Source organism: Barbus barbus (assembly GCF_936440315.1).
Source record: "Barbus barbus genome assembly, chromosome: 34".
NCBI classification, from domain to species: Eukaryota; Metazoa; Chordata; class Actinopteri; order Cypriniformes; family Cyprinidae; genus Barbus; species Barbus barbus.
The window spans coordinates 18,539,259-18,654,767 of record NC_136762.1 but is presented as its reverse complement, the minus strand read 5'-3'; the positions used below and the strand labels follow the sequence as shown (position 1 = coordinate 18,654,767).

The following is a 115,509-nucleotide window of genomic DNA, read 5'->3' as shown; positions in this document are numbered from 1 at the left end:
TTGAAAGCAAAGGATTTGTAACTAAATATGAAGTCTTTTTCACTTTAATCTATGTTAATTCTATCTGTTCCAATACATTTGGAGGGCACTGTATATATATATATATATATATACAGTGTGTGTATACTCCAAACGTTTGAAGTATAATGTATCACCATCTCCAAAAACAATAAGCAGCACAAACTGTTTTCAACATTGATAGTAATAAGAAATTTATGATACTAATAAAAAATAGATCACACTAAATGTACATTTGGTAGTTTATCATTTCAGTTAATTTATATAAATATTTGTTCCTACAATGAGTAAAACCTGTTATTTATTCCACATTAATTGTAAGTAAAACTTCCAAAAACAAGCCATCACAAGAACATGAAACAAAAAGAGCAGTGCAAGGCTTTGTCGTGGGGAAGTCGTGGCCTAATGGTTAGAGAGTTGGACTTGTGATCCAAAGGTTGCGGGTTCGAGTCTCCGGCCGGCAGGAATTGTAGGTGCGGGGAGTGAATGTCCAGCACTCTCTCCACCCTCAATACCACGACTGAGGTGCCCTTGAGCAAGGCACCGAACCCCCAACTGCTCCCCGGGCGCTGCAGCATAAATGGCTGCCCACTGCTCTGGGTGTGTGTTCACGGTGTGTGTGTGTTCACTGCTGTGTGTGTGCACGTTGGATGGGTTAAATGCAGAGCACGAATTCCGAGTATGGGTCACCATACTTGGCTGAATGTCACTTCACTTGTCCTATAATTGGTGTTGTTATTGTTAACTAAAAACTAATAAATATTACAAATATTTTTTACTAACTGAAAAAAAGTTTAAATATTAGATCAAATAAAAATTCTACTTAAAATATCTTAAATGTTAAAAATGTAAGAAATGTTGCGTTAGCAACTAACTCAAATAAGTTTAAGTACTAAAACTGCTAAAACAAAATTATTAATAATAATAACAAAGCAGATAACAAAATGAGCAAAACTCAAATTAAAATGAAGAAAAATGAAAAATATAAAATTTTAAATAATAAATGCTACAATAGTCAATTATGATAAAAAAAAATGCATTCAGTTGCACTAGCACACTGTTACCAGCAGATGGAGGCAACATCACTCTCAGCAAGAGACCCACTGAGCCACCTAATCACTTAGGATTTCACTCATTGTACAAGTACATCTCAAAAAATTGGAATATCGTGAAAAACTTTTTTTGTAACTTATTTCAAAAAGTGAAATTTTCATATATATTTTACATTCATAACATGTAAAGTAAGACATTTCAAAAGTTTTTTGTTTTAATTTTTATGATTAGAGCTCATGAAAGTCAAAAATCAGTATCTCAAAATATTAGAATATTTACATTTGAGTTTCAATTAATGACCGTCCCTACAGTATAAATTCTGGGTATCTCTTGTTCTTTGAAACCACAATAATGGAGAAGACTGCTGACTTTGCAATGGTCCAGAAGATGAACATTGACACCCTCCACAAAGAGGGTAAGTCACAGAGGGTCATTACTGAAAGGTGTGGCTGTTTACAGAGTGCTGTATCAAAGCATATTAAATGCAAAGTTGACTGGAAGGAAGAATTTGGGTAGGAAAAGGTGCACAAGCAACAAGGATGACCGCAAGCTTGAGAATACTGTCAAGAAAAGCTGATTCAAACACTTGAGAGAGCTTCACAAGGAGTGGACTGAAGCTGGAGTCAGTGCATTAAGAGTCACCACGCTCAGACGTCTTCAGGAAAAGGACTACCAAGCCACTTCTGAACCAGAGACAACGTCAGAAGCATCTTACCTGAGCTGTGGAGAAAAAGAACTGGACTGTTGCTCAGTGGTCCAAAGTCCTCTTTTCAGATAAATTTAAATTTTGCATTTCATTTGGAAATCAAGGTCTGGAGTCTGGAGGAAGAGTGGAGAGGCACACAATCCAAGCTGCTTGAAGTCCAGTGTGATGTTTCTGAAGTCAGTGATGATTTGGGGTGCTGTGACGTCTGCTGGTGTTGGTTCATTGTGTTTTATCAAGTCCAGAGTCAATGCAGCCGTCTACCAGGAGATTTTGGAGCACTTTATGCTTCCTTCTGCTGACAAGCTTTGTGGAGATGCTGATTTCCTTTTCCAGCAGGACTTTAGCACCTGCCCACTGTCAAAACCACTTCCAAGTGCTTTGCTGACCATGATATCACTGTGCTTGATTGGCCAGCCAACATGCCTGACCTGAACCCCATATGGAATCTATGGTATATTTTCAAGAGAAAGATGAGAAACAGTCAATCTAACAATCCAGACGAGCTGAAGGCTCAATAGTGCCCCAGCAGAGCCACAGGCTGATCGCTCCCATGCCACACCTCACTGATGCTGGAGTTTGTGCGAAAGGAGACCCGACCCAGTATTGTACTTTAAAGAACTTGAACTTTTCTCCTTTGCAAATCCTTTTTTTGTTTGATCTTAGGAAATATTCTAATATTTTGAGATACTGGATTTTGACTTTCATGAGCTGTACGCTCTAATCATCAAAATAAAATAAAACAACTTTTGAAATTTCTTACTTTACATGTAATGAATCTAAAATATATATGAAAGTTTAACTTTTTTAAATAAGTTACCAAAAAAATGCAGTTTTTCACGATATCCAATTTTTTTTGGATGTACCTGTAGTATAGTGGATATTTTTATTATAGTTGTATCATTGATCTATAGTTTATATACAAAAAACAAAACAAAAGGGACTTTCATAAAATCTTTAAAGTAGACCTCAACACACTGCCAAAAAACAGCAGTCGCTCCGGTTCATTTAAGGATAAAAGCATGAAAATAGCCCTATGTTACCTGACTCCACTGTTTAATCCAAGAGTCTTTTATCATTTATATTGTTCTTGTACAGGAAGAGAAAGATTAGTGCGCCAGACCACGATCTGACATAAATTCTTAAGTATTTAATTATTTTATGAAAGTCTTTAATCTTAAGATGCGTGTTGTTGCACAAGAAATGATGTAATGCACTACTAACACATTTCACACCTCATACCTTCATGACAGGAAACAAAATTTAGGAAAATTCAAGATTATGCATGGACAGATTAGTCCGCTGCAGGACGCTCTCATGCAATTTGTGTTTATCTCCTGCAGCAGATGCACGTGCCGGGACCGTGAGCTCCAGCCGACAAAACCAACACCACGTGTTCAACAGAAAGCATTATTATAATTCCTTAATCCCCATTTCACACATTATTATTTCAGCTGGAGCAGCACTGACAGACAGACACTCTCAGTTTGAGTCAAACTTCATTTAGGACATCGTTTTATTTGAATGCACATAGGACTGCAAATAGGCTGCTTAGAGATTGCCAAAAAATAAATAAAAACTGCAGTGGATGCATCCATGTGGAACCTTATATACTCACCAGTGTCTTCTCTCATACTGGAAGCCTTTGTAAGGTTAATTTATATCCGGGGCCAGTGTTTCTCTGCGTACCGTGGCTCTTTTGGATGTTTGTTAATGGCTGTTTTGCTTTCGTATCCATGGAAACTCATCCTGCACTGTCCCGTTGTCTCCCTCATCCACACAGTCACTCTGAGGATGCAGGGCAATAAGAGGAGAGCCACCGCCGCTCAAACCATTCTCCCATTTTCTCACGCTTCCCCGGGGAAGACATGATGCCTTGCTTGGGTCCATTTAACAATTCTGATCTTCAGCTTCTGCTGAGACACAAAAATGCACTAATAGGCAGTTCTGCCAGTCTGTGTGGTTGATGGTCTGTGACGATTTCATTTTCAAAAAGTCCAATCATAAATCTTTTCATGGGACTCTATTGGATTGTTGTGAACAAGAGGGGCCATACAGTATAATGGAGCAGCACATAAGAGCAGCCACTTTTTTAATAGCCCCAGGGCCATATTGAAGACATTATTAAATCTTATTTAAACACAATAAATAAAAATTATAAGAACATTTTAGGCCTGTTTTTAAAAATGCAGTAAAGAAAATACAATACATTACCTCACTAGAATATATATATATATATATATACAGTTGAAGTCAAAAGTTTACATACACCTTTCAGAATCTGCAAAATGTTATTTTACCAAAATAAGAGGGATCATACAAAATGCATGCTATTGTTTATTTAGTACTGACCTGAATAAGATATTTCACATAAAAGATGTTTACATATAGTCCACAAGAGAAAATAATAGTTGAATTTATAAATATGACCCCGTTCAAAAGATTAAATACTTGATTCTTAATACTGTGTTGTTACCGGAACGATCCAAAGCTGTGTTTTTTTTTGTTTAGTAATAGTTGTTCATGAGTCCCTTGTTTGTCCTGAACAGTTAAACTGCCTGCTGATCTTCAGAAAAATCCTTCAGGTCCCACAAATTCTTTGGTTTTCCAGCATTTTTGTGTATTTGAACCCTTTCCAACAATGACTGTATGATTTTGAGATTCATCTTTCCACACCGAGGACAACTGAGGGACTCATATGCAACTATTAGAGAAAGTTCAAACGCTCACTGATGCTCCAGAAGGAAAAACCATGCATTAACCTTTTGAATTTGAAGATCAAGGTAAATTTAACTTAATTTGTCTTCTGGAAAACATGTAAGTATCTTCTGTAGCTTCTGAAGGGCAGTACTAAATGAAAAAAAAAAAAATTATATTTAGGTAAAACAAGAAATATTTACTCATCTTCATTCTGTTCAAAAGTTTTCACGCCCTGGCTCTTAATGCATGACCTTTCCTTCTGGAGCATCAGTGAGCGTTTGAATCTTCTGTAATAGCTGCATATGAGAAAAGAATGGGAACAATTTTAACATCACTATATACAAAACCTACAGATAGAAATACACTTCTCCACGCAAAGAGCTATCATCCGGTGGCCTTGAAAAAAGGTTTACCTATTAGCCAGTTAACAAGAATTAAAAGGATTTGTGAAGATGATGATGAATTTAAGAAAGAGAGAAACATAATGTTGTCAAAATTCAAAGAACGTCAGTTTAAGGAGGACTGGCTATGTAAGAAAGTAAATCTTAAAAGTTGAGATATGCTTGTGAACTCTAAAAAAAACACCTAAGACTACTCCAGACATTATTTTTTGTACTACATATTCCCCAAAGACAACTAACATTAAAGATATTTTATTGAAGTATTGGTACGTTTTGAAAGATGACCCAAAACTTAATGGGACATTTAATAAAGAAGTGTGTAAGAGTTGTAAAAACATGTTCCACTAAAAAACTTTCACAAAGTACCCTTACAGGTCCGATTTTATTGGGTAATTTTAAATGTGGCAATTGTGTTAATTGTGAATTTACAAAAAATGTCAAGTTTTTTAAGTCAAATTTTAATTAAGAGTTTTATAACATGTAAGACAAATAATGTGATTTATATAATCCAATGTTCATGTGATAAAATGTATGTTGGTGAAACATCCCGCTCATTAAAGGAAAGGATGTAACCATAATATGTCAATTTTCTTATTTCTTGGAATTGAAAAGATTAATCAGAATTCAAGAGGTGGTAACACTGATTGCATAAGAAAGAAGCGGGAAGCGTTTTGGATTTTTTATTTGAAAAGTCTGTTTCCAAAAGGTATGAATGAGGATTTTTCCCTTAAAGAGTTTCTATGATGGTGGTTTTATGTGTGTTTTTGCAGTGTATGTTTTCTGATACGTGTCGATCTGTTGTGAATCTGCTCTGATTGGGTGATTACTTTCTGTGGATCGTTAATTCCTATTAATTAGTGTGATGACTTGAGTTAAGCTTGTCAGCTGTTGCTAATTTGTAAATGTGCAATCCTATATGGAGATGTGCCTTTTAAATGCTTGTATAGAATGTGTGTATAATACCCTGAGGAAGGCTCTTAGGCCGAAACTTATCTTCTTAGCACAAGTAGTGCTGGAATTTTTCCTCACATTCATATATGTATGCTGTACATGAATCAAGCCACCAACAATGGTACCATTGTTTATATTATATTATTTATTTATCTTTTATACAATGTAATTACAATAGAAATATGTAGGTTTAAATACAAAATTCTGTAAATAAAGATTAAAAATAAACTCCACTGGTTTGTTATCACTACACTAAAGTTTACAATCAACTTTATGAGGTAATTTAATTCCCTGGTTTTGAAAAACCTAGATTTTGTCAAGGGGAGAGTGTGGACAAAAAGAGCCAGGGCCATTGAGTATAATAAATTCATCCGTTTGACGCCATGCAACATATCGCTTGGCCAAATTACAAGTGCATTGTCTTTGGAAAAAGGACTATTTTTAGATTCATTGTGCCACAATAGACCCGCTTGACCCTGTAATAAACAATTGATAAGAAAACCGGGAGGTCAATTTATAACATATGACGGTCAAAACATTGTGCCTGCCTGGAATGTCCACTGCTATTAAATCTCAACAGGAAGAGTGTTTTTGTTCACCTCACCGAGCACAGTGTGCAGTCTGACTTTGATCATCTAGCTTTGACTCTTGCAGGCTCCACACACTCCAGAAAGCTCATTCAACATTCGATTTGCACACTTGGATAATTTCCCAAGGAAATAAAAATATGACCATTGAGAATTACTGAACAATAAATGTGCCTAAATGCTCCACTCTGGAGAAAATATGAACCTCTTGAATGAGCAGGATCCAAATCTATTTTTACAATAACGGCATGAGATCTTATTGTGTGTAGAGTGTGTGCCATTATTCGCCTGCGATTAAAAACAATTATTCCCTTTCTTAGACCAGAGCGAGTGAAACAGTGGTGATAAGAAACAAAAGCCAAGACTAATATGCATATTCAATGTTTTAACATACTGTAATATGGGATATTTTAAGCATGCATGAACGGGATGAAATGACTCTGTCCCTATAAGAGTCTGTGTAGTCGTTCCATTGCTTGCAAAAACGAACACTATATAACCTCCATCTCTTTTTCAATATTTCCTTACACACTTGATCTACACCCATTTAACACATTTTGTCATTTTACCACCCCTAGAACGGTCATAGAGTTTCTGAAATACATTCATAACAACTGAGAAGCCCCATGAAACCATTAAAAATAATGTTAAGGTTGACCAAATTCATATATTTCTGGCTAAACAGATTATAAAAATAAAACTATAAACCTCAGAAATTTTGTTCCAAATCTCTAAAAGGTTAACTACTAGAAGTCAAGGTCACTACAGTGGCATTTCGGTCTAGTTTTCCATTGCATGATGGGTCTCGATCATATAATCAGGGTTGGAATGTGCTTGTTGGTGGAACTTTTGGTATCCACTTGGTTCAGAGCAGATCCTTCAATGGTTCTGATTCATTTGGAATTAATGAACCTAACGGGCAATAAATAAAGTAAACTGAAAGCATGCTATTTACACCATAACGTAAACTCAGTTCTACAAGATAACAGAACCCAAATTATTTAATCTATCATTTGGTGAATCAATTTTCAAGTAGACTATTTATTCCACCAGTAATCCTTCACCCTGTTCAATATAAATAAATAAGGGAAAATCGAGAATAATTAAAATCGGATTAAAAATAACCATTATAATCAAATAAGAACAATAAATAAACTTTGACTATCCCCTAATTTCAATATTTCCTTCAAGCAAAATCATTCATTTTCCAAGCAAGTGTCATTACCGGTGAAGGTAATGTGCAGATTTCTCTTTCAAGCTGTCTCGTAAGTGCCGAACATGTTGTGACGGTCTTTCTGTTCTCCAAATCTTGAGTCTGATTCTCGAAATGACACAAAATGCAATCGAATGTTCTCTTACATCAACCAATGCCCTTGAGCAGAAGAAAACCCTTTAGGAGACAAAAAAGGGGAAAGGGAATGGGGTATGAAATAGTTCAGAGTCTCCTTACGATTATAGTTCAATCTCAAAAGTCTTTTGTAAGTCATTCGAAAAAGGGTTTTGCGCCTTCGGTTGCGATTTGGACTCCAGAGCAGCCCACTTTGCCTCAAAATGCTCTGCTTCCTGGGAACTGCATGTGGGATTCAGATTCAGACTCTCCATCGGCCAGTTAGTGCCACTTTTTACGGTACTACCGTTTTGCGTGACACTCCTGGCCGTGGTCGTTGATGGAAAGGAATTATGCGGGTGGCCGTTGACGGTCGGAGGAGATGGGAACGTGGTGGTTGGGAAGCCTCCGGACAGGGTGGGGAAAGCTGATTGTTGGCCACCGCCAAGCGTACCCGTCTTTGGCCCCATTCCGATCCCCATCGCCACTCCACCACCCCCTGTCCCAGCCGCAGTGCAGAATGCATTAGCCACCATCTGTGACGGTGTGATGCCCACCACGGGCACACTGGCATTGGGATAGGTCATACTGTTGGCCAGACTGGGCATGTATGGCTGCATAGGTACAAAAGCCGGTTGAAGGGGCTGTTGGGCAAACATGCCTACGGGTGCGGGGGTGACGTCAAAGGCCATCGGGAACGGCTGCATGGAGGAAGGGAGGGAACCAGGTGTGATGGGCATGGTGGGCACCGGCGGAGGTTGCTGAGTGGGTGGTGGTGGTAGGGTCGGTGGAGTCTGCTGCTGGGATTTCACCGCTTTAGCTACTTCCTCCAACCAGCGTTCTGCTTCGGACGGGGTTCGTTTGTGGCCGCCCTGAGGAATGGGTGGAGGAGACTGGACAGCCGGCTCTGTCTTAACCCATGAGCTTGTAACTGGGAAGTGAAAGGAGTAAGAATGTTAAAACATGCCTCAAGACACATTTCTTAATATGTGACTATGCTGGCAAAATGAGTCGGAATACACAAAGGCTAATTTTGAGCTACAGGCGAAAAAAGTGAAAAATGTCAATTTTGAGGTTTTCACAAAAGTGAGTTCATTAAGCCCTCGTCTAGCGATCCCAGTGCTCCAAATAGTAATTAAACATCTCAAAGTATCTTTATTTGTACGTTTTCTGAGAGGAGTACCTTTTCTCCACTCGCTTCTCGCGCTGCCCCTCATCCAAAGCGCACACATAAAGACTACCTACACCGACGGCGCTCTATCCCAATACACATATTTATTATATTAAATCCGTGCATTACACTATATCTTAAAGGGACAGTTCACCCAAAAAATAATCAATGTATGCTGTTCTGTGTCAGCTGTGCCACGTGGATACGTTGTCTAAGTTGTTTACGCTTTGATCTGAACGAAAACAACGTATCTGCATGGTGCGGCTGACACAGAACAGCATACGTTATTTACGTTCTGTGGATACTCACTAAAATGGCACCAGAGTGACACGGAGGAGACGAATTGTTACATTTTTGTTTTCTTTGCGCACAAAAAGTATTCTTGTAGATTCGTAAAATTATGGTTGAACCACTGATGTTACATGGACTATTTTAATGATGTCCTTGCTACGTTTCTGGACCTTGACCGTGGTATATATCTTAATTTGTGTTCCGAAGATGAACGGAGGTCTTACGGGTTTGGAACGACATGAGGATGAGTAATTAATGAAAGAATTTTCATTTTTGGGTGAACTATCCCTTTAGTATAGGTCGTCTGTCTCATTAATGTTGATCAAACGATAGAAGAAAACGGAATCACTTGCTGCTCGATTTAACTTCTTTTAATAATCAATTTATTTGTAATTTTTAATGTAAAGGTAATGTTTAATGTAAATTTATTTGCAAATTTTTTAAACTTTATTTTTTTTTTTTAAGTTTTCTTACTTGAATGCTTTTGTTTAGATGTAAAGTGAAAAAGTAATACACTATACACTTGTTTCTTCCTATTTGCTCTCTTTTTGCATCGGTTCTTATAACAACAAAGATAAAATAAAAAATAGCTGTATTGTGATTATTAATCTAGTAATGATTATTAAGAACAGAAGTGGGGGAAAAGATGTAATGTTGCTAGGTGATTTTGCTTTGGAACCTTCAGAAAACTTTAAATCAGTTTTTCTTTAAACTGCCTTTTCTGACTCTGTCGACTTCAAACAGGTGTCGATTCAAACAAATCATACATCATTTTGAAGGTCTTTTAATAGAGAATGTACAAATAAAATTATTATTTTTTGCTCATTGTGACTCATTTTGCCAGTACAGATCACATAATTAATCAGATAAATGCAGAATTGGTGAGCATTAGAGACTTCTTTACACACTGTATATAGAATTGTGTCATCTGTGTTACCTTGTGGTGGAGCAGGTGGAGGGGGAATGGCAGGTGGAGCGCTGCAAACTGGTAAGCAGTTGCTATTGGCTTTGGCACACATATCCTCAGATGGTTTGGTGAATGAGCTGTTGATTTGGCAGCATAGAGCATTTATGCCGTCCGCCTCTCCTGCCACTGATAGATCCATCTCTGGAACTGACACAGACCAATAGGAAAGGTCAATCACACCTGTTTGGCTTATTTCGGTGGGCCATGTATACAGTTTATGGGATTTTGCTTGCTAAAATAACCTGGATCTATAATATAAGGTAAAGATGCATTATACATTATCGTTAAATAGTTTGGGTTTGTTACTTTTTTTTTCAGCAAGGATGCATTAAATTGACATTTATAATTTTACAAAAAAAATCTAATAATAGAACTGTTTATTTTTAACTGTTTATTCATCAAAAACCCCAGAATTTTCAAAAATAATTTTCCATAAATATATTGTTTCAACTGTTTTCAACATTGATAATAAAAATAAAAAATTGTTCTTGAGCAGCAAATCAGCATATTAGAATGATTTCTGAAAGATCATGTGACACTGAAGACTGGAGTAATGTTGCTGAAAATTCAGTTAAATTGTAATAATATTTCAAAATATTATAGCTTTACTGTATTTTTGATAAATTTGATAAAAGCATAAGATACATCTTTCAAAAACATTACAAAATCTTACTGTCCCCAAACTTTTTAATGCTAGTGTATCATATCAATTATCAAACAATATTACAGATTTTTTTAATTTATCATATTGATTCATAATATGTGTTGGATGATATTTGATTTTTAATTGTGCATGCTAATTTTCCCTATTTTTACATTTAGATTTCCATTAACATACTTTTTTACATATACGGAACAGAATTTTAATAACAACCATGATGGTTAGCAGCCATAACATGACTTATTATCTGATTATCAGGATCACACAGAATTTTAATATTGCTGTTTCTCTAAAAATAAAATATTCTGGTTTGTATTAGAGTCCTCAAAACAAGAAAAACAATTGTACTACATAAAATATGATGTCCTCAAACTTCCTACATATTCATTTACATCATTCATGAATAAACCCAGTCAAACATAAAACATATGACCCATAAAAAAAAACATATGACCCATAATTCCCCTTTTAGAATCTAGTCTAAGGGATTAAGCTACAGATCAGACAGCAGTTCAATTTTGTAAATGCAAAACACGTTATTTATAGAGCACTACACTAGAAAGGATCAATGGAAAGTACCTATACATCACATATCAACAGGTAAATGCAGCAGTTTATTGTCTGGACTCAGGAATACAATCATAAGGTTTCAGTGGAAATAGAGGGCTTTTGTGCTACTTGTTTGTTTGCAGGCTCAACATGAGATACATTTGAAATATCAAAGTCCTCTGGTTGATGACGCACAGTACACATAAATTGCAGTCAGTACTATCACATGGGTAAACATGGGTACTGGGTCAACATTACGGTTCCATTACACTTACGCTGCTTGAGTATACAAAAACATCTAACCTGGGTTCTTGGTCTGGAAGTCCGTCTTGCGCTGCAGGGTTGATGGGAGATCGTTCAAGCGTAGGGAGAGCTGCCGTTTGAAAGGTGAGTTCTTCTGGCTAAGTTGTGGAAAGCCACGGAAAGAGCCCTGCCGCACCAGCTGCTCGATAGGAGCGTGGCGGCGCGGGATGGCGTGAGGCCCTCCTGGCTCCGCTCGCTCCCCCGGTGACGCCGCTCCTTCTGGAGGAGATGCATTTCCAGGTGGCATTGCAGAAATTCCACACGCTTCTGCAGAGAGGCACACTCACCAATAAGAATCATTTTTCACAAAGAGATCCTATGGTGTTTGAGAGTGATTCTAATGAGACTGACCTTTCTTTTTGTCTTGCAGTTGTTTCATGATGTCCTCTCGGTCACTTTGCTGTCCAGCTGAGGAGACGCGGAAGGAGCCTTCCCTCACAAATGATGTGCGGCTTGCATCGAAGGAAGCTGTGACCCCACACTCCTTCTCTCTGCGTTGCTTCCGCTCAAGGCAAGCGGCAAAGGCGCATCCGACCGCATGACTCAAACGTTCACCCTAATGTTGTGGAGGATATTCCATTAGCATCATGACAACACTGTACACTCCAACGATTTTTTGAATGAGGTATATATATATACTGTATATATATAATATATTAAAGACCTCCCCTGGCAATACATCTTAAATTAAACTTATTTTCCCCATAAGTATGTGGACTTTTTATAATAATGTTTTAGATGATGATATATCAGCATCATGGCAACACTGTAATTAAAAAAGAAAATTTTTTGCTTCTTTGTTTTGTTGTTCCAGTAACATATCGCATATATATATATATGTATGTAGATATATCATAATAATTAAAGATAACATTTTATTAGTTTTTGTCTTGTTAACCATGAAAACATATCTTGAGAGCCAATAAAAAATGAGATAGATAGATAGATAGATAGATAGATAGATAGATAGATAGATAGATAGATAGATAGATAGATAGATAGATAGATAGATAGTGTGACGAGTCGGCTGCCTCCCCCCTGTCAATCATCACCACCCCGTCCCGTATTCGCCGCCCTTCACCAGGCTCCCGACGGGAGTAGGTGTGTGAGAGAGGAGGGGCACTGAACACCTAGGGCTGGCGGCGTGTGATGAGGCGCACCTGATGTGAATAGAGCCTCATCACCGCCGCCGAGCGTGCCTCTCCTCGGGAGACCGGTCTCTACCCCATGCATGCACGCTGGTGTCCTCGTGGGTCCAGGAAGGGAGCGTCGAGGAGGACTGCCGCACCCGTTAGGCGGCTGACGGGCCAGGATGCCGGGCCGCCGAATCCCCCAGAAGCGCCGGGAACCCAGGAGATGGACGAAGCCGCGCAAGAGACGCCGCCGCCACTCGCTCCCGGCCCCGAGAGGGGAGCGCGTGCGGCCACCGGACTCCGCCCCTTCCCTGGACCTTTCCCTGACGAACACTACCCTCCTGCACAAGCCCCGCAGCACAACGAGGACACCAGATTCCCCGTTTATTTGGACACTTTGCCCCTTTGGACACTTTATTTTCCTTTTTATTGTTTAATAAAAACCTCTCCGAGGCTTGACGCCACACCCACGGTGTCTGTCGTTGGCTCCTCCCGCCACAATAGATAGATAGATAGATAGATAGATAGATAGATAGATAGATAGATAGATAGATAGATAGATAGATAGATAGATAGATTGAAATTCCACCCATGCATGTAGATTTACGCTTAAAACAAGAAAAACTATTAACCAATAAGCTAAGAAAAATAAAATAAACTTTGAGATACAAAAACAAGAGTTACAATTTTACTTTGTAAGTAAATGTATTGTGTATTAACGTATTGCATATACTGTGTGCTACTGTTGTCAAGGGACAGACAAAAACATAATATGGTCACAAAATGTTTTTGTCTAGACTAGTATTGGGATCCTAATCAAAATTCCATTTCATTCTAGTCCTTAATGTGTTTTTCTCTGTGCCCCAAGTACAGATAACAGTCTCTAAGCGGTTATTCCGGTTGAGATAACACTGCCATAATCCCTTTCTTAATCCCACTTTGCGGGGAACAGAGGCTGAAGAATTAATCCCCGCTGGGTTCTCCTCACCGAGTCCTTCAAGGCCATGAAGCAGTGGCACATCCAGCGGCGAGTTGTTCCATCACGGCAGATGTAGGCGAATGCTTTGTCGTAATTACGGTCAGGTGCACAGAAGGACACCTTCTCAATGGTCTGGTCAACAATGAGGTCCTACAGAGAAAGTAAAAAGGGGCAGACCGGTTGTTGTTTGTGGCATTTTAAATTACATAAAAAGTTTTAACATACAAATAACAAGAAAGTAAAGTATTTCAAAGTGCTCAATGATAGTGCTCATTAAATCAATAGATTTAATACAAATAGCATTATAGTGTTTCAAATAAATGAAACCAACCTGAATACAAATTTTATATTACATCCCAGGAACTAGAAAGCCATGTTTTAAACTAGATTCTTATTTGTCCATGACCCAGCCACATTGTACAATTTTGTCCTTTTGATTCTTCTAATATGACTATAGCTTTTTGTGTTGCCTGGACCTCCCACTGTAACAGTGGCTAGTGTTTCCTTGTTAGGGGGCCACAGTAAATACATAATGCATGAGCTGAACACTGTAGAAGTGGTAGGTGAGGGGTGAAGCAGAGGAAGACTGAGTCGAGCTGAGGGGTCCATTCATTGTTAGCCAATTACTGACCGAAGGGGCCCGGTTAGAGCTCTAAAAGCTTCGTAATGGATGATTGTGTTCTGGGGGGAAACAGGGGGGTTTACAGTGGATGGGAAGAACTTTATGGGTCCATGACTTCTGACTCATCTCAGTTGTCAAGAATAAGACAGTCTGGTCTTGTAATCAATAACACTTTCAGGGCTCGACAATAAGTACTGCCTGATGGTCCAGGACAGTGTGTGAAATATGCTCGGGACAGTTGAAGGAATTCAAGAAAGTCAAGAAAGTTTATCATTTGCATTTATGCATTAATATCATTTGGAAATTTAAACATGGAAACCATTCAGGTGCAAGATGATGTGAAAATTTGGTACTTGCTAAATATAAGAAAATAAGTACACCGAAATAAGTTGTCTTTCACATCTTATTGTGCTTGAAACCACAAAAACACAAAGTATTATGTCAAAATAATCATCTTGGCAAGTATCCTCAAACAGAGTTGGTTTTGTCTTAAATGAACATAAAAATCTGAAAGAGAAATCGGATGTGTATCAGTATAACGGATCTGTCCATTAGGTCGTAAAGTGACAGCAGCCTAACATACCTGCTGCTGTCTGTGTCATTAACATTAATAAAAAATCAATAAAATCATTGCTTCCAGATAAAATACGACTCTGTTATCAATAATATTGCTTTATTCATATTGTTTGCAACATTTACAAGTGAAAATAGTCTAAAAAATTTGTAAATAAATATGTTGATATGAGAGGACAACAGAGGACTGAATTTTTCACTGGAGGAAGAGTTATTATGGACTATAAAGTAACATTTTGGTCAGAAGTGACAGTTTAAAGGGGTCATATGACGTTGCTAAAAAGAACAATATTTTGTGTATTTGGTGTAATGCAATGTGTTTATGTGGTTTAAAGTAAAAAAAAAAAACATTATTTTCCACATACTGTACATTATTGTTGCTCCTCTATGCCTTGCCTTTCTGAAGCGCGTCGATTTTTACTAAGCTCATCGTTCTGAAAAGCGAGGCATGCTCTGATTGGCCAGCTATTCAGTGCATTGTGATTGGCCGAATACCTCAAGTCTGAAAGTCTGGATGGTCCCTTTGGTCTTTGGGACTGAGAACTCGAAATCAAGTTGAAATGTGAACTCATTTGAGTACAAGCACTCATTTTCACTGTCTTTTTGACTATCTGAGATGAGCTCTGGCCCAGAGAACCCGGCAGCATCGCTGCATAGCATTGATGTATAGCTTTCACCTAGAGTAACAGATATTCAAGTTGCATTATTTGATGCAGCAGCAGACTGTGGTGAATGACAGTGGTTTCCTGAAGTACTCCTGAGCCCATGTGGCTCTATATAACACAGTAGCATGACTGTTTCTTATGCAATGCCAAATGCGGGCTCAAAGGTCAAGCACATTCAACTAAGGTTTCCTGCCTTGCCATACATGTACTGTAATTTCTTTGGATTCCCTTAATCTTTTCACAATATTATGTATGGTACTTGGTGAAAGACCTTAATTCTTTGCAATTTTACATTGCGAAAATGTGATTTTTGATTTGTCTGACACTTTTCTCATGAAATTTGGCACCAAGTGATGAGCCATGATCCGGCTTTGCTTGCAAAGACTGAGATGCTCCTTTTATACCCAAACATGATACCCTGGCCTATTACCAATTCTCCTGCTTACTGTGAACTGTTTCAAAAGGTTTAACGTGGATATTCTATAACCTTTTTACTTTTATTTTGCCTCTGTCCCAACTTTTTTGGAATGTGTTGCAGCCGTCAAAAACAAAAATTTGTTCATATTTACAAAATACATTTACGTTGGTCAGTGAAAACGTTGGAAATCTTTTCTTTGTACTTTTATCAATTAAATTAAAGTTAAAGAATTAACAAATCACAGATTCTTGATTTTATTGCATTTTACAAAACGTACCAACTTCTCTGGAATTGGGGTTGGAACATTATTAAAGCATTTAAATATAATAACGTTACAATAGTTAGGCTAGTAGTTTTTACTGTGGTATCGAATTTGGAATGCAGAATTGTGAAAATGCACTGTTATCTAGAATTTTGGTGTCATAATAACCTTATCATACATGGTCAACAACAATGAAAACATTTTTTGTATTTTTGTGGTGGGGCTATTGAACAGTTTGGCAGGGCAAGTAAAAATTTGAACCAAAAGTCAGACTGGGCCAATAGAAAAAGTCCTTAATGTTGAACCCTGACTTTTACTATTATTAATAAACTGACAAGTGAAGTTTAACCAGAGAGAGGAGAGGAGGAGGTGCAGGACACACAGGTGGTGTGTGACAGTGGCAGGGAGGATTAGGTTGTACTGCTGACTCATATGCATATGGGAGGATTACCAGAAGGGCATAGTGAGTGAATGACTGAGTCTGAGGCCCTTACGGGAAACAAAAAAAGAAAGCTTTGTGGCCTTCCGCCTTTTACTGTGTGTGCTGAAAAGGAGAAACGAGGGATAATTGAACTCATTATGTGAGGCCTTTGACCTTTTCTGGTTAACTTTCCGGGTTTTGTGTGAGGGAAGGATGTTACATTAATCCTTGAACTTTGAAAAGAAAAACCCAACCGTGAGAGACACAAGAACCCTTGGCCTTAAAAGTCATCTTGTGTCTGAGACGGTTTGTGTGATGTCTCATGAAGCTGGATGGTCATGTGATGGGTCAATTGGAGGCCTGCCAGCTTCCTCCTACTGCATATTTTGTGTTTCCAACAGATTTACTCTCTTTGCTGACGGACTGGGAGCTTTTCGGGGCTTCAAAGACTTTTTATCCTTGATTAATGGCTTTCAATGGACACACAACAAAATGCCTATACACACTTACCTTGGTTTTGTCGTCCACTACTCTCAGGCCATCAGCAGACACCCAAAGCAAAGCCTTGACACTTTTTTTTCCACTCTGAGAAGAAATATCGAAACAAAATCAGCCTTTTGACACAACGGGATATTAGCACCACAGCAGAGGTTTTGATTTGCTCTGCATCACGCATGCTAGCACAAGAATTATTGCTATTTTTGACATTTCTATGACAGGTTTAGCTTTTGTCGGCTTAATTTATACTCAAAGCGTATCAGAGAGCTGCCCAACAACATGCTGACCTGTGATGCAATGCAGTGAGTTTCAGAAACAAGACCCATCAAGGCCAGAAAACTAGTCAAATTTGGTATTATTATTTGGTTTTTAATTATAATTTGGCTTATATTATTATTTATTTTTATTACTACTACATTTGCCCTTGCTTAAATATTAATTACCCAAATTTAACATTTGTTGTTTTAATTTTTTCACACAGTCAAACATGTATTTTACACTACCACTCAAAAGTGGGGTCAGTATATATTGTATTATTATTTTATTTATTTATTACAGGGTTCCCACTCTTTCATGAACACCAGATTCAAGGACTTTTTAAAGCACCATTTATTTAATATCAAGCACCTGTCAAATTCACACCCAAGCATGTGTAGCGTCATTAAAGACCTCTTACAGTTTTTGAATGTGTAGGTTTCATAAATTTATACCATTTTGAGCAGTCGTGTTCAAAGTAATTTTGAATTTCTCAAATATTGATAAAAAGATATATTCTTGCATCAAACTGGCTTTTGCTGTAATTCTTGTAAAAGATTAAATTTTTTTATTAATAAAAAGTGGTTAAACGGGGCTTTACGCTTACTTTTCTTTTTAGGAGCACCTTCTAATCAAAAACTCCGATCAAATACCCATTACGAGATTATATTTAACTTGTTAAAGTGATTTACAGGGAATTTAGTTTTTACCTTTGTATTGGTAAATCATCTTTTGTCGAATTATAAAATTATATTTATAAGCTTTTTTTTATTTCTAATTAAAACAACAAAATAAAAACAAGTAGAATAAGAATAAGCTACCAATCAAATGAAATCAGTATTAAAAAAAAATATTTGTTCTACAGAGGTGGCACAGAAGAACACAAAAGTGGATTGTAGGTGTATTTTCAGACGTTTAATGAGGCTCAGAGGACGCATGAGTGCAATTAAATTCATAACTTCATGTTGAGGTTAATGTATTAAATATAACATTCTGAATAGAAATATTAAATTATTTAAATAACAGAAAGGATACTTTAAAATGAAAGGAAAACTGCCAGTAGGTGGCAGCAAGTCACTGATTTTATCACTGAATCATTCATTCAATTGATTAGTGCGAACGGCTGAATCATTCAGGAACGAAAAAAGATACTGTCTTTATGAATGGATAACTGAATCCGATTAGTTTAAAAATGCCAATTCATTTCTCGTATGCATGGATCTGGCGTGAAGGCTGTGGGTTTGTGGCATTCAGCTTCTGATGTTGTCTTTTCTAAAATCTTAGTGGAAATTGTTTTGTTGTTATTTGTTTATCTATTAATGTTGATTAATATGTTTATTGTTGTTATTTATGTTGTTTTGTTTATTTATTTTTTGGGGGTCTGCCGGGCGGCGGGTTTTGGATTTGTACGGCTGATTTTTGTTTTGTGCTGCTGTTCCACAAAATGAAACTCAGTGGACAGTTGTTAACAAAAAAAATGCCAATTCATACAGAAACGAAGCAACACTGTGTTTGAATGGAGATGCGCAGCGGCTCGGCTGTGACTTGTGATGACGAAATAGAGCAAAATCAGGTAATGGTGTTCAGACAACGCAAGTCACTTAATACTAACTTGTTGCATTAAATCAATATCACATTTGCAAACTCCCTTAATCATTAAAAGCTGTCACTCTCCACTGTTCATCGCGATCTCACAAAGTTCCATTATAATCAACGCAGCTCTCTACACTGCACAATGAATCTCTTATTTACACCCTGTACACTTTGTTATAGTGGGAGGATTCCGGCGTTTTGAGCAGTGAGTGGATTCTGATTAACATTGTGTTCAAGAAATCAACAGATATATCTGTGATACATTACTCACCGCTGCAAAAACACGTTGTAAGTACGTTAGAAACCTTTGAAGCTCCCCTCAGCGCAAACACAAATATACTGATCGGGTCAGTCGCACTGGTGCTCCTAAATATTTTTTCATAGTCGCACGCAGTAGTTTCAGTCGCAAATGCACTGCTTCTCTATAGGGTTCATGCAGGGTTGCGCAATGCGCGCATCAGCTCGCATGATAAGATTTTTCTCGTGCTACCCCATCTCCACCCCAATAATTAGCGCTGTTTCGTTTTGTTTTTGACAGCACATATAGGACCATTTTTTGAAATGGCACCATTCTACTAAACAAATTTATTTCAAGCACTTTCAAGGACCTATATTTGTTTTCAAGTACTTTCCAGGCCTTGAATCCATGTGTCTGATATTCAGGTACTTTCGAGTACTTTCAAGAAGCATGGGAACCCTGTTATTATTTTATTTAGCAATTAAATTCATCAAAAGTTACAGAAATCTTTTGTAACATTATTTTAAAAATTCAGCTTTGCATCAAGGAATAAATTACATTTTAAAATATATTAAAATAGAAAACAGTTATTTTAAATTTAAATAATACTTCACAATATTACTGTTTTACTGTATTTTTAATCAAATAAATGCTACTTTGGTGAGCATAATAGAATTCTTTCAAAAATAATAATAATAATAATAAAAAAACATACTGACTTTTGGGCCCCAAAACAGTAGGGCACTATTATTATTATTATTTCCATAGCCAAACTCAAGAAGCAAAGCAGCATTGCATGTGGACTGCAGTTACACATCGAGTGCATATTTAGCACAGGCTCAGTGGACTGCAAGGCAGCTCTCTAGGTTTTGGAGCAGGGTTTAAATCTTTCAGTAAATCTGTTGTGAGTGCAAGTCTGTCTGAAAGAGTGAAGGTTAGTACACCATGAAATGCATTTAATCTTGAAAAAACTGCAGGAATAAGGTAAACTGAAGGATCAAACTAAATCAAGAAAAACTGAGGGATTTCAGCTGACGTTACAAGCATCCCAAAAGTCACTGTCCAAATTTGCTAAGACAGCAGAACACTGAGGTGAAGAAGAGACTGGGAGAATAAGGAACAAGCACAAGCTCAAAGCAGAATGAGATAAAGGCTTTGGGGGTTTGGAGAAGAAGAGAAAATAAATGAAGTGACTGTGTAGACAGACACAGCGGGAACTGCCAACATGGGGATGAAAGAGCAGAGCATATATGAACAGATGGAGGGGCCCCAAAGACAAGGGCCACACACACACAAAGTGTCACACAGACAGCACTAGTGGGTGAAAAGTTTTAACATGATAAAAAACATTACATATTATACTGTAGTTCTGCTCTGACAATTCAGTAATGAGATTTGCAAGCTCAGGATATGACTATTGACAGAGCAGCAATACTGAAGACAATAGCCATCGACAGAGAAGCCACGCTCCATAAAGATTGATTTTTAAAATAAATGAGACGTTGTAGACTCTCAGTACATTAAATCCTAAGTCCTCACAGGTCCTCAAAGAGCTTATGGTCTCCCGCAATGAGGAAAGCAGGACGTGAGGGGTTTTACAAATGGATGCGAATCAGTATGTGTCAGGGGTCAAAATGAAGCCCTAGTTACATGATTGTTTTTTTTCTGGTTATGCATGATTCAGTTTGACGTACACAAAGACTATATACAAATTTTCTAAATTAATTTGCATGAATATTCTACTTATTGAGCAGCCGATCTCAATGGCATTTTTAGTGCATACTACAGATGCATAATACATTTATCTGACGCTTTTATCCAAAGCGACTTACAATTGCTATATATGTCAGAGGTCGCACGCCTCTGGAGCAACTAGGGGGTTAAGTGTCTTGCTCAGGGACACATTGGTGTCTCATAGTGGATTCGAACCCGGGGTCTCTCACACCAAAGGCATGTGTCTTATCCACTGCGCCATCACCACCCCCTGTAATCCATCACCACCCCTATAATAATAATAATATAATAATTAACTCAGTTAAGATGGCAATATATTGTCCGTACTGGTTCACTATACATATGCACAAAAGAGTTTACTTGGCTGCCAATTTGCTTTTCACAGCAAGCATACGTTTTATTGTGTGGGTATGAAAAGCATTAGAGTACTCACCAATTTCAGCTTTTTCACTGCTTCTTCACACACATGCATCCCTCTGGACTCCTCTACCTCCACCAGACCGAGGTACTGCAGAAAGAAAAAAAAGAAAAACAGAATAGGGAGGCAAACAGAGAGAGAGGTCAAAACTGATGAAATCCACATTTTCTATATTTCATCCACTACATCTACCACACCATTATTTCCCCGAACGACATTTGCAACGCATTGTGAAAAATAACTAAATAAATAAATCGCTGCTCTGTAATTTTTGTGCTGAGGTTGTTTGAGAAAAACAGACAGGAACACAAATTTACTCAACCTCTTCAGGGAAAACTAGTCCAAACAGGGTTAGTGTAGATTTCAACGAGGAACCCGTTGAAAACACAGCAGAGGATGTATTTTGTGGGACATTTTATCCAGCGAAAACCAATCAAAATGTCCTCACATTGACACAATTAATAGTCATTAAGCCAGGGTTATGTGATTAGGGTGGCCATGAGGACAGAGCCCATTACAGGATTACATCTCAGTCGCAAAGAGACTCCTGATGCCGCGGGCTGGAGAGTAAAATTAGGCTGAATTTAATTATGCAAGATCCACTGCAATAGATCCTCCACTTTACTTAATGACGCAGACCATCTTTAGTCTTGAAAGAGCCTCTTTTTATTTCAAAACAACACTGTCAAACCATTTCAATTGAATTAATTACATGATATGCTGATTAATTAATTACAATAATCGCATATGAAGCGTTCCAATGCAAAAGTCTCTAAATGCTGTTTGAAATTTTCTTCTAAAATGAGCATTTTTATCAGACGTTTTATGTGTAGGTTCAGTCATTTCACTTTAATAGGTTCTTTTCATTGCCACAAATGTGAAATAACTGAAAATAAACAAAGGAAATTGAGAAAAATGCTTATTTTAGAAGAAAATTTCAGATGGCACTTAGAGGCTTTTGCATTTGAACTCTTCATATATCAATATTTTGTGAGATTTGACTACCCGATCTCATGAATGTGCATAGAAATAGTGCGCCAAATAAAAACTCATGGTATTGATACGCAAAAATTTACTTTGCCAAAGTTTTTTCGTATCAATACCACGGGTTTTCCTTTTTATTTTGGCGTGCTATTTATACGCATTTTCATAAGACCGGGCTGGATTTGACTTTAATAGCCTATTAATACTAGCCACATTCTAGGAAATGATCATTTCTGTTAAATCTTGTGATCTTTTTTCCACATTAAATGAACGTGTTACATTGACTACCCTGTTTTAAGTCATTAAAATATTCACATGCCATTTAAAAGTTTGGGGTCAGTGATAAATGTGATAAAGTGATAAATTCATACTTTTATTCAGCAAGGATGCACTGAATTGATTAAATGCTGTTTAGAACTTTCTCTTCATCAATGAATCCTGAAAAAAAAATGTATCAAGGTTTCCACAAAGATATTAGTAGAACTAGAACAAATGGTTTAAACAGAAAATAATAATAAATCTTTCCTGAGCAGCAAATCAGCATTTCAGAATGATTTCTAAAAGATCACGTGACACTGAAGTCTGGAGTAATAATGCTGAAAATTCATCACAGGAATCAATTCTAAAATCTATACAAATGGAAAACAGTACTTTTAAATTGTAATTATATTTGACAATATTACAGTTTTTACTGTATTTTTGATCAAATAAATGCAGCCTGTTAAGCACAAGAGAATTTCAAAAACATTAAACAAATCTTACCGACCCGGAACTTTTGAACAGTAGTATATACAACCATCCTTAGTGTTCTACTCCAGCTATCAGTTTGTGTGGGGTTTGATAAGACATCCTTTAAGTTCAAGTCTGTGTTTGCTCAAAGCTCTATAGTTCTTGGCCTTCAGCCAGACACTGTGTCTGTCATATGGAACATCATAAACTACACTCTATAGACATTTACGTATGATGGCAGAGTGTATTTCACATTAGCTCAAATCAAAATGAAAGACATCATTTACTTTCTTTATACATGTTCCTACCCTTATTGTGAATGATTCAGCTGTGCTCATGTTCCAAAGAAAGAAAATGTTCATCTTTGTAGTCTTTAATCAAAATGTCATATCCTTTTGCCAATATTATCTGCAACGTCTAAAGTAATTTTGCTGAAAGCCTTGTGTGACCACACTTTTAGATCATGTTCATCTTATTCTAAATTATTAAAGCAAGATGTCTGTCAACAACCCTCTGGATGAATGTAGAAGCCCTGCCATTTAACTTCTAAACTTACCCGGACAGGAAAGTTGCATTTGCCCTTTCGTACAGCCTCTTCGTCTGCCTGCCATTGGTGCGGCCGGCTGGCCTCCGGCATGTAGGTGGGCTTCTTCCTGCGCAGGCTCTGACGCAGCTTATTCATCTCCACGCTCTCAAACTCTCTGTTGCTGAGAATAAAAAAGAAGACACATTAGCAGGAGTACATACATATGATGAACAAAAGAGCCCTTATTTCACCTCAGGATCAACCAAAGCTTTCACCAAAAGTCAGATTTATTAGGACACACACTAGCTGGGTGTCAAGTGAATGTTGACACATCATACAGAAGGCAATATTTCCAATCACGCTGGATAGGCAGGATGTAATCTGTCTGATTTGGATTTCAAAAATTGCCACCAACAATCCAAACTATTCATTTCATATTTGGGGTATGCAAATAACCATGGTATATTGGATTAAACAGAAATTATAGAGAATGTATTCACTTCTGTCTAAAAAAAAACAATTGCTTTGCTTCCTAGAGGCCTATTTATGCAACATAATTAGGTCATTCATTCTACCCTTAATTTGAATTGGTAATTTCAAATTCTGATGCACAACACCACAAAGCCAGGCTGCTCTAAAGAATGCAAATATCCAAAGCTGGTCAGTCCAAGTTAAACATTCACATCATAAAAATTCCACTGAGAAAAATATACAATAGTGCATATACTAAGACATATAAAATGAAAAACTTAAGATAGTTCACTAAAAATTTAAATTCTGTTATAGCTTACTCGCCTTCATGTCATTCCAAACCCATAAGACATTAATTCTTCAGTGAAACACAAAATAAGATATTTTGAAAAAAGTCCTAGCTGCTCTTACAAAACGGTAATTGGGGACTGGGACTGAAAAAAGTCTATATAACTTGTGTGCAAGTCAGTGTTAATTTAGTATTATTATTTTGAACTATCACAAATTTTCAGATTTCACTTTAACTTAAAGTAAAGAAAAGTTCACTAAAAAAGTTTTTCATCTAATATTTGTATTTTGTTTATTATATTTTTATTTCAATAAGCAAAAAATAATAACATATTTTTTGTTTTAGTTAAAGACACCCTAATAACAACATATATAATATATATATATATATATATATATATTTTTTTTTTATTATTAAAAACATACAGATTTGACAGAAGTTTTCTTACTTTTAAAATATCACTATTTTTCATATCACTATTAAAAAAGTCAAGTTTTAAGAGAGTTTAGCAGTAGCATCATTACCATCTTTTGACAAGGTTTGGCATATCTTCTCGTTGAAAAGTTGAACCACATGCCACACGACCGCTTTTACTTTTATAGCTTCACGTCAGTGGCCAAAAGTGCACGTAACAGGTGGCAGACATGGAGCACCGGAAGTACCACTAAAAACGTCTGGCCTCTAGCCCAAATGTATACACCCAAAACACACCAACATACTCAAAAGACCACATGCTGCTATATATGAATGTGTTTTTTTTATAGCCGTGGCATCTAGGTCCCTCTGGAGGCTTTACTCAGCTCTGGCACACGCCTGTTGCTGAGCTTGACATATCGTGTAGGGGTCAGACGGGATACGCAGGAATCCCTCAGCAGAATGGCACCTGCCCGGGTATGAGGCGGGAATGAGCAGCTGAGTAAACCATATGGCATTTTTAATGAGGCAACGGAACGTTACGGTAATGTCAGAGGGTCTGAATGTTTGGGGATTCTTGATCAAGATGACCAAGAAGTCATTTGCAGGAAGAGGAAAGGGAGGGGCTTCCGAGATTCTGTTCTACTTTCAGGGTTGATCTAATGGCTGAAAGGCTGCCAAAGCTACAGAAGAGCAAAGAGGGAGGAGAAGACGTTCGGAGACAGAGAACAGGCCAAAAGCTAGAGAGAGAGAGAGAGGAAGAGAAGAGACTTTATAAGGAGAAGAAAGAGGGAGCTTGAGATGTAGAAGGGGAGGGAGACAAGACTGAACTCCCTTATTGAATCTTATTGAGGTCACACAGTTCTAATGTGTGTTGCTCACACTGTGGCGCCAGTCACAACGATCCTGACTGATGCAGCACTGACTGTAAATGCTGGGAATGTCAAAATGACATATTTTAGCAAATCAGTGAGTTGCCTGGAGAACTAGTTGACTAATTGGTCTTAAACCCTGTATTAGGCTGGTTTGAGGTTCACCTGACATGTTTCATAGGGGGCAATTATATAAGAAAAAATGCTAGACCTTTTAAAGTTGAAAATTAACATTTTCATTTTCATCATTTGTCACATAATTAGCGATGCACCAATATTAAATTTCAATATAAATTATCAATATTAAAAGACAATTATTTTCCTAATATGGCTGATAAACGGTCAGAATTATTTTAGGATTGTATACTATTATAATACTGTATTTATGAATATTTTGAATTAGCTTTTATTTTTATTCTTTCCGTTATTTAAATAAACTTGTAATTATTTTGTAATGTGTTTTTGTAATTTTTAATATTATGTTTCAATATTTCCATATAGCTTTAATATATTTTTATTTATGTTTTAGTAATTTTAGTACTTGACCATACATTTATTTATGGCAGTTCCTTTCTAGTTTAAGTTTTTAAAATTTAATTTTCATCTAATATTTATATTAATTTTATTTCGGAATTAATTAAATTACCTGAAGGAGTTGAACAATAATGTCATCATTTTTAACTGACCGATAATAATATTCTACACATTTTGTCTAAATAAAACAATAAAAACTAAAATGAATATAGGCATCACAATATTATATTGTAGAGTATGAAATAAATAGATATTAATTTTGTGAAATGTAAATATTGAACAGTGTTATTGATGTTTTTAAATATTAAATTTAAGTAAGCATTACACTATAAAAATGGCTGGGTAAAATATGGACAAACCCAGCGACTGGATTGTTTTTTACCCAGTGGTCGGGTTACTACTCAGAAGGTTGGGTTAAACATTTAACCCAATCGTTGGTTGAAAACAACCCAATCGCTGGGTTTGTCCATATTTTACCCAGCGCTGGGTTGTATTTAACCCAGCATTTTTTAGATGATGCCAAAGTTGATCTAAATGTGAAAATGCAGAAAATTAGAATGCAATTAAATTAAATATCCAATAAAAACTAATATAATAAACAAAACAATTATCACATCCACAAACCAAAATGAATCTGTAATCTGAATGTGTATGATTGACTGTTTACTTGAATAATGACTATAAGCAATATTTGCTTAATTGAAAACGCAAGTCAAATAGTTAAATTTAAATATATAAAAAATGTAAAAACTTTAAATGTATTAATGTTTATATCTAAATATATCTATAACAGCACACAGCAAGGAAAGTGAAATAAAGTGTGAAATTTTCCTAGATTTTGGTATGAATGAATGATGAATGAATGAATGATGCATTTTTTATAGCGCTTTATTGTGTATTGGGTATCACTTACTAATATCAACACATAAGGTAAAGAAAACAATTTGTTCTTGAGAAGTTCTTATGAGACTTGCCAGGGAAATTTCCAAAACACGCATGTGAAAGTAACACAACAGCCATAAGCCCAAGCCATTCCATGGAAATTATTTCATCACCAAATGAAAACCAGCTGGAGCAACATGGGTAGAGTGAACCAAGACTAAATCAAATCAACACATTCAAGACTTCATACACAAAACATCTGGCAGATCACTACTCTTTATGTGCCTGTGTGATGGCCCAAATATATACCCCATCAGATTCAGACAAATATCTTAGCAAACGAGACACAAAAATGATACAACCTGAATTCCGGAAATGTTGAGACGTTTTTTAAATTTGAATAAAATGAAAACTAAAAGACTTTCAAATCACATGAGCCAATATTTTATTCACAACAGAACATAGATAACATAACAAATCTTTAAACTGAGAAATTTTACACTTTTATCCACTAAATGAGCTCATTTCAAATTTGATACCTGCTACAGGTCTCAAAAAAGTTGGCGCGGGGGAAACAAAGGGCTGAAAAAGCAAGAAAGTTTGAAAGGATTCAGCTGGGAGAACATCTAGCAACTATTTAAGTTAACTGACATCAGGTCTGTAACATAAAAGGGATGTTTTAGAGAGGCAGAACCTCTCAGAAGTAAAGATGGGCAGAGGCTCTCCAATCTGTGAAAGAGTGCGTAAAAAGATTGTGGAATACTTTAAAACAACGTTCTTCCAACATCAAATTGCAAAGGCTTTGCAAATCTCATCATCTACAGTGCATAATATCATCAAAATCAAACGTTTCAGAGAAACTGGAGTAATCCCTGTGCGTAAGGGACAAGGCTGAAGACCTTTGTTGGATGCTCGTGGTCTTCGGGCCCTCACCCCTCAGACGACACTGCATCACTCATCGGCATGATTCTGTCATTGACATTACAAAATGGGCCCAGGAATACTTCCAGAAACCACTGTCGGTAAACATAATCCGCCGTGCCATCTGCAGATGTCAACTAAAGCTCTATCATGCAAAAAGGAAGCCATATGTGAACATGGTCCAGAAGCGCCGTCGTGTCCTGTGGGCCTAGGCTCATTTAAAATGGACTGTTTCAAAGTGGAAAAGTGTTCTATGGTCAGACGAGTCCAAATTTGCCATTCTTGTTGGAAATCATGGATGCCGTGTCCTCCGGACTAAAGAGGAAGGAGACCTTCCAGCGTGTTATCAGCATTCAGTTCAAAAGCCAGCATCTCTGATGGTATGGGGATGCATAAGTACATACGGTATAGGCAGTTTGCATGTTTTGGAAGGCACTATGAATGCTGAAAGGTATATAAAGCAACATATTCTCCCCTCCAGATGGCGTGTATTTCAGCAGGACAATGCAAAACCACATACTGCAGCTATAACAACAGCATGGCTTCGTAGTAGAAGAGTCCGGGTGCTGAATTGTGCAAAAACAATTGTAAACTTTTCTCAGTTTAAACATTTGATATGTTCTCTATGTTCTACTGTGAATAAAATATTGGCTCATGTGATTTGAAAGTCTATTAGTTTAAATTTCATTCAAATTCAAAAAACGTCCCAACATTTCCAGAATTCGGGTTGTATATTAATATTGTGAATACTAATAGCTTCTCCGAGAAGCATATGAAAGCTAATTTATTTTAGAATCATAGCATATTCATAGAAAATTCACACTGAAATAATACTTTAGAATTAACAATAAAAAAAATTAAAAGTTACGCCTTCATAAGACACCTGCATGAGTTGAATCGACTACTTTTATGCAATTTTTATGAAGATTTTGGGAAACCTGAAAGTGAATGTGAATAATGAATGAATTCTCATTTCTGGGTGAACTATTCCTTTAAGGTAATGGGTTTAAAGAGAGAAAAGGAAAGAAAGAGAAAGAAACAGAGCTGTGAAGGGGCTAAAACTCACTTAGGATGCTTCACTGAGCATGAGGCCTATAGCGTCACAAGTAAATAACAAATCAAAAATGGCCCCTAGAGCAAAAGACACAAAATCTACAAAAGACCATCTTAAGCTCCCCTGCAACATCTCAGTCTGACTGTAGAGAAACTGATGAGGTAAAGCCTGCAGTATGACTCGAAATACAGTACAGAGGCGGAGGAGCAGATATAGCCTTTGTCTCATTATTGCTAAAATCAATGCTCTCAGTGCAAGGAATCAAACCGCGGCAGCTGCCTGCGCTCATTTCTGTGGGTGGACAGTGTAATGGAGGCTTTCTGGATGCTTTCGAAAAAGGGAGTAATTGTAGAGTGACACTCTCTTACGGTAGGCTGTGCTCAGGCCCGGTAACTAGCACTGAGAGGACAGGCGGGAAAATAGACGCTCATGATTTGTTTCAGCAGGGATTAACGGGATAGTTCAGCTAAAATTGAAAATTATCTCATTATTTATTTCATCCTCACCTTCTTGTCGTTTCAATCCTGTGATTTTTTTTTTTTTGTGGAACATAAAAGAAATTCTGAAGAACATTCATGCTGGTCAAATAAAATAAGAAAATGAATGTGATCAAAGGCCATCAAGCTTCATAAAGGACATTCTTTTTGGGGTTTTTTGCAGCTTGAAAGCCAATATACTTTCATAGTGTGGAAAACAGGAGCTGAGATTTTCCTCTAAATATTGTATTTTTTATTCAACAGAAGAAAAAATGTCATACAGGTTTGGACTGACATGAAGGAGTGTAAATAATGACAGAAAGTTTTGGTAAATTACTCCTTCAACGCCCTACGGTAAAATCCCAAAGTTATACTGTATATTATCATGAGACAAGCAATTAAGGTTCGCCTGATATAAACCAATACAAAATCATAATCATTTTCATTATTATGCCGATAACTGACGAATAACCAAAACTATAAAGTCTATAATTTGTCTAAATAAAGTAACAATAATAGGCTGAGAATTTTTTTTTTATTCTAGAATTAAATTACTAGTGTTTTAAAAGTTACAAGATAGCAGAGGGAATCTAAATACAAAATTTGTAGAAGAAAAACACTTAAATATCTATTAATACCACACACACACACACACACACACACACATATATACATACATACACACACTGTATGTATACATATGTATATGTACTGTATATATTTATGTAACTGATATGTTACCAATATATCATCCATCTCTAAATTACTACCATTGAAATCAAGATTTATATTTTTAAAACTAATACTTATACGATGCAAGGACACATTAAATTGATCAAAGGTGCAGTAAAGACTTATTTCAAATCAATTTTATATGCATCAAAGACCCTCACAAAAAAAATCATTAATTCATTCATTTAATATCCATATATATATATATATATATATATATATATATATATATCAGTTTCCACAAAAATATTAAGCAGCACAACTTATTTAAACATTGATGATAATTCTAAATATTTTTAAGCACCAAATAAGTATTTACTAATGATTTCAATGGCTGATGAAAGTTCAGCTTTGCATCACAGGAATAAATTACATTTTAAAATATATTCAAATAGAAAACAGTTATTTTAAATTGCGATAATATTTCACAATATTACTATTTTTACTCTATTTTTAGTCAAATAAATGCTGCCTTTAAAGTTATTGTGTCCTATTTCACCAAATAATGAATCAAATAAGAGCCCAGTCTGAGTGTACACACATTTGTGGAGGACAGATACAAATCCACCCGCCCATGACCCAGTTTCAGTACCGTTTGCAAACATCATCTGACCCAGGGAGCAAAGGCGACTTGTTTCTCTGGCCATCTGCCGCAGCACGTCTAAAGAAGCTGCACCATATCACACCTGTTCAGATTGAGGTTACACTCACACACATAAACACGACACTCACACACACCCACATACGTCAAATACAGACATGAGTAATCGTGTTTGCAGATGACAGGGGAAAAGAGGTCAGACCACATGTTTATCCTAAGAGAAACTGGCCTTTGCTAATATCATCAATACCAAAACAAGACAGTGACACAGTGACCATTTCACATTTACAGCCAGTGTGAATATGTGGGTCATTCTGGTTTGCAGTACATGCTGTCGATTCGATCACGTAGGAGTTTTCGATCAGAATTCACTGACATAAGCCGCAGAATGTTTTCAGTAGGCAAACTAAACCAACGTCCTAGTAAAACAATCCTCCTATAAAATGTGTGTCTGCGCGCATGTTGCTTTAAAGAGTTAGACAGCCGAGGGGTCTAATGCAGTGAGACAGCTGAATCAGAGACTGCCATCAGCAGGACGAGTCTTCTGTGCTCGATTGACACTCTGCCTAACCAACAAGGGCTTCTGTGGCTTTTTCCAAACCAAATTTCTCAATCTGCCACAAGCTCAACTTAAGAGGCATAATTATATGGCAAGGATTTTTCTAAAGGATATTTCCCTCGCTGTGATGTATATTTTAGGGATAGCTTGTTTATTAGCAGTACACTTCCCTTTCCCTTTATAAAAAAAAAATAAAAAATAATGGGGCAGTTGTGGCCTAATGGATAGAGAGTTGTACTTGTAACCCACAGGTTGTGGGTTCGAGTCTCAGGTCCAGCAGGGATTGTAGGTGGGGGAGTGAATAACCAACACTCTCTCCACCCTCAATACCACGACTGAGGTGAGACCCTTGAGCAAGGCTCCCCGGGCGCCGCAACATTGGCTGCCCACTGCTCCGGGTGTATGTTCACTACTGTGTGTACACTTGGAAGGGTTAAATGCAGAGCACAAATTCCGAGTATGGGTCACCATAATTGGCCACACACCACTTCCCTTTCCCTTTACATGGTTAAAAAAGACATCAACCTCTCCTTTGCATAGAGTCAGAAATTGAAGTAGCAATAGATAATTTCTTCCATATTATGACATCTGTACATCTGAGTGTCATGATTATCGAAAAAACGTGTAGGGTGTGGAGTCATTGTTTTTGACTGGATTTTAATATGTTGTCATTGCAGATGAATGCTAGCTTACAGTGACAGAGTTTATGTGGAATAAAGACCAAAGTATACTTTAGGTTTTATGTGTATAATAGGTTATGCTTACAGTGTGTTTAGTGTAAACATTATCATCGACATAGTCGATACTCTGTGCATTCAGGTTGCTTTTTTTTTTCTTTTGCACTAATTGGTTGGTGCACAAGGTGGCATGGGTTCTTGAAAAAAAAAGAACAAATTGAAGAGATGGAACAACAATATACATCCATTGTCAAACCACCTGAGATACAACTACAGTAAACAGGCACTTTGACAAGTGCTTGTGGTTAAGAGATTTCTAACTTCTGGAGAGAAATAGCACAGAAAGTGAACAAAGATGAACTATGTAACTCGACACATGCACACTATAGTTTCATCTATACGCATACTCCAGCATTCACATCAAAACGTTTTGGGCTTAAATAATTGAAGTCATCTGGCATACCAGAGAGAAGTTTATTGTTTCACTGGAAAATTAAATTATGCAATAAAATGAAAGATATGCATGAATCTTTCACAATAAGATCAATGCCATGCATTTTGAAAATGCATAGTGTGAATTGTTATTTAATGCCACTGTGATTTGCATAAACTGCAAAAAGAACATTTTCTACGGATTCAACGATCTGTCAGCCAAAAAGTCCCAAACTCCAAAGTCAGAAGCCAGAAGTTGAAAAGCCAGAACACTAAAACATAGCCACAGGGTTTGCATGTTACTGGAAATCAACCAGTGAATGGTGTACTTCACATTATGTTGCAAAAAAAAACATTTTAAAAACCAAATAAATGGAATACACATGGTGTTATTGAATATGCAGACAGGACAGTGCCGCAAGGAAAGAATGGTGAAGGTCTTCTAGCTCATGAGTCTAGAATTATTGATTTTGTTTATTTTGGGTGAAGGGCATGTCATTGAAAATAGCTCTGAGGCTCCTTTTTCAACAAAATGGCAACGAAGTACACAGTTTCCCATAGATTATCCAACAAACATCTAGTAGATTGGCATACAGGAGGTTCTAAGAGCTGAGACTATATAAAGGCTGACCTGTCCAGACAACAATAGATGCCCTTGAAGAATAACTCAACCTTGAGATAAAATTGAACATCTTGATTTTCCATATTAAATAACATTTATAACTATGTTCATCAAATATATTTTGATTAAACAAAGACTGGCATGTAGCATCAGTTATCAGCTCTAAATAGCTTAGTCCAGCTGTGCACATAGCAACTTGGACTAGTGATGAGTCACAATGGTTGACTCATCAATTAGTAAGGTTCATCAAGTGTTTGTTTTTTTCCCTCGACAAAAACACTCATGGGAGTTGTTTACTGCAACTGGTATGTTTTCCTGGACCAACATCGCTGTTGGACCTGAAACAACATCCCCATCAACCAATCAGATTGTAGGGTTAGGATTAGGGCGAGGGATGTGATGTGAGTTGAACAACATGCTTATCAACCTATTATTTCCTTACAATTTAAGGGTCAATTAATGAGTTAAGGTTAGGAATCCGGTAACAACTATGTTTGCACTACATCAAGTAGAACATGTACCTGGATCATCATCTTCTATCAAACAAAAATACACTATTAGTGTTTTTGTCTTTTTTTCCCACCAAGATAAATTAGTCTAGAAAGCAAAATCATAATACAACAAGATTTGTTTTAAGAGAATATATCTCAATTTGCATTTATTTTGATCAAATGTTCTTAAACTTTATTTGTAATAAACAGAAATAAACAATTCAAGGTATATTTTCTATAAACAAATCTTATTTACTTTTACTTCTGTATTTATTTGTGTTTTAAGGATGCTCCGATATTTTTACTGGAAAGTTTTTGCAATCGAGATCATTTTGACATGAATGTTGCTGTAGAGAAACTGTAAAAAACCCCACAAACATCTAAGCTGTATTCTCTGAAAACAAGTCTTAATGTATTACAGTATTGCTAGGTTAATTTATTTAGTTTTATGGGCTTAAAGGGGGTAAAAAGTTGTGTTTTTTTTAGAGAAAATGCTTCTTCATACACAATTTAAGTGACCTATTTCTCCTTCTGCATGTCGTGTGTGTAGCTGTGGCCCTTTAAGGCCACCAGTAAGAGAAACTGATAGGTAGAGACACAAGAGTCCTCTCAGTCCACTGCGTTCTCTGTAATGATGCCCTTCCAGGAGAGGAATATCAGACACAATCAGACATGAATTATTTTCTGATCATCATAACCGGCCTACATTGCATTTGATAACCGCAGAGAGCGACAACAAATAAATCTAATAATAGCAAGACAGATAAGTATCAGCTAATCTGTGCAATTGGTATATCAATTTAACTATTAATCTGAGCCATATGGAGGCTCATGCAGCTACTTCCTGTAAGAGTATTAGCCAAACACAAGCCTTCAGAATAAGCTTGGTTACTAATCTGAGAGATGCACTGGTTTTAGGGCCCATGTATTTAAAAAAAAAAAAAAAAAAAAAAAAAAAAAAAACAATTTCATGGCACGAAGCACAACATCCATAACCCTCTTCCACTGAGACTCATTCTTCATTTATAAATAGAAAAAAACTCACCTCCCATCTTCTGTCTCATCCATATCACTGCTGAAACTCATTTTAGAGAGATGTCAGAAGACCAAAGTCGGGTAAAGTATCAAGTACCACCCGAGGATGTTTCACAGTCAAAACTGATGTTCGATGAAAAGCTTGAGGCAAAACGCTGTTGAATATTCAGTTTTGGGATCCAAAAGAAGGAGGAGGCAACCACACCTCCTCTTCAGAGATTAACTTGGAGGAGGCGACAACAACACATGTGCTCGGTCTCCTCACCATATGTGTCCTCGCCCACAGAAACATGCGCTGACGCACAGAGACATGCAAATTTGTCTGGATGTGCTGAGCTGCAGCCTCTGAGGAACAAATCAATTTTTTGTCTTTCCACAACATAGACAGTGAGGGGAGGATGGAGAGCGAAAGATAGAGAGACAGGGAGGGGAGGGGAGAGAGAAACAGAGGAGGAGCGCGGGCGGAGGTGATTAGACTGGAGATGGTGATGACACACTTTCAGTCGCCCATCTGCAGTGCCAGTTGTCTGTGTTATTGTGTTTGTACTTGCTATGTTCTTCCAGCTCAGCTCAGCTCATCATATATACTTATGAAATAGCTAATGTAAATAAGATAATAGTTCTGTTATTCTGACATATTAGTCTCTGCGAACAGAGCACAGCATGTGCACATAGTCACAGCACACTTCCTATAAGCCTATTAATGCTATAGTTATGAAGAATGACCTCAGTGTGCTGGAGGCTGCTCAAGATTCTACTTGCGTAACAAAACGCCTTCCAAAATTTAAAGACAAACTGCCCTTTCTATTCATTTTTTACTGCCGTTTTTTTTTTTTTTTTTTTTTGTCTTGTTTGTTATATTTTTCTAAGGACACAAAACACTTATCTTTAAAATCTATAATGGATTTTGAAATAATCTATTTATTATTTAGCGTACTTACTCCATATTTATATTCTTTGCTTAACAGGGTTTTCCCTTTTTTGTCATCAGCTTTTGACCTAAAATATTACTTGAAGAGATTTAAAGGTAATATTTCCTTAGTCATATCACATATTTGCATGTTCACAGTTGTCAGTTGTAAGTTTTTTATATACAAGTTTCGAGTTTTTTATGATTTCATGAATTATTAGCTTTTCTTCAACTCACAAACTCATATTGATAAATATTCTATATTTACCTAATTATTATTTGTTCTGTTTACATGCGATTGAATGTCACCACAATATCACAATTACTAGTGGATTTTTCAGAGCCTTGAGTTAGAGGATCATGAGTAAAGTAACGCTGAGGTGTGTTTTTTGTGACATTAGTGGAACAAACCGAAATTGTTTTCAAACAGGTTTCCCAAAATGCTGACATTACAGTAAGTTCCACCTCAAACTCACACCATCAGTTGAACCAATTTTGCCATGTTGCTCAAGCAACGTTTGAAAGCAGAATATTGTTTATACTTTTATAAACAATATTACTACAAAGTTGTCTCTGCATATTAAACTGGGATAGGAAAAAGTATTCCAGTATTTGGGGTGAAAGTATTTGCCCTTCATTTGACTAAAATAGCACTCAAAAGTTAAAGAGAAAATAAATTCTGAAATGTCCAAAATTACTTGAACGCACAACTTTATATCTATAGGAATTTTAAAGGAGGAATTAAATGCAGCATAACTCCTGTTCCTTCAACTTCAGCTGTCTTGTGCTGACTGTATAATATCTTGACTTATCTTTCAAATTATGTTACTTTTCTAGACTGGAACAGAGGAGTCTCTTGGCCAAGCTGACTGGTGGAGCTTCCATCTGGTGCTGAATTGACTGAACTTGTCCTAAATTCTCATGACCCAAATGAGAGTCCACCAGCAGGACTGGATCAATGTATTCACATGGACATTTAACCAGACTAATCATGTCCAGCATTTTGTATAGTTGTTTTACATTTTGTTCGGTGTAAACATCTCCGAGAACCTGACTTGGACTACACACATCCAAACACAGGTCAAGAAAGCCATGCAAAGACTGTACCATCTGCGACAGCTGAGGAAATTCAGGGTCTCACCAGCAATCCTGAAAACGTTCTATTCAGGGACCATAGAAAGTGTACTGACTCAGTGCATCTCAGTGTGGTATGGAAACAGCTCCAATCAGGACTGCAAAGCACTACAGAGAGTTGTGCGCTTAGCTGAGCGCATCTCAGGGTCTGCTCTCCCCAATCTGCAGGACATCTACCTCAAACGCTGCAAAAATAGAGCTGTTAAAATCATCAAGGACTCTAATCACCCTGGTAACTGTCTATTCACTTTGCTTCCATCTGGTAAACGCTTCCGTAGCCTGATGGCAAAAACTGAGAGACTTAGGAGGAGCTTCTTCCCCCAGGCCATCAGGCTCCTAAACTCTAACTCTGTGTCATAACATCACTTGACTCCATGTAAATATCACCATATCAATAAGCTATTCATAATTTTTCTCTACCTCATATTGCTGCTATTTAAATACCCTGTATAACTTTTGCACGTTATTTTTGCACATGCTTCTTATTACTATTTAAGTCAACAACATACTGACCTGATCATTTATATTTATATTTTTTATCTTATCTTTTATTTTATTTTATTCTTTTATTTTATTTTTTCTACTTTTCTTCTCTTAATATTTGTATACTTTATAATTGCACTGTCCTTGGAGCGGACCTGACCTACATTTCACTGCTGGTTATACTCTGTATAATTGTGTATGTGACAAATAAAACTCTTGAATCTCTTGAATCTTGAATCTTTACCCAGAGGCAATAAACAGAGGGTTCTTGAGCTCCAAAGAAAGATAAAAAAAATAAAAATTATATATATATATATATATATACACACACAGTGCTCTCCATAAGTATTGGAACAGTAAAGACAAAATTGCTCTGTTGGCTGTGGAGTCAAGACATTTACAAATATGATTAAAAGATGAATATGAGACAAAACTACAGAATGTCACATTTTATTATTGGGTGATTCAACACATAGATGTTTTACCAGCTAAGAAGTTCAGCACTTTTAGAGTTCATCCCTCTATCTGATGTGAGCAGAAGTATTGGAACAGTTGCCTCACAGGTCTTTCTAAGTGATCAGCTGTCTCCTGTTGCATTAATTCTTCAGATATTAAAAGCAGGGAATGTGTCGTATCAGTTATATCCATTACTTCTGTATTCTGAATCTTGCATTCGATGATGACACACAAACCAGGATGAAGATGAGGGAGCTGACTTTGAGAGAAAAGAAAGCAATGTGGATGTTGAAAGAAAAGAGGAAGTCAATTAGAGCTATAGCAAAAACAAAGGGCATGGAGAAATCAAGAGTTTGGAAACCACCAGCGACACCAGCAACCAGCAACGACCTGATCGGCTGAGAAAACAACAGTAGTTGATGACAGACAAATCATAAAAGCTGTGAAAATGAATCCTAAAAGACGTGTCTGTAAAATCACCAACAACTTCCAGAAAGCTGTGGTGATGCTCCGACAATCTACTGTCCTCAGGAGACTTTGACACAGAATTACAGATGCTACACAGCAAGATGCAAACCTCTGACCAGCACCAAAAATAGAAAGGAAAGATTAGAGTTTGCAAAAAAGCACAAAGGTGAGCTACAAGTGTTTTGGAACTGGGTTTATGGACCGATGAGACAAAGATGAACCTTTATCTAAGTGATGGGAACTGCAATGAGGTGTTGTCATGACATGGGCATGCATGGCTGCCTCTGGAACAGGCCCTCTCAACTTTACTGATGACTTAATGTATGATGACAGTAGCAGAATTAATCTGGAAGGGTACAAAACCATCTTGCCTACTAATATTCAAGAAAATGCCACCAGATTCATTGGGAAGTGCTTCATATTGCATCAGGACAATGACCCAAAACACCCTGCCAGTTCAGGCAAGGAATTTATAAGGGCAAAGAAATGGAAAGTCTTAGATTGCCCAAGTCAATCTCCAGATTTAAATCCGATTGAACATGAATTTCACCAGCTGGAGAGGAGAGTAAAGGCAGAAACTCCCCAAAACAAGCAACAATTGGAATTGGCTGCATTAAAGGCTGGGAAAAGCATTTGAAAGGATGAGAGCAAGAGTCTGGTGATGTCTATGGGTCACAGACTCACTGCTGTGATTGTGCGCAAGAGATCTGCAACTAAATAATAGCTTTTAATCTTTTATATCTGCCTTATGTTCAACTGTCCCAATACTTATGCTCACATCAATGAGTGGGATGAACTTTAAAAGTGCTGCTCTTTTTATTTGGTAAAACATATATGTGTTGAAATGTCTAATAATAAAAATGTGACATTCTGTAGTTTTGTCTCATATTCATCTTTTAATCATATTTGCAAATGTCTTGACTCCACAGCCAACAGAGCAATTTTGTCTTTACTGTTCCAATACTTATGGAGGGCACTGTATATATAGTCTATAAAAATATGTACAGCCTAAACAATTCTTGATTACAAATCATTCCACAATTCTGTCACACTTTACCACTTCATATCTACTCCCAATGGAACATTTTGTGGTTAGGAAATTCCACAATTTAAATGAATTGACACATATACCCAATCCTCTCGAATATGAAATGATATGCTACATATAAACAGGCCTCCCACTTAGGCAAACACTTAGGCCAGTCTGTTAAATAAGAGTCAGTCAATGTGTCCGCTCTATAGGGTCAGTGAAAGTGGGGTCAAATTTATGTAGTTTGACTGTATGAGGCGCATACTAGAGAGTGACAGAGTCACAATGATTCAGTGGCACATTGCCCTCTACCTGCACCGAGTGGCAATATGACAAAGGCCTGCATTTCTTTACTGAGCTGTCAGAGGATACGTGACGCAAACTCATCTGTCAGTACAGCTTCTTATGTACCAATACACAAAAGATCCACATTAGCCAATCATTCAGTTAGGGTAAATTAATTAATTGCAATTTGTAATTTCATTTGAGAATTTTGTTAGTAGGAATGTGCCAACACAATTATTAATCAATGTATTGCATTTTTTTTTTCTCATAATAATACATTGATTTTTAAAACCAACAAATGACTGACTTAATACACATTAAAGGTCATACTGTGCACAATTCATCACTGCATGCTATTCCAAAGAAGTCTGCCTTCATAAACTTTCATCAAAACGTAATAACTTGGCTGAAGGAAAAATACTACATTAAATGCGAATAATAAAATGTGACCAACTATAAAGTCTTACTCGATTATACTGAACTTAAAAGGTTTGTTCACTCAAAAATGACAATTCTGTCATCATTTACTCACCCTCATGTAGTTACAAACCCATAAGACTTTCGATCATCTCTGAAAACACTTCATTCATCCAAAACGTTGGCACTTCAAAATGTTCAAAAGACATTGTAAAACAAATCATGCGATTTCATCCAAGTCTTCTTAAAGGGGTCATCGGATGCCCATTTTCTACAATTTGATATGATTATTTAGGGTCTTAAAGGCAGGGTAAGCAATTTCTGGAAGCCAATGTTGATATTTGAAATCAACCAAAACAAACACGCCCCTACCGCAAAAGGGTCTCGCCCCTATTTTGATAGATCCGCCCCACATATATGTAGCCTACGCAACCCTAGTCTCAGCCTCAGACGTCACGCCCACGGAACGTTGGCTAAACGTCTGATGCATATGGCACACTTTTCTGGAAACACTTCAGGAATGTCGAAGTCGTCATCTGACTGGTGGAATTAAACCGGATTTCCGGGAGATGCGAGTGTTGCGTTTATTTTCAGTCCGCCGGGAAACAAAGATGCCGTGGTGCCAAACCCCCTCACGAAAGAAGAAAGCTGTCGTGTTTACAAATGTGACGACGAATACTTATCAGGGTCAACTAAACTCTGGATTTTCAAAAGTATGTGAAATATTTAAAGTTTGCGGCATAGAATCTTTAATATACATCCGAGAGTTTCACTCACCGGTTTGTTATTGAGGTGACATTTCCACGCCCCAAAACGTGACGCTAAACGAAACGAACTATGATTGGTTGTTTGACATGTCGGTTAAATGGCCTCATGGGGGGGGCCTTGGCCAATGAAAGCGGGCATCTATTCCAGACCTTCAGCCGTCAGTCTGAAGGTCTGGCTACACGAGACTAACGCAACGCAGGCAACGATTAGTTCTGTGAAACATAAGCCGCTTTTTACCTGGAAATTACCTGGAACAATATGTCCAAGGAACTTTTTTCCCCCCAGACCTGTTGCTGTCTGCGTTTCCATCGCGGTCTAAAGTACCGAAACGATTAGGCAAATAGTCTGGTGACGTAACGTTAGGTCTGCACGCATTTCTTAATACAAAGCACGCAAATTTCTGACCTGCATCCTCGGTAGTTCAGACTTCACGAGTTAAACTCGGGAGTGTGAACTCCCTGGACAGAACGACGCAAGTCCGGTAATTCTGCGAAGAGCAGCGTACTTGATAACGTCAGTCAGCTCGCCTTGGCTGCTGCAATCTTCCTCACTGTATTTACAGACAAAATATTATATCAAACATTGCCTCTTTTCGTTTTCATTTAAACATATTAATAGAACAATAGAATAAAGACCAAAGATTACCTGTTAGATTTACCCAAAACTAATTATATCTTATGTTTATCCACTACAGAGACATCAGAGCCAGCGGCAAATGTCAGAAGGTCTATCCGAGGTTATGCTCCTCTCTTCGGGATACATGAGCACTGAGCACCCGGTGATTGCGTGGAGCACACGTCTCCGAAATCGGCTAAGCACATTTTCAAATAGACGCTGTTTTTATAAATAAACCGCAGATTTGAGTTTTAAACAATTACATTCTCGGCAGAAATACACACGTCCGGTCTAGGCAGACTTTAGCTGTCGCGGCGCACCGCGTGAGATATGGTGTTACTCACCTATCGAGAAGAAACAAAGCAACCTCGTCGTCCGATCGCAGGCCTTCCGCTCCTTGAGTTCTCTCCAGCGCTGGAAAGCTGATCCGATATTTACACGGGTCCTACTTCTTGCCTTATCGTTCCACAGTCGGTTTCCTCTTTTTGTTTTTTATACGCCATCTCTATCTTTCTGTCGCTCGGCTCGCCTGTGCACTGAACGCTCTCTCCTCCATATCATGAGTAGACACACCCCTTACTGCTGATTGGCTACAAGTTTGTTTTGGTACACGACCCCGACTCAGTTTTCTAAAACATTTTTGAAAAATTACATACCCTGCCTTTAATGAAAAGTCTATAACAAACTTTGGTTAAAATTTCTCAATGGTAATGTAAAAAACACCCCTTTTTACCTTGTCAAAAACAGCTCTTTTCAGAGAAAGCTGTTTTGTAGCATGTTGTTTTAAATGCTAATAAGCTCTGCTCACCCCGCCCCTCTCTTCCAAACCGCTCTCTGAGAGAATGTAAACTTTAGCCGCAGAACTTGCTAACTAGCACGTTATTAGGAAAGGCGATTTGCAAATATTCATTAAAAAAAGCCTTATACTCACTTCTTCTATAGATGAAGTTGGATCACAAATGATTCGCATTAGGTAGATCGGGGGCGCATTCCCTTCAAAAACAAAAGTAATCCACTGTGTCTTCAGCGGCTCAGATGTCAGGAGTAAATGACCACTGTTATGTTCAGTATTACATCCAACAACAAAGCACCTCAATCGCTTGTCTACATCTGCTCTGGCGGTGAAACAATGGCGGACTGATGACAGCTCACTCAGGGTGGGTCTAAGGTAAGAAAGCCGTGTCAATCAACTATCGTGGAAGCACCCTTGGACTGTGTGACATCACACTGTAGGGCTGCTAGATTATGCCAAAAATCATAAACACAATTATTTTGGTAACACTTTAGAATAGGTAACACTTGTTATTCTTTTGGTCAATATTGTAATCATGATTATTTAACACGATTATTAGTTGTTCAGATGAACAAAACTTCATATGAGTGAAAAAAGTAAAATAACTAAACTCTCAGTAATACAATAAAAACAAAAAAGCAAAGGTAGAAAAAAGATACAAATTAAACAAACAGAGCTTTTTTATGCAAGTCTAAAGTATTCAGCTAATAGCATACTGCAAAAACTGAATAATCGAATGTAAAATAAAACAGCATAGTCTTCACTGTAAGAATTAAACTTGCTTTGTTTCCTATTAAAGTTACAAAAGTCCTTCAGTCAAGAACAGTGAGTGATTTTCGCTTTGTCTTTTTTTGTTTGATATGGCAGAAGGAATTACCCGCTGTCGCTTTAAGAGCTTCACGGATCCAATATACGGTTGTGTTACACACGTATTTTAATTCTCAACTGTTTACGTTCAGTGTTTACATAAATAATCACCAAGCACCGCATTTAGACACGTTTGCGTGTATTTGACTGTTTAGCCATGCAGTTTAAGACTTAAGACCCAAAACACCTGATGTATTTGTTACATTGGTAGAAGAATGGTCTCTACGCTAATATTAGTCTGTTTCTTTCTTATTCCGAGGTCACCATAGCCACCCATATCCAGATTTTATCCAGATCACATGGTCACTGCAGCCACCCGAATCCAGTCCGTATCCAGATCAGATGGTGGATCAGCACCTAGAGATGACCTCTACAGCCCTAAACGTCAGCGGAGACCAGGACAACTAGATGAGCCCCAGAGACTGATCCCCAGTGAAGACCCTGTCTCCTAGACGGCCATCGGGACAAGACCACATGAACCAGATGAGTCCTTTGCACAATCTGACTCTGCTTTAGCCTAGATTTAAACTACTGATTTTTTCTGGCCAGAGGAGAATGACACTATTTCGACAAACTATTTCCCCGTCTAAATACTGTAAAGCTAATATAAAGCCACCCAGCTTTATATCAAGCTGATGTAAAGCTGCTTTGACACAATTTGCATTGTTAAAAGCGCTATACAAATAATATTGACTTGACTTTAAGCTAAAAGTTTACTTTACAAAGCTGTTTACTTTTAGCTGTGTTCTGCTCCGTGTCGGAGCGCATGCACAGAACAGCGCAAGTTCTTTCGTGCTTTTAAAAACACGCACAAATCTAATAAATATGAATAAATCAAGCACATCCTATTTTGCGAAAATCACGTTACATGATTTTACTTATTTGCACATTAAGTTTGGGCTTTTATGGAGGAGCGAAACCGCACTGCTGGAAAGGGGAGGAATGGGAATGGGGCACAATAATCGTTTTATCTCGATTATTGGATTTTCATAATCGTTGGAATCCGAAATCTAAATCTAAACTGTATTTTGATTAATTTCACAGCCCTATCACACAGACAAGAAGCTGAGAACGGCTTGACTTGAGAAAGGGGTAATGATTTTAGTAGATTAAAAAAAAAAAAACACTGGATGGATTTTTATCATTATAGGGTGGCTGTGTACACGACATGTAAAAGTGCATTTCGCATCCGATGGCCCCTTTAAGATCACTTAATATGTATGATAAATAGATTTAATGTAGCGTTTTTTCACATATAAAAATACTGATCAATGCTCATACATGGAGCTTATAAAATATTGAAAATGGAATCTTAACTGTATTTGTTTGATGTGCAAGAAAACTATTTAATTGGTTCTCACGAAAGGCCAAATGTGACACTGGTTCTTACAAATATGTTTCAGCTTCTGTTTACCATTTTTGATGTGCACAACATAAGTGAGCTGATCAGTGTTTATATATTAATAAAAGCCTAAATTAAATTGGTTCATCAAATAAAATGATCATGTCTCTTCAGAAAATCCATAACTACTCAATTCATATGGATTTCTTTTACATTTAGTAGAATTGGCGTTCAATGAATCGACTAAAATCTCTAAATTTAATCTTCAATTGTGTTTCAAAGAGTAGTCAAAGTTTTAAGGGGTCACACTTATGGTTGCAAAGGGGTGGAAAATTTCAGGTAAATTTTCCAAAAATCCCTGGAAGATTCCAAAAAATCCTGGAAATGTTCTAAAATTTCTGGTATGTTTCCGAAATTTACTGGAAATTTTCCACCTTTTTGCAACCCTAGTCACACTTTATTTTACGGTCCGATTCTCAACATTCACAAACCATTAACTACAACTTTTGCCTCAAAAAACTCCCAATTGGCTGTTTATTAGTGGGCCATTCTTCAACTGGGGTGGCAAATGAGAGGCAGAATTTGTAAAAATGCTTGTTTGTTTGTTTTTTTCTAATAAAATATATTGCTATGCATTTAAAATGAGTTCAATATGCTATATCCATTAAAATTAAAGCTTAAGAACATTTTGATTTTTAAATAATTCCAATCAAATACTGGTGACTTATGTCTGTCATTTTGAAGTAACACCACAGACTTTATACTGCAAGTTACTATAGGCTCTGTGGTGTTACCAGGAAAGACAGTAACACCACAGACAAATCGGCCTAAATCCAGACTTTTCTAAAATGGAGGCTGCCATCATGATGATTTCAAGATCAGGAGACATTTTGGAAATATTAATTTTGGAACTATTAATATAAACATTTTTTATTAAAATATGTCAACATAACACCACAAGTTATCAACATAACACCACAGACACTAATAAAGTGTGACACATGAAATTTTCAGAAATTTAGTTAACTTTAAGAAACTTAAAAAGCAAGAATGTACTCCCCATGCACCCCTCAGATCAACCAGCACCTGCAGTGACCTTTACACACAGGAAGTAGTCCAAATAGAATTCTCCCTTTTCTTAAAGGGGTGACATCCATTTTTGTAACACCACAGATATGAATTTGGGGGACACAACTGTTTTCTTAAATATAACAAAATATGTATTTTTTTATGTATTTAATAAAATTGTACGTTAATTAAAAACTATATTCACAATATAAACACTTTATTTGTGTTAAAAATGTAATATTGTTGCAATTACATTCCATGATACCTCTCTAAGGTATGGCGGGAACATCCATATTTTGTCACAAATGCAATCTAAAATTCAATTAAATATGTATTTTTAAAAAAAAAAGTAACTATTAACAGTGCACAAATTGTGTTTACCCTACAGAATACAAACATGCAAACATTTTATGATTTAGTGGTATTTAACTGTTGTAAAGAAGAGGGACACCACTTGCCACCACAAATGAAGAATGACCCTAGTAAGGTAGTTGTTAATTTTAGGTATGTTCATGCAGAATATAGGGGTTGAAGGAAAAAAAAATCTGAACTTTTTTCCAAGGGTTGGGGGGTTGCGGGGGTGGACACATACACAGGGTTATTTTGCGAGCAGACAAACATAAAACATTTGAAAATGATTTTCCTTGAAACTACCTGATAAATAAACTAATACAACAAAATGGTACAAATAAATTGCTGCACACGCAAAGAACGCAATGACTGTGGCAACTTTAACATTTCATTTGAAAGGATACTATGGCAAAGTTACTGCTTTCTTTATTCAAACTGATTTTTTTTTTCATGAATATATGATTGACCTGAAGAAAGCAAGCTGTCTCATACAATTGAAAAATTATGAGCTTAAAAACAGGCTTTAATATGACAGTGTTTCCGCTACATTTATTCTGCCGTGGCGGCCCGCCACACCAAAAATCATCCCCGCCACGGCTGCAGCTTTTCAGTGACGTCACAAACTAATTATTAAAAGGTGAGTATAATATAGCGCAAACTTAAGTGTAATCATAGTAGTGGTGTACGTTATGTGTAACGATTCGATTCAACCTCCAACATTACACAGTAGTTGTGAAACTGATCGCAGTTGATCCGTGGTCCGTACGGACCAGACCTCAAGGTTAATTTCTGGAAAAAATCCTAGAGGAAACACTGATTTATATATAAACTAATGTGAGGCAATAATAATTGGCTCAAATAAATTATCAAAATGTAATTACATGGTGTTTATTGTTATGTATACGGTTTCACTGTTAAAATACATGTTATATGCCTATATTCTAAAGAAAATACCTGCAGAGGGCACCAACGGCCTGGTGATGTTTCATGTGATTTAACGACGTTTAAATCCATTTAATTTTAATGTCTGGCCACATGCAAAGTCAGAAACGTTTATTTTGAAATCGCGATGTACAATCAATCGCATAATTAAAAATATAAGGTTTATTAATGATTTACATTACAAACATAGTGAGACAACGCACAGTTTTCCCAGATGAACGTAAACTCACCGCATATGCAGAGGAAGAGTTTAGCCCCTTTCACACATACAGTCTTTACTGGTAAATTAAAATCCTTTTCAAAACTACCGGTAAATTTGTTCTGGCAATCATATAGTTCTTATGGAGATGAAGCAATTATTTTGAGCTGTTTACAAAGCTCTGCTGCTTTTTAAATAGCTTTTCTATGTAAATATGGCGCGCGCTTGAGACGCAGCCGCTTCTTTTCCATTCCTCTGCTATTATGCGCGTCTAGTGTTTATATGAGCAAAAACTTCTGATGGCTAGAAATGTTAGATTGGTTTAGACTGAAAGCTATGTTCCTCTCATACCTTTGGTAAGCGAACTCAGGAATTCGAACGTGATATCAACAAGTTTTTTTAAATGTAGGACTATCTTTTTTTTAAACTGCCAAACCCCACATGCCAGTGATCTTTAAGCCCTGAGAATATGCACATTATAAGTACTAATAAACAGCCAGTGTGTTATTAATAAACATGCTAATAAGCAACTAGTTAACATTGAGAATTGGTCCCTATACTTAAGTGTTCCTTTAAAGGTTTTGGAACGACATCAGGGTGAGTAAACGATGCCTGAATTTTCATTTTTTGAGTGAATGGGTGCATTTAAACAGCAGTGCTTCCAATAATCCCAACAGTGGGCCGGGCCACGACTTCCTTCAGCTGCCCTGCATTCAGTCCCATCACCATCGAGGGAAGCCCCAGGCTCATGCAAACACACTGGCCCTGTCTGCTTGTTCTCAAAGCCTGAAGGCGTAAAAAGCAGCCCATCTGACACAGAAGCACTGATATCAGGCAGGCGAGAGCCTCCAGCAAGGCCCGAAGAGGCACTGAGACCAGCAGCGATGTCACTTCCTTCTCTCACTCCACTGCATTCAGTTACTAACTCATTATGCCTAATGCAGATTCTCCCTCTTTCTCTCTGCCTGTTTTCTTCCCTCGTTCTTATTTTTGCTCCGGACGTGATTGCGGTCCCTGTTGGATCAGATGAGAAACCCAAAGTGTAATCACACCCAGAGGTCCGTCACGCTAAGAATCCTCACTGTTCGTCATACCTCACTCCAATCGACATCAACACCCCCCAATCACCACCTCCTTCGGCTGCCTGGCAACCAGCTCCCATGGCAACCACTCCTACAAGGGGTGTATGGGGTGAGTTCCAATGCCTGATGGAAGGAAATGCACGGAAATGAAGCACTATTGCAAATGCGTTTTGAATAATTGTTGTCTTGACACTACTTCCTGGCACAAGGTGGGGAAAATTCAGAGTTTAACTACTCATAAGTGTGAGGGGAAAGTTTAATGAACCTAATGCTAATATTTATACAAAGAATCTCTACGCCAAATGGGAAACTGGGAGTGTTTTTGAAAAATCTGGGTTTTGTTGAGAGCAGGATGTCCAATGTCTGATATAGATTATAGAAATGAGGTTTTAGATTAGAGCAAAAAGAGATTTTAGAAAACTAAACTGTAGAAAATCTGCTTGGGTATTACTGAGTTTCTTTTTCATTATTCTGGTTACTAAATAAGAGCGGAGTACTTTAAAATCAATATAAATGACCATTTGCAAGCCAATTTGCTTCCATAATGTGACATATCTCCAAGTGGATTAGATATTCAACAAGAAAAAAAAAAAGTATGGCACAACTTTATTCATCAGAGAGTGATCGGGTCATAAAAAGTGGCCAAAGCAAGCTTGCCAAAACAATGTTTAAATAGCTTTTTTAAATTAACATTATTCAAAAGCCTTTGTGGCCAAGTGAAGTAATTGAAAAAGAAATGTAATTTCAGAGGGAGCAAATAATTACTTCTATACATGTGATTTTAATTCTTAAAGTTTACACGGCAAAGAAAGACTTTCTTACTCAGAATTTTTGTCTTGACTTTCAGTACAAATATCTAAACATTCATATGATTTATGTTAAAAAAGCACTTTCTGTTTAAAACGTAGAAATATCTATTTGTTTTACCTTTTGAATTGTTCATTTCCTTAACCCTATGTTGTATTCTTGTTTTAAAGATTCAGAAAACAAGACTTAAGTCATTTTGCTTCTCAGGTAAAGCTTTGCTTCTCGAATATCTTGATTTATGAATGTTTGGACATTTCAACTGAAAAAACAAGACAAAAAATACTAAGCAAGATCTATCTATCTATCTAGTTTGTTAGTTTCTAAGTACAAGTTATTTTTTACAAAGCTGTATAAAGTTTTGGAACTGACAGGAATGGAAGAGAAATCTAGCACTTCTGTTAAATTTACAAGCAGGCATATTTATCAGCCAATAATCTCAAAATAGCTAAATGCCATTCAATTAATCTGTCTGTCTAATGTATCACTCTATCAATAGTTGAAAGTTAAATGTCAACAGTTCAACATACTAACACTTTGTTTTTATTCAGTTCTCCCCCACAAAGGCTACATTTCCTTGAAAATTTTAATTAAATGCCGCTGGGTCGACAATTCACAGTACGCTCAAGACCAAAAATAAATAGACCACAGTGGGAAAGCAAGAAAAAGGCTAGTGACTGACAAATGTCAGCATGACAGGACCTCCAACCATATCCGGAGTCAATTTATTGAATAAACACAGAAAGTGTTTTTATAGATTAATAGCCACAATTATCAGACTGCAGACGAACGGTGCGATGACTCAAACATTTTATGGAGGTTTCCGCCACACTGGTAAGAGTGAGTCAGGAATAGTGAGTGGAAAGGAGGACAGGCCCACAGATGGCCCACAGCAGGGCTGGAACATGCCACATGGCTCCTGACAGCTAGTGGCATCCAACACAGGGAGCAGAAGTGGACAACTTTGTTATGCTAATGGGGTGGGACAGCTGCCTGGGGTCATGGGGCAAACTTAGAACGTCACTGCACGAGCAGAACTGAAAAAAACCCAGTCATCACAGAAGACCCTGGTTCCTATAAGAGCTTCAACAACAGTGGTTGTAGAGAAGATCATATTATATAGGAATGCACGATGGTAACCATTTTGGTCATCAGTCGATATTACAGACACATGCTTTGCAAAAACATTTAGTATTCATCAAAATGAATTAAAACAGTGAAATGCAAAGTCAGAATATGGCACAAACCTGCAATAATTAAATATGTTAAATAACGCAACTGTATCTAATACCATTTTATAAACCAATGTCTTTGCTGCTTACTTTTGATGATCCAGATCAACCATAATAATAAGCAAAAATGACTTTAGATAAACTAACAATTGTGCTTCATTGTTTTTTTATTGCTGAAGAGTGTTGAACCTTCTCCTGCGTTCTACTGTTCAGACATGAATAAACCTCAGGCTGAAGGAAAGGTAAATTCATTACACTTTTTGGTGTGAAAGGGCTTTTATATTTGCTATAAATAGAACTTCTTATATTAAAAACAAACAATCAAGCCCTGCTCATATTTAAAAAGTAATGCATAAGAAACGCAAAAGTAATGTAACGCATCACTTTCCATAAAAAGTAGCTAAGTAACATAATTAATTACTTTAACACAATATTGTAATGCATTCCTTTTAAAAGTAACTTTCACCAACATTGATAAACACTAATGATTTAATAATACTGTAATGTTTTTCAAATCTCAAATTGAATTTCCATTATTTATACTGTAATACTCTTAAATGTTGTGATACCTCAGTTTATTTTTAGCAAATTCATTAATTTTTTTTTTTTTTTTTATTTAATTTAGATAAATAATATAGAATTTTTAATCTTGACTTGGCAACTTATCAGTTAGTTTTTTATTTAATTTTTAATTAAAATTTTTAATCAAAATTAATCATTAAAAACACAATGGCACTGTTAAATGCGATATTCTTCAAATCTCAAAATGAATTTCCATTATTCATACACAACATTATATATAATATTGTGACTGAGGCCTGGCTAAATTTGAGCATTTAAAATCTTTCATTTTAGTTTTAATATTTTTGAAGTTATTTTGATAAAAGTTTTTTAAAAAATGTGGCCATTTATTGCTTAATTTTTTAGCACATTTTTCATTTTAAATATATTTTTAATCAAACTTAATCTTTAAAAGCCCAGTAACACTGTTAAATGTAATCTTGATCAAATTCTCAATTTCTTACTGTGCATTATAAGGTTATGATGCCAAAATGTACTTGTAGCATTTAAAATGATACATTTTAGTTTTATTATTTAGATAAAAAATTTTTTTATAGAATTAGAATATAATTTATTGGTTATTGGCCATTATCTGAAATATAAAAAATAAAAGTATCGGCATATCAGTATTGGCTAGAATTTTGCTTCATTACCTACTTTTGAGTGACAGCAATGGCATATGTGCACTTATTTGACCTTGTTGTGATACACAACCAAGTGGAGGAAAAACAAGAAAAATGCAAGCCAGTCACTTTGGATTCAGCATGTACTGCTGTTGTCTGCACTAAGAAGAAAATAAAACCATTATACTATCAGGCCATGCTATGAAAACATCTCAAAATAACCTACCTAAATCGAAAATATTCCAGAAATATCATTGAAAACCTTAAGTGGCCTTCAATACTCCAGAATAAGAGGAAACAGACGGCTGTTATTTGTGGACTAGATTGAATGTGCTCTAGTAGTGGCTTAGCTATAGTGTGCACGCTTTACCCAGAGCACTGGATGACCTTCAATAGGCAGTTACAATGTATTGATTCAAACTAAAAAGGCAAGAATAGCGCAGCAGACAGAATGAAGTTACCGTTCTATGCTAGAATGACTGTTATCTCCACCTCTCAACCAGTCAGTGAAAGTCATTTAAGCCATGGAAGCGCACCTTACTGTGACTGTTTTGTCTGGTTGTTAGGAAACAAAACCTTGTGAGAGAAAAGGGGGCCTCTGACTTAACAAAAACTCATTCAAGATGCTTCCTGTAAACTTTCCCCACTTGATAAAAAGCATGAATGGAGTTGGTAGCCATTGACTTCCATATCATGGAAAAAAATACTATGGAAGTTAATGGCTACAGTCAAATGTTTGGTTACCCACATTCTTCAAAATATCTTCTGTGTTCAGCAGAAGAAAGAAATTCATACAGGTTTGGAACAACATGAGGGCATTTTGGACGATGAACTATTCCTTTAAGGTTATTTGGAAAAATATTACATTAATTATTGATATTTTGTTATTATAGGAAGTAATTGGAAAGGTTTGGATGCAGGCACATCCCTAATGGGAAGCGTAAAATATTTTTTATTCATTGTGAAGTTAATGGTTAATAGGAAACACTGATGTCTTGAATCAGGACTACCTATACTATAAACTAGTGTTTTGTATCAAAATAATGGTGTATTTGATATCCAGTGTGCACAAAAATATTTGATGAAAAATTGTGTTTAAAAATCTTGAATCGATTTTTAATCGAACCGTGATCCCAAGAATCGATTCCCACCCCTAGTAACTACTGACATATGTGAGCTTTTATATGAGACATATGTAAGCTCTTCATATATGAGATCCAACACATTCAGGCTGAATTCTTCTAGGTCTACGTTTTTAAAAACTTTACCCAGAAGAGACAGACTAAGAAAACTGGATAAGATATAAAAGGTGTGGCCCAACAAAGACAAGGGTCTGAAGAGGCTGGACAGGTGGGCATACAGGGATTAAAAGCACGGATCACAGATGGCCACCGCGTCTCATCTTTCAGTGGGTCCCAGCAAATAATTAGCAGAGGTATGCTGTGCGGCCTTTGTCAGCACGTGTGTCTGTCAAACACGGGCGTGTGTCAGGAACAATGGCTGACGACAAAGAGACACGGGCCGGCCTCCCCGCCACCACCACAGTTGCTGTGAATTGCAAGGCACGTGCAAACTGGAACAATAGGGAATGGGACGGGTACTGAGTGGCATCAAGCCGACACAAGGCCCACCCTCAAGGTATCTGGCCAAAAAGCTTCAGCATCAGCATTCTGTCAGACCCCGTTCTGCCGGCCTTAAAAATTGTGTTGCAAACAGTTTTGCGAAAGCGCCTGTGCATATGAGCTGTGAATGCATATGGAAGCGGGGGTTAATTCAGTGGAAGGGAGGTCACGCCAAAAGAAAGAAACATAAAAATATCCTAACAGCTGGAACAGATCTACAGGGATACAATGGAGTCGGAGGGGGGGAGGGGGAGTGGCAGAAGAGAAATGGGACAGGGGGAAAAAAAGATGGGTAGATGGGCCACCTTTCTAGAAGCCTGACAGGGGTCCTTTGTTACGGCAGCTGGTTGCAGGGAGGTCAGACCAGCTGTGCTTCCACTGACCCCCCCATCCCACTCCACTCCCTGACCAAACACAGCCAGCTGTATAGGGGAGGAGGTAGGGGTTTTCAACGAGTTTGAGGGAGGGTGTCCACACAGTGTCCAAATCTTAGGACCCTACATGACTCACATCCAATGCCTTATACTAAATGGCTCTGGACCCTAAAGCATTCAGACTCTAAAATAGTGGTAGATAGTGACAAGCCAATATATCATTTTGAGATATTGAATATTGATAAAGGTTTTTGATTGGCTAAATAACAAAGGTGGTCATTTCCCCTAGTATTTCAAGACTTGTTCTTGTATAGAGCACCTTTATTTATTCAGAGATGCAACCAGGTAAAGGGGGAAAAGGTGAGAACATGCTCCACACTGAGTTTCTTTTAAAGATATTTGCTTTGCATGTTCATTTGTAGTTACTTTAAGGTATTTTTTAATAACATTTAAAAATATTGCAAAATGTGTTCAAAATTGTAATTTTTCACCAAAAACAATATAATAATAAAAAAACAAATTACATCTTGTTGCAACTTTGTACAAAAATCAAGATTGAATATATTTGGTCAAAATCCCATGTTATAAAAGATGAAGTGCTATGCAGGCTATTTAAGACTATATTGGCTGATTGGACGGCAATGCTGACCTAAAATAAAAGGGGGCCTCTGACTTAACAAAAACTCATTCAAGATGCTTCCTGTAAACTTTCCCCACTTGATAAAAAGCATGAATGGAGTTGGTAGCCATTGACTTCCATATCATGGAAAAAAATACTATGGAAGTTAATGGCTACAGTCAAATGTTTGGTTACCCACATTCTTCAAAATATCTTCTGTGTTCAGCAGAAGAAAGAAATTCATACAGGTTTGGAACAACATGAGGGCATTTTGGACGATGAACTATTCCTTTAAGGTTATTTGGAAAAATATTACATTAATTATTGATATTTTGTTATTATAGGAAGTAATTGGAAAGGCACGGAAAATGAACGAAACATTCTATGGAGCCAGTAAAGGGACATATGGTTAGCCGCTAGCTAGCCATAAAAGCGATTTCAATGCCCCACAAATTAATAACGGCTCCCTGATGCCCACAATTTATATACAGTAAAATTACCCAACAATAAAATTGTGAAAGAAAGCATTTAAATAAATTTTAAAATATGTTTTAACTAGGGCTGTCGCGATCTGTAGATTTTATTTGACTATTCAATTTTTAAAAATCGTCGACTTCATTTTGCTCGCGTCGACTAACTGGCAAAATACCGGAAGTGGCGCATTTCACGGACGAGAATCCATAAAACACATTATTAGACTGTTTTCCAAGGCTGCATGATATAATATATATGTATAAATATATATATATATTTAAATCTCTATTATTGGCACATTATACATATAGTATAGTACTCTTAACAAACCTGAATACCAAAAAAAAAAAAAAAGTTCACAAGACACTATTATGAGAGAAAACACATTTGGTTTATGGTGGTCTATGATGTGTCAAAGACTCTTATGCTATGCATTGCCCCCCTCTAAGACCATCTGCTTTAAATCCATAATGCATGTCACTGTATTACCTAGACATGTTTCTTTTTATTCTAGCATTAAAAGCTGTTAAAACATTTACAAAGTGAAACCATTGATCCCAGTATCGATGTACCAGCAGTCTGCTCATAACCTCACTGCTTGCAAAGGCTGTGCATTTTCAGGAAAGGCTTGGCTATATCGATAGACACATCTCACTTAACCATCTGGAGTCTACAGAGGCCTTCTTATGGTCTATAAGAACACCATAATGGAAGCTAAAGTGGCCATAGACAGAGCAGGAAGACATTGTAGAGGTCCTGTAAAACTGCAGTGAACCATATTCACTATATTATTCAAAAACAGTTCCAGTAGAGCTCTTATTACACTACATCATGTTTCCAGATTTCTGCAATGACAGCCTGTGGGCAACATTTCACAATGGATATATTTGCAAGTGCAGTCTGCACTGTGGATTGCTAACGAGTACTTGAGCTTGAGGTACACTCATGATACGAACAAACCAAAAAGACCCTATTAAGAGTATTTCTATTTTAGACCTTGAATTTGAGGTCTGCCTGTGTCTCTTTGAAAATGTTAACTGAAATGGTTAACTTAAATCTTAGTGGAGACTTCAATTCCATCAAAAATTATTTTTTAACCACAAAAACTTAAACTTAAAGAATTCTGTTGATGATCTAACTACAAAATATTAGTCGCAAAAAACTACAACACTGGCAAACAAATAAGCAAACACATCCACAAAAGCAAAGCATTACACTAGTCAAGTCAAGTCAAGTCACCTTTATTTATATAGTGATTTTAACAATACAAATTGTGTCAAAGCAACTGCACAATATCAAAATAGGAAAATAGTGTGTCAGTGTAAAATGACAAGATTAAACACTCAGTTTTCAGTTAAAGGCATTTCATTACTGAAGTAAGTGATGGCATTGGCACACTAGAGCTCCAACTGACAAAATGTTATGCTTATTTATTGTTGGGGATGATTTTTAAGATCACTTGTGAGGGCAACCAAGACATAAATACTATGGATGGGCATTTCATGTGATTTTATAGAACACATAAAAAAAAAAAAAAATTAACTCAAAGAGTAAAATAATAGGTCTTAAGCGTATATGAAACGTACACAGTGCTTCACTTAGCATTACACAACCTCAACAGATTAAATTGGATTCCACAACAATATGACAAATATATAAAACAAATTAGTCTAAGTCTACATAATAACAATAAAATTGGTCATTTGCCCTTACCCTGGAGCCTACACAGAAAAGCAGACTGCTAGCATACAGGCTAACGAATGCTAAAAACAATATATAGACCATATAAAGAGCTTTGTTTAAATTTCATAAACAAAAAACATACTATTCAGCTCTGATGAAAGTCAACATCTTTAACTTGCAGGGACACACAGATACAGTACTTCACATATTCTTTCCAACTTAAAATCATTCCTACTTATCTTGGCTAGATTCACCATTATTCTCACTGAAGAACAGGATCAGCATTCTGTCTTTCATCTGCCTTTTCTAAACGCACAGGTGAGGTGTGTGTTTCATTGTACAGTATGCAAAGTCATTTTTTTTTTTTTTAAATACCTTGCTGAAGAAAAAACAGCTTAAACCAGCCTAAACTGGAATACTAGACTTACTGAATACTTAACCATAATGCATATGGGCCTATTGTACTTGCCAAAGAGCTTGTGAATTGTACTTCTTACTTTTCTAAATAACAGGCTAGTAATAGTAGTGGTACTACTAGTAGCAGTAGTAGTAATAACTAAATGGTGAAAAGGGTCTGGACATTTACCTCAACAATTCAGCCTCTTTTTACAATGCTCACAACAAATTGGCAGCGGCTATTTACACTATGTGCAAATAGCACATTTTCTTAGTGACAGATACTATTTGCACTAAGTGCAAATAGCAATGGATTCTATTTACACCAAGTGAAAACAGCAGTATTTTTTAACGATATGCTATTTACACCCAGTGCAAATATCTATAGATTTTGTTTACACTGTTAAAATACCAAGATTTTCTGTTATTTATACTACTTATTGCAAATAGTGGCAATTATCTGTACCTCGGTATTGTAGTACTTTAATTATAAAACAGTATGCAATAATTACATATTGAGTGTAAATTATAGTTTTAATTCAAATTATTAAATGGATGCCACATTATTGGGACAATAAAGCCCTCCTACACCTACCCTAACCCTACCCGATAGTTTTATTTTCACCTTTTTGATTATTTCCTTAATTTTAATTGAAAATAAATGCCTTTCCGATGCGATATGAGATTTGAAAAGGTAGAAAAAAAGTTAGGTAAAAGGCGGGCTCGAACTCTGGTCGATCATGTTAAAAAGCATGCGCCTTACCATCTACGGCAACTGAAACTGATGCTGAATGAGCGACTTTTTTTAGTGTTGACTAACCCAATCACACGTTGGTGGGTGGAGTTAGTGTAAATAGCCTTTGCCAACAAGGCGGGCTGTTTGCACTTAGTGTAAATAGAAACTCCGAAACAAATTTCATCTACTCACAAAAGCCTCTTTAAACATTATAATACACAAGATCTCATAAATTTCATATACTTCTAATTTGACTAATGAGTGCACTGCACTCATAGGCAGGTTTTCTTGTTCAGACAATTCTTTGTGGAATTGAATATGTTTATTTTCTAGCCTCACTCAAGCCGATGAAAAAGTGAAAGTGATTGAGACCACTACACCAAGATAGCGAGCAAGTGCTGCAATAATAGATGAGATGGGCTCCACATATTGATCGGGGGCAGGAGGCTAAACAGAAAACGGGATTGAAAAATGTGATTTGACATACGGTGGAAGAAAAGAAGAAATCCAACCTTCTCCAGGTAGTGAAAGTGTTTCATGACACTAGTGCCCATCATGGCTACTGCATAACAGTATTTTTCTGCTTTTTATGTTGTAATGTAGATGTTCTATTTAATTTTTGGACATTTGGATCTTCACAACTTTGCCGTCACACTTCACTGTCTGGCTTTGACACCAAAATCCTTCCTGACACTTTAGTCAGTGGTTTGTAGGAATGGTATTGGTGACATATGATGAAAGGATATTAAAATCGGTCAAAAAGAGAACAGGCACAAAAAATACAACTTGACTTCAACATCCGTCATGCGTGATCTGATCTCAAGTGGTCAGACGATCTCCATTTACCACAATGACCACTTAAATCAATTTTGATCAATGGATTTTGATGCAAGTGTGCCGCTACACATTGATAAAGTTCTTAACATCAAAGAAGCATTTATGCTCCATGGAGCACCCTTCTCACTTTTATTTCCATTTATGGGCTGAAATACACCATAAAAATGGAAAATGTCTGTGTCGTTATTTGTTTCCTCCAACTCTTCCTCCATCTCATTCCAGCGGGATCCTCGGTTATAGATGAGAGGATCTACAACATCTGTTTAACAGCTGAAGGCTTCTGACAGATGTTTGGAAAGGGGAGGATTGGAAACAGGGGAATGTCAGGATAGGCAAAGAAGGAAAAGCTTCCACGCCCTCCATCATTTGTCTATGTTAGCATTAGGCATGAGTCACAGCAATTACATTGAAGGGCTGGAGCTGCACAAACCCTGGCCACCTTTATCCGAGTCACAGACATGTGATACTTTTAACCTTTCAGATGAGTATTTGTGGAAAGTCCAAAGAGAAATCAAAATGTCTTGGGAAATCGAGGTGCATGCTGACTTTTGCTGTGATCTCTGTTGCTTAAAACAATATTTAAATACTTTTCTATCCCAGCTGAATGCACAGAGAAATACACAGTATAAGAATCTAATGACTAATTTATTTCCAGTGCTAACACTGTGAAAATGCAGCACTTTCAACACTTCTATGACAAAAGCAACATTGATTCAACCAGTTAAATGAGTTTGGGGAGTGACAATAAACAAGAAGTTAACACTATTCAGATAAAAAATATATGTATCTGAATTAATGTTATTTTTGCCAAAAAATAGGTGCAAACAAGGGAACAACAGAACTGTTGTGTGTCTCTGAGCAACATTCAGTGGTGTTTTGTTACTGAATGAATCCATGTTTTTTTTAACCAATTGGGATCAATGATTCAATAAATAATAACAATCTCTCATCAAACACTACAAACACCAAAAGTCCATTCAGTCCACAGCTGAGATTGCCAGTTAGAATAGCACTGTATCCACTAGATGCAATTTTTAACACTTTGCACAACAACTAAGCAAACTAAAACTCTTGAATTGTATACTGATAATCTTCCAAAAAAGTGTGACAAACTGACACATTTCTAAAAAGAGTTTATAATGGTTTCTGTGCGCCTGGTGTTTGAGGTACTTCATGGAAACTGTATTTTGCGGTTCCATTCGGTGCCATTAATGGTGCATAAATTACACACTGCTCCTTTAAGTGAATGAAACATCATCAAAAAATCATCTCTTTTAAATTAGACCTAAATTTGATTATCTAAGACTTCCGTTCTGGAACACAGCACAGTTAACAGCATGAATCTGAACTGTAGGGTGTGAAATATGTGTTGCATCTTAGGTGCTCTGGATAGAATTAAAGGCTAAGAGAAAGCAACATCTGCAAAAAAACGAGCATTGTCTTGCTATTTGAGATGTGGATGCTAAAAAGAGCAAAGGGAGCAGACAGGAGACTCTGCTTCATATATGAAGAGTGCCTCACCAGTCGGGAATTTCATTTCGTAATTACGGTGTCCCTGACTTTGAAGTTGTGCCACACAGGGGAGCTCTCTGAGGCACAACCAGAGAGAGACGCTACTATGTTTATCCATCTTCTGCTTCTCTATCCCTATTGCTCTCACTTTTTCTCTTACGTAAACACAAGACTGCTGCAGATACTTTAAAGGAGCTTGTGCTCTGTGTATGAGTAGAGCATGAGCTCTTGTAAAGTATTTGCAGCACTTCTGTTTATGACTGAATCAAGCTGCTCTATTCTTACCATGTTCAGCTCCACCTCCTTCCATAACACAGTTTAATTCTATCTGAATGAGCTTGCCATCGTCATTTACTCATCATGTAGTACACACAGTATAAAGAAGGACAGTTATCTACAAATAAATGGTGATGAAGGCGCCATAGTGTTTAGGGTCAACATGAAACCTATTTTATGTGTATAATGCAATCAGCTTTCCTTACCTCCAACAAGCGAATTTAAAAGATGAAATGGAGTCTACAAGTCTGGATCTACAGTACATTGCACACTCCATAATTCAATAGAAACTTTTTGATCCTAGACAGATTCCTTTGCAGAATCCTGACACTTTGCCAAGCATCACTAAATGACCCATTATGAGCACTAGGAAGAGAAAGAGCTGTTTCACTCTGTCACTTGAGATCTCACTGTAATGTGTGGACTGTAAAGTGTGGTCATACATAATGTAAAGTCATGTACTAGTGGATGTGTTATGATATTTTTAATGCAGAGGAAAAAGGTGTACAAGCAAGCGTTCAAACGTGTGCATGGCGTGTGAATTGAGCTAAACTACTCTGATTTTCAACGCTGAATGCCATGCACACTTTGATGTGATTTACTGTACCTTGAATGATTTTCCACACAAAACTGGAAGAGTAATTTTTTCCAAAGTCATGCCTGCATTTTTTTTCCTCCTGGCAAATAAATACCATGGCATTTTAATATATACTATAACACAGAATGATTTCCATATTCATATAGCTACATAACTTGCGCAAATTAAAACCTATTCTTTTTGTAAAGAAAACCATCAAATTTTATTAAAAATAGTAACTATATTTACTAACTAGATGGATATATATATATATATATATATATATATATATATATATATATATATATATATATATATATATAGTTTTTTTTTTTTGGTGGAGCCAGTGCAAAAATAACTAAATATCTTAACTGTAGGACAGTGCAAAGTATGCTGAGGTACAATGTGGACCAAGAGCTGATCATTTCATTTTATACATTATGAAAACGAGGTAATGAGATAAGCCACAAGCCTTGTCAGATATGAAACATGAAAGTAAATAAACCAAATCACAAAGACACAAATCCCTCAACACAATTCGCCCATAGCAACAGAACGGCTCAGCAAAAAGACAGAAATGGCTTTTTCAAGCAACCGCTCTCTATATGGCGTAGAATTGTAGTCCATTGTTTAGAAGTCGCACCCTTATTATTACAAAGGAAATTACATCCTTCTCCAGTGCCACAGTTTAGCTGGCAGCCGTCTGATTGCCCTTTGCCCCAACGCTATTGTAGTTTCAGCTGCTGTGTCCTCTTGTTCATCCATCTGGATAACAATGGGACGCACACTTATACCACAGACAAGCAGAACAGACGGTTCCCACTCAGGACAGTTAAAAAACCCTATTCAGATGTTATAGATGTCCAATACCAGCAGTCAGTGTGACAGGTGATTAAATAGTGCAGCTCAGAAAAGTTGCTTACAGAGTTGCTTACAGTTTTTCTATGTCAATTACTTTCAAGACTGGATCCCTTGGGGGATGAAAAAAAAAAAGAAAAATTCATAATTTTGAAAAAAAAAAACAATCTTTTAACTTGAATTTGGGTTTATCAGCACAAATACATAACCAAACTATTGTAGATAGTACTTTTAAAGGTCAGATCATGAAAAAAGTACCAAAAACTGAAAACAAGTTTAAACTGCTACCTTAAATTATAAGCAAAATCAAATCAACCTGGAGCCTTTCAGCCACTTTGATGTTAATTACTGATGAAAATAATCAAGCTGAACATTTAAAATTGAAAAGAAATGACAGAAAATTACTGTAGTAAGTTAAATGGATATACACAAAAATGCTGTGATGTTATGATAATACTGATGCTTTATGCTTGGTATTTTAATGCGGGAGAAACACTAGACTAGACTTCAAAGATTTAAAGATACAGTTCATCCAAATATGACGATTTATACATCATTCTGTATGTCTTTCTTTTCTGTGATGGTCTTTTATGAAAGCTCTGGGGTTTTTTTCCCCATACAATAAACGTCAGTGAGGTGCAGTGTGGTTTTGGACCCTATTGACTTCGATTGCATGGATTTTGTTTCTGTGTTTCACAGAAGACATGTTTTCAAAGATTTTTTGACCTAAAGCTAATTCCACAAAATATAAATTCTATCCATAATTTCATTCTACCGTCATAATTTTAACAATCCATTTAAATATGACTGCAACTAAAGAGAGGCATCTATAAGGGAAACATATCTCACCTATTGTATTTCTAATCACTCTATGCTCATTATAATGTTGGTGATAAAGCATCTGTACACTGCAGTCCTGTACTCATACCATATTTCAGTGAGGGCTCTGACAAACTCCTCAGAGTGTAAGGCCTAGCCATTATGGATCAATAAGAGTCATCTAATTATTGATGAGAAAGGCTATTTGTAAAGCGTTCTCTAATAAAGACATAATATCACTCTCATAGTATTACATAATTTTACACTAGATTGTTATTTTTACATATGCATCTTTCTTATAGGTGGTGTTTTATGATGCTGTGTGTTTAAAAACATCTGGATTCAATCGCACTGACATTCAGAAATGCAAGCCTTGATGGACGTCAGCGGTTAATTAATTTTTCGCCATCATATTCCCATAACTCCAAGGGAATAACTCCATCATTATTGTTGTTGAACAAATACCTGCATGTTTTATCATATGGACCTGAAGAAACCAGATATCTACAGACGTGCACTCTCCAACCACTTCAGTTTTATTGCATGATATCCTAAAACTATATATATATATAAATGCATGTTAAACGAGAGCACAGACTGCCATTGGGACTTACCGAATAGAAGGATACTACAATGAGTATCCGTGCCGCCTTTTGTGTAATCCACAGAAAATATGGGGGAAAAATAACTTCAGATTATTCTACATCAGAAATTCTCTCCAAACTGACGCTCGATTAGATGCACGTGGACGGAAGAGCTTCGGATGGTCGTAAATTTTGAAAACGGCCGTGAGAAATGGACGGTTTTTGGATAATCTCTGCGTTTATTATTCACTGAACAGCAGCCACTGGCGCATAGACTGCGCTCCTCCCGCGGCTCCACCCGCTAGCCCCGCCCACTCGACGAGCCCATTGGCGCACACGGGAGTTTATGCAAATTTCCTCTTCCCGCTGATGTTCAAGAGTCTGAATGGGATACAATGTATCCAGACGCCAGGCATAAAATACCGTCATCTAGAGGCCAAAATACACTTCTCTGAACGTTTACGTTTCTGTATAACCAAAAAAAAAAACAAAAAAAAAAAAATTCATATATAATTTTACAACAACAACAACTACTAATAAAATAATTATTTAAAATATAAACTATACATCTTCACTGAGCTCTAAACAAATAAATATACATTAAAATAATTAAATTTAAACAATTCTAATGCATTTATATTCAAATGTATTTATTTTTATAAATTAATACATCAACAATTGGAGTTTATACTGTGAGCAATTTAAAAATAAATACTTTTTGCTGAATGAATGAGACCTCCGATTTAACATTTGACATGACTGTGGTTTTTATGTACTATAGTCAGTATAATATTCACTGTTAAAACAGGTGTCAAACTTTTAATGATGAAAAGTGACATTTTGCACAGACTTACAATGACTTTCCGAACATGAAATAAATAGCAACATGATGTTAAATCAAATCGTCCCATCTAAAATTCTATTGTTACATTTATGGAATTCTGAAATGCATTTCACTCCACTGCATGAAATATGTTCATGGTTTAATATTAATTTTAAAAGCTTGGCAATGATCATAACATTGATTTTTGAGCAAATTCTACAAACATATACCTTTACACTTAGAGCTTGTTGTTTGATAAACAACAAATGAGAGTATTTTGTTGTTGTTTAAACTAAAATATATATATATATATATAAACAAATGTAGGACATATAGAAGTGAAGTGAAGTGACATACTGCCATACTCAGAATTCGTGCTCTGCATTTAACCCATCCAACGTGCACACACACAGCAGTGAACACACACACAGCAGTGAACACACACACACCGTGAACACACACCCAGAGCAGTGGGCAGCCATTTATGCTGCGGCGCCCGGGGAGCAGTTGGTGGTTCGGTGCCTTGCTCAAGGGCACCTCAGTCGTGGTATTGAGGGTGGAGAGAGCGCTGTACATTCACTCCCCCTACCTACAATCCCTGCCGGCCCGAGACTCGAACCCGCAACCTTTGGATTACGAGTCCGACTCTCTAACCATTAAGCCACGACTTCCTCCAGAATTGTATTATGGAACATTTGAACTCTCCAGATTTATAAACAACTGTCTGTCAGAAGTTTAACATCTAGCATCAAGTTTTTGAATGATTATCACATATAAAACATACAATAAATTCACTTTTATGAATATCGCCCTTGGTTGTAGTGCACTTTCCCATGGTACTTTAGTCCAAACTCTACAAGTCTAAACCTGGGTGCATCTTTTCTTACTTTGGTAGGCATTGTAAATGTCAAGGAACATATTTCGGCAGGGAATGCTGGCCTTCAGTTTGGAACAGATGAGAAATGAGCCAGCCATTTTGCGGTGTAAAGAGTAAGACTCCTCTGGAGGTGGAGTGAGACGGTGTCGAAGCATGACAGGGATCAGGCTCTGGATGCGCTGTGTGGTACTCTGAGTGCCAAAGTCAAACGGTTCAGTAGAAGCAAACGCTTCGCCGAGGATCATAACTGCCTCTACGTGTGCATCCTGAAAGGCCTTAAGAGAGCAAGACAGGTTTGTTAAAGAGAACAGTTTAGAAGCTGCAGAGTGGTAAAGAAAGTAATAGCTTTGATCCTATAGGGAAATAAGAATATATGAGAAATGGATAGAAATTATACAAGGCAGGAATACTAGAAATCATATAAAGCCACTAACCTTGGCTTCAAAACCGGTAAGGAACTTCAGATCTTTAGACTTCTGCAGAACAGTAGCCCTGTCTCCGATTGATGCTGCATGAACCACCTTCAAATGACAATTTGGACAAAATAAGGTCCCACATATTTTAAAACAAGGTACATAAAATGGAAGAACAGAATGGAAATATTTTTATATATTTGCATTATCTTACATTGCCAATTCTATTCAAATGCTTTATTACCGTAATTCTCAAATTTACAAAAATTATCTGCATATTGTATGTATCTATGATAATAATAGTAAAAGATACCCATTAATAACAAATGACTTCTTTTGAAAAACCCTTTTGTTCGCTTCCCACTCCAGTCAAACCAACAAAAGTGTTGAGTAAACATCCATACCTCTATGTAATCATCTGTGAATGACTCTGGGTAGTCTCGGCAGGCTCCAAAGTCCAACAGAAATATCTGTTATAATGAAGAACAAATTATTAAAGTTGTACTCACTGTTTCAGTGGGGAAAAGTGGAAAGACCTAACAGCACCCAGATAACAAAGACATGCTATTAAGAAATTATGAAAGAAATGTGACAACAAACTACTGTCCAAACATTTTTTGTAAAGAAATAAAAGTAAAATACAGTAACCATTGCAATACTGTAAATTATTACTATAAATTAAAATAACTTTTTTTTTATTTTTAGCCGTCATTACTCCAGTCTTCAGTGTCACATGATCCTTCAGAAATCATTCAAATATGCTGATTTGCTGCTCAAGAAACATTTATTATTATTATTAATGTTGCAAATGGTTTCCTGCTTAATATTTTTTGTGGAAACCGGGATACATTTTTCTCAGGATTTTTTGATTAATAGACAGTTAAAAAGAACAGCATTTGGAAGTGAATGTGTTAATATGAAACTATAGATGATCAATTAAATAGATTTAGAGATAAAATGGATAATAAGACATGTCCATGTGATCGTCTTCTTAGCAGTTGCTCACCTTGTTCTGTTCACTGTTATAGAAGAAGTTGGACCAGTTAGGGTCTGTCTGCATGAAGCGGAACTCAAACAACTCTCTCAAACACAACTGCAGGATGTTGAAACAGATCTACAGAATAAAGGCAAGGGAGATTTTTTTTCTCAAATTCATTTTCACAATAAAATAAAATATCCAAATATAAAAAAAAATCAGTTCAAACTGCCGCACGCTCACCAGAGCAGATGCGTTTACTCGCGGACGAGACGGTCACGCGAGCACTAGTAATGCTGTATAATTATAGTATGTATTTGTGATTAAGCTATAGCATGTGCACATTTATACTGAATGTTTTTAGACTACTGTTTTTCATACAAATAGGCTACCTCAAAACCATATAGTTATATTTTTTACCATGTTATTGAGGTGCTATATGTGTGGTTTTAACTGTGTTTATCATCATTTCAATGTATGCTCCTATGGGAGACCAATGCTTAATTAAAAAAAAAACTTGTTCAGAATAAATTTAACCATATAAAACTGAGGTTGCTACAATTTTTACAGATGTTACTGATTTTGATAATGAACAAAAATTTACCTCTGCATCCTAACTCAAGCTACTATCAAATTTGCATTTCTAAGAGACAAAAAGAGTGATATTATTATTATTAATATTATCAGGCAACCTGAACCTGAAGTCTTGATTTGAAACAATATCACTCATTAGAACATGCAGAAACTAAGAAATTATTTTTTTCTAGTTAGATATTTATTTTGTTAAGGAAAATTAATGGTCTGGTTTCTAAAACTTTCACTTTGGAGCTAAATTCTAGCTTTAAACTTAAAAGAAATAAAGATGACAATTATCGATATAGACTGATATGAAAAAAATTGTGATAAGACATATATATATATATATATATAGCAAATTAAATGTCTGTTTATCTAACCCACCTCATTCCTAGTCTCCTGTTTCAAATCAACACAGCAGTCCAGTGCAACTCCATGAACTAGTTCCATGGTAATCACACGACGACTCGACAGCTCATCAAATACCTCAGGGACCACGAATACTGGATCACCTTTAAGTAAATTCCTGTGAGAGTTTAAAAAAATCAAAATTAGTCAACATGTAAAGATTTTTGTGATATATTTTTAAACAGAGAAGTGCAGATTTATAAAATAAAAATATTATTTTACTGGAATTTACACTACCATTCAAAAGTTTGTGGTATAACAATATTTAAAAATTAAGTTAATGCTTTCATTCAGAAAGAACATATTAAAACTGATCAAAAGTGATGGTAAAGACCATCATATATTTTGTATAATATTACAAAAGTTTTCTATTTCAAATATATGCTGTTTATTTGAATGTTCTATTCATCAAAGAATCCTGAAAAATGAATAAATAGCACAACTGTGTTCAACACTAATAATACAAAATATTTCTTGAGCAGAAAATCAGCATAATACCATGATTTCTGAACGATCATGTGACATTGAAGAATGGAGTAATGGCTGCTGAAGATTCAGCTTTACCATCACGGTAATAAATACATTTTAAAACATATTAAGTTATTTAAACTGCAATAATATTCACTATATTACTGCTTTTACTGTATTTTCGATCAATTAAAGGGATAGCTCACCCAAAAATGAAAGTTTGATATTTGTCTGCTTACCCCCAGGGCATCCAAGATGTAGGTGACTTTGTTTCTTCAGTAGAACACAAATGAAGATTTTTAACTCAAACCGTTCTAGTCTGTCAGTTATAGAATGGCAGTCATAAGCAGATAAACATCACATTTTCATTTCTGGGTGAACTATCCCTTTAAATGACTTGGTGAGCATCAGAACTTTGTTTCAAATACATTACTCCATACTTTTGAACATTAGTGTAGTGACAAATGTATGAAATTGCAGTTCATTCAAACACAATCCAAACACTGAGAATACCTAAATCGCTTTGCACACTCTGCCTCTCTCTTGTAGTCACACTCCCATGCCAGCTCCCTCTGAAGAACCTCAAGACTACTGTCAGCAAATAGACCTGGTAAAACAAATCACCAGTTACTGAAATCCCACACAATGTGACTCAATATGGATATAAAATGTGTGCTTTTTGAACTAAGTATACGAATAGAAGCATTTGCCAGTGCTCACCATCAGGCAGCACAACACTCATCTTCAGAACAGACATGAGATTGTTGATGTCACTACGAATGCTCTCAGCAACACCAGGGTACTGTAGTATATGAGAGACAATTAGCTTAAAAAAAATTAATGAATGATGAATGTTTACACACACAACCTCAGATTATTCTGAAAAAAAGATTATGAAAATTTCAGTCTAATACCTGTATCTTCATAGCAACTTCCCTCCCATCAGGCAAGATTCCATGATGCACTTGACCAATGGAGGCAGCAGCAAAGGGTTTTTCCTCAAATGATGTGAGTTTCTGCTTCCATCCAGACCCTAAGTCCTCCTCGAGCACTTTCTACACATGGAGTTTCAACACAGACATCAGTTGCTGAGATATCACAAAGTGAATTTAACAACATCTGATAAATGTCAGTTAGAAAGCACTATCAGGGGGTTTGAAGCAATTGTTATTACGGTCACGGACACTCGGTAGCTCAATCAATCAGCTGTATAAAGCGCACTGACACTCCCTTGTGGCTGGAAGGCAAAAAAGCCCATCTATAAAACACTGCTGTTATTGTTAAAATCAACTAACACTACTAAAAAAAAAATTGTTTTTGTTCGTTTAATTAAAGCTGAAATAAAATTAAATATAAATATTAAATGAAAAAATTGCCATGGCAATTAAACTAAAATAAGTTTAAATTGAAGTACTAAAATTAATTCAAATTAAGCTAAATAGAAATATTACAAATATATATAAATGACAAGCATATATCAAAATGACTAAACCAAACATATAGATAAATTCAAAATATTATAATAGTATATAAAAAGTACTATAATAACATTGCTATGAAAAATTTTAAGCTGGTGTCTTAAAAGCATTTTTTAATTAATATTAAAACTGCTTGTTAGTAAAAAATTAACTTTCCAGCAAGTTCGGACAGTTTTTAATAGTTGTGTGCTTAATGTTTACAAGATCAAAGAAAACACAGTAAACACACAGTAACTTACATGCATTTGCCAGATTGGCATGAAGTCTGCACTCTGTCGAACCCTCTCAAATATTTTCTGCAGTTGTGGGTTAATGAAGCTATTATCTATTGAGGGCATTCAAATAAATAAATAAAATAGACAAAACAAAAAGGCTTTTAACTTCAACCTGGAGCTCTTAAAAACAGAATATTTAGCATCATCATTAAAATGAACAAATGGAGGCACTTGGTACCATAGTATTCACAATAAAATTAAACTGTGTACCCTGAATGCTTAGCATCTGTCCAATCTTAAGGGCCGCTCCTCTAACTTTACACAGCGTGTTCACTATTCTCTCTGCATTGGCCTCTGACAGGAGGGGAGAGTCTAAAAGAGCCCCCATATCTGAAAGAGAAAGAATACATTTGCTCAATAACTCCAATAACAATTTTAACAACTTGACAAGGGGCGTCAAGCCACATTTAAGCAAGCTAGCACATATTACCTGAGCGTTTTCCTCCAAAAGACTGCTTCGCCACCTCAGCAATGGCACCAATGCCAAGTCCAACAGCTAATCCTACGAAATAAAGCAGCAGCATTATTATGGTTAGGACAATTCATGTATTATACATTACATTAGTGTTGTCAAATTATTAATTGCGATTAATCAAACCCAAAAAATTATATTATAAATAAATAGATAAAATTAGAATAGCGTATAAATTAGAATGAATTTATATTCACTTTTTGAATATAAATTCAAAAAGTGAAACTTTCATATATATTTTACATTCATAACATGTAAAAGTAAGACATTTCAAAAGTTTTTTTGTTTTAATTTTGATGATTAGAGCTTACAGCTCATGAAAGTCAAAAATCAGTATCTCAAAATATTAGAAGATTTACATTTGAGTATCAATTAATGACCATCCCTACAGTATAAATTCAGAGTATCTCTTGTTCTTTGAAACCACAATAATGGAGAAGACTGCTGACTTGGCAATGATCCAGAAGACGAACATTGACGCCCTCCACAAAGAGGGTAAGTCACAGAGGGTCATTACTGAAAGGGGTGGCTGTTTACAGAGTGCTGTATCAAAGCATATTAAATGCAAAGTTGACTGGAAGGAAGAATTTGGGTAGGAAAAGGTGCACAAGCAACAGGGATGACCGCAAGCTTGAGCATACTGTCAAGCAAAGCTGATTCAAACACTTGAGAGAGCTTCACAAGGAGTGGACTGAAGCTGGAGTCAGTGCATCAAGAGTCACCACGCTCAGACGTCTTCAGGAAAAGGGCTACCAAGCCACTTCTGAACCAGAGACAACATCAGAAGCATCTTACCTGAGCTGTGGAGAAAAAGAACTGGACTGTTGCTCAGTGGTCCAAAGTCCTCTTTTCAGATAAATTTAAATTTTGCATTTCATTTGGAAATCAAGGTCTGGAGTCTGGAGGAAGAGTGGAGAGGCACAGAACCCAAGCTGATTGAAGTCCAGTGTGAAGTTTCCACAGTCAGTGATGATTTGGTCTGCTGTGACGTCTGCTGGTGTTGGTCCACTGTGTTTTATCAAGTCCAGAGTCAATGCAGCCGTCTACCAGGAGATTTTGGAGCACTTTATGCTTCCTTCTGCTGACAAGCTTTATGGAGATGCTGATTTGTTTTTCCAGCAGGACTTTAGCACCTGCCCACTGTGCCAAAACCACTTCCAAGTGCTTTGCTGACCATGATATCACTGCGCTTGATTGGCCAGCCAGCATGCCTGACCTGAACCCCGTATGGAATCTATGGTATATTTTCAAGGGAAAGATGTGAAACAGTCAATCTAACAATCCAGACGAGCTGAAGGCTCAATAGTGCCCCAGCAGAGCCACAGGCTGATCGCTCCCATGCCACACCACACTGATGCTGGAGTTTGTGCGAAAGGAGACCCGACCCAGTATTGTACTTTAAAGAACTTGAACTTTTCTCCTTTGCGAATCCTTTTTTGATTGATCTTAGGAAATATTCTAATATTTTGAGATACTGTATTTTGACTTTCATGAGCTGTAAGCTCTAATCATCAAAATTAAAACAAAAAAAACTTTTGAAATGTTTTACTTTACATGTAATGAATCTAAAATATATGAAAGTTTCACTTTTTGAAATAAGTGCTGCTGCAATTTGCAGTGCAAATGACAATTAATATAAAACAGAAAAATCACTGACCTCCAAAATTAGCCAGTCGGCTAATCCGGGAAGCCGGTACCTTCCGTTCTCTGGCTCGCTCACTAAGCTGCAAAGCATCAAAATAATCATTTAAATAAAGACTTTATGCAGTATTTAAACAAATCTTTTCTCATAAACAAGCAGTGCATGCTGAAAAAGAAACCTACAAATAGATACTTTTACAGACTAAACAATATACTTAGAAATAAAGACAAATACATTCTAAAATGCCATCAGAGAAAAGGTATTATTTTAGTATTAAATAGTTTTTAAAATTAATATTTTGAATTAACTTTTATTTTTAGATTTCATTTGAACTTTTGTTTCATTTTGAGTAATTCAGTTTAGTAAATGTGCTTTTGCCATTTTATTTTATTTTTTCTTATATTTCTATTTAGGTGGATTTTTGTTTTTCTTCAGTTTTTAGTTTTCATTTATTTCTAGTTAGTAAATTTGCAATTGCCTCAACATATGTCTTTTAAACTTATTTCAGTTAATTGTTAAAGCAACATTTCAAATTTTCATTTTTCATCTAATATTTTATATAATTAGTGCAACAATGTTTTCAACACATACATTTTCAACATATTTCTGGTGTTAAAATTTCAGAAACATAAGCCTAATAATGTCCATGTACTTCAAAACACAATGTTATGAGTGTATCTTCAAATTTTATAATTATATGATTAATTTACATGATTGATGCATACAGAAAAATCATCCCAATTGTCCTCACCTTTTGTCGTACAGGCCTTGCAATATTCTGTTTTGCCTCCCTTGCCTTTTTAATGTCTTCAGGGCTTAACCTGGCAACCACAGAGTCATGGACAAACCTAATATGGTGATGAGACATTGATACATGCAAAAATCGAGTGCTTTGGCCAGGCCAGCCATTTCCTTTGACCGTGCCAGTAGGTGCACCAAAAGGCATCTCTGATGTTTCCTCCCTTCCATCTTTGCTGGAAATATCTGGTGGCATTTCAGAGCCCACAGCCCACTTTGCTGCTTCATCTGGGTCCATCTCCTCCCACTTCTCAATGTCAGGGACCTCCTCAGTCTTGGGTGTCTGAAAATATTCATTTAACACACATATTTAGCAGTGTAATTTCTCTTCTTGTGTTCATGCGTATCTCTGTAAGTGTTCACTAACCACGCCTGCTCCCATCACAGTGCCCATCACACCCTCAACCGCCTCCTGTGCAGCTTTGACCCCTGCACCAAAGGTCGAGTTGCAGGCCATCAGTCTGAGCTGTTCACCCTGAATGTTGGCAAAGGCAGCGCCCACCTTGCCAGCCCCCCTTAACACCTGGAGCACTTCTGCCAACACCACTGAAAATCACAGGTGCAGAATTTAGTGCCCTGAACCATAATTTAATTACTGAAATTGAAAGCAGGGATCTCAAGCTGTGTTAATTTAGTATTATGTAAATCAATACTATTATATTTTAGTTTAATTTTGTCATGTGCTTTGGTCTCTCTATCTCTCCACACACACACACACACACACACACACACACACACACACACGTTGGTTTTTGTGGTTTATGGGGACTCTCCATAGGCGTAATGGTTTTTATACTGAACAAACTGTGTGTGATATTGCCCTACACCAACCCTACACCTAAACTTAGCCCTCACAGGAAACTTTGTGCATTTTTAGATTTTCAAAAAAACACCATTTAGTATGTTTTTTAAGCCTTTTGAATTACGGGGACATAGGCAGTGTCCTCATAAACCACCTTCATATTGTTATACCTCTGTCATACCCATGTCATTATACAAATTTGTGTCCTCATAAACCACATAAACATGCACACACACACACACACACACACACACACTAATAAGAATACCATTTAGGTTTAATTTCAGTTTTAGTTCAGTGTTATTTTTTTCAGTGAGTAATAAAGTGCTTCAACTTAAAGGGATAGTTCACCCATAAATGAAAATTCTGCCATTAATTACTCACCTTCATGTCGTTCCAAGCCCATAAGACCTTTGTTCATCTTCGGAAAAGCCAATTAAGATATGTTTGATGAAATCTGGGAGCTTTTTTGTTTTCTTTGCACGCAAAATCTCTCGTAGCATCAAAATTATGGTTGAACCACTGATGTCACATGGACCATTTTAATAATGTCCTAACTACGCTTCTGTGCCTTGACCGTGGTAGTGCCCTTGCTGTCTATGGAGGGTCAGAGAGCTCTTGGATTTCATCAAAAATATCTTAATTTGTGTTCTGAAGATGAATAAATGTCTTATGGGTTTGGAATGACATGAGGATGAGTGATTAATGACAGAATTTTCATTTTCGGGTGAACTATCCCTTTAAACCCATTTCAATCAACATTTCTAATGCCACATTTAAAGAGCAAAGGTGGCACAGAGGCACTTCTGAAGTAGCATTTAACTGTCTTTACACAGGCTGTTTAATGCTGCTTGTAGGTGGCATAAATACTCTTACACAGATACAAACACAACTGTAAGCTTTGATACTATGGACTAAGGTGGGTTAGAGATGGCGTAATTTAGTCTGGTTATTATGCAGTATTATGTCTTCACAAGGCAGGCACAGAGCAGCCTAAACTCAGCAGTGTAAAGAATATTACCCCGAATATAAGACCACCCTGATTATAAAACAACCCCCCCCCCGCCCCCCCGCCACCCCCCCCTTTTTTCCAGATGCACCTTTTGGAAAAAGGTTTTTTGAAAACTAAATCTTGTGTTTTACTGAGAGAAAAAAATATTTTTTTCTTAACTTATTATCATATTGCATTTTTTTATTTAAATTTTAATTTTTGCCTATTTAAATTTTTGTTTTGAAAGTATGGTAAATACTGGTAAAATGTACCAACAATCACATTTAAAACTATACACTTTTTGATATACCATAAAAATAACAGGTAGCCCATCTGAATTGTATAACAATTTAGGCTATCCATCTCATAGTAGCCTACCAAACTTTGATTAACAGTAGAAGTGAAATCTTATTGTAGCCTTCAAATCCGGGTAGCCTACTGTCTTATGTTTTAAAATCACTTACAGAGGAAGTTTGGTTACAGTCACGCTGTAAGCTTTTCTTTTGTTTTCACTCGTGATCTTTACAACACACATTACATATTCCACACTCGTTCTACGCGTATTTGGCGCCACCTTGTGGGTGTATTATAGACATGTCAAAGACTGAATATATTTTTTTTCCAATAAAAAAATACCGTCTTATATTCGGGTCCATACGGTAGTTGATTTCATCTAAAATTGATATTTTATTTTATTTTATTTACATTAAAATAAAATTGTAATTGTTTAGGCTGCTCTGTGCCTGCTTAAAATTCAGTGTAAAGAGCTGCATAAAAGCCAGCCTAAATTATGCTTGCCCCTCGTATCAAAGTATATAATGAAAATTGATATGTAAATGCATCAATGCCACCTCTGAGCAGCATTAAACAAGCTGTGTATGCCACTTCAGAAGCGCTTCTGTGCCACCTTTGCAGTGAAAATCGGACATCGACGATAATAACCCTGGGCTATTGTAACACATTTCAATTATAGAATTTCGTTTTGCTTGTCATAGTGATGCACGTGCATGAGCAATTAGGCTTTATGTAAAGTTTATGATTTCTAAAGTGCTTTTTTTCCCAATTCCCTGACACGGGCATTAATAATGCTATTGAACATTACAGTATTAAAATGTATCTAATCATGACACAAATTATAATGACATGGCATGAGAACATGCATTATTACCCACATGAACTTCATATTGTACTGCTTGCCTTTATAAATGAGCACAGCAGTGTATTAACTCTAACAGTAATAATACTTACTCGTATTGAATGATTAGATTCTTCTCAGCGTCTGTGCGAAGTGTCCTTTCCACTCCACACACCTCTGTTTTGCAACCACTTCCGGACACAGAAAGCCAACCAAATCTGCAAATATCAAAAAGAGGTTGGTTTTAAGAGCTGTGCCTGCTGTAAACCAATCAGGAACGAAAAGCAAACACGTTGTCTGGGCCAATAGGATTTGACATGGGGCGTACCCACTATGGCTCAGTAGCCAATAATGAACAGATAGAAATAACGCCGTCTACTGGCCAGTGTGAGAAGTGCAGTTTAAAATGGCACTGATGTCTTTTGAGTGAATTAGTAACAAACAATCAGAAAAAAAAACATTCACTTAAACATTTAACATTGCATTTAAGTTTATTAAAATTCTGACATTATCACTTACTACCCCTAAAGTTTATGAGCTGGGTAACTGATTACATGTAATCTGGATTACATAATCAGATTCCCAAAAGTAAGTACTTGTAATTAAAGTAGGTTACATTAAATACTCATAATCGGTTACTTTTTTTTATTGATTACATATTATTCACACAATAGCAATAGGCTAAATTATCCATCATTTATTGATTCTCACTAATTTCTCTTTTAGATATTCCTTTCTAAAATAGTGTACCGCTTATATCCACTCAGAAAGTCCAGTTTTGTGGGCATTCACACATAGACTAGTCATTAGTCAGGTGGTGACAGAGGATTTGACCAGTGGATTTACAAAAATCATTTCGGGTTTAAGAAGTGTTTCAACATTGCATCAACTACTGATGAACACATTCATTTTTATTTGAATTATCACTCAGTAGGTTATTTAACCATGTATTATTATATATTATTGAAAGGCTTTTGTCTTTCAAACTCTTTAAAATGCACAAATTCCCGTTATTTCTTATTTGCAGACATTCTCAAACTTATTATCTTCTGAACCTCTTTCACCTGATATATTTACTTTAATGGGGTGGTCAATCAGCAATTCTGTAAGAGACAATATCTCCGTTTGCTTTGAAATTTGAGCATCATAACTTTGCAGATGTTGTTTATGCTCAAACAGCAACATTACACGCTAACTAAAGTAAAAAAAGTGAAATCATAATCAATGACCCCGAGATTTTAAAATGAATATTTTAATAATTAAACGGCCCTCTCTCATTATGCTTATACATCAAAGCCATAAGATTGCTGAATGTGTTGTCTTTTTATCATCTCAGTCCTTAACATGTGTGTTTAGTTTAGTAACTCAAAGCTCACCTTGCTCTTAACATGTCCAGTCATGCTTGTTTTGACTGTGATATGACAACAAATTACAATTGGAAAACCATAAGGAACAGTTTCTACCACCCATCTGTTCCTAACATAAAGCCTACCTGTTTAGACTACATGCAAGCACAATTAATTAGACAAATTAACAATTTAAACAACTAATTATTCATATTCATTAGTTTTTTTAATAATAATAACACATTTTAAATTACTGTTACAATATCAGAAAATATATTTTAAAAAATTCAGGTACATATTACTTTTTCATATTTTTTATAGTTTACATATGCATATTTATTTTAGATTATCTTTTATTTTCAATATTTTGTTTATGATTCCGTTGTTTATTTATTTCAGAATTTTTACTCACAATATCACTTTCCAAAAATACCATACACCAGCTTATGTTTCACCAGTGGAAATGTGTTGCCTAACAGAAATTGTGCTGTACATTTTATGTGCATCTTCAGATCCCTTTTCCGATCAGTGAATCATCATAATCCTACTGTAAATATTAAATAATTGTATGCATCTGAAATCGCAGTGTGTCCCTGTCATCTAGTTATCAGTGCAGTACAAAACGAACCTAAACAGTGTCTACAATTATCTTTTCTGCTCAGACATGACTCTTATGTGAAATGTAGTAAAAGTGAAAGACTTTGCTGGTCATTATGATGATGAGGTAGAAGAATTTTCCTCTTTGTGGGTGTAGAGATAGAGGGGGAGCCTGTACATCCATATATGGGCATGCCATCAACTTTCTCTCCCCATTGGCTGCTAGCGTTTTGCAGCTGCTTGTCAACAAAATGGCCTCAATTGCTTTTCGAGGACCTACTAACTATTTCTGTTTTGGTGAAATAGTATTGAAACTCTGGTTGAACAATAGAGACGATCGTTTTTTCTTAAAACACAGTATTAACCAACATATTACTGTGTTCACAATAGGCATATATTGTTGACAAAGTCAGATCAATATTGGGATTTTTGCTTTATTCTCGAGTTAGCTCACAAATGCTAACAGTCTACCTGCAAACCCTTATCGACCTCAGCTTACATCTCTGATTGTTTTATAACCACAGAGAGAAATTTGAACGATTGTTGGCTTAAATTCAACAATATAGCCACTTTTGGTTATAAAAATAAAGTTGTCGGAACGATACCCGCGGAGATTTGGTCTCAAAAGAAGGTAAGCAGAGAAATCAATCTAGCACAGCTGCTACTGTTTTAGCTTGGTTTATTATTTTATTGTTGATGGTCACATCAAGTGAAAATGTTTGAAAACGTTTTATACAATCACAAATATAAACTCTTGATGCTAAAGAGTTACTGAACTTGTACGGTGTAAGACAAAAAATATGCCAAGTTACGAAAATATAATACGAAAGAGTTTTCCACTTCATGAAGACAGCTTAGCTAACCAAGCTAAACATATGCTAACTACATACTGGCGCAGATATATAACAATATCAATAACATGCATTCACTTTAGTGGAGAATATGGCAGTGTTAGTTATATTGCTACCGATTATTTGGGTTGACATGATTGTTAATTACAAGTTTACTCGCCTTTTAGATGTTATAAACCTGGCTAACAATTTGCAGTAGCCAGTTAGCTGATCAGCTTTTAACTGCCTCGAGTCAAGTGATCCCAAACGCGTTGTTTATTTCGACTCTTTACTGTTTTGAGTTAAAGTGTTAACTGAAAGTATTTTAAAGCGCTGAAGATGGTAAGCGATTACGTTAAAGTCAAGCCATGGATTAACCTGATGAGTAACGTTAGGCCTGGTAAACAGGAGGGGAGCTGTACAGATGCAATAAATTACAGCATAATTCACTTATTTAACATGACCGTAGATTGCATATTAAATCAATTATATTATCTTCCTGTTTGGACTGAGATATTTGCGAGGGTGATTATTAGCAACGGGAATATTTATTTGCTCTTGGTGATCGTTTGATTCAGTGATTTAATACCTTAGGACTTTATAAAGAGCACTGTGTGGTCATACTAACATTAAACGGATAAAAATGATTTCACACTGTTGTGTAATTGGCATTCAGAAAATGGGGTGCACAAAGTATTTCTGTGTTGTTTCACTCTTGAGTGAATCATCTCGTGGACTGACTTGTTTAACAAGTCCTTTAACATTTAGTTTGTGCGATTATCTGTAAGCTTACTGGAGTCATCAAATCTCTCTGTTCTTTGTCACAGTAATGAGATTTTTTTTAAGAAGTTCTCAGTAGTAGTATTTTCCTGATGATAATATATTTACACACATACCAGTAGTTTGGAATAGTGTAGTAGTATTTACTATATGATATATTATTGGACCATCAATATCAGATCAACTTTCATAGTAGGCATGTAGTGTCATCTTTCAAATGCAATATAAAATGTTTTTAAAAGGCTAAAAATAGCATCCCGAAAGTATTTTAAAAGGCTATACTCGGTGTTGTTTGGTTTTGCAAGGTCTTTCAAAAATTGCATACAATATGATTATAAACAAGGCTTTTAGTTTGCTGTGTCACAATTATCATGTTTGTTTATTCAAGACAAATTGTGTCTCAATGTAATGTTTGATAGAAGGAATCCTAAATTACAACACTGGTCCTCCTCTACCTGTAATTGCATTGTCTCTGTTGGCAGAGGATTGTATGGTGCACTTCATGTTGTGCTGATTATTTGCCACAGAAATAGTGGGTTTTGTTGCAGAGCATTGTTGCCACCCCGAATGAAAAGACCAACTTAAACTGATTGTATAATTGTGTAACACGTGTTGGCATGCAATGGAATCTGTGACATCTCATTTTATAAAGGGTGTTGGTGTTATTTAACATAACCATACTTAACAAAAGCTTTTAGATTAACTCAATATTAAAGGCAAAATTCCTGAATTGGCACTTTTTAATGATTGGAATTTTAATTATCGAAGGATGGCTTCTTGTAGATTACACAAGCACCTTTAATAGCATGCTCATGTCTGTTCCTGTTAGCTGGGATGATTAGTCATTTTAATTGACTACTAAAATCCATTGACATTTGTTTCAGTCATTAAATGAATAGAATTGATTGTAGTCTGTCAGCCCAGTCTTATCCTGTCTGCCTGGTCTTGTACCAAAGGACAGTAGATGGCAGTGATGCTGTCCAACATGATTTTTCAAATTCATGAAAAATAACTTCATATATATTCAGATAGGCAATAGCATGAAATCCATGCCAGTATTTCAGAGAGAGCAAACAATTGTGTGTAATGTTTTATGGACAGTGACAGAAAAAGAGCACACTCTTGCTTTGAGGAGCAATTGTAAAGGCATTAAAACTATTGTGACAACACTCAAAATACAAAGTTGATTCCCCCTCCCCTCTATTTTTTTTGTATTTGTACAATGTGTTTAGCTTATGCTCTAGTCTAGAGTGAGAGAGATGTATTGATTCAAAGCTTTTGAATGCACTGAATAAAATCTCAATCAATGGGCTGGTTGTAAAAAGCTGTAACACAAAAACTTTGTGCAAATGTCAAAAACATAACCTGTACATACCAGGACCCTCGATTTTCAACATAATGTCTTAGATAAATTATCTCAAAGAACAGATTAAGCTGCTCAATACAATATGTATCGTTTTTGGAAAACAATGGGTGTGTTCACGTTCATTTCAGATGATTCATCACTCTTATGACTTCATCAGTTGAGAGGACTTACTAGTAATGCTCATTTATTGCTGTGATTCTGATTGAGTCATTTCAACATGGTTACATGAATGCAGTGAAGCTAAGTCTTCCCTTTTTTTTCTTTTAGTCCTCAGATGGAGTAATCTGGCCGGCTGGAGTCTGCAGACCTGAAAAGTGAGAATGAGCGGTGAATTGCAGAGTAGCTGCCCTGCATAGAGGCAGGTATGCTCCCCATGGGCTCACAATGAACCGTGACACCTTTTCCCACATCCGGCTGTGGTGCCCACGCCCCTTTGGCACCTACTCCCAGAATAAACCATACAGCAATGGTATAATCTGCAATGGAACAACTACTACCCACTGCAAAGCTGATGATTCGGGGCTTACAACCATAGAGACCCATGGAGTCACTGAGGAGCAGGATGAGGATGTTGGCACTGAAAACACTCCACCAGATGCTTCATCTACCCTTCTGGCTCCACCACTACCTGCTTCACCCTCTCCAAATTCACAGATGGAGGATGGCAGGGTACTGCTTGATACCTGGTATGTCATCAAACCAGGCAACACCAAGGAGAAAATTGCCTTCTTTGTAGCTCATCAGTGTAATGGTGCTGGAATTCCCAGGCCTAGTGCCATGAAAGTCAAGGGGAACTGGGCTACTGATTGTACCAAGGCCAAGCGGCGGCGTCGCTGTTCCTCTTATGACCCTCCCACTAGAGCTCAAAATGTTGTTGTTGATGTACCCTCAGAATCCAGCTCAACCGAGGATGGTGTTGGAGTGAGTGAGACAGATTTGCTCTCGGTGGCCGAAATGGTGGCTCTTGTAGAACAGCGTACAGCCTTGGCGCTTCAAGGGATGGTAGCGCAAGGACAAACTAGTCCTTATACAGTCCATCAGAAACCTGTTGTAATCCTTTCAGAGCCCCCTTCATCTGCACCAGCTTCTCAAAGTGACTTTGATCTGCTGCAGCAACAGCAGGAATCCCGACGGGTTGCTCAGGCTGTTGCACAGTTTGAATCTCGGCAGCAGAATCTGGACAGTACAACTTTGCGGCCTGAGCTGAATGGAAGAGATTGCATTCACACTAGTGATTCTGTGGGTGGCACTCCAAGTCATGGACGAGGGGAAGTACGGATTGCTTTCCGAGTGTCAAGTCTGGACCCTCGCACCCAGTCTGAGCCTGTTGGCCGGCCCAAATGCATGTTTATGAGTTGTGGAGTTGGAGGGGGGCAAGCAGGAACCAGGAGCAAAGAAAAGATTACTTGCGACCTCTACCAGTTGGTCAGTCCTTCATCTCGAGATCCAAGTGCCCTCCTGGCTGGCTCACCAAAGGCTGATCCCCTCGGAGAAGGCATCGCTGACAGGCCTTCCTCCACAACGCCAGATCCTAACCAAGACCCTGCCTCAGGAGAGAAGGCAGCCGTTGCTCGAGAGCGGGTGACTGGCTTCCACGTTGAGGTTGTGGTCACGGGTGCAGTAGACCAATGTGTCTTCTATGGGAAAGACGGCACAGAGAATGTTCAAGAAGAGACTGTTTGTTTTGCTATGCCTAATGGGGCTAATTCAACGGATGCCTCAGAGGACCCGCCTCCTGGCCAGCTGTTCTTTCTGCAGTCACCAGTTACTGAAGATGAGAGTTGCTCAGCGGTAAACAGTGGGATGCGGTCTTTAGACTGTGCAAACAACAATGGGCCAGTGGGGGCTACCTTGGAGAGGCCAGATTCCCCACTGGCAACTGTGGATGATTGTTCTGACCCTCCATTGTGCCGCCTCTACCGTCATGTCTCCCATGACTTCCTTGAGATTCGCTTTCAGATCCAGCGGCTTCTGGAACCACGCCAATACATGCTCTCGCTTCCAGACCACATCATGGTCAATATCTTCAGCTACCTGCCCACCCGATCGCTAGCGGCCCTCAAATGCACCTGCCATGACTTCAAGACCCTGATTGAGACCTACGGCGTGCGTGCTACAGACTCTCGCTGGAACCAGGACCCACTGTACCGTGACGACCCCTGCAAGCAGTGCAAGCGGCAGTATGAGCGGGGAGATGTTTCGCTCTGCCGCTGGCACCCTAAACCTTACCACCACGACTTGCCTTATGGACGCTCCTACTGGATGTGTTGTCGGCGCACCGATAAGGACACACCTGGCTGTCGAGTTGGGCTACACGATAACAACTGGGTACAGCCATGCGAGCTGGTTCAGGCCCACGCCAAAAGAGACGATGGGAGGTAAAGGAGATTGTAAGGGGATTGTCATTTCTCTCCCTGTTTTCGCTCTACTGAAACCTCATGCCACTGTACTATTTATGGTTGAGCTCGCCTCTTCTATCATAGCTTATTAACCTTGCTATCAATGTCAGTATCATTTCTTATCAGTGCACCATAGTTAATTCTTGGTCCCTTCATGCGCAGTCCAATGTTCTGAAATATGAGAACCAATGCTGGTTAAATAAGGTAGTATGCTGCATGGGACTAGTCTTTACATGTACTTCTGAACTGGTTAGAAATTTATATGGCAATCTTGGAAGACCAGCCCCTTTGGTCAAAAGCACGCAAAATGATGTCACTTTACAAATCCCTGATGTCACTTTGTAATCAACAGTTTGACTGCTTGTTGGATTTTTCTGTTTTGTGTGTGAATGTGAGTGAATAACATTTTTTTGTTGTTATTGGACTTCTCTCCTTCAAATTGATTTATGAAATCAGTCTTTATTTCTTGACCAAACCTTTTCTTTTACCTATCTCTTTGCCTGCCAGGCTGTCTGTGTGCTTGTTGGCAAAGGCAGCTTTTGCCAAAGCAGTAATTAGCTTCATGTGGCTGAAAGAAAAACAACAAAGAACAGGACAACTCAAAACCTGATTCTAGCCTTAACCCTGTTTGTTCTGCTCATTCCACCAGTCTGTGAAATCTTACAAACAGAAGCATCGATGCTGATCCCTCTGGTTTGGGAGACCGTTATAGGTTTCACCGGCAATCTGCTTTTGGGAATCTTTGCCTCTAAAGTGAATTAAAGTTATTTAAAACTGGAGTCTGTGCTATTCCTGTTCATGTATATTAGCACTGCAACAGTCAAATATTTGTAATTCAATTCATTTCTATAAGTTTTGTTACATTTTAGTTTTTTACAATGTGTGTTGCATACGTTGGTGTTGGTTTGTTGTGCTACTAGTTATTGGAATTGTTAATTTTTACAAAAGATCTTCCCTAGTGCACCTTTATTTATTTATATATATATATATATATATATATATATATATATATTTTAGTAATTTATTAAAACAACAACAACATAATTCATTTGAATTATTATTATTTTTTTGGGGGGGGGTCAGAGCTTTAACAAAGCTTTTATTTCAGTGACACTCAAGTTATTTATATGCTTTTTTTATTTACTATAAAGTTTACTCTCTCTCAGGCCATCCATCATTTAGATGAGTTTGTTTCTTTGATGGAAAAGATTAAAAGAAATTTAACATTACATCACTTGGCCATGGATGCTGTCAGAATGAGTCCAAACATCTGATAAAAAAATCACGATACAAGACTTCTGTCCATCAATTAATGTCTTGAAGTAAAAGCTGCATGTTTGTACAAATCCATCAAGATTTGTTCCTCACAAACAGAGCTTTTCATTGACCAGATTTGTGTGGATCATTTGTGTACTATTATGATGTTTTTATCAGCTGTTTGCACTTTCATACTTACAGCACCCTTTCACTGCAAGAGAATCCATTGATAGCATCTAATGTAATGCTAAAATTCTCCAAATCTGTTTCAGTGAATTGGAAGGCCTGAGAGTGAGTAAAGTTTTTACCAAATATTCATTTTTGGGCAAACTATTCCATTAAACATGAGGTATCTTGTCTGTTGGACAGTGTCAACAACATCTTAAAAGTTAAATCCAACATAGCAATCCAAACGATTATTCTTTTAATTAAACTTCTAAAATGATTTAATTGCCATTTCATTTAAATGACTTTTTCATACATGGTATCAGGTAGTCATTGATTAACAGATTCAGTAGACTTGTGTGAAGAATTCAAAGAATTTAAAAGCGTGTTACCCAACCCTGTAGGACTCCCAACAGCACACACTTTGGATGTCTCTCTTATCTGACACACTCATTTCAGAAGGTTCCAGACTGATGAGTCGAAACAGATGTGTTTGATTAGGGAGAATCTTGATCACAAGACCAGGGTTGGGAAACAATGAGTTATATACTATGATCATTGTTTTGCCCTCATGCATAGTAACCCCAAAAATAAACAGCCACAGACATCATTATTAGAGCATTAGCATTGACCAAATACTTCCACAGTGGGTCTTCACTTATGTCAGGTAATTGTTTCGATGCTTCAGTCACTTCCTCCTCCGTGGGCTCTGGAGCCTGAGTATCACTTATGCCACAAAACCAGCCAATAAACTTCATCATTATGGATCGGTCACCACGTTCAACTATGTCAAAAAGCAAAGAATAAAAATATATATCATTACGCATAGAATTTAGTTTGACCTACACCAGGGGTGGCCAATCCTGCTTTTGGAGGGCCAAAGATTCTGCAAAGTTTACTTCCAACCTGCCCAACACTGTGAAGTTTGTAGTAATCCTTAAGACCTTGATTAGATGATTCAGGTGTTTAATTAGGATTGGAGCTAAACTCTGCATGATGGTGGCCCTCCAGGAGCGGGATTGGACGCCCCTGATCTACACACACAAATATACTTTTTGTCTACAATTCTATTCAAACAATTCTAGAATACATAATCTTACTTTGCTCCTCCTCAGTTACGACCTTTTTCTTTTTATCTGCCTCTCTTCGAGCTTTTCTTCCTCGTTCCTCCTCTTCCCAGTCCAGATCGACCCTTTCTTCTTTAGAGTGGCGTAAGGTGAAGACAAGTCGATGGAGCTTGGCAAAGAGAAAAGGTAAATGTTATAAATACAGAGAAGTACTCTTAAGTAGCTTCAGCAGTGGCTAAAACATCTTACATGTTTGCTCTCTATGGATGGAGTGTTGACGCTTACAAAAAGCACCAAGATAGCAGTACAGAAGAAGAGCAGCACGGCAAAGTAAAGGTAATGAACTCCACATATAAGTTTTGGGCAGTTGGAGGGAATAAGGCAGCTTTCTGAGCCATATGCAAACTCGGGTACCATACGACACAGACCCATAACCAGTCCTCCCATCAGGCCCCAAAAGGCCCCCTACGGAGCGAAAAGTGAAGATGCAAGCTGTCAGTAAATTTGTGTTCTGATGTGGCATTAAACAAAGACTAAATATGTTTAAAGCAGTTACTTACTGACTCATTGACCCTCTTCACAAAAATGGCAAGGAAGAAGACTGCTGCAATAGGTGGAGCTAAGTAACTAGTCACAGATTGAATATAATCAAACAGCTGACCGCTCTGGGCTGCCTGGACAACTGGAATCCAACAAATGCTAATGGCGACAATGCAGAGTATCCACACCCTGTCACAAAAGTTTATACATGTGTTCAAACAAAAATAGAAAGACAGAAATGGACATTTGGACATTAAGCATGAGTGCAATGTGTGTGTGTATATATATATATATATATATATATATATATACACGCATACATATACAGTTGAAGTCAAAAGTTTACATACACCTTTCAGAATCTGCAAAATGTTGATTATTTTACCAAAATAAGAGGGATCATACAAAATGCATATTGTTTATTTAGTACTGACCTGAATAAGATATTTCACATAAAAGATGTTTACATATAGTCCACAAGAGAAAATAGTTGAATTTATAAAAATTACCCTGTTCAAAAGTTTACGTACGCTTGATTCTTAATACTCTGTTCTTATCTGAATTTTTTTTGTTTAGTAATAGTTGTTCACGAGTCTCTTGTTTGAGAACAGTTAAACTGCCTGCAGTTCTTCAGAAAAATCCTTCAGGTGCCACAAATTATTTGGTTTTCCAGCATTTTTGTGTATTTGAACCCTTTCCAACATTGACAGTGTGAAAAGTTGGTTCTCAAAACCATACAGAGGACAACTGAGGGACTCATTTGCAACTATTACAGAAGATTCAAATGCTCACTGATGCTCCAGAAGGAAAAACCATGCATTAAGAGCCTTTTGAAACTTTTGAACAGAATGAAGAGTACATTTTTCTTGTTTTGCCTAAATATCATATTTTTTTCATTTAGTACTGCCCTTCAGAAGCTACAGAAGATACTTACATGTTTTCCAGAAGACAAATTAAGTTATATTTACCTCAATCTTCAAATTCAAAAAGTTTTCACTCCCCAGCTTAATGCATGGTTTTTCCTTCTGGAGCATCAGTGAGCGTTTGAACTTTCTGTAATAGTTGCATATGAGTCCCTCAGTTGTCCTTATGGAAAGATGAATCTCAAAATCATACAGTCATTGTTGGAAAGGGTTCAAATACACAAAAATGCTGGAAAACCAAATAATTTGTGGGACCTGAAGGATTTTTTCTGAAGAACAGCAGGCAGTTTAACTGTTCAGGACAAACAAGGGACTCATGAACAACTATCACTAAACAAAAAAAAACACAGCTTTGGATCGTTCAGGTAACAACACAGTATTAAGAATCAAGTATTTAATCTTTTGAACGGGTAATTTTTTATAAATTCAACTATTATTTTCTCTTGTGGACTATATGTAAACATCTTTTATGTGAAATATCTTATTCAGGTCAGTTCTAAATAAACAATAGCATGCATTTTGTATAACCCCTCTTATTTTGGTAAAATAATCAACATTTTGCAGATTCTGCAAGGTAACTTTTGACTTCAACTGTATATAGTGCATGTAATTTTTGCATATTTGTCACACTTGAATGATTCAGATTAATTTTAATATTACACAAAGATAACCCGAGTAAATACAAAATGCAGTTTTGACAATGATTTCATTTATTAAGGGAAAAAAGCTGTCCAAACCTGCTTGGCCCTATGTGAAAAAGTAATTGAATTAAATCTAATAACTGGTTGTGCCACCCTTTGCAGCAATAACTGCAATCAAGCATTTGCGATAACTGGCAATGAGTCTTTGACATCGCTGTGGATGAATTTTGGCCCACTCTTCTTTGCAGAATTGTTTTAATTCAGCCACATTGGAGGGTTTTCAAGCATGAAAGGACTGTTTAAGGTCATGCCACAGCATCTCAATTGGATTTAAGTCCGGACTTTGACTTGGCTACTAAAAAAACTTAATTTTGTTTTTCTTGAGCCATTCAGAGATGGACTTGCTGGAGTGTTTGGGATCATTGTCCTGCTGCATAACCCAAGTGCGCTTGAGCTTCAGGTCACAAACTGATGGCCGGACATTCTCCTTCAGCATTTTCTGATAGAGTGCATAATTCATGGTTCCAGCAGCCCCAGATCGTCACACTACCACCACGTTTGACTGTTGGTATGATGTTCATTTTATGAAATGCTGTGTTGGTTTTACACCAGATGTAATGGCACCTTCCAAAATGTTCAACTTTTGTCTCATCAGTCCACAGAGTATTTTCCCAAAAGTCTTGGGGATAATCAAGATAAGTTTTTGGCAAATGCGAGATGAGCCTTTGTGTTCTTTTTGGTCAGCAGTGGCTGGCTTTTGCCTTGGAACTCTCCCATGGATGCTGTTTTTGTGATTTCTTATTGTTGAATCATGAGCACTGACCTTAATTGAGGCAAGTGAGGTCCTGCAGTTCTTTAGATGTTGTTCTGGGTTCTTTTATGACCTCCTGGATGAGTCGTCATTGCGCTTGAGGTAATTTTGGTATGCCAGCCACTCCTGGGAAGGTTCATCACTGTTACAAGTTTTCTCCATTTGTGGGTAATGGCTCGGACCGTGGTTCGCTGGAGTGCCAATTCCTTAGAAATGGATTTATAACCCTTTCCAGACTGATACATGTCAACTATTTTGTTTCTAATCTGTTCTTGAATTTCTTTAGATCACGGCATGATGTGTTGCTCTTTAAGCAAGCTTCACTTTGTCAAACAGGTTCTATTTAAGTTATTTCTTGATTCAACAGATCTAGCAGTAATCAGGCTTGGGGTTGGCTAGTGAAATTTAACTCAGCTTTCTAAAACAATATGGTTAATCACAGTTCTTTCATTATTTAACAGGAGGGGGCAATTAATTTTTCACGTAGGGCTAGGTAGGTTTGGACAGCTTTTTTCCCTTAATAAATGAAATCATCATTTAAAAACTGCATTTTGTATTTACTTGCATTATCTTTGTGTAATATTAAAATTAGTTTGATGATCTGAATTTTTTTAAGTATGACAAATATGCAAAAAATAAATAAATAAAAAGAACAGCTTCATATATACAGTGGAAAAGTGTTGGCCCCCTTCCTGATTTTTTATTTTTTTTTTGCATGTTTGTCACACTTTAATGTTTCAGATCATCAAACAAATTTAAATATTAATCAAAGATAACACGAGTAAATACAACATGCAGTTTTTGAATGAAGTTTTTATTATGAAGGGAAAACAAAATCCAAACCCACATGACCCTGTGTGAAAAAGTGCTTGCCCCCTAAACCTAATAACTGGTTGGGCCACACTTGGCAGCAACAACTGCAATCAAGCGTTTGCGATAACTTGCATTGAGTCTGTTACAGCGCTGTGGAGGAATTTTGGCCCACTCATCTTGGCAGAATTGTTGTAATTCAGCCACATTGGAGGGTTTTCGACCATGAACCGCCTTTTTAAGGTCATGCCACAGCATCTTAATAGGATTCAGGTCAGGACTTTGACTAGGCCACTCCAAAGTCTTCATTATGTTTTTCTTCAGCCATTCAGAGGTGGATTTGCTGGTGTGTTTTGGATCATTGTCCTGCTGCAGAACCCAAGTTCGCTTCGGCTTGAGGTCACAAACAGATGGCCAGACGTTGTCCTTCAGGATTTTTTGGTAGAGAGCTGAATTCATGGTTCCATTTATCACAGCAAGTCGTCCAGGTCCTGAAGCAGCAAAACAGCCCCAGACCATCACACTACCACCACCATATTTTGCTGTTGGTATGATGTTCTTTTTCTGAAATGCTGTGTTACTTTTACGCCAGATGTAATGGGACACACACCTTCCAAAAAGCGGTTTTCGTCTTGGAGCTCTGCCATGCAAACCATTTTTGCCCAGTCTCTTTCTTATGGTGGAGTCATGAACACTGACCTTAACTGAGTTAAGTGAGGCCTGCAGTTCTTTAGAGGTTGTTGTGGGGTCTTTTGTGACCTCTTGGATGAGTTGTCGCTGCGCTTTTGGGGTAATTTTGGTCGGCCGGCCACTCCTGGGAAGGTTCACCACTGTTCCATGTTTTCGTCATTTGTGGATAATGGCTCTCACTGTGGTTCGCTGGAGTCCCAAAGCTTTAGAAATGGCTTTATAACCTTTTCCAGACTGATAGATCTCAATTACTTTCTTTCTCATTTGTTCCTGAATTTCTTTGGATCTCAACATGATGTGTAGCTTTTGAGGATATTTTGGTCTACTTCACTTTGTCAGGCAGGTCCTATTTAAGTGATTTTGGATTTTGTTTTCCGTTCATAAAAAAAAAAAACCCTTCATTTAAAACTGCATGTTGTGTTTACTTGTGTTATCTTTGATTAATATTTAAATTTGTTTGATGATCTGAAACATTAAAGTGTGACAAACATGCAATAAAATAAAAAAAATCAGGAAGGGGCCAACATTTTTTCACACCACTGTATATCTATATCTATATATATATATATGAAAAGGTTTTTGCCCCCTTCCTGCTTTTTATTTATTTATTTTTTGCATATTTGTCTCACTTTTAGATTAGATCAAACAAATTTTGATGCATTAAATTTTGCATTATATATATATATATATATATATATTTATATATAGGGTACAACGGGGCTAAAGGCACCCTGGGGTAAAAGGCGCCTATGATATTATTTTTCATATGTGAATATGCCATATTATTAAAGATATAAATCGAATGGTTACAAACCTTCCTACAATCATGAGCTCTTTGTCTCTAGCTTGAGGCCGAATACGAGTCCAAATGTCCATGGTAAACAAGGTGCTACTGCTGTTGAAGATTGAGGCTAGTGAGTTCATGAGAGCTGCCAACATGACTGCCAGCATTAAACCTCTGAGACCTGTTTAGGAATTGATTAGAGGAGAAAGAAAATAGAAAGACAATTAAGTGTAACTCTGTTTGTTAACAGCTTGTTAATTCATGAGTTAAACTCATTCATTAATTTTGTGTAGGGGATGATATCAATTTAAAAACACTGGAAAAATTAATTCTGTTGATTACCTGTTGGCATTACAGAAACGACTGGTTTGGGGTAGGCAATGTTGGAGCAGCCAACTGCTGTGCCGCAAACTTTCGTACAGACGCTTGGCTCCACACAAACTACTTCATCTATAAAAAATTATATTGGTCCTTGATCAAGATTGTAATTATAAAGACATGTTGTATTACATATGTTAATATTAAAATGCATACCAGGGTAAAGTACTCTGCTGATCATGCCTGGAAACACCATGAGAAACATCGGGAGCAGTTTGAGGTACCCACACAATATATATCCGGCCTTTACATGCGTCAGACTACGGGCAGCCAAACAGCGCTGCACAATTACCTGTAGAATAAACGATGTAATGAAATGTAATGTGAACAATTAAGCAAGGATTATGACACAGTTATATATATATAGACAGATATATATTTAAATACACAGTACATTTCCCATATGTACACCGAGCAGTGTTGATTTAACACTGGGGAATTTACTGTATATATAAATATATATATATATATATATATATACACACACACATACATACATAAACTCACTTTATTAGGTACACCTTGCTAGTACAGGGTTCGACCCCCTTTTGCCTTCAGAACTGCTTTAATTCTTCATGGCATAGATTCAACAAGGTGTTGGAAACATTCCTCAGAGATTTTGATCCATATTGACATGATAGCATCACGCAGCTGCTGCAGATTTGTCGGCTGCACATCCATGATGCGAATCTCCCGTTCCACCACATCCCAAAGGTGCTCTATTGGATTGAGATCTGGTGACTGTGGAGGCCATTTGAGTAAAGTGAACTAATTGTCTTGTTCAAGAAACCAGTCTGAGATGATTTGAGCTTTGTGACATGGTGCATTATCCTGCTGGAAGTAGCCATCAGAAGATGGGTACACTATAGTAAATGAAAGGCATCCTCGCGTGGAGTGTAACATTGTTCAGAGATGTTAAAACCTCTCTGAGATGGCAAAGATAAACTATACTTATCCAGTAAAGCACTGTATCCTCCAACTTCATGGAAGGCTATTGACAAATGGGGGGCAACACAAGTAGCAGTTTATAATATATAGTTAATCTGTACTGACAAGTTATTTACATAAGTATTTGTATTTTTTTTTATGTAAACAATGTAGTTCAAATAAAAAACTTTGTAAATGTTTGCACATTCATGAGGTGCAATATGATTTTGATACAAAAACATCTGACCACATCCTCCAGGTGTGCTGTCATACAGTTGTGCTTATTGGCCTATCCAAATACATGGCTATTATTTCATACCCTTTACCTACTTCATAAGTTTGGACTGAATACTTATGCAATATATGCAAAATATTTAACTTTTAGGTTAACAGTCATTTCCTTTAACCCTATAACACAATGCAATGCAGAATTAAAAATTTGGGTAAAACACCTGTGGAAAAAAATTATGTTTTTCTTAGAGTATAATACTACTAACTAAAACTGTTTATTTTTGTTTTAAATCATAGATGATTAGTGCTTAAACTTAGCTGATGGTTTATTTAAAAAAAAAAGAAGAAGAAGAAGAATAGCATGTGCAGTCTCATAACATTGTACCATATGTAAGCTGTCATCAGACTGTAAATAATAATAAGACAATGAATTTTGATATTTTACCTGTGACAGTGTAGAGTGCTGTTATGCAGAGCAGGGCAATCCCTGCAACATAGATATTCCATCCAAGAGCCTGCTGTATAAAAACTGCTCCTGAGAACGTCAACCTATGTTCAGTGAGAGAGTCATAGAGAGAGTAAATTGGTGCCCTTTTTGAGTGTAACAAAGCACACATTATGATTCTTCAGTGCTTTATATTATCAGGACAGGTATTTATACTTACAGAAATCTTTGTGAAGATGTAAAGGAAAAGTGAAATGACAGAGAGATACAAGCTAATTCTAGTCCCTCCAAATCTTTTCTTGAGGTACTGAGGCATTGTAATCACCTTTTGTTAAAAAAGAGTCACTCATATTATTCAAATAAACATTTTTCATCTAAATTATCACCGTAAAAAATGAAAAATGAACATACCCCCTGCAGTTAAATAAACAGGGACGAACACCCAGCCCAGCAACAAAACAATAAATAATGCCTGTGAAACAGAAATGTTTGAAACAAATAATTGGAATCACAATCTGATTTGAATTTGACCAATGACAAAGCACAATATTTTTCTATATTTTAATATATAGAATACATTCCATTCGAAACCGCCGACAGCTATTCCACTTGCAGCTGCTGTTCCTGCAAGACCAACAAAATGACCACTGCCAATGTTGCTCGCAAAAAGAGAAGTGCCCACCTATGTGTGTGGTGTGAGAGAAATACATACATAGAAAAAGGAGAAAGCTTTAAAATAAGCATTGAAATCTTTGGATACCGTCAACTTTTATTTTCATACAAGGGTGTAGATTGTGACAAAAGAGCATGACTTAACATTTAAAAACTACAAATCTGAAATATATATATATATATATATTTAATATATAGTTTTAAATTAAACTTATTGTTATTAAAATTTAATATTTAATACTCACAGGCCACCATACCATGGTCCGACCTGCAAGAAAGTAGCCGCCTACTGTGCCACGATTAGTCCTGAATGTAGACTAAGAAAAAAAAGAGAATATTTCTTTTTACTACATTCTACATAAATTAAAAAAGTAGTTCTGTTAACAGACATATCAATTGTTAAAATGTTAAAACACACAAGAACAAACTTATACTAACCCAAATTCCTACTGCAATAACCACCATAAAGTAGCCAACGATTACACTGATGTCAGCTGGATTGTTGATGGTTACTTGTTTTGCTGTACTGTTTTCCATTTTTGAAGACAGACAGACACGATGCTGATATCATTTATGAGATGACAAAACACAAAGCATCCAACGGATGAGGCACTTGAGGAGGAAAGCTTTTCTTCATACAGGATTTGAGCGTAAAATCCATGATCTTTGCCCACATAGCAAAACAAATATTATTAACAATAATTAACTTATTACTAGCCACTCAGAAAAGACTTGAAATGCTAAACTTACACCTTAACTAATGCTGTGGTACTTTCAGTAGAAAACAAAACATGTAGTGCTTAAATTGTAGTAATTTAATTATAAACTTTATCATTTAAAAAAGCATAAGAAAAAGCACTAACATTTCTTTTAAAAAGCCATCAAAATGTCATCATGAAAAAAAATTGCAATTACATATTTAAAGTATTTTTTATTAATAACATCATGTAATCATGCTTGTTATTTCTTATGTATTAAATAGACTTATAAAACTTTGAAATTTTTCATATAGGCCTTATTACAGTATTATACTAAAATAATAGAGTAACAGGCTAAACGATGTGAGAAACTATTTTTTGCATAGTTTTTCTTTATGCTGATATAAGCAGAATAGAATTTTCATTTTTATTTTAAATGAACATGTTTGTGTTTCTCCCCAACACCTAAAATAATGTTCCCAACAGTACAGTTCTAACCATATTTGGAAATAACTAAGAGGAGGGATAAACTCTTTCATGGATGATCAGCTTGTGAATGCATCAGTTGTGTCACTAAGGTCTGATTAATAATCTTGCCCTTTGGTGTGTGACATTATCACAACTTCACTGCTTCTCAAATGCAACAACAACTCACTTATATTTGCAGGACAAGCAACAAAGAAACTTCTGTTCAATTTATTAAATGCAAACCAGAGCACAGACTTTCCATTCAAACAATCTTCAATATTTGACAATTGTAGGTCTTTAAAAACAAACAGACCTGTTTGACATCAGATGAAAGTACAGAGCCTCTTTGTCTCTGCGAAAATGTTACTGTAAGACAAAATTACAATAACTTAGAAACTGAAACAAAATGAAATCAATCATACAAAAAAGCAGTCATTTGGTTTCTATTGCGAGTCTATGCTTTAAAACATTTCAGATGATGAGATGACCAGCTAAACCCAAAAAGATGGCATTAAAGCACTACAGATACGTATACTGATCCACTTCATTGAGGGCAAGCTGAACAGTGCGTTACAACGATGTGCAGAAAATCAGTCGCTACGTCATCATTAACTCTTCCAGAGATGTCCAACTTCAAGTGGACACCACAAAAAAATCACACAAGATACTTAAGGACTATAACATGGATTAATGTTATATGTTAAGACTCATGTTTTGTTGCATTATTGTTCAATGTTAGTTCAGTAATGTGAGATTAAAAGAGAAATTTCAGACAAAGAGAAAGTGTGTTTCTTGATTTCATTTGATATTTTAAAAAATTGAGCTTGAGATTCTGGCATCAAAGCAGCATGAATTCAGCACAGTTATAGTAAATGCATTTGTGAATTACGGATCATTTAAAAGGGTTTGCAACATTAAATCTGAATAGCCACATCATTTAGAATTACATAATGTTGTTCATCAGCGGTTATCATCTGGGTCTATGTTATCACATTAGCTAAGATTGCATTAGACAAAACAATATAACGCAAAAACCATTTGCACCATATGTTTAATAGAAAAAAAAAACAGAAATGGAAATTGTAGTCAATGGGAAATCTGCTCCTTTATTAAATGTAATAAATTGCATGTGGTTTAGAGTGTGCAGATATAACACTAACAAACTTCATGTGTGCTAGCAATCATCTGCAAGATAACATTTCAGACTGGTTAGAGCAACATGTTTTTTTCTTCTCTAAGCAATTTATTTAAATCACATGATATCTTCTGAATGCACATCTAACAATTTCATCTGTAAATGTATTTTCATCGTAGTGTATGCATGTGTTCTAACCAAATAATACAAAAGATCCACCTCAAAAGAAGTGTATACATTTATTAAGCAAATTTCATTCACATGATGGTTTTTCCATCCAGCATTTTAATGCAAATTTTGGTATACATCATAGAAATGCTAGTTTATGGAAAACCTGGATGAATCTCATGATGTTGCTTAACAGCAGTTTAACATAAGTGTAATTTGAAACCACTGTCATCAAAAAAATAAAAATGATAACGATTTGAAGCTTCTTACACTGATTATAAGAGATCCCATATTAAGCTATGACTTTCCAGTAGTATCAACTGCTGTTATGGTAGCATTCTAGATGTTCTAATGTGTGTAAAACTATATTAAGCCTCAAAGCAATAACTTTAAGCAAAAAGGTTCAAATAAACAATGACTTTTTTCTCATCTAATAAAGCATGTGATTCTGCTGTGATTCAAACAGTTTATTATTCTCCACGATGATATCATTTCTAAGACCAAATTTGGGCATCTGTGAAGAATTACCATTGTTAAGAGCAAAACTTTCTGAAATCATATCCAAATGTTACTGTATATTTTCTGTCAATACTTGGTAAACAAAAACTTGCGTTCAGCTTGCAGAAATGAAATAATGAATTACAAAACATCTAGACATCAACCAAGAGTAAAGATGTAAAAGTAGGTGCATAAATGTTTCCAAAATGCCCACAGGTCTCATTGAAAAATCACACTTCCTGACTTGCCCTGTCGATCCGCATGACTCTGCACGACCGGGTCGGTCGTTTCTCCTTTCCCCGCTTCTGTTGAGCAGCACGAAGACGTGCTAAAATGTGTTTTTTTGGGAACTTAAGGGTGGTACATCCAAACTGGCTAACTCCTCCTGTTTCCCCGGGTAGTTTCTCCCGTCTTTGGACCCAGCTTCGCCAGCCAGGTTTCCAGCAGTAGACGCTATCATAGAATCTCGAACCATTCTCACCACCCAACACATATATCCTGCGTTTCCATCTGGCCACACCTCCAGCAGCAATCCGCCTTGGCAAGCCAGGAAAAACCACTGGACTAGGTGCACGGTCACTACCGCCACCCCCTCGCTCTACTCCAACTGCCACCTCCCGCTCTACTCCTGATCCTCTTCCTTCTCGGAAGAACAACACACGTCCTGTGGCATCTAGTGGTTCAGCCTGTGTGTAGTTGCCATTGAGGAACTTAGCGGCATCACGCAAGTAACCACCAATGGCACAAACGCCTCCACGCACTGCTACGCCTCCAGCCAGGCAGGTGGCGCCAGAGTCTAGGGCGACACGGCTCCAGGTATTTGTAACCGTGTGGTATATAAGCACGCCAGCATGCACCACAGCCCTGCTCTGCTCCAGTGTGGTACCACCAAGCAAGTAGAGACGACAGCGGAGGGCAGCGCAAGCAAAAGAACGCAATGGCAATGGCAAACGAGGTCCTGATGCCCAGGTCAGCGTGTTAAGGTCAAATTTTTCAGATGTGTCCAGAAACGCTGCTCGGTTACAGCCACCAAGAGCATACAAAAAACCTCCGCAGCCAAGAAGACCCAACATCGCACGTGGTTCAGCCATCAATGGCTGTACAATCCAGCGGTTTAGCACGACATCGTACTCATGAAGATCTGAGGAGACCTCGGAACTCCGCAGGATGCCTCCCGCCACAAAGAGTCGACCTCCGACAGCAGTGCAGCCGGGACAAAGCAACGAGCCCAAGGCTGCCAGCTTCTCCCACTTCCCTGTACGAGGGTCGAAGCAATCCACCGTGAAGTCCCTTTCCTGTAAAGACACATCCTCCCTTGGCTTAAGGTCTACACAGACTATTTTCTTCTCAAACATGCCTTCTCGAGGCCTCAGCGGTCCTCCCATGCCCTCGGTACTGGCTCGAGGTCCAAGTTCTTGGTTCATTCGGTGGCTCTCTTCAGGGCCGAATAGACCAGGGCGTAAATGGCGCAACAAATTGGGCATGTGAATGTAACGATCAGCCGGCTGGTATTCTGCCCAGCGCCTTGCTGCATCGTATACTTCAGTCTCAGACTCCACACCCAAGCGATCCGACTCCAACAAGCTGCCAAGAGTTCCTGGGTCCAACAGGAGGAAATCTCGCTGCCGGGCCACTCGAGGGAAATGCTGGCCCACCAGTCTCAAAGAAGCCCGAAGAAGCAACTGGTCATGATGTGAACGAGCCAGAGAGTACATGCCCAGGCAATTCTCCACAGACAGGTGTTCAAAAAGGAATCTAACAAACAGGAAAATAAAATGTGAGCATCAGCAAGACAAGATACAAAGTAGAACGATTACAATAGGATCACATCTAAATTTTACCTAGAGCAAAGATCCTGCAAGGGCATCACTTGAAGACGATTGGCTGCTACAAACAAGTCCTCTGCTGTGTCAAGACAAAGACCTGCTTCACCTGTATAAACAAAGTGGATAACTGTCTCCATAACAGAAGGTGTCACCTCCTCCAGTCGGATCTCAGTAAGACGAGACTCTACGAGAGGGCTGGTAAACATGGCACGGAAATATGGACTGACTGCTGCTAAAAGAACTCTGAAAAAAGAAAAACAGCACACGTCAAAACAGAACAGTTTTATATGTACACTACCGTTTCAAAGTTTGAGATTGGCAAGATTTTTTATGTTATGCAAAAACATGTCTCTTATGCTAACTCACCAAGGCTGCATTTATTTGAATAAAAATACAGTGAAAAACTATTTTTAAATATTTAAATTAAAAATATGGTTAATTTTAATTTTATTAGAAAATATTTCAAAATATGATTTATTCCTGTGATGGCAAAGCTTAATTTGTATCAGCCATTACTCCAGCCTTTAGTGTCACATGATACTTTAGAAACCATTTTAATCTGCTGATTTGCTGCTCAAAAAAAACTTTTATATTATCAATGTTGAAAGCAGCTTTTTTTCAGGAATTTTTGATGAATAGATATTTTAAATAAACTCTGTTCTTTTGAACTAAGTCTTTTTTGTAACATCAGAAATGTCTTTACTGTCACTTTTAATCAATTTAATGCATCCTTGCTGAATAAAAGCAACTTGTTAAAAAAAAACATCTTACTGACTGAAAAGTACTGTATATCATTCATTATACTGAAATAAATGTAAATCTCATCTTTTTCATTATATAAAATTCATCATGCAGTTTAATAGTTGGGTACATTAGATTGTATGCCATTTTGAAATTATTCAAGCTATGAAAACAAAAAACTTTACGTACAATAATACAATGACAACCGTCAAAGCTGAAACCATAAAACCTACCTGTGACACATAAACTTTTTCCCCTCCACCACAAGAGTGACATCACACAACTGCTGAGCATCAAGCAGCTGTTTTAACCCTGAATGAGATGACAAAGAGAAAAAACAAAGCTGATAAAAAGGTGGCTAAATGATTAATCTATGTTCTAATCACGGTTACATTGCCACATTTGATAAATGTAATGATAAAAGTACCGAAAAGTTTTTGTTTACTCATTATGGCAGAACTGGATCTGTGGGGTCTAAAGGTGCGTGACTGCCTTATTTAATTTAATTCTAATATGATTTTTTTTTTTAAATGACACATTTACTTTATTTGAATAGTGACAAAATGTTACATTTTTCTTCATTTTACATTTTAGCTTTTCTTTTATGTATTTTCTTACAAGCCTGAAACCTTATTTCCAGGTTTAAATGAATCTTATAAACCCCAATGCATCTACTGCTGTTGTGCTATTATTTGAGACATAGGCCTACAGTCGTGAAAAAAATTATTTGATCCCCTGCTGAGTTTGTACGTTTGCCCACTGACAAAGAAATGATCAGTCTATAATTTTAATGGTAGGTTTATTTGAACAGTGAGAGACAGAATAAAAAAAAAAATCTAGAAAAACGCATTTAAAAAAAGTTCTATATTGATTTGCATTTTAATGAGTCAAATAAGTATTTGATCCCTTCACAAAACATGACAGTACTTGGTGGCAAAACCCTTGCTGGCAATCACAGAGATCAGATGTTTCTTATAGTTGGCCACCAGGTTTGCACACATCTCAGGAGGGATTTTGTCCCACTTCTCTTTGCAGATCCTCTCCAAGTCATTAAGGTTTCGAGGCTGACGTTTGGCAATTCGAACCTTCAGCTCCCTCCACAGATTTTCTATGGGATTAAGGTCTGGAGACTGGCTAGGTCACTCCAGGAACTTAATGTGCTTCTTCTTGAGCCACTCCTTTGTTGCCTTGACCATGTGTTTTGGGTCATTGTCATGCTGGAATACCCATTCACGACCCATTTTCAATGCCCTGGTTGGCGTCAATGCCCTGGCCCTGATGGTACATGGCCCGTCCATCGTCCCCTTTGATGTGGTGCAGTTGTCCTGTCCCCTTAGCAGAAAAACACCCCCAAAGCATAATGTTTCCACCTCTGTGTTTGATGGTGGGTATGGTGTTATTGGGGTCATATGCAGCATTCCTCCTCCTCCAAACACGGCAAGTTGAGTTGATACCAAAGAGCTCAATTTTGGTCTCATCTGACCACTACACTTTCACCCAATCATTGGCAAACTTCAGACGAGCCTGTACATGTGTTTTCTTGATCAGGGGGAACTTGCGGGCGCTGCAGGATTTCAGTCCTTCACAGTGTAGTGTGTTACCAATAGTTTTCTTGGTGACTATGGTCCCAGCTGCCTTGAGATCATTGACAAGATCCTCCCGTGTAGTTCTGGGCTGATTCCTCACCGTTCTCATGATCATTGAAACTCCACGAGGTGAGATCTTGCATGGAGCCCCAGTCCGAGGGACATTGACAGTTATTTTGTGTTTTTTTCCATTTGCGAATATTCGCACCAATTGTTGTCACCTTCTCACCAAGATGCTTGGCGATGGTCTTGTAGCCCATTCCAGCCTTGTGTAGGTCTACAATCTTGTTCCTGACATCCTTGGACAGCAGAGCTCTTTGGTCTTAGCCATGATGGAGAGTTTGGAATCGGATTGATTGATTGCTTCTGTGGACAGATTTTATACAGGTAACAAACTGAGATTAGGAGAGCACTCCTTTTAAGAGAATGCTCCCAATCTCAGCTCCTTACCTGTATAAAAGACACCTGGGAGCCAGAAATCTTGCTGATTGATAGCGGATCAAATACTTATTTCACTCATTAAAATTTATAACTTTTTTGAAATGCGTTTTTCTGGATTTTTTTGTTGTTATTCTGTCTCTCACTGTTCAAATAATCCTACCATTAAAATTATAGACTGATCATTTCTTTGTCAGTGGGCAAACATACAAATTCAGCAAGGGATGACCCACACACACACACACACACACACACACACACACACTGTATAAAGAGCAGTAAAGCATAGTTCGATTGAAGCATGTGCTGTACAGATTGTTATGAGAAATTTTAAATGAAACAAGAAGTTACATTCCAGAATTCTATAATACAGTATACATTATCCAACAATCAATGTTCAAAACTACAAGCAGTGTCTCACCCTGAGTTACATATTCCCCCAACGGAGTAGAGTAGTCATCAGGAAAATCCTCTTCCTCTGAGTCACTATCTGAGAGAGGCTCTCCACCACCTCTATCTGCATCCTGCCACGGCTGTGGCCGCCAGGTAACCGCACCACCTCTGACAGTATTCATCTGTGGCAAATTCATTTAAAAATAAATCGTTTATAACATGTCATTTAACAAATGCTCATATAGTGACAGTATAATGTTGTGGTCACATTTATAGTTTCTAGAGCTGCACACACACTATTTTATATATAGATGTATATATTAATGCTGGAAATTCACCTGTAGAATTAAAGTCAGGCCACTCAAAGGTAAAATGATAAATTAAATGTATGTGTCTGAAAATCCAGGGTAGTTTCCCTTATGACCGAAACATACATTTGAGGGCTACAAAATGACTAAGCAAAACCGAGTAAAACCATACAAAATCATTTATCACTGAATAAAGCCTTTCAAAGATGACTGAATGAACAGTTTACAATTTACTAAATGTATTGTTAATTCAATTGAAACATTTTATTTGACTCCCTAGACTTTTTCCAGGCCTACTGACCTTGACCACAGAAAGAGGCATTATCCACAAACTGTTTCTTACAATATTCCTAGACTAAATTTGAAACAGAGGGAGATGAAAATAACAAAAACGGCAATATATCTGAATCTTCTGAGTGACAGAAAAAGAAGGCCAGTATTCAGAAGTTTTCGGAGGTCTTGTATTTGAGTGCCTCGAATATAACTTACAGCTCCATGCTTATCAGTCAAACCCTAACTCTTACATGTATGGTATAACCTCCATTGGTACTTTTCATCGAAAACACCATAGATTAATGAACAATAAAGGTAGAAAACCTATTTTAGCACATACAATAAAATACTGACATGTATACATGTAAAAAAAACAAACAGTATCTTTCATGATTTCAAAGATATTTCAGGAAATCTCTGTTTAGATTAACAAAAAATAAAATGAAAAAAATGAATCATGTATAAGCAGTAACACTGATTCAATACACAAATAAACAATAATGTTTTCTTTTAAAATATGCTCATGTTCGACTTTCTTTTGAGGTTTCTTGACAGGGTATATTTTTATTTATTTAACAATTCCCTGCTATTTCCAGGTTTCTTCCCTCATCAAAAGCTATTTGTTGATCAGAGTATTAGTAATGGGATTGCCAAAGTCACCTGATACTTCATGCACCGTATGTATATAAATATTAATACTACACTGCAAAACGAAATGTGCCCTCCACCCAAATAATCATCTACAATTTGTTTTTAAATATTACCATGAGAGGTGAAGATTTCTATCAGAAAGTGTGAGAGTCGACCCCAGCGGTACAGATCTGGGTGATGGGTATTCTCTTAATTCTTGGGGTGTCTTGAGTTCGAGGCTCTCAGGGTGCCACAACGGGACAGACGGCCTGACACTCTTCGGCCCGTTCACAACGCCTTGACCTTCCTGGGTAGTTTCAGCGCAAATTGATCGGCTCATTACGGTGTGTTGTCCATCCTTAGCATATGAGCACAGAAATATACCCGCGCGCCTGATACATCCACACTGTCGACCACGGCTCCATGCAGATTAACAAAGGCTGCTAATCCGAATTGGCCCAGAGAAACGTAGTCCCGGGAGAAATAAATGATCGTTTGATCAGTAATGTCAACTATTGCTCACAGCTGCCAATATTGCTCCATGATTGGAGGCGAAGCAAGCTGAGGTATTCTGTCACTTGCCGGAACAACAAACTAAACATCCGCTTTGCTCATTGGCCGATTTACCGGATGTGACGGATATTCACTTCCGTTTCCGATAACCTTAAATTTCAAACTCCCAAAGCTAAATAAATAAATTTAAAATTATTAAACGGATTATTTGGATTTTATAAAATAAATATGAAAATGTGTATTTTGTGGCAATACTGAAACTACTGATAATGCATTTTGTATGTATTCAGCATTATGGCTTGATATTTGTTGTGAGCAATAACAAAGATGTCGTTATGGTTAATAATATCATTATTCTGGGAAATTTTCATTTGCACACATCTACGCGCTTGAGAGGGAAATCTAGTTTTGTGTATTTCACGATGAGTTTCTTTCTTTTACAAAATCACTTAAGGTGATGAAAAATAAAAATGCAATACATTTTTTTAGCCATAATAGAAGAATATGATTTATAAGAAAAGCCCTAGTCCCTTAATTTAATTTTTTTTTTTTATGAAAAGCCCTAGTCCCTTAATTTAATCTTTTTTTCTTCTTTTTTTATTCACCTAATCTCTAGTTCTAATCCAAAAACATATTGTTGTTGCAAAGCTGGTTGTACAAACTGTTCAATAATACAAAAAAGTCGTATGTATTTCAGTATGATTTCCATAGTAAAAGTCCTTTCAAAACTAATGATAATTTCCACTAAAATAATGCAGCCATAATAACCATAATATAGCTGGAAGTTTTTGAATTTCAAAGTGTAATAAGCTTTCAGAATGAATAAATAAATAGCGATTTTAAACATTATTATTATTATTATTTTAACGAGTTATCACATTTCTAATCGCGTTTGGACGATATGAGTCCTATCGGCTCCTGTACAGTTAAATTGTCAACCCGTTCAGCATGGCGTCCTCCGTAAGGGCAGCTACACGGTTTTGCTCTTCGTATCTGTTTACGTCTTCAAGACACAATGTCAGCAGTGCATTTAGACGGTCCTGCCGACCTTGCTCCTCTCTGGAGCAGTCTGTACGAGCATGTGCTGGAAGGGTACAGTAGGGGTGTGCGATATGACGATTTTTGATCGTGGACGATAAAAATGTCTCCATGATCTGCTTTTTAAGAAATATCGTAGTATCGTGCTACAGAACACATTATGTCAAATACAGTTCTGTCGCCGCCGTCTCTATACTGTACAACACGACATACAGCAGTAGAGTTACTCTGACAGGACACTGCACTTATTCGCGATCGCAAAAGTACATTATTTGCACACAAGCCTTGCTGGTTAAATGTTTAATTCGCGCGCTGGTCTGACGTGCGCTTTTTCTGAGCGCATAAGTTACACCTGAAGCACGCACACTGAAACGCCTGTCTAACAGCGCGAGCGCCTGATTACTCAACTAAGTTATATTTTGCGCTAATACTGTCAAAACACACAAGGTTTATGTAAAGACTCAGTTGGTTATCTCTAAAATGAAAGTAAATAGTTGAGAGAGAAACGGATGCGTGCCTGTATATTAGATGCGTGCAGCTCTTAAAGGGACAGGACACTAAACATGCTGTCGACTGTCATTAAAGGGATAGTTCACCCTAAAATTTAATTTCTGTCATTATTTACTCTCTCACATGTTGTCCCAAACCTCTATTAATTTCTTGTGCTGAACCCAAAATAAGGTATTTTGAAGAATGAGGGTAACCAAACAGTTGCTGGTCTACATTGACTTTGATAGCAAGAAAGAAAAATCCCATGGAAATCACTGAGGACCAGCAACTGTTTGGTTTTCCACCTTCTTCAAAATAGCATTTATGTTCAGCAGAAGAAAGAAACTCATTCAGGTTTAAAACAACTTTTGAGTAAATGATGGTATAAAAATAAAACATTATGACAGAATTGACAGACAGATGACAGAATATTTATTTTTTGGGGAAATATTCATTTAACGTTAACAAAACACAAAGAGAAAAATCACTCACTATTCTTGACTGAAAAACTTTAAAACAGTTGCTTTAGGAATCAGTCTATGTAGTGTTTTATTTTTATATATATTATATCCTGCTAAATACACCTATTGTACCTGAAAATAAAGCACTTTTTTATTATTTGTATATTATGTGTATTTGTAATGTGTATCTTTGTTCTTATTTTTTAATAAGAAAGATAAAATAATGAAAAAGATTTTTTATCTTCGCCCACTTTGGCCTAAATATCTGCCATGCATCTTTGTCTTTCTAGTTTGGCTGTAATGCTCAGACAACTTGTAAAACCAAAATAGTAAAACTAACATGACAAAGAATCGTGATAAAATCGTGAATCGTGATATTTCTAAAACAAATCGTGATATGATATTTTTCCCATATCGCCCACCCCTAGGGTACAGTCACAAACCTAAACTGGACATGCGGCGTGTGTGCGAGGAGACGGAGGAGGTGGAGAATCGGAACGGGCAGCTGATGCCGGAGTTTTTTTTTTTTTTTTTTTTTTTTTTTTATTGCTTAAACATACAAAAACACCAATTAACAACAGTCAGAAAATTCTTAATACAATTCAAAAAAGTCCAAATAGCAGCGTAACAAAAAATACAGATAAACAAAATAAACATAACAGGAAAAAAAAAACAAAAAAATTAAATACTGAAAAATAAATAATACAGTAATACAATGTAAGGGGCTTAATCATCAAAAAACACCTTCAAAAGGCCACATAGTTTAAGGGCTTTTTCAGAACGCATGATCTTCAAGGATTTGAAGAAGATTATTAAATCTTGCTGGAAAAGTAATAAAGTGGCTGATGTCGGAGTTATTGTAAGACACTGCATTACATGTCATTCATTAAAACAATAGTGCTACGTGAATTGAACTTGTGTTTTTTTCTATTTAATGAATGTGAAAAAGTAATTGGAGCATCTGCCCTGCTAAAAAACAACAACAACAAAAAAAACAATAGAAGCAATCACAGAAATTCCAATGGTTTCCATTAAAATACCATTATAAACCATTAGCTTTTTCCAGTAAAACCATTACACAATTCCGTTTTGGAATTTTTCCAATTGGATTTAACATCCCACCAATAGAATCCATCACATACCAGTAGACACCATTATAGTTTCCATTAAAACCAATACAATTCCCATTAAATCCATTACATGTTCTATTGTGTTTTTCAGCAGGGTGTTTGGTACTGTGTTTCCAGATCTCAGTATGGAAGGAACTACAGAAGGTGCAAAAAGAAATATCAGATTTGGAGACGAGAAAGAATGTGATCAGTGGTAAGTGTACACATTTATGCAGTATGATATGTTATTCATCTAAACTCGCACAACAATAAAAAAAGGGATAATTCACCCAAAATGAAAATTCTGTCATCATTTACTCGCCCTCATGTTGTTCCAAACCTGTTGTGCTGTAAACTGCTCAATTATAAAATGATCAAAATAAATGTATTTGTCTGAAAATCATGATCTAGGGTAGTCTTCCTTACGGCCAAAGCATACCTCAGAGAGCAACAAATTGAGCTCTAAGTATTATTTAGTAAAATCATGCATATTTATTTGCCATTGAACAAAGGCTTTCAAAGTGGATTGGATAATCAAATTAGTATTATCATAACGCCTCCTACTTCCTTTTAACATATATGTACATTTTCCAAGTTTATCTTCATCCACCTTGGTCTTCCTCAACATCCCATAATTTTAACATTTTATTTGACTCCCTAGAGTTTTGCCAGGCCTACTGACCTTGATTACAGAAAGAGGCATTATTCAATTTCTTCCCCTCCATTTCCTCTAGATTATCGTTCATGATTTAAAAGCAGTGGCATTGATAGAACACACACACACACACACACACACACACATATATATATATATATATATATATATATATATATATAAAAAGATCATTTTCTCTTAGACTGTATGAGTTTCTTATTTTAATCACAGAAGACGACATTTTGAAGAATGTTTATAACCAAACAGGTAGCAATAGCTATTGTCTTCCATAGTGTTTACGAAAGTGTTTCAATTTTTTGGGTGAACTATCCCATTTAGCTAAAATTTGAATCATTTTGGGGAAAACACAAGAAATGGTGATTATTTACAGTTCTTAAAAATACTCTTTGCTTCATACATATACGCATATACATATGTTTTAAATGAATAGTTTGCCCAAACAATTGTCAATGAAGGTCAGTTTCCATGTGTCCTCCGGCTGTTATTTTCTGTATTATGGAAGTAAATGAGGACTGGGTGTCCACTCCAAAATAGATAAAAGCACAGCTAGCAGTCCACATAATTAGTGCACTAGCCTATATTCCAAGTCTTTAAATTTAAATTTCTTGATGTTGAAATAAAGTTATTGTTGATGTCATTTGTCAACTGGGTATTTATTTCTGGATAAAATGTACTTTTAGTCAATTTTTTCATTCCCCCCCCACATTTTTTTTTTCAGGATGAACATGACAAATCTACTTTGGCTAGTGTAAGTGCCAGCTTTCTTTGATTTCTGTATTTAGACTTTAGTTTGAGAAAATAAATATGAATTAATAATGAATAATTATTAATTTAATGGAAAAAAATTACTTGAGAATAATTTAAAGCTGTGATTATATTAACTACATTTAGTGCTGTTTCTACTTGCTATCATGTACTGTGCATGATATGCATTGGAATCCTCTTTTTCTTTCTCTGTTTTGTACTTGACAGCTTGAGGAGTACACGAATGCTAGGGAAGAGGGCAGAGCAATCAGAGAGAAACTTAGTCAGTTGTATGTGCAAGAGGGTGAGCTGGAGAAAGAATATTACTGCCGTGCCCTAAGATTGCCCAACAGAACACATCCAAGTGTGGTAAGAGACCGCTTACCTTTTCACAATACAAAAAAATGGGGAAAACCCTGGGAAATGCCTTATGTTCAATTCAAAATGACATTTTATGTAGTAGTTTAAGTAAGATATCTGATCAAATGTTCAAATGTTAATTCATTCCTCTTAACTGGTATTAAATAATTAAATGTTAAACTAACCAAATCCAATTATCAGATATACACCAGAACAAACAACAGTATATAAAGACATGCAAAGTGTGCTTTTACATTTTCATTTCTCATACCCCCATCGGAGATGAGAGCCAGGCAAGAGTGGTTGAACTGGTTGGTCAGAAACGAGGTCAATTTATTTGACGTAAACTGCATTATCCCTCTCCTTAAATCGTTTGGTCAAAAATATAATTAGTTGGTTAGTAGCAGCAATCATGACTTGTATTGACATTTAGGCTTGACGTTCCCGATTTCTTGCTGCAGTTGACAGCAATTCTCCAATGAGATCAGTGTTAGTAGTTTAGTTATTTTATGTAAATATTTGTACCTTTATCATGGCAGTGCTTGGTAAAATGTTTTGCAAATGCATTGAGGTGTTGCACAAAATGTATTGCAATATACTGTGGTGTCATGTGTCCACTACAGAATTTGATTTCAAACCAAAAGGCCACCTGCAAATTGGAGAGAGTCTTGACATCATAAGACAAAGGTTAGATATTTTCTTTCTCTAATGTTTTAATTTTACTTAAATGTTTATTTTTATTAAATTTTCCTTTGTATCTCTTTCCTCTTAGACGGCTTGCCCATGTGTCAGGGCACAGATCATATTATATGAGAGGTGTAGGGGCCAGACTTCAGTTTGCCTTGCAAAATTATACCATGGATTTTCTTCAGAAATGGGTTAGTATGTTGTCATCTTTTGGAATAATGTGTACCCATGAATGGAATTAAAGGGATAGTTCACCCAAAAAATAAAAATTGTGTAAAGACCTTTGTTCATCTTTAGAACACAAATTAAGATAGTTTTGATGAAATCCAAGAGCTCTCTGACCCTCCATAGACATCAACTCAACTGAAATGTTCCCTGACCCAGAAATGTAGCAAGGACATTGATAAAATAGTCCATGTGACATCAGTGGTTCAACTGTACTTTTACGAAGCTACGAGAATACTTTTTATCTGCAAAGAAAACAAAAATAACGACTTCATTCAACAATTCTTTTCCTCCTCATCCTGGGTCAGAGAGCTCTCAGATTTAATCAAAAATATAGTTTAGTTTAGTTTATTTATTTTTAAAGCACATTTTTACAACCGAGGTTGCCCAAAGTGCTGTACAAGCATAATAAAAAGAAGGACAAGAAGGACAGACTCAGTACAATATACAATTTGAACACCAAAAAACACAATTTAAACACCAAACATACATTAATATTCAAAACTCTGTCTGATTAAAAGCAATTGATAATAAATATCCTTTTAACGAGGCGATCCTTTTAACACGATTCGGTACATACCTCGGTTTGGGGGTCACGGTTCGATACGATTTCGGTACAACAGGAAAAATTATCTACTATACTCGGTTTCTTTTCATGTATTTTGAACAGAGTAGTATAGTAGTAATACTAAATATTTACATTTTATATATATAATCTGCAGTACATATATACATACAAGGAATATATTCTTGAAAAATATTTGATTTAGTTTACAGATAAACAAGGGGAAAAAAACAGTGCGACACGTAACGTAGCCTATATATGCTGAGTTTGTTCATTTTTGTGACAGGCTTAATTTGTTCACAGAAAGGAAACTCAAATGGCAGAAAGCAACATCCTATTTGTTTTCTTTATTTTATAAAAGCACAATGTTTTGTTTTCATTGTGAGTGTACACAAATAAAAGCAGACCTTTATACAGTGATGCATTATTAAGACGATAAGTGTTTAAAGTTGATTCTGCTGGTATAAAGAAACAGTTTAAGTGATTGCATCACACACACACACAAAACACATCAGTTCCAACTTTGCAAAAGTTGGTACTTTATCAAAATAAAATACAAACATCGGCGCGCTGCCGCCTGTGTCACCGTTGGAACACGACTGAAGTACAAAGCCTATAATTTACATAATAATAGTTTAGCATTCAGATACGTTACATCACAAATATGGAAATATTATGGAATATTTGGATTTGTACCGAATGAGAGAGGTAGGATACACGAGCACAAAGCTCCATTTCGCAAACAGCTGAGTGCGCAAGCCTTTAAAGTATACTCCTTTGTCAGTCTATGTGAGAGACTCATTCAGAATCAGCACGTGGTCACTGTCTGGGCTTTGTTTTCAAGTTCGCAACTCACGGCATTCGCTGTTCTTCTGCTGACGGTTATCAAACAGCAATGCATTACTGCGGGTGTCCCCTTCTGGATTGGGGGTCAATTGCCTGTATTCGTTGTAAGGCCTCATGCACCAAACTGAGTTGCACGTACCGTGACGGTTCGGTACGAATACATGTATTGTGCCACCCCTAATATATGTATGTATGTATGTATGTATGTATGTATGTATATGTGTGTGTGTGAAGAGTTAATTTGCAAAAATAGATAACTCCATTTTTAAAAATGTTCAAAAATCATGTTTTTTCATTGTGCATTCCAATTAATCTCAATCAAACTGCAGTTGGGTTATTTTGATTAAGTAAAAATAACTAAAAAATACAGCTAACTAACACAATAAAAACATGATAACATAATAAAAACATGATTTTTGAAAATAAAAAAACTGAGCTGTCTTTTTTTGCAAATAAACTCTTCATATACAGTGGGGCAAATAAGTATTTACACTGCCGATTTTTCAAGTTTCCCCACTTACAAAGAATGGAGATATCTGTAATTTTCATCGTAGGTACACCTCAACTGTGAGAGACAGAATATAAAAAAAATCCAGAAAATCACATTGTATGATTTTTGAATAATTAATTTCCATTTTACTCTGTGGACAACTTTCTAGACTCTAGAGAATAGTGCAATAACATGTTTCACCACTAGAACATTTTTCACAAACGAACCTCTTAAATAAATCAAAGCACAGCTTATAAAAATGAAACGAACATTATACGGAACACTCCCCGCCTGGTATATCTTAAGTTATAGCACTGTGCATCTTGATTGCCAGATAAAATGATCCCCTCTGATGATCCCCTGCTTTGCAGTCTTCACCATGACCTTACGAATTTTCCCATCAGATGAGGCTACAGTCTTTATGAGACCAGTTGGCCACTCACTGCGCTTAGCTTCCCCATCCTTCAACAGAACAATGTCTCCTTCCTGAATATTCTTTCTCTCCTCCGTCCATTTTCTTCTGGATTGCAAGGTGGACAAGTACTCCTGCTTCCATCGCTTCCAGAATGAATCCGCTACATCTGGACTTGACGCCATTGACTTTTGTGCAGGTGACCAAACTCAAAGTTTCCTGGTGGAGCTGGAGCAACACTTGCTTTCTGAGTTAAGAGCATCGCTGGTGACAGAACTTCTGGCATACTTGCATCTGTTGAAATTGGGGTTAAGGGACGGGAATTCATAATGGCCTTGACTTCTGCCATTAAAGTTAAGACCTCATGAGTGAGTCTTGTGGGAGTTTTCATCAAAAGCGCCTCCAGAATACGTCTGGCTATCCTGATCATCTTTTCCCACATCCCTTCCTTATGAGAGGAGTGTGGAGCATTGAACGTCCAGGTGCAGCTTTGGTCCTGCAAGAAGCCTTTCAGCTCCGAGTCGCTACTGTCGATTTGAAGTTCTTTCACTGCTCCAACAAAATTCGTCCCTCTGTCTGAACGAAAATGCTTCACTGGCCCTCTGACAGCCAAAAAAACGTCTCAAAGCACAAAAGCTTGATGCTGTTAGGGACTCCAAGTGAACTGCTCTGGTACTCAAGCAGCTAAATATGACGACCCATTGCTTGTTCTTTTTTTCTTTTTCTTTTTTTTAACAACTGTTTATTAAGTTTTAATCTGCAGAAGAGTAGCACAAAACAAAATGCTGCTGTACAAATTTAAAACCCACCCCAACCCATCCCACCCCTTGGTAGACTCAAAAAATAAAATAAATAATAATAATAATAAAAACATTAATATTAATAGATAAACAAATAACAATAAAATATTTTTTACAAAGATTTTAGAAAAGAGACAACATTAAAAGCTGAATGCCATGAATTTACAGTTTTCACGTTAGATCCATGTATACGAGAAGTAGAGAGTTCCATCGAGATAATGTCCAACAAATACACCGTCTGTCCATTGTGTGAGGAGGATTCCAACGGTTGACCAGCATTTTTTTTGCTGCTGTGAGAGCAGCTAACAGTAAAGTTAGACGGACAAGCTGAAGTCCCAAAAGTCATTCATGAAAAAATGGCGCGGAGTCGAACATATCTCAGTACCCAACAAATATTATAGGTCCTGTGAGAGCGGAGTCCAAAAAGGTGAGAGAAAGGGACACTCCCAAAAAAAATACAAAACCGTGCCTAAAACTCCTTGGGAACAGAGATTACACTTAGGAGAAGACGACAGATTCATATAAAAACGTTTCATTAGAGTCAAGTAAAACCTATGCAGCAATTTCCAATGAACTATTTGATGATAAGGGTTTTTAGAAGACAATTTAAACATACCCCATACCTGATCGGAAAATAAAACATGCACATCCTCATTAAGATCCTTAGCCCAAACAATAGTAATAGATAAAGGTTTGTATGAATGCTCAAGAAGAAAGAGATAGATGGCTGAAGCAGAGGAGGGAGATTCCTCAGAAGGAAGGATTAGTTTGCGCAAAGGTTGAACAGGCAGTTGAGAGTTCCAAGGCACCCCATATACGTAGGGCCGATCTAATGCACAAATACATAAAAAAAGGAGGTGCCTGGCAGATTATATTGAGTTTTAAGATTCTGGAATGATTTTAAACCACTATCATCATATATATCATCATACATATCTCCCAGAGTGTTTAATTTACTATGAGTCCATTGCGGACAATGCAATGGAGTACTGCCTGACAAAAGGTTATTCTTGTGGAAAATAGGCGAATGTCTATGCCATTTTGTATCTAGTTGTGAACGTCTTTCAACATCCCTCCATGTGGAGAGGAGCTGGGTTACAATGGGACCAAACCGAGATTTCCATTGCCTAAGCGGAACTCCCGAAAAAACAAGATGCTTCAATTTATACGGATAAATGATAGATTCCTCAATTGCTCTCCAAGACACAGAAGCGTCAGGATCAAACCAAACTGATGAGGGCAGAGGGAAAAGGCTTGAGCATACAGTCTAAAATTAGGGAAAGAAAGACCTCCATGTAATCTACATCGTTGTAAGGTAGTCAGTTTAATACGAGGACATTTCCCATCCCATATATACCGTGAAATACATGCATCTAGTTTATTCCAGTTGCCAACCGGTGTAGCGAGAGGAATCATGGAAGAAAATAAATGAATGCGTGGGAGAACATTCATTTTAATCACCGATATACGGCCCTGGAAATAAGTAGGAAGACGAGACCAATTTTCCAAATCTGAGGATACTTTGGCTAGAATACCATTATAGTTTTGTGAGACAATTTCCGGCAGGGAAGGAAAAACATCTATCCCCAAGTATTTAAAGTTTTGAGACAATGGAATAGATGTAGAAAGGGACATGAATCAATTTTAGAATTGAGGGGAGAAGTAAACATGACTTACTCCAATTAATTTTAAACCCTGAGAGAGATCCAAAATGGTCAAATAAATTCAACACATGAGGAATAGAATGTGATGGCTTCCACAAAAACAAAGAAATATGATGGTGAGTATTCCGTATATTTATGGGAGAAATAGTTTCAGATCGCCGGGCCGCTTGAGCTAAGGGTTCCAAGGATAGGGCAAATAACAGAGGAGAAAGTGGGCAACCCTGACGAGTACCTCGATGTATAAAGAAAGGGTTAGAGCGAACAGCACCGGTGAGAACAGTGGCTGCTGGATTGGCATACAGAACTTTTATCATATTTATGAAACTTGATCCCAGACCCAGATGCTGTAGAACCGCCCATAAATAGTTCCATTCTAGCTGGTCAAAAGCTTTCATCGCATCTTGAGATAATACTGCACAAGGAGAGGACAAACTATTATTTGAATTAATAATATGATATAACTTGCATAAATTATCCGAAGCTGAGCGAGTTAATGAATCTTGTTTGGTCATGATGAACTAGCCTATTCATAAATTTCTCTAGACGACGAGATAGTACTTTAGCATATAATTTAACATTAGTTCCTATCAAAGAAAGTGGCCGGTAACTAGAACAGGAAGTCTTTATCTTTTTTTAACAAGAGAGAAATAACAGCTATATTAATAGATAGGTGAAATGAGCCTTGAGTGACTGAAAAATGTATCATATCTAACATGAGGGGGCCTAAATCCGACCAAAAAGTAGTATACAATTCGACTGGAATGCCATCTATGCCTGGGGATTTCCCCTTGTTCATAGATCGAATTTGCTGACTCCAGCTCCTGAAGAGAGATCGGTTCAGCCAGGTATTCTGAATCCGAATCTGACAGCCTGGGTAAATCAAGGTTGGACAGAAAAGATGCAAAAGGGTCAGAAACTTTTCACTGTTGTGTAATCTTAGGGCTAAAAGGTGGCTTGGTCTACTCTCTTGAAAATAATAATTCTGCCTGGATCTCAGTAATGAATTGAGTTTGGACCTAACCGCCATGATTTTACTGAGTGTATTGTCTGAGAAACAACGCTGATTATCTCTAGTCAGATTCTAGAGCTGTGATTCCAGTTCAACTATCTTTTTGTGTCGGTTTTTCTGAAGGAAAGAGGCATATGAGTTATTCCTTATAAATCCTTTAACTGCATTTCAAAGTGTTCGAGGATCATCCACTGAACCTTGGTTAATTTCAATAAACTCTTTTCAATAAAAACAATTTCATTCTGTAACAATTTAGGGTTAAATCGCTATCTAATGGCATGAGATGGCCGAGGGATCAAAGATAATCTGCACAAATTTCCATCATGATCCGACAAAGATAAGGAACAGATATCGGCATCACGAACAGCTGAAGAAAAAGAAGTAGAAATGAAAATATAGTCAATTCGCGAATAGGATTTATGAGTAGCAGAAAAGAAAGTGAAAGACTTAGCAGAAGGATTTAATAAACGCCAACTATCCACCAATGAGGATGAAGTTACACATTGCCGAAATTTGTCAGAACACAAAGCTTTAGTCCAGATCTATCTAGGATATTCGACATTACAGAATTCATATCTGCACCCAATACAATTTCAAAATCTGAAAACTTCAAGAGATAGGTTGACAAAACAGAGAAAAAAGTAGAGTCAGGTGTTCAAGGGGCATAAACTGAGAGAAATACAATATTCCTATTCTCCACTATTGTTTTTATATGTGTTATTCTACCATCTCAACCTTTGTCTAAAATAGTAATATTTAAAGTCCTCAGGACCAATATTGGGACAACCTTGGTTTTAGTATCCGAAGATGAGTGAGATACCACTTGATAAAACTTATAACACCTGTGTATATCCTCCTCGTTCAAATGGGATTCTTGAACTAACACTATATCGATCTTACTTCTTCGCAAAAAATCCAGAAAACCTGTACGTTTGTGAGGGCCATTTAGCCCATTAAAGTCGTGACGTATTGTCAAGTATGGTGACCCATACTCGAAATTGGTGCTCTGCGTTTAACCCATCCAAGTGCACACACACAGCAGTGAGTAGTGATCAAATGCACACACACACACACACACACCCGGAGCAGTGGGCAGCCATGCTGCAGCGCCCGGGGAGCAGTTGGGGGTTCGGTGCCTTGCTCAAGGGCACCTCAGTCGTGGTATTGAGGGTGGAGAGAGCGCTGGACATTCCCTCCCCCCACCTACAATCCCTGCCGGCCGGGGGCTCGAACTCGCAACCTTTCGATTACGAGTCCAACTCTCTAACCATTAGGCCACGACTTCCCCACAAAAGTCGTGGGAGGCCTCGACTTCCCCTGAGTTGTAATATTGTAAATTAATATTACAACTCAGAATATTAAGGTCAGTCATAGGTATCAAACAGAATTACTGCATAATAAGACAAAATACAAGTTTGAAAATAAAACCAGTTGAGTCTACCAGTAAACCACCCCCCACCCTCCCCGTTACCATAAACACATTCCCATGAACTATGGCAGATCAAACCAAGAACAAACCTTGATCTGCCAGAACCCCTTAATATGGTCCGTGGCGTCAACAAAAACTTGCACATTAATGAAGCACCAACATTTGGCCCCATAGTCACATATTGACTAGGTAGTATTTCTATTTAAAAAAAAATATATAAATAAAGAAAGAAAGAAAAGATAGAAAGAAAGAAATAACTAAAACAATGTCATAATCAGTAAGTGATACTGTATGCACAATGAACTATGAATTAAGAAGTGAACATTAAAGTGAACAGTGAAAGACAGTCACCTAACCATTTAGAGCATCTCTTCTCCGATTAGACAGCAAATGTCCAGCTGAAGTTCACTGAGAGTCGGTGGATGAAAGGGATCTGAGAAAAACTCTT

The 115,509-nt window shown here is 36.9% G+C and overlaps 4 protein-coding genes and 1 pseudogene across 7 annotated transcripts; 1 reads left to right on the top strand and 4 right to left on the bottom strand.

Annotated features, from left to right (window-relative positions):
- Positions 1-6,071: 6,071 nt before the first annotated feature.
- On the bottom strand, positions 6,072-62,763 carry LOC306854532 (numb-like protein). Of its 2 annotated transcripts, none has more exons than XM_079392653.1 (9): positions 62,620-62,763; positions 23,761-23,911; positions 21,507-21,581; positions 17,266-17,340; positions 13,804-13,944; positions 12,034-12,238; positions 11,683-11,949; positions 10,140-10,316; positions 6,072-8,671 (listed from the first exon to the last, which is right to left on the bottom strand). In XM_079392653.1, the coding sequence occupies exons 2-9, from the start codon at positions 23,884-23,886 to the stop codon at positions 7,866-7,868; spliced, it is 1,872 nt and encodes a 623-aa protein (XP_079248779.1). In that variant the 5' UTR covers positions 23,887-23,911; positions 62,620-62,763; the 3' UTR covers positions 6,072-7,865. The 2 variants fall into 2 exon arrangements, with proteins under 2 accessions (XP_079248779.1, XP_079248778.1); XM_079392652.1 differs by lacking the exon at positions 62,620-62,763 and adding an exon at positions 34,803-35,174.
- A 462-nt stretch (positions 62,764-63,225) lies between these two features.
- LOC306854180 (atypical kinase COQ8B, mitochondrial) lies at positions 63,226-74,942 on the bottom strand. Its single transcript, XM_079392000.1, has 15 exons — positions 74,837-74,942; positions 72,163-72,341; positions 71,749-72,078; positions 71,013-71,079; positions 69,314-69,385; positions 69,094-69,213; positions 68,848-68,933; positions 68,045-68,185; positions 67,851-67,932; positions 67,644-67,737; positions 66,639-66,780; positions 65,709-65,816; positions 65,107-65,172; positions 64,724-64,810; positions 63,226-64,564 (listed from the first exon to the last, which is right to left on the bottom strand). Coding segments are annotated over exons 1-15 (1,866 nt in total). The 5' UTR covers positions 74,838-74,942; the 3' UTR covers positions 63,226-64,273.
- A 1,956-nt stretch (positions 74,943-76,898) lies between these two features.
- On the top strand, positions 76,899-82,465 carry LOC306854070 (F-box only protein 46-like). The gene is made up of 2 exons (XM_079391869.1): positions 76,899-77,297; positions 79,910-82,465. The coding sequence occupies exon 2, from the start codon at positions 80,027-80,029 to the stop codon at positions 82,022-82,024; it is 1,998 nt and encodes a 665-aa protein (XP_079247995.1). The 5' UTR covers positions 76,899-77,297; positions 79,910-80,026; the 3' UTR covers positions 82,025-82,465.
- Positions 82,466-84,032: 1,567 nt separating this feature from the next.
- Positions 84,033-92,919, bottom strand: LOC306853837 (sodium/glucose cotransporter 2-like; annotated as a pseudogene). The gene is made up of 15 exons: positions 92,821-92,919; positions 92,628-92,699; positions 92,288-92,392; positions 92,122-92,182; positions 91,931-92,035; positions 91,711-91,814; positions 90,972-91,098; positions 90,640-90,667; positions 90,264-90,399; positions 90,072-90,179; positions 89,760-89,910; positions 85,091-85,259; positions 84,780-84,995; positions 84,564-84,699; positions 84,033-84,247 (listed from the first exon to the last, which is right to left on the bottom strand). The product of its transcript is annotated as a sodium/glucose cotransporter 2-like (transcript).
- An 824-nt stretch (positions 92,920-93,743) lies between these two features.
- On the bottom strand, positions 93,744-102,169 carry LOC306853746 (kelch repeat and BTB domain-containing protein 8-like; the record flags this gene model as incomplete). Of its 2 annotated transcripts, XM_079391393.1 has the most annotated exons (5): positions 93,744-97,104; positions 97,191-97,418; positions 98,150-98,228; positions 100,362-100,515; positions 101,679-102,169. In XM_079391393.1, 5 exons carry the CDS (start codon positions 101,679-101,681, stop codon positions 95,580-95,582), a joined length of 1,989 nt encoding a protein of 662 aa, XP_079247519.1. In that variant the 3' UTR covers positions 93,744-95,579. The 2 variants fall into 2 exon arrangements, with proteins under 2 accessions (XP_079247519.1, XP_079247518.1); XM_079391392.1 differs by lacking the exon at positions 101,679-102,169 and having other exon boundaries at positions 93,750-97,104; positions 100,362-100,530.
- Positions 102,170-115,509: the final 13,340 nt, after the last annotated feature.

Bases quoted from the DNA above. Each gene is read 5' to 3' on its own strand.
- LOC306854532 (XM_079392652.1), bottom strand. From the start codon at position 34,843: ATGAGTTTCAGCAGTGATATGGATGAGACAGAAGATGGGAG. The intron at 23,912-34,802 runs GTGAGTTTTTTT...TTTTATTCTCAG, and splicing joins GATGAGACAGAAGATGGGAG to CAACAGAGAGTTTGAGAGCG. The intron at 21,582-23,760 runs GTAAGTTTAGAA...TTCTTTCTGCAG, and splicing joins AATGCAACTTTCCTGTCCGG to TACCTCGGTCTGGTGGAGGT.
- LOC306854180 (XM_079392000.1), bottom strand. The intron at 69,214-69,313 runs GTAATATGTGCT...TTTCTCTTTCAG, and splicing joins TTTTGGAGGAAAACGCTCAG to ATATGGGGGCTCTTTTAGAC. The intron at 68,186-68,847 runs GTAAGTTACTGT...CTCCATGTGTAG, and splicing joins TGCCAATCTGGCAAATGCAT to AAAGTGCTCGAGGAGGACTT.
- LOC306854070 (XM_079391869.1), top strand. From the start codon at position 80,027: ATGAACCGTGACACCTTTTCCCACATCCGGCTGTGGTGCCCACGCCCC.